Below are 135,118 nucleotides of genomic sequence, written 5' to 3'. Positions count from 1 at the left end.
TTTAGTATAGAGTAAACAAATAAAATAACACTATCTTATTCCTCTTGTACCATAAAACAATTAAGTCTAATTGCTCACATGTTATCTTAATTTTAGCTTATTTATTTTTGTAAGTTTTAAAATTTATTTTTCTATATGTAAATATTTTATAATTAAAATTTTAACAACACTTTTATGAATTTTTATTTTTTATTTTAAAAAGAGTGACAAACTAGTAGGTGATGAGATTAATGCAAGTGTTCTCTGAATAAATGAAAAGATAAGTTTCCAATCTTAGACACTCAAAAAGACACCAACTAGTATTTCCCAGTCAATCTTCAGTTTGATCAATTAACTAACCATTGGACATTTAATGCATTATAAGTGATCATTTAGGCTTGTCCGGACCTCAACCGGGAAAGGGGCACCTTAGACCAAGAAGAGGTTTCCCTTGTCTGGGAAGATCCCCGTTACTAGATTAGAAAGAAGATTTTTGTACACCATTGATCGATCATTGACCGAGAAAGGGTAATCAGCTTGATCGATTGAGTCTACCCTTGACCAATTGGATTATTTTGGCTTAAAAGCCCTTCTTTTTCAAATTCAATTCTTTTTAATACTTAGACAACATCTTTTAAAACTTTTATAAATCAAGTTTAAAAGGTTTTTGCCTAATGTTTTAGATTAAAACTTGAATTAGAAAAATGTGATCTTTTAAGGCTCAAAAGGAGTATAAATAAAATATGCATGAATGAATTAAGAAACCTAAGTGCACTCAAGTATTCACCTTACAAAGATTTTTAAGCTTAAAAGGCCTTCATGCACATTTGATCTTGCACTCTTTTAATCCTTCTTACAAAGATTCCTAAACTTAAAAGACCTTCATGTACACTTGATCTTGCACTCTTTTGATCCTTTAATGAATAACTTGATTTTTCAATTGAATTTTGTAATTAATACTTGAAACTCATCTTAACTTCAATTAATTAATTAATTAACCATGATTTATTATTATCAAAATTTATTTAGGGAACCCTTTAACTAACAATTTTATCAATAGTTGTATTAATACTAACATTTTTAATAATATTGTTATCATCATAATAATTTATTATTAAAAATACAAATAATATGTATATTAACATTTTAATATAAATATTATAAATAATAAAGTGAATAATAATAATAATAATAATAATATAAAAAATAGAAGAAAAGAAAGGATTATATAACTTATAGTCCCCAAAGTATAATTTTCCCCATCAAACAATCACCACCGTCCACTTTTTCCTCATCTCTTCAAAAAGAGATGATTAGTGGGACCCATACGCCTCCCCCAACTACTTTTTTTTTTTTTAATTTATTTATTTCTTCTCTCTATTTAAATATTTCACTTATATTTAAAATATATTTGAATTTGTATTTTAATTTATATTTTGAAATATTTTACTTAAAATATTTCACATATATTATAATTAAAAATCTCACCAAATTCTTTTTTATTGGTTTCTTTTAAGATTTTATAATTTATAATTGATTCCACTTTAATTTACCACTACACTGTATCTCCTATTGATGGAATAACTCTAGACAAATATTTTTAAGAGATATCTCAAAACTCTTCAATTAATATTATTGGATAGCTATAAATTTTTCTTATTTATTTATTTTTGGTTTTTGACTTATAATTTATGCTTCTCTTGTTATTTAGTCATTTTTTGTTATAAAATATGGTGAACAAATTACAAATTTTTGTTATTGAATAGCCTTGTACAAATTTTTATTTTAGTTCAAATATTATATTTTATGTATCATAGTTTCATTGACAAATGATATATAAAGGTACATTAACAAAAATAAATTAATCAAATTTTCAACCATCATGCCAAAAAGAGAATCGAATTATTTATACTATAGTTACATCTACGTAATATGATGAAAATAAGACTTCAAATTACTTTTTGAAATGCCCAAAATTTTGATTGATTGTTTCACTGATGAGTTCTTCACCCCAAGTTACGGATGAAATTACAAAAAATGAGAACCACTCTATTTTCACAAACCAAATGTCTTAACTTTGTTTTCATCGAAAAAAAATAAAACAATTTCAAGAGAAATGACTTTTTTGCAAAAACATGTTTTTATGAAGAAAATGAAAAGAAATTCAAGAGAAAAGACTTTATTACTGAAGCTTGTTCTTTGAGGATTTTTTTTCAAAGAGAGAAAAGTCAGTGAGAGAACTTTTTTTTTTTATTTAAATGATTATATAGTGATAGTTTTTATTCCCCTCATTTCTTATTTTGTTGGGTCTCGTCCGGTTAATCCACTTGAGCACCCAAACTCAACTCTAACATAATATAAAATGTATACATACACAATAAACATATACAATAAATAAAACCAAAAATAAAAACAAATCTCATATTGTTAATATATTCATTTGACTCAAAGACCCATTTTGCTCCTAAATAATTATTAAGACTTGTTTCAACTATTATTAATAGACCTTAATTGCATATTGTTATACCAAAAAAAAAAAAAGTATACTCTATAAGATGAAAGTTGTTTTTAAGGAAACTACAAATACAAATAATATGTAACATTATTGACTCCTAATTTTTAGGATTTTCAAGTTCTAATTTTTCCAAAACCCAAAAACCTATCCGAATATGACTCCAAATTCTTCTATTAGCTTTAAAAATTTAGAAAAATAAAATAAGAGAAAAGAAAATAAAATAGACGTAAAAGAAAACAAATTGGGAGGATTTGTTGTTGGGCTTTGTGGAGCCTAGTTTTGTTTGATCCAATTTGACGACCCAACCCGAATAATATTGCATGGCTTTTTAATGGGAGATTTATTGAGGCATGTTGGGCCGTTTAGCCCATTGTGGAACCACCCTTTATGATTAGGGTTTTTTTAGTGTGGTGGGGTTGTCGTGTTATATATATAGAGAGAATATTGTAGCCGCTAGGTTGTACTCTGAATTCTTCCCTGATAATAGTGATATCCCTGCAACTCCGTGGACGTAGGCAAATTGCCGAACCACGTAAATACTGTCTTGTGTGTGTGATTATCTTTTCTTTGGTGTGTGTTTTCTTTAATTTTGTTTCTCACGGGTTGGGAATTCGGTTTAATTCCCTACATTTGTGACTTTGGAGAAGCGAAGTGTGCAATGACCAAGTAATTGACTTTGGTCTTTGACGGCCACCACTTGTGTTTGAAGAAATTATAAGAAATATTTTGAAATAAATTAATTATGATTCAAAGTTTATTTTTATTTATAGTCTAATTACAATATATAAAAATGATAAATATTTAATTTCTTTATTTTCTTCTACCCATGAGGTGTAATCTATATCCATAAAAACCAATTGACTTTGTCCATCAAACCTCATCCAATATGTAATTATACATTTTGGTCAAAAATGTATTTTCACATGATGACCATAAGCAAGATTTTTAGAGGCAAAAAAGAAAAAAGAAAAAAAAAAAAAAAAAAACTAAGGGCAAAACTGGATTTAAAATAGGGAGTTGTTTGCCAATTATTCTTAAAAATATATATTTTTTATTTAAAATGAAAAATACTTTTGATTGAAAATGGGTTTTTTGAGATTTATTCTTAAAATAGGTTATTTTCTAAAATAATTTTGAGATATTTTAAAGTATTATAAAAAATAATTTAAAATATAAAAATTATTTTAGAAACTTTGTAACATAATATTTTCATAAAGTGAGTGGAAAATTTTGTTTTTTAAATTTAAATTTTAAGCATAGTTTTGTTTCTAAAATAATTAAAAATTATCTTATAAATCATTTTCAAATATTATTTTTTGGGAACTTTTTTAAACAATGTTGCCAAATAAGTCATAGTTTTCTATTTTAAAATATAGGTTATTTTTTTTAGAATAAATTTGAGATGTTTTTTTTACTATGTTTAGTTAAAAAAATCACTAAAAGAAAGAAAAATATTAAAAAATAAAATTTTCATGTTTGATTTTAATTTAAAAAATATGAAAAAAAACTCACATAACTAAACTTAGTTCAAAGCTTATATATTTTTAAATTATTTAATTTTTATATAGGAGAGTTAAGATAAGTGAAATGAGTTTAAAGTACTATATAAAATAATTTATTAACTTTGAATTTTTTTTTTTCTTTTATTTTTCTTTCTCTCACATTTTCTCTTAAATTTTTTGAAATCAAACATGGGGGTATTTGGTAAAACTTAATACTTATTATTTAATGACTTAAGTTGACTTTAAGTTAAATTATATTTAAATTGTTGACTTAAAATTTATTATGTAATTCTTATTTCAAGTATTAAGGTTGTTAGACAAAATTAACTTAAAATTTATTTTAAATCATTAAAGCGATATATTTATCTTCATAAATTATAAGTAGAGCAATTAATGTCGAGTAATAATAGAGGTTGTGGAGTAGTAAAAGAGATTGTTGAGGTAACTAAGATAAATGTGGGTAAAAAGATAAAATGAAGATGTGAACGTAAAAATAAATTAATTGTTTTACTTATTATTTAAAGTTGTTTTTGTCTTTAAGTCATACCATTAAGTAATTTTACAAAACATACTTAATTTATTTAATGACTTAAATTAAGTTATTAATTCACTTTAAGTTAATTATTTTACTTATTACTTAAAATTGTTTTTGACTTTAAGTCATATCATTAAGTTATTTTATCAAATATACTTAATTTACTTAATGCCTTAAATTAATTTTTTGTTTACTTTAAATTATATCATTACGTTATTTTACCAAATATACTTAATTTACTTAATAACTTAAATTAAGTTATTAAGTCATTTTAAGTTAATTTAAGTCATTAAGTCACTTAAAATTAATTTAGGTTGAATCACATAAATCGTTGTATACTTTACGTGTCTTTGTTTTCTTTTTCTTATTCTTTTGTTCCTATTACTATTCTTTGTCTTGGTTTACCACAACAATTTCAAGTACCAGAGAAATGACAAAATAATTATTATATTATTGTCTTGCTTAGCCTTAATTCATTTTTTGATTCTGAGTCTGAATCACTTTGTGAATATCTTAATTAAGATCTTCAACTCACTACTTTTATATAATGGATGACTCATTTATATGATGTATGCTTTTATAATTAAAACAATCATAAACATATAAAAAAAAAATGTGACTCTAGACTTTAAAATTTATCAAAGAGATTCATAACTCTTAGGTGATGTTTGTTTTTTTGGTTTTTTGCTGAAAATAATTTAGTTTTAGAATTTAGGTTGTTTGTTTTTTTACTTTTTCATGACTTATTATAAACTTTTTACTGAATAGAAAAAGCCAAAACATGTAACTTTTTTTAAATAGAAAAAATAACATATTGGTTTTTTATTTTATTTTTTAATACTTAATAGAAATAAAATATTACAAAAACAAACAACCTAATATTTAACACTATTAAGCATTAAGATTCTATTTAGAATTAAGTAAAAAAATAAATACCACCTTAGATTGTGTTTAGTTATATATATATATATATATATATATATATATATATATATATATATATATATATATATATATATATATATATATTATGGGATATAATATCGTTGGATGTTGTATCAAATAGACAAAATATCTTGAAATACCATGTCCGATGAGTTATATTGAAATCCTAAGATATTAATTTTTTAATGGAATATAATATCCTTGAATGTTGTATCAAATAGACAAAATATCCTAAAATACTATATCCAATGAGTTATATGTTATATTGTGTTGTGTCATGCTTACTTTTTGTTTACAAAAATAAATGAAAAACACATTATTTTTCAATGCTTGATATTTGTTTAAAATAAAAATTATATTACATTTTAATATTTGCTATTAAAAAAATATGAAAATGTCTCTCATGTTTGATATTATTTAGAAATTATTCAATAATTTAAAATTTAGTAAATATTTTTCTTTGTTTATTTTTTAATAATATTTATGATTAGAATATTTAAAATTTATAAAAACTTGTATGTTAGTATTAAATAATTTAAAATTTGTATATATATATATATATTAAATGATATATGTGTTAGTATTATTTTACAATATATTTTGTAAATAAAATAAAAAAAAAACAACGAAAAGAATAAATTTTTGATACATTGGAAATGAATATGGTATAAAAATAAGGGTGTATATAAAATAAATAAATAAAAAATTGTGAATAATATATCATATCACTTATCTTATTTCATATTTGATTGAATATAAAATAACTAATAAAATAATTTATCTTATCCAATCGCTAATTATGAGTATCCCATTTAATGTTATATTTAACCAAACATGTCCATAGTCTTTCCATTAAAGGCTACATGCAAATTATGAGTGTTTTTAGTAAGTGCTTTGGAAAACAATTCTAAAAAATAGTTTGATAGTTTATGAGACCAATTTTTGAAAATTCTTCTTTGATTTGTGTAGAACAAAAGTCTGTTTGAAAACATAAAATGTTTTTAACATGTTTTTAATATTTTAAAAATAATTTTTACATATAGTGTTTTATTTTTAATTATTTTACATGTTTTGTATAATTATTTCTTAAAACAACCTTAAAAAAATAAGTGAAATAATAGAAAACAAGTAAAAAATGTTCTTTAAAAATACTCTATTTTTTTTAAAGAACAAAAAATAGAAAATAGTTTTTAGTTACTAAATGTGTTTTTTGTTTTGGAAAACAAAAATGTATTTTCATAGACAATTCCCATGCCCTATATTTTTTATTTACTAATATTATGTACAAATTTATGGATAACGGTAAGTTATCAAGTTGAATGCATCCATGTAATTTTCCCATTTATATTTTTCTAGCTTCCTCTTTTTACCCATAAACTTTACGTACAAAATAGATTTTATAATAGCGAAATTATAAAAGTTGTAATGCGACATTCATATAAATAAAAAATTCTTAACTCTTCATTTTCGATTTTTAGTCTTCAAAATTCTTTGATGACTTATCAATTGGTTCAATTATATATCAATTGATATACTATTTAAAAGTATAAATTTATTTTTATTTGTGATTATAAGGAAAAAAGAAATGCTAAAATCTATTTTTATTTTTGGAGACTACTAATTTGTATATAAAATAAAAGAAATCTTATAAAGAGATTTATTTAATATTTTTAAAAATTATTTTAAAATATTTAAAATTTGAGATGATAAAAAAATTTCAATATCTTAATTTTTTAAAAAATAATCACTAAAATTTGATGGTATTCTAAAGTAAAACATTTAAGAAAATTACTATTACATCATATTTGATATGAAAACATTGAACTAGAGATTGCAATAGGGTGGGTTTGGAATGGGTCGCTTCTATTCCAACCCTGTCATGTTTATTTAAAATAATTTTTATTCATGTCTTATTAAAAAAATTAAATAGAACGGGATGGATATTTGAAAAAACTTGCCCTGCCCCCATTGTTAAATGAGAATAAAAATGATTTTTTTTTTTTTTGTTTTTATTATTTCTTAAAAACGAGTGAATTTAGTGATTCAAATTATTTTGTTTGGATATATCTAGAAATGGAAGGTTGAAGTAATTCTTTACTTTTATTTCAATATTTGGTAATATTGAAAAATAAAAAAAAATGAAATAAATTAAATAATAATCATATACATATTTTAAAATATTTTTTTATTTTTATTTTAAAAAATATATTTTTAAGAGTATTTTTGTCTAATTATAAGTCTAAAGAAAAAATATTTAATTAATAAATAGGATAAATCGGATAAGATGGATCGGACGGTACGTTTGAATGGGTGGGGGTGACCGCCGACTTGGCATACGGAAATTGGAAATTTGGAATTAGCCTTCGATCGAAACGACGCGTTTTACTTTTTCCACGGTCATAGTAGAGGGGCGTGTGGAGCCAACGCGAACCACTACTTCCTATAAATAGATCTTCCAAATTTAACTACCTCCACTTTCAAAGCTGCTGCAGTTCACCCAACCCATACCTTTGACACCTTCTCTCTCCTCGCTAGCCGTTGACATCTAAGGGTTAGGGTTCGGATTCCGCCTTGGCTCCGATGGCGGTGACCTCCGGATCCGCCTCTTCTTTTGCAGCCTTCAAGTCTGGTCTCCGTTGCAATGCCTCCGTTTCTTATCCTCCCGTTCGGATCTCCGTCAGGCCAGGGAAAACCGCCGGATTGGGAGCGGTTAGGTGTAGCGTTGGTTCTGATGATTTGGCCAAGGCGGAATTGAGGGCGTCGAGTGTTTCAGCTCTTGAATTGCTCAAAACGTCGGCTGCTGACAGTGAGTTTCTATTTCTTTGCATTGATTTTTTGTTTTTTATTCTTAAAATTTTTGTATTCCAATTTGTTAGGTTGAGGCTCTATTCGTCTGTGATAGGATTTGAACGGCAAGGAAAAGGCCATGTGGAGAATTTCTTGAATTTTTTCATTTATGTATTTTTCCATTCACATGATCAAAATTTTAGCTCAAATAATTGGAACTTTAACAAAGTGCCTCTTGAACTTCATTGATGGATTGGGTTTTCCATTTTTCTTCCCATGGTGATGGAGAAATGGTTGTATGCCATAGTTTTCCACAAAAAAATTGAATCTTACGAGATCGGAATATTGTTTTATGACTCTGTTAATGAGCTAAACAATTTTGACTGGGTTAAAGGAAGAGTTGACTCATAGTTTAAAAGGCGCAAGGCCCACCTAAGGCATAAAAGTCATCTATAGCCCAGGTGCAAGGCACGGAGAAAAGTGAAATGTGAACTTGGATGCATAAGGATAAACAAATTTAATATTCCAAACATTTAAAAGAAGCATTCAATAAAAAAGCAGTGAAATTATATAAATTTCAATATATAATTAGAAAAAAGTTGACAAGGTGTGCCTCTTCAATAAGGTGTGTTTGGCAAGCAGGGCTCTATAACTATGGTTGCCCCTTGAGCTTAGGCACAATTAAAGCGTGCCTTTTAATGCTATGGTTTGACTATGTGCAATATTGAAGATCTTTCTGCTTTCTCCATACATTAGGTGGATTCTTCTTTTGTTCTATTTTCTTTGTGCTATTTCTTTAAAGACTCTCTTCTTCAAGTGGCGCATCAAATGTGTTTTCCATTATAGTGACAAAGATTTTGAAAATTCAGAAATAAAAAAAGGAGTGATTGGATGTTGTATAAAGGTGGATGAATTGTAAGCAACATGAGTATGCCACATTATGCTATAGATGTTATTTTTCATTTTCTGTGAGGAAAAGCAAGGAAAACTGTCACTGAGTGCATACTTCTTGTTTGGTTTGTTCATGAGAGCTTTAATTTGGTATTGTGATTGGAGTGTTTTTTACTTGTAGTTAGAAGGAATTGCAAGATCAGTTCAGTTGATTTAAAAAAAAAGAAACCCCTATGATCTTATATAAGTTCAACTATATGCAGACTATCTACACATAGATGGATGTGTCATGTTCAAAGTTTTAACGTTCCAAGTTCGTTGTTACACCCAAAAAGGTAATTAAAAACTATGGACAAAAGAAAAACAGCTCAAAAAAGAAACACTAATATATTGAGTAAAGTTTTTTTAATTCTTCATTTCTCATTGTCCTCAAGGTGTACATTCAAGTTATTCAAATAAGATCTCTTCAGTGTTTGGTTGAACATTAATTACATTTAAGTGTCGATATACTTGGTACTCATTTGGAATAATGATTACACTTAATCCTTTATCTTTAATACATGCCTCCAACAACACACAATGTTTTCATTTAAGAATATCAGGATCACTTTCTGTTCCTTTCCTTTTTGACTTAAATTTCTCAGCTTATGCAAAAAAATTAAAATCTGATTTTTCTTTAAAAATTTCAAATAATTAATGTGGTTCAGTATGGTATGTATTGTACTGCATTTTATAAAAATACATTTTAGATGGTACAAAAACTGTAGTATGGATTATTTTACATTAAAAGTTTTTCTTTCATAAGGTATGTATCTTATTATAGTAAATTATCCAACTATTGGTTTTAGTGTTGCAATTTAAAAATTGAACTCAATAATGTGGTCCCAAATGCAAAATAACTGTTATTTTTTAAAATAGTCTGTGATTCTCTGCAATTCAATGGCTCTTCATTTTTGGATAAAGTGGATAAATCTCCGAATCTCGCTGAAATGTCACCATCAACCAGTGTACCTTTTGTGGCAACCATGATGACTCCATCAAGGTGGATTTTATGGGACCTCAGACGCAGTCATTTTCTTTTGCTGAATGTCATCAAGAGTCAAAGGACATTATTCTTTTCTCCTCATGTAATCTAGTTGGTATCTTCTACTAGGAGGAAGCTAACATATAATACTGAGTAAGACATTGATAAAGGGCACACTTGAAGTGTCAAAATGATGTTTTTCATTTGCTATTTGCTCTCAGGGACACATTTTCCTCTAATGCTCCTCATGAGATGAAAATCTCATCCTATTTGCAGTCATTACTTTTCTTCTCTCTTGGTAGCAGCAAAAGCTGGCAACAATATTTAGGTTGCCCAACTCGAAAAAAATGTACTATCAGTTTTGGGCAATTATATTGCATGATTCCTCAGGAATTAATATACCTAATAGATTAAGTAGGTGTTATGCAGTCAAATAGTGAGAAGGTTTACCTAATTTTGGACAGATGGATTTGCCTTTATATTCTACTTCTTTTCTGGACATTCAAGTATTCTTGAATTGAGGCTGTGGGTGCATATGACATTTTATATATTCTCCATTCCATGTAGTTTGTGGCAAATTAACTGGAAGTAATATCAGCTTTCAGTTTTTTTGATGTTATATTCTCTCTCTGCCCTTTTTACTTCATTTTTAAGTGCATTTTAGCAAAGTCTACATGTTGATTGTTGTGGAGACTCATTTCTTTATATTTTTTCTATCAGGATATACGAAGGAGAGGAGCAGTATTATTGTCATAGGGCTTAATTTTCATACAGCACCAGTTGAGGTACGCGAGAAACTTGCCATTCCAGAAGCAAACTGGCCACAGGCCATTGTTGAGCTCTGTGCTTTGAACCATATAGAAGAAGCCGCTGTCCTTAGCACTTGTAACAGAATGGAAATATATGTCGTGGCTCTCTCTCAGCATCGTGGGGTTAAAGAAGTGACGGAATGGATGTCAAAGGTATTGTATTGCATAATTTTCTTTTTATTTTGTGGGAGGAAACTTGATAGTCCAAGATCCCTTCGTTTTCCCCCAACCAAAACAGAGGGAAGGCAGATTACTGAAATGAATGGGACATGACAACATAAACTCTTAGTACAAAGAACATCCCAAATAATCCAAATTGTTGTCAATATGCTTTGGATCATCTATTTTTAATATATATTTTTAATTTTTTTAAATAAACGGTGATGTGACTGTGATTATTTTGTTGGCAGACAAGTGGGGTTTCTGTATCAGAGATTTGTCAGCACCGTTTCACATTATACAATGAAGATGCGACACGGCATTTATTTGAAGTATCATCTGGGCTTGATTCTCTTGTTTTAGGAGAAGGTCAAATCCTTGCCCAGGTAAGACAAGTTGTAAAAACTGGACAAGGAGTCCCTGGATTTGATAGGAAGATCAGTGGGTTGTTCAAGCATGCAATCACTGTTGGGAAGAGGGTTAGAACTGAAACCAATATTTCTGCTGGGTCAGTTTCCGTCAGTTCAGCTGCAGTAGAGCTTGCCCTATTAAAGCTTGCGGAATCTTCCTATGCTACTGTCAGGCCATTGGTGATTGGAGCAGGCAAGATGGGTAAACTTGTCATCAAACACTTGGTTGCAAAAGGGTCCACTAAAATCGTAGTCGTGAACAGAAGCGAGGAGAGAGTTGCTGCGATCCGCAAGGAGCTTAAGGATGTTGAGATCATCTACAAACCCGTCTCAGAAATGCTAGCATGCACTGCCGAGGCTGATGTGGTTTTCACCAGCACGGCCTCAGAAAACCCTCTGTTCTTGAAAGAGCATGTTGAGGCACTCCCCCCTGTGAGCCAGGAAATTGGAGGCTTGAGACTCTTCATAGATATCTCTGTTCCCAGGAATGTGGGACCATGTGTCTCTGATCTTGAGACTGTACGTGTTTACAATGTGGATGATCTTAAGGAAGTAGTAGCAGCAAATAAGGAGGATCGCCTTCAGAAAGCAATGGAAGCTCAGGGGATTATTGCAGAGGAATTGAAACAATTCAAATCTTGGAAGGACTCGTTAGAGACTGTTCCAACCATCAAGAAACTCAGGGCTTATGCTGAAAGAATTAGAGCTTCTGAGCTGGACAAATGTTTGTCAAAGATGGGCGATGGTATCTCAAAGAAACAAAAGGCAGCTCTTTATGATCTTAGCATGGGCATAGTGAACAAGCTTCTACATGGTCCAATCCAACACCTGAGATGCGATGAGAGAGAAAACCGGACTCTAAACGAGACACTCGAGAATATGCATGCCCTTAACAGAATTTTTGACCTTGAGACAGATACATCTTTGTTAGAAGAGAAGATTCGAGCCAAGGTGAAGCAGTCCCAGCCCTAAGCCCTTCGTAACAGGTCATTTTTTTCTCTATACTCATTTATTCATTCAGAGTATACCATCTTTAAAGGTTCGTATATTCATGGTTTGGTGCATGGATTTCTGGGGGGATTTACTTATATTGTATACTAATGATACCGGCCATTGTAGGAAACAATAAGTTTTTGAACTGAGCTTCATTTTTTGTACAAGATGTCCCCCATGGTTGACAAGAGAGAGCCTCTATGGGAAGCTAATTTCATTTTTTTGTAATTAATATGCTGATTCTTTCAAGCTTTGATGTGTCAAAAATCCGTTATCTCTTTCCTACTCTCATACTATTTGTGAATTTCTTCACCTTCCTATAAAAAATTCAAAGAAGAGAGGAGGGGTAAAAAAAGAAAAGGAACTAACTGAAGAAAAGGAGTATTTGATAGACTACAAAGCTAGTTTAATTATTTTTACCAATTTTATTTTAACAATTTTTAGTGTTTTTTCCTCTTTCTAGGGAAAGGTTTACCATATTTGGCCATGCAACGAACAAGGATTAAAATTTCGGTGAAATTTGCCGAAGTTTTGGGATGCCTTGTACTAAGGATAACAATAAGATAGAGTTTTTCGAGCATCCATACTACCGGCTCCGAAGGAGACAAGTTTGTGATGAAAATAAATAGGCTACATGTGGATTTGAGATATGTTTTTTGAACATCCATCCTACCCGGTCTGAAAGGAACAAGTTTATTTGAGAATTTTTCTTTAAAAAAAGTGGGTTACGAAAGTAATTTGAAAAAATATAGAAAAAATAACATCAAATTTTATAAATAAGTTTTATCTTCATCCATTTAAGAATATTTTAAAATACATCTATTTTTTCATAAATTAGATAATTATTTTCCAAAATGATCCTTTTACTTATTATGTCAATAACCCTAATTAACAAGTAGACACTTAAATGCTAAATGAGAAATAACCGATCTCCCTTCTAGTTCTAGTTCTTCAAAAAGGAAAAATTTTAAAAATTTTAAAAATAAAATATTGACTTCTATTGTATTGCTCTTTCTCGATATCCATATCTTTAACTAACATAATTTGTGAGCAAAGTGAAATAGGTTTATATCAATGAAATGAGATTAAGACATTAATTATCTTATTTTTAAATTCTATTTAACCAATTGTTAAAAATATAAAAATCATCTTGATAATCTTTTAATAAGTTTTTTTATATTTATGTTACATTAATAGAAACTTGTAAATAAAATCATAAATATTTTTAATATAAAAATAATTGTATTATTGAATACATTCACATGAAATCATCATTTTAACATTAAATATGTTTGTAAGTTTTGTATGTTATGTGACAATTTTTATCATATGTGTTGGTACACACAACCAATAATGTTTTTTCTGGCTATCTTCTTTTGAGCGAACGACAAGCGTGCCTGCAATCTTCGAAGCTTAAGTTAATATTTGGAAAAGATAGATAATAGCTTTTTAGGGAGTTTATTTCATACCTAAACTTCATGTCTAGTGGTCTTTAATTCTGACAAAGTCGTAATGTTTTATGTGTCTTTTTAATGCTTTAAATGAACCCATAATTGGCTTGGCGACTAATTACTTCTAGGTTTAAAGTCAGGTGTTTATGTTCATGATTGCTCCTGTTGTAATGACTCAGAATTATTACTTGTGCAATGAATATGGGCACTGTTGAGATAGCCCTTTGTCCACCTAATACCTAGAAGGGAAATGAATTTATGCCTGGATGGATGAAGTTCCCACAATATGCATATCGTTTTGTTCAATAACACAATTTTAACATGGGTATTATTATTTATTTTATTATTTCTTATCATTATTTCACAATACTTTTAAGAGATTTCATCAAATTTTCGATCCACTAATATTTTTTCGTAATTTTTGTCAAATGTTTCTACAACTCATCATTGATATTTTTCCTAATATTGAAAGAAGGGTTTTACTATCATGGATTAAGCAAAATGGAGAAAACAAAGTGAAAAGGGTGAAAATAAAGGAAAATGAAAAAAAAAACCAATTATTTCTCGTTCATATTTAATAGTAGTATGTTGTTATAATTATTATAATTTTGAGCATCTTAAATGCTCAGAAAAGAAGGGAATTTATTAAAATATATTTTTTAATCCTAGTTAAAATAAATATTTTCATTCTTATTAATAAATAGATACTATAATTCTTATTATTATTATTATTCATTTGTGTATCTATTAACTAATTTTATTTTCTAATAATTAATTTTAAAATAAATTATACTAACTTCCCTTATTTTTCACATTTAGCACATCTAGTTTCATATTTCCTAGGAATTACAAATTAGTCCCCTCACCTTTTATCACGGTTGGAATGTATTCCCATCCTTCAATGAATGGTACTTTAATGGATATAAATGATCTTAAATGATGAAATTGTATATAAATAACAAGTATTGTTGCTTCATTGATGAGCTTATCATTATTCATGTGGACATAAACCTAAAATAAAAGAATAATTGAGATACAAGACATACATATCTAACATTTTTTTTTAGACTATTTCCTTCAAATTAAGTTTGTTGGACTAGTCGTGGTGTAGTTCCACAATATTTCAAAGATGATCCTCTATTTTCTTGCGTTCAAAGTTATGCACAACCTTATTTCACAATATATGTGCTCATTCGGTCGAAGGTGTGGCATAGACTCTCTTTATAATATCCAATTACATGGAGAGTCCACTTGTAATTATGCCAAGAATTTTAGTGCAACCATAGTTCACATGGAGAGTTTCGATGACACTTTAGCTAGAATTTCCTTTAAGTGAGGCCTACACCCCTAACTTTGATTCATATAACATAAGAAGTCTATGAGTATGGAGGAAATGTTCACTACAATATGCAAATATGACAATTTGGAAGAAGAACAACGGTTTTGAATGTTCACTAGAATATACAAATATGTCAATTTGGAACAAGAACGTCTTTGACACCAAAGGTGATAACCACAATCATTGAGGAGGGTGGAAAGGAGAATAGTGTTACAGGGCAAATTTCATAAAGAAAAAAGGGCTCATTGAAAATACTACATTAACTCTTCAAGAAGGGTGAAGCAAGATGGGGGCTTCAAGTCAAATAAAATATAGAAAGGAGAAAAGAAGCTTTAAAGAATGAAGTATTCATCACCATATAGAAAGCTTGATCCAATATATTAGTGGTAAATTTAGAGAAGATGTTTCTTGGCTCATAGATCTAAGAATGATTGATTAAGCAATGGGAAACTTTAGCATGCTTATGAGGTACACCACAAATGTTACATTTGTTGGAAAGTGAATTTACTTTATCCATTATAATCAAATAATTTTTTTTTGTATCCCTTATGATTAAAGTAAATTTACTATATACATTGTTATCAAATAAATTTACTAATTTTTTTTGGTTGTTATTCATTCTATATTGTCTAGTTATAATTTTGATTATATTGATAATATTAATTTCAATATTTTAATTTGCATATACTATAGATATTTTGCTTAATTTTTGGTTGGAAAATATTCCTTTAATCTGTATATGTTACAAATATTTTACTCCATTGATTTAGTTTTTGGTTGGAAGAAATGAAAGATGAGTAGATGAGGAAGGTTTGAAAAATTAAACAAATGTTCTATAAGAGTTTGTTTGACAATGTTTTAAAAAATACTTTTAACCTAAAAAGTATTTTTGAAGAAAAATCGGATGCTTGAATTTAAAAAATCGCTTGTAGTGTTGAAACATTATTTTTAGTGTTTCTTGAAAAAAATACTTGATAAATGATTCTTCTAAAAATATTTTAAAAGAAAGTACTTCTATCGAAAGCATTAATTAAAAGTAAAAATACTATCAAACGCACCACCTAAATAAAAATCATAAATCATGAAGAAATAATTAAAATATAAAGTCGATATTAAATTTGACTAAGCTATGACCCTTTGCTTAACGGGGAATTAATATATTAATTAGAACCATTACCTCGAGCTTTGAGGTAGAGAAGATTCCTTCTAGCAATGATTCATTACTTCACAAAAATGGATGAAAGCTTGGCCATATTTTTGGATTCATGAACAAGAATAGGGATTACAATTGTCCCTAATAAGTTCAATACAATTCATGTATACAACTCGAATTTAATACATATTTTGTGGATTTAGATTGAGTATAATCGTGTGTTAGTTAGATTTGCATCTATTTATATAACCCATTTAATAAATGAGTGGTTTTTTAGTCAACCTGCATAACACAAAATTGACCTGAATTGATTCATTTAATAATCACGCTGGTTAACCTAATTATAACTTTAAATTATTTAACCTATATTTGACTTATCTTTAATTTGCTTTTGAATAAATAGGTCAATTAAATTATAAAAATATTTGATTGAGATAATAATCAAGACATAAATCAACTTGATTATTAAATATAAAGATTTTATTATTAAATGAGTAAAATGAGTTATACAATATGTTACCTATTTGATAATTAGGTCGTATGTGAATTTTAATGTTTTTAATCCGATTGTTATTTGCATTATGTTTGAATTGACCTATTTACTACAACGCCTAAGCTTTAACATGGGATTGATCCACTAACACGAATTTCTATTGATGTGGAAATCACAAGCAAATGAAGAAGGTACCCAAAGTTCCTTGCACTCGATGGAAGAAAAATGTGAAGACACTTTAATAAAGATGGTCACATATCACTAAACAACTATCCAAGAATATGACAAAGAAGTGCAAATATGGAATTTAAAAGTTGGCTTGGTGCTTTCCCGAGCTTTGAAAATACTCAAGCAATCCTAGGGACAGGAGGCTTGGCTCCAATTGGGAAGGTCTGTATCAAATATGTGATGAGTTAGGTCTAGGCATTTATCACCTCGAAGGGAACCAAATTGAATGAGATTGGAATGTGTGAATTTGAAAAAAAAAACAATTTATTTTTTATGAATGAAATTAAATTAGAGGGTGTTTAGTAAAACTTAATATTTATTATTTAATGATTCAAGTTGATTTTAAGTTAAATTGTTCTTAACTTGTTCACTTAAACTTTATTACTTATTTTTTATTTAAGTATTAAAGTTGTTTGATAAAGTCAACTTAATATTTATTCTAAATCATCAAATTAACATATTTATCCTCATTAATTTTGATTAATATTAAGTAATAAATTTATTTGTTAAACATTTATATTTAAAATATTATAGACATATAAGATAACTGTAAAAATATTTACCGTAAAAAATAAGTTATGAAAGTAAAATTGTAAAATATACTCTCAATAAACATGAGTGAATGAAGTAAAAGAAATTCAAGATTAAAAATAAGTTAATTATTTTGACCTAATACTTAAAGTTACTTTTAACTTTAAGTTGTGATATTAAGTTATTTTATCATATATATTTAAATTTACTTAATGACTTAATTTAAGTCATTAAGTTAATACACCAAATACCCTCTTAATATTTGCCTTCTTTATTTATTTATTTTTAATATGGTTTTGTTTCTATTGAAGCTTTGCAATCTTTATTATACATTCTTACTATGACCATCTTTACTTAAAGATTCAAATAATAAAGTTGATATCTATGTTTATAGCCAACAAAATAGAGTTATAGGCCATATTTACACTATAAAGTTCATAGTTTTGTTAAAGCTATAGGCTATGTTTGGTATAGATATTTGAGGAAAAATGTAAGGAAAAGAAAATAGAGAGAAAAAGTAGAAGAAAAGAAAAAATGAAGGAAAATAAAAAATAAAATTACAATTCAAACTCATTTCTTTTATTTTAATTCAAATAGAGTTACCTGAAAATAATGTAGTGTGTGAAGAAGTGGAACCCGAACCCATCTCTTATCTTATCATGGTGAAGCCATGCATGCTTAGGAATTCAACAAATAGAAAAGAAAGAAAGAAAGAAAGAAAAATATGGAGATTTCTACCATTATGAACAAAAAGAAAAGGGAAAACAACACCATTCGAACAAGCTTTTATTTTATTCTATTTTAATAAATTTCCTAATATTAATTTATTTATTTTATTTTAACACCTAAAAAAATATATTTTCATAGATTTTTTATATTATTATTTTAATAATAACAAATTTAATATTAAAATAAAGCTAGGAAAGAAAACATATGTGAATGTTATAATTGTTAAATTCAATTTCTTAAAAAATTTAGCATAATAATATTACATGATACGAATTTATTCCCAATATATCAACTAAGGTTAACTAATATCACCTAATGATAATTAAATTAATTTTCAATAACTAATATTCAAATTTCCTATCCAATCTCAAAAAATTTGATGACTAAATCACTTTTAAAATTAAATTGAACTTATGAAATTCTCAATGTACGAATCTTATGTAGCAAAAATTCAATTTGTTGGCTTTTGACTAACTTTTACTAAACTTTTTACCTAATCAAATATTAATGTGTCGACCTTCATCATTCGATCGGAAAATTTCAGGAAAAATATTTTAATCAATAAATGTGATATGGGGCAAATGTTAGGGTGTGTGAAGGTGTGTATGTGAGCATGTGTGCATGTGTAAGTGGGAGAAAGCTCTATTAATTTTTTGATCAACAACCGTATAAGATGGTTTTTGGATATTGAGACCACCTCATAATCATATAAATTCGTTTTGGATATACAATTTCTTTTTGTTTCTTTCCTTTTGTAAAGATCCAATCAAAGATTAGGTATAAGTTTCTTAAAGTGGGAGATATGGAGAAGGATGATCAAAATAATGACTCAGATAATAGAAAGTGTTTATCGAGACAAAATGCTTTTCAGAGACAATCTCACGAAGAAAAGGAGCCTTAAAAATGGAGCGATGATGAAGAAAAGAAGTGAAATAGGATAAAACAAATTGGAGTTGGCGATGAAAAAGAGGAACCCCAAAGATTTTAAGACTTGAGATCTTGGTTAGACACTTAACTCAGATGTAAAGCCATAGAATCACTTAAAATGGTAACAGTTGTATAGTCTGGGGGAGCATTGTACCACAAGAAGAATCCACATTCTTCATATATTTGTACCAAAAATTGAACACATAATAATAAGATGTCTACGAAGACCAAATGGCTAAGAGTCAATTTGGAAATCAAGACATTATTACCTTATGTTTATTGTATCACATAAACCTTCTCATATTTAGATTGGTCCAAAATGTTAGAATATGAGCCTCATTACCACAATAACAATTAGGGATGGCAAGGGGGCGGGTTTTTTCGGGTACCCGCCCTGCCCTTAATGGAACGGGTTTCAATTTTAATAAACGGGTTTGGGATGGGTTTGAGAATTTTTTTAAAACCCGGGGCGGGTTCGGGTATTGCCTTGTCCTATCCCACCCCATCTCGATTATATACAAAATTGATTTTTTAAATTAAATTAAATTAATTTTTATTTTACTATTTTTAATAAAATAAGTTATAAAAAATATAAAAATTTAATTATCTATAAAATATATTTATTTTAATGTAATTTAAAAAAATTAAAAGTAATTTTAAAAAAATTAAAAATTCAAAAAAAAGTTAAACGGGGCGGGGTAGGCGAGAGTATGAGAATTTAACATACCTACCCCGCCCCGCCTCGCCCCGTTGAGTTTTTTAAATGAGATCGATATGTGAATTATTTTGAATAAATGGGGTAGGGTTGGGATGGGGGCGACCCGTCCCGAACTTGCCTCATTGCCATCCTTAATAGCAATGAATAGGATGATCCATTACTCATCCAACTATGTTTTTTCTTCACAAATTTCAGGATTCTAGGAATTCGGATTTGGGAATGTTTGAGGATTTAGGGTTTTAGAGGAAGAACAAAGAAGAAAAATGAGAGAGAGCTCTATTTAGGTGATTCAATTTACAAATTTACCCTTACTTATTCAGTCACGTGTACAACACATGACATTTTCGTCCATTAAAATTAACACAGTTCAACCAAAAAGACATAGTGCTAGTATTTAAGAAGTTTAGAGAATAATTTATTCGATTTTAAACCTAAGGGGGCAGTATACAAAAACACGAGATAGGTTGAGGGGGCAAAATGTATTAAACCCTAGAATTAATTTTAAAAATGGTGTAATTTATATATTTTTTATTTTGTCTTTTTTAGCACATATAAAATAATAATAAAAAATATTTCTATATAATTAATTTAGAAATAGTAAAATCTATTTTTTTTTAATTTTCTGCTTTTTAACACATAAAAAAAAACTTATTTGCAAAATATATTTATTTTAATTAAATAATAATTTTTTTTTTAAAAATAAGAAATTTAAAAATAAAAAATATAACGCAAGGCAACCCATCCAAATTTTTTATTGGGACATCAATGAGAATTGGTTTATATAAATGAGATTGAGTTAGGATAAGGGCTTCCATCCAAATCTGCCTAATTGGCATCCTTAATTTATCCCTTTTATTTATTTATTTATCATTTAAATTCATTACCAATAACTACTAACATATGGGGTAAATGATGATTAAAGCATAAATGTGCACTCAAAATAAAATAAAAAAAATATTTTTTTCACATACAAATTTCAATTATACTTTTGACTTTAATAAAATATGAAAAAGATGATAAAAATATTAAGGCTATGTTTGTTTCCCAAAAAAATGGAGGGAAAATGTCAGGGAAATAAACTATAAAGGAAAAATAGAAGGAAATAAAAAAAGAAGAAAAATAAAAAATAGATTAAAAGTTAATAAATTATTTTTATTTGTTACTTTAAACCCATTTTATTTATTTTAACTAATCGAGATGAAAATCAAATAATTTAAAAATACAATGTTTTTAGAATTGGATCGAGAATTGGAAAAGTTACTAGTTTACGGTTCACTGGTCGGACTACGGTTGAACTGATGGTCGGACCGCGATCGAATCGGTGACGTCATAAATAATAATTTATATATTATATAAAATTTTGAATAATGATAAGAAATTAAAATTAAATATAATTAAAAATTTTATATAATATTTCATTTTTATATTTGGTATATCAAATTAAATGATGAAGATAAATATAACTATATTAATATTTTAAAATTTATTAAATAGAACATTTATAATATTTAAATATAAATATATATTTAAAATTTAAAAAATTATAATATTTAATTTTATTTGCATGTCTTTTGTATTTTATTATTTTAAAATTATTATATTAATTAATTTACATTATTTTTTAATTTCATTATATAATTATTATAAAAATAAATGTGAAAGTGTTTTATACTTTTATACAATAAAAATTTGAAAAAAATATATTAATTTTGTTATATTATTTGAAAATATGATACAATGAAGAAATTTCATAACTTAATGGTTAAATTTTAATTTTTACACTTGAAGGTTCAGCAGAAGCTCTCCAGTTTGCAAGTATTTTTCTTCCCACTAACTAATCTCGCATCGAAAATAGATAAAAAAAAAAAAAATATAGGGATTGTGGGGTATAAAAGGTATGTAAGAATCATTAACTTGTAAGACTAAAAACTTATCGAACTTGATGACAAATGGGTCGGATGGAATCCTCACAGAGTGATCTGGTTCTCTTAGCTAACGTTGTCGTTTTGGTGCAAAATGCATCAAAATGTTTTGTTTGGCTTAAAAAAAAATTAAGAAAAAAAGGTTGAATCGTGTAGTTCGGAGAGAAACAGTCGGTTCAATTGGTTCGATTTTGATTCAACCCTTGGCCTACTCAATTAGCCGGATCAAACAGGAACCGGGATCGATCGGTCCGGTTCGATTTTTAAAACCATGTAAAAATATATAAGTTTTTAATTATATTTGATTTTCTTTGATATTTTTCATAACACAACCAAACATGAAAAAATAATTTTCTTTTCAATTTTTTTTATATTTTCTTAATATTTTCCAAGAACCAAATACAACCTAAGTGTTTGTTTAACAAAATTTTCAAAAATAAAGTAATGATTAAAAAATGTTTATAGCAATAAAATTTTGTTAAAGAACTCAAATTTGAAAACCAATGTCCTTGATTTATTCTTTAAAAAGATGTATAATGCAAAAATTCGTAACATTGACAAAGAACAAAAAAGAAAAAAAGAAAAAGAAAAAGAAATGTCACAAGTTTGTTCTAAAAAATATATTCTATATTCAAAACAAATTCTTAAAAGAATATTTTCAAACCAAAATTTGTTAAGGACGAAACTGGTTAAACATAATAATTTTCATATAGGCCTAAGTGTCTTGGAATTATTTCTTCTATACTATTTTTCATAACATTTTAGACATTTGGGTACTAGTTTCAAGATAACAATTCGGTCAATGCCTGGTGTCTAGCAGTATGTGTAACACATGCCAGGTTTAAAATATTCACAATCCTCTATATATTCAATATTCCCGATACAAAATTTAGGAAAATATATTAGATATTTTACTAATATTTTATTGATATTTCATTGATTTTTATCAATATTTCATCGATTTTTTTTAAATTTTATTATTTGATTATTAAATAAATTAATTCTAATTATTTAATTTTTATGTTTGATTTAATTTATTAAAAAAATGTAAAAACATAATTTTCTTAATATGTCTTTTTAATATAATCTATATATTAAATAAATAAAAATATAAATATTAAAAAATTTATACATATATTATTATTTATTTGATATAATTGAATACATTTAAATTAAAAATATTATAATTTTAATATTAAAAATATATATATAAAGTTAGACATATTATCATAATATTATTGTAAAATAATATATAATGTAACTTAATAATAAATGTACGTTTATAGAATTTATATATTTTTTTATCGATGTAGAAGATATTATTATCAAATATGGTAAATTATATATATTAATATTTTTTTTAAAAAATAACTTTAAAATATCTATTTTTACTTATATAATTTTTTTTAAAAAGTTTTTCTTAATATTTTTAAAATTTTCATTAATTTTTACGTTACTGATATTTTATGTTAAAATATTCATCGATATATCGCTGATATATTTGTAATTACTAACAACTATTTCAAATTATTGCATGTGCGCAAAATTCATGAATCATATGCCTTATGCATAGACATGAAACTCAAAAGATTTGAAAGAGTTTTTCGATTTCATTTTATCATTTTTAATTATCTACTGGCTTTGACATTCGATGATGATCATTTAATACTAGGCCTTTTGACCTTTCCACACAGCTAAGAATGTGGACATACATATGAAAGGCATATAACATCCGTCCCACATGCACAAAACCAAGTGTCTACATACCGTGTCAGAGGAAAAGAAAGGGTGGAAACTAGTACACGGGGCTTCCACTACCATGAACCCATGGTCCCAATTTTGATCATTCACGCCACAAGTTAAGGATAACATTCATCTTAATTGTAAGAGCCCATTTGCACTACTTCTAGCGACTGTATTTTTATTGGAAGCGTTTTCTTTTACAATATTTTTATGAAAAACACTTTTATCATAATATGACAAAGTGATTCTAATAATATTTTTGATAATATATCACATAAATATAAAAACGTTTTTAATAATAATAAATTACTAAAAATGATATTTATTATAAAAGGAAAATATTATGATAAATTAAAAAAATTATTTCAAAAAAAATATATAAACATTTATATTTTTTAAAAAAAACTCAAAAAATTATTTTTATGAAGGAAAGTGAAAGAGGAAGAAGAGAATGAGAAGGAAGCGAAGAGTGACGGAGGATAGCGGGAAATGGTATTTTAGAAATATATGACAAATTTTGATTTTTTTTTTCTTTTCAAAAAATCACATTTTCTAAAAAAATATGTCAATTGTTTTTCTAAAATTTTAAAAGTGTTTTTCAAAATTGCCAAACGCCCATTTTATACCTTAAAAATGCTTTGAAGTGTTTTTAGGGATAAACACTTTAAAAAAGTATTGCCAAATAGATTATAAGAGTGTATTTGATAGTAATTTTAAGAAGCGTTTCTACCTTTTATAACACTTGAAAATTTTCATCATGTAAATATTAAAAATATTAGAAACACCTTTTATAATTACTATGAAACACACTCTAAATATAGTTGTTTGGTTGAGAGTTTGAGTAAGTATATATTTTTACAAGCCTACAATTTTAGGGTAATTCTAAAATTCCATATTCATTATTAGAGAGAAAGCTTGACATTATATTAATCTTGATGGTGATTGTGTGATCTTAAATTGGTCAAAAGGAGACTCCCTTAATTTTAAATATGTTGATAACTTTTATAGTGGTTTAGAGCATCTAGCGTTTGATTTTCATTAGATGTTAAAGCGCTGCTTGACAATTGTTTTCAAAAACAGTTTTTTGTTCTCTAGAACAAAAATTTTAAAAATAAAAACACTACAATCAAAAAATTGTTTTCTATTTTTTGTTATTAAAAACAGAAAATAAGGTATTTTCAAATTACATCTTTTATTTGTTTTCAGTTGTTTTTTAAGTATTGCTTTAAAAAATAATTATATATAAACATGTAGAATGATTAAAAATAAAATAGTAGATATAAAAATTATTTTTAAATTAGATTTAAAAATATTAAAAACAAGTTAAAAATATTTCACATTTTCAAACACATTTGTTTTACAAAATATTAGAAAACAATTTTTAAAAATTGTTGTTAAAACTATTTTTCACAATTATTTAAAAAAATAGTTATCAAACAAGACGTAATAGTCTTGAAATATTACGGTTACTAGAAATCCCATGCGCAAGGCCACAAAAGTCTATGGTGGTCCTAACTTGATCACATGGCACTTGTAACACATGATGGTCCCAACTTTGATATTATTCTGAATGTGTTTTATTCATAATATACACCTCTCAATGCTCTGCAAGTTTCTGGTGATATATCGTATAGATTTAGACCAGATTAATCATAGAAGAGTGATTGAATCAGTAAAGAATTCAATCTGTCAATATTGGAAATGCCACCCAAAAGGTCAAGTTCTGCAAAATTTTTATGTCAACCATGAAAGCAAGCATATAGAGTTTTCTTTCAATTTGGTTTAATGTTGGAAATAGAAACTCGTAGTTACTAGTCTTGATCAAACTAGTCTGGATGCCCGGCCTAAACCCTAGAAGATATCTTGAAACTTTTTTCAAAATGATGTTTATCACATGTCAAGAATAAGGTGAAGATCAAAGTCATTTTGATCACTGTGTCAGTTGTTGTATCGATTATTGTCCTTTTACATGTGCAAGCCACCACAAAGTCTTGTGTCCAAGTAGGATGTTTTGGCCACTTGGAGTTGCTTGAGGTAACGGTTGTTTCTGATGCTCTTGATCACCCTATTTTCAGCTCATTTTCCCTATAAATACCCATCAAAGCAATCCTCATTCTACATCAATTACAGTAAACTTCACAACTGAAAATGGGGTTGTGTAAGATTTCAGTAGCACTTGCTTGTCTCATAGGCTCGGCCCTGCTGGTTCACACCTCCTTTGCTCAAAACTCACAACAGGACTACCTCAATGCTCACAATACTGCTCGGGCACAAGTTAGTGTTGGGCCTATGACATGGAACAGCACCGTAGCCGCCTATGCTCAGAGCTATGCCAACAAACGGATCGGGGACTGCAATCTCATGCATTCGAATGGGCCTTATGGGGAGAACCTTGCCAAGGGCAGTGGTTCATTTACAGGCACTGCGGCAGTGAACTTGTGGGTGGCGGAGAAGCCTAATTATGATTACAACTCCAACTCATGCGTTGGTGGGGAATGCAGGCACTATACTCAAGTTGTTTGGCGTAACTCAGTGAGTCTTGGGTGTGCTAGGGCTCAGTGCAACAATGGATGGTGGTTCATCATATGTAACTACTATCCGCCGGGCAACTACATCGGACAGCGTCCTTATTGAAGATTATCGAACTACCTCTAAGCAAGTATTATCCTGTCATTCTAGTGGTATGTAATAAGCTGATTATAAGCATTGGTCAGTACAAATAAAACTCATGCATGGAGTGCAAAATCTCCTTATTTGTAAGCATTGTGTAACTTAATTAGTTGTGTTCTTCTATTCTCCTCAGAATCATCTAAATTCGTTTTGGATATGCAATTTCTTTTTGTTTCTGATCTCTTGTAAAGATTCAGCTGGAGATCAGGGATAAGTTTCTTAGAGTGGGAGATATGGAGAAGGATGATCAAAATAATGACTCGGAAACTAGAAAGCGCTTACCGAGACAGGATGCTTTACAGAGGCAATCTCATGCAATTAGAAAAAAAATCAGTCTGGTGCTATTTTTTTTAACAAATAAAATATAAATATGAATATAAATATCAAATCGTATGTAATAAAAATCAAGAATCGAGCTAATGCTCACCTAATTCTAAGATTATGCAATCAAATTCAAGATCAAACATTTAAGTGGACTAAACCTAAAAAAAGCATCTAAGTGAACTAAGTTTAGAAATGGTATCTATGTGACTTAAGCCTAGAATCATCTAAGTGGGATTTAATATAAAAAAAATCTAATTGACCTAAACCTAAAACTAAACTTAAGAGGCTACTAAAGTCACAATGAGGGTATAGATAAAACTTTCAACAAAGGATATCCGAAGGTGGCTTAGAGAGAGCAAGCCATATGAGTGACAAAGGATCGCCAAAGGATGACTATAGGGCAAACAAGAAGCAAAAGAAAACACCTAATATTGCATGTGCTAAAAGGACAAAATAAAGAGTTTACAAAAACCCTAAGATAGAGTAAGGGATGACTATAGGGCAAACAGAAAGTATAGGAAAACACCTAGTATTACATGTGCTAAGATGACAAAATAGAGGGTCTATAGAAACCCTAGGATAAAGTAGGATGACTCATATATTCTCTAGGACATTTATCTCTTTTCTTTGTTATTTTTAGGATTTTTGTATTTTGGTGAGAGAGGGTTTTTCTTTTTTCTTTTTTCTTTTGTATTGATTTGGACTTCTACATTTGGATTTGTGAGCTGTTCGTTTGGGAGTTTGGAGGCATTCAAGCATTTATTTCTGCCCATATCTGTGTACATACCTTCTTTCTTCCATCTCTTTTTAATTCCATTTCTTTAGTTTATCTTAGGATTTCATCTCTTAACAATCTTTAATAGCTTTCGCTTTTGAATAAAATATTTCATTCCATAGCTTAGAATCTTCTCGTAGTGTCTTATTCCTCATTTGTTGTCCTATGTCATTTTAGTAGTCTTTAGGTTTTCCTGTTTTCATTTTCATTTTAGGACTTGTCTTCATTGAGTTTGGGTATTGAATTTAATTAGGGAATTATGGGGAGTGCTTTTGTTCTCCAAATTAGGTGATCCTGCCATAGACATTGGATATCTCATACTTAGGGAAGTAAGATTAATTAGGATTATTTATTTATTTATTCTAGATAATAAGAGAATTAGATGTTATTTTGTATTGATCATATTATCATTTTCTAAAATACTTCGATTCAACTAATTTTTCTAGGAAATGGATTATTATTATTTTTTGTTAATTATTCGATACCTACCAATTGTCTTTCTCCCAATAGGACAAGTTTAAAGATAAATGGGTTAAAGACGAGGTTGAGATGCTTTTTAAAAACACTGCATGGGTTTGGGCATCAGATATATAATTAATTTTAAAAATAGTCGTATTTATTTTTTATTTTCTCATTCTTAACACATAAAATAATAAAAAAATATCTATTTTTCAAATAAAATAAGTTATAAAAAATTATAATATATTTATTTTAGTATAAATAAAATTTTAAAAAATGAAAAATTCAAAAATTATAAATAATAAACAATATGCTCCATTTAAATTTTTTACTAGAACAATGATGAGAATAGATTTATGTAAATGAGATATGAGTTGGGATGGGGTTACCTATCCGAACTTGACTCATTACTATCCCTAATTTACCCTTTTTGTTTATTTATTTTTTCCATTTAAATTCGTTACCACAGTGTATATATATATATATATATATTGATTCTCATACAAATTTCAATTATACTTCCAACTTTAATAAAATATGAAGAAGATGATAAAAATGATGGTATATACAACTTTCTCAATCGATGAACTTGCCATCTCAATCCATAGGTAAAGAAAAATGAACGAGGTATGTTTAACAATATTTTCAGAAATAAGTTTTCAAGTATTATTAAAAGATGTTTGTGGCAATAAAATTTTATTTAATGACTCAGATATGAAAAACAATTTTTATTTATTTATTTATCTATTTGCTTAAAAATCATTCTACTTTGAAAAAAAAATCTTAAAGACTATTTTCAATCCAAAATTTGTTAAATTAAAAACTATTTTAACATAATACTTTCTAGATAGGCCTAAGTGTTTTGAAATTGTTGCTTTTGTTCCATTTTCCTTAAAATTGTTTCAAGATGACAGTCTAGTCGATGCCTGGTGTCTAGCAAAAGACGCAAATTAAGAAAAGTCTTCACACTTGTCTAACACATGCATGCAAAAGTATAGTCCTTGGATAAGTGAAATCACTTTCAAGGTTACGCATGCATGCATGCAACCATTCTACATTCATTGACCTTACACACAGAAAATTTTTCTTTCTTTATTGCATGTGTTAGTTGACCTCACTATTCTTCATGCCTTAATTTAGGTTCATGAATCTTATGCCTTATGCAGATATGAAGCTCAAAAGATTTACATATGAGTTTTTGTTTTATTATTTTATAATTTTTAATTATTTAATTACTAACTTTGTTCTTTCTTGTCCAAACACCAATGCTGCCATGTGATAGATGGCCCAAAAAGATTTATCAATATTATAGTTTGAGTTGTAATAATAGGAGTCCATTTAACCTCTATTTAGTTTTTTATTGCTTTGGATTTTGATTTCAATTGACCTTAATTTTCATTTCTATTATCATTCTTATGTGTGTAGCAAATGCTGGTGCTAAAACCAATCTAGACATGTTCAAAACCTTAATAACATATATCAAATATGGAAATAAAGGAAGAACTGAAACATACCTTTGACCATTGATGGTTTGGGAATTAGGAAATCAATTTGATATTTAGATGGGTTGATGTGCTTCTAAACCTTTAATCAATCTCAAAATGATGGTGTATATGTATCTGAATATAGATTGAAAGCTTAGGGACTTAACTACGAATGTTCTATTTATATTCACTCTGCTCATCATAGAGTCAATGCCATAATTTATGGCTATTAATGACAATTAAAAAGGAAAACTAAATCAATGGAAATCCTATAATATTATGGGCTAGATTTCTGAACCGTTTAGGAAAATCTAATAGCAAAGGCTTCCTTAAACTTTTATATGTAGGAGTAATGTCTTCCATGCATATTAAATACCTGAAGGCAAAGTAGTATGAAAATCTTTGACATTTTAATACAACTAAGAATATGGACATACATGTCAAAGGCATATAACATTCATCCCACATGCACAAAACCAAATGTCTATATGTTGTGTCAAAGGAAAAGAAAGGATGGAAAATATTACATGGGACTTCCTCTATTATGTACTAATGATCCTGATTTTGATATGATTGTATACAATAGTTAAAAGCAAATGACAACGGACTTGGATTCACATTGAGGGGATGTTTGTTAAAATTTAGTATTTATTACTTAATGACTTAAGTTGATTTTAAGTTAAATTATACTTAAATTTCTAGCTTAAAATTTATTACTCAATTCTTGCATTAAGTATTAAGGTTGTTTGATAAAATTAACTTAAAATTTGTTTTAAATCATCAAATTGATATATTTATCTTCACAAATTATAATTAAGGCAAAGAATTTTGAGTAACAATGGAGATCATAGAATAACAAAAGAAATTGTAGAGATAACTAGGACAAATAAAGGTAAAATGGTAAAATAAAGATGTAAACTTAAGAATAAGTTACTTGTTTTTACTCATTACTTAAAGTTTTTTATTTTTACTTTAAGGCATACCATTACGTTATTTTATCAAACATACTTAATTTACTTAATGACTTAAATTAAGTTATTAAGTTATTTTAAGTCATTAAGTTGGTTTACCAAACACCCATTGAATTAAAAAACTACATTAATGACAGGAGAAAAGACAAGAAAAAAGGAAAATTTTATGAACATTGAGGGTGATTATATGATCTTACATTAGTCCAGGAGAGAGCCACTTAATTTTAACTACATAGATAACATTTACAGTGGTTTAGAGCATTTAGTGAGTTTCATTACATGTTAATTTTTCGTTAGAATACATTGCAACATTGTTGAGGAAATATTACACGACAATTACTAAAAATCCCATGCGCAAGGCCAAAAAGGTCTATGTTGGTCCCAACATTAACATACGAAAATTGTAACATATGATGGTCCTAACTTTATCACACAACACTTGTAACATGTTTTAATGGTCCCAACTTTGATATTATTGTAGAATACAATTCAAGCAATGGGTAGCAGATTTGATGCATCTTAAGGCTCATATCGAGTCCTTTATTTTTCCCAAAGGCTCAAAAGAAGGGAAAAAAAGCCTTCCCTTTACAATCCCAAATGCATGATCCCAGCTTATCACAAGACCCTCATAACAGTATAGGAATTGCATTGATATCAGTGGAGAACATTTGCATATTCAATAACATCTTTACACACTAAAGAGACAATTAAGTGAAAATACAGTTGCTTATGATGGTAAATAAAAGGGTCTTTGAAAATCCGATTTTTGAAATTTAACCTCTCCTCATTTTTTGGTCTTGTTTGGACAAAAATGGCCTCATTATTATTATTTTTTTTGAAAAAATAACCATTTTTTTTAAAAAAAATTTACATGTAAATACTTGAAATGAGAAATGATATTTATGTAAAAAATAGGTTACTTTTAAAGAAAAAGTATGGGAAAGATTAGATTCACAATTTGAGATTATTTAATCCCTTTTAACCAAATATTTCTAAATAAAATCATAATATATACCTCTCATTTTTCTGCAAGTTTCTGGCAACGTATCATACAAATTTGGATCCTCAATCTGAATAACTGAATATATGTTTTATTCATTGATGAGTGACTGAATCGAGAAAGATCCAATCTGTCAATATCGGACATGTCACCCAAAACATGAGCTTTTGCTAAATTTTTATACCAACCATGAAAGCATATATAGTTTACTTCAAATTTGGTTTCATGTTGGAAATAGAAACTTATTACTAGTCTTGATCAAATTGGAAATATCGTAACTAGATTTAGTTTCTAAAAAACGTGAAGGGAGAATATATACGTTATTTTTGGATAGTTATTCTACTTTCTATTTTTGAGTTGTCGGTTCATAATTAGAAAGTTTCTATAAGTTGGAGTTAAAAGTTTCTATTTTGTTTAGTGAGAGTAGTTATAAATGGGAGATTATGAAATGATTAGTGTAACAAATTTTCCACAGCCTAATATGCACACCATGTTTTCAGCTCTAGGGAATGAAAGCTTTAGAGGACGTAGTAGGCAACACTTAAAAATGAAAGCTTTATTGCTCAAAGGAAGTTTTACAAGTGCTTTGGGACTCACTTGCTTGGTTAGGAAGTGATTTGGGTGGTGCCTTGACCAAATGAGAACTTCACCTATTTATAGGCACCTTAGAAAGTTTCTGGAAACTTGGAGGGTTCCTTACAACTCAAGAATAATTTATAACATCCTACACAATTCTATATACAAGCCTAGGTACAAGAATATACAAGAGATCCCTAAAATTCTCCAGAAAGCCTTGGACTCCTCTCATGCTTTCCACCATAGTGTAGAGATGTATGAACATTTCTATGCATCTCTAAAACCTTTCATAATCTTCCCACCAATGGCTTAGTGTAGATGGCTCTAGGAGTCTCCAAAAGCTTCCTGCCATCTATATAACCCCTATGGGGAGGTCATTTGAAGCATCTCATGACATTTATCTTTCTTTCATCCTTTTTTTTTTAATTTTTTTTATTTGTATTCTCTTTTCTCTTTTCTCTTTTACTTTTCCTCAATTTTTTTTTTTGGAAAAATCTTTTTATTTTGTAACATAAAATATCTGCATAATTTGAAAAAAAACTAAACTTGTCTAATCATAGTCATGCTTAATTTTCTCTATTGTCATCATCTTTTTGTGAATTAAATAGGTAGGAAGTTATATGTTGACATTTTTAAAAATAAGGATTAATTTCATACGGGCTCTAGGTTTGGACAAAACATACCTCAACTAGAAGTGAAATTTAACCTTAAAAATTATCAGTATTTTTTGTTGAAAGAAATCTAGATGCTATTAGATTGCAGTGTCTTGTTCGCATTGTTATTATTATTTGGGAGAATTATCCATTAGGGTGGGTTGAGGGTGAAACTAACTCGGAAGGGTAACTCCTTTTGATAAGTCCTCTAAAGCGTGGGCTGAAAGTGTGAAAATTCCTCCAAAGGTCAGTTTTTGTAAAAATGCCAAAACTACCCTTAATAACCACAAAAAAAAAAAAAAAAAAGGACATGTGAGTTGTTGCATGTGTGTACTAAGGAAAAAAAAACGAAGGGGAAAATTATTCCAATGTCTTAGGTTCATGAACTAAAACCACCTCCAAAAAGCTTGTTTTTTTGTATGAATCTAACAAGAAATCCATAAAGGTAAGAAGAAATAATTTTTTTAAATACCTAAAAAATATGAAAATACCTTACTTTATGCATATTTTTTTTTTGTTTCAAATAAAATAGTTTAAAACTTGTATCAAAGAGCGAAATGTTAATAACTTTAACAATGTAGATATGAGAGACTAGATCTAATATATTGAAGGAAGATTTGAGAAAAAAATGTCATTTTTTATGTAGAATATTGTCAAATATATTTTTTCTATTTTTTTTTTATATGATTTGGTCATTTTGAGGGTAATGGTTGGAGATTTTATTTTATTTTATTTTGGGTTGTTTAATATGATTATTATTGATTCTCATTGAAAAGATTTTCACTTTGGCTTTATTGATAGGACTAGTTTGAAATGACAGAGAAAAAAGTTCTCATTTGTTTCATTCTTGTTTGGGGCCAATTTTTTTTTTTTTTTTTTTTGTGTATTTATGAACATGTTCAGATTGCCATTGAAAATTAAAATCGCTTTGTGTGAGATCACTTTGTTTTTTATCATGAATTTGTTAAACAGTTAGAACCATTATATTTTTGTTATGAATTTGTTATCTTTTTCTTTGAGTATTATATTGGTGTGATGTGTTGAATGCTAACTAGTTTGAAGGTTTTGTAAAACAATCACTTTTGTTATAAAATATAAGTATAACACAAATGTATTGTGACTACAATATAAGGACATTAATATTATGATACATTACAATATATCCAAATGACAAAAAGTTGAATTATTTTTTACTCAATTGACATATGTGGGCAATCATGTTGTATTCCAAGCATGCTCAATGTTATAAAGCAACCTTGGAAGTGGTAATATGAGTTCACAATGATTTTATGTTTTTTATAAAAAAAATTAGCTAGTAATTTCAATACATTGAGTTGTTGATTGTAATTCAATGATGTATAAATAAACATTTATAGAATTACTTTTTTTTTTTTAAAAAAAATTTATAGGTACAATACTAATACATTATACTTACAATACAAATGTGATAACATTACAATACATTACAATAAGATATAATTTTAAAATTTTAAAATTTCTTATGAAATTGGGTACTTGTAGTTAGTTTGCTATATCCCTAGCATGACCATGACTTTTTTATTACATCTGCCACTATTTTGAAATTATGATCTTATCATTGTTATAGTGGTTTAGATCCATGTTTTCAATGTGTTTTACAAGATCATCATTGATTTTGTAAATGTTTTTTTACCTTTGTTTAACACATGTTGCATTGAAATACATGCTACAACATGACATCTTTAGGTGCTTCATTTGTTATCAATATGCTAATACTAAAGACAATTATCATTTCTTCAAATGGGGGTCCCTTGAAGGAATTGGTGATAGCAAGACATACCAAGAACCACAAGAGGTTGTTGAAAAAAGAATGTACGCAATGGATGAAGATGACAAAAATATTTTAACAAAAATTGAGTTAATGTAGAAAGTAATTTTAGCTAGACTATTTATTTTATTTTTGGTTGTATGTTTTAAAATTAATTAATTAGATACTTCATGTCTATTATGTTTTGGACTATATATGAAATGTTTTATGTTTTTATAGTTGAATGTATTCGTATTTGGAACTATTTGCACTTTTGAGCATTATTATATATGAAGTAGTCAAATGACTATGGTAGTTTAACATCTGTAAATCAGATAAAAGCAAAAAGGAAAAGTTGATTTGTTATATCAAAATGAGAAATAATATGTATTACAATTGCAATATATTTCTAACACCCCACTCAAGTTATTCTTTCAAAAAATTGAAATATTTTCATGCATACAATTGAACTTATATGGTTTTCTCAACATGACCATGGAAGCTCTAGTTGACAACCTTCACTTTAATACTTAGAAATCAAGTACCAACTTTCTTTAAGCAAAAAATCATATTTTGAAAATAAAATAAACCAATGAAGTAAACAAATAGAACTAAATGAACTCTTGTACATCAAAGTTTATGAAATAGGATACATGTGGTAAGCCAATGAAACAACATGTGACCCATAATTTTCTGATTTTCCTTGCATATAACAAAAATATTTGAGCAAATAACATTCTTAACAATTTTAATATAAAAGCAAATCCTAGACTGAACATTAAACCTACAAGATGTGAAGTCCATGGTCCAAGTACCAATAATACAAAATATAACACAAACTATTGCAATATAAAAAAAGTAGTTTAATGTTTTTCAATTTTACATCAAATTGTTCTTCATATTGAAATAAAATTCATCCATCAACAATAGTCATGAACTAGTTAGATTGTCATCCATCGACTGGTAGATCGTTTCCCTAACTTCATTTTGCTTGGACATTATCAATTGTATGAGCACTTTCTCCTTACACTTGCTCATCTTGTCTTGAAAAATGAGAATAAATAATAGAATAATAGAATATTAAAAAAAATCATATTGTTTCATTGAAATTAACATGGTTTTCATATTGTAGTGTGAACAATATAATACATTTGCAATGAAACAAGAAAGTCCATCATTACTCCATAATTGTATAAACTAGATAACGAATATTCCATTATTAGTCTTACAAGTAGTAATTAAGCAAATATTAAGTAATTTGTAAAACAAATCTATACAATCAAAACCTCTTAGAGTTTCCTTGTCAATCATATATAATTTTTAAAACTAGGCATGAAATTTAAATTAAGTTGGAACTTGATTTGATCTCATTTCAAAATTTCAAAAGTATAATACATAAATTATTATTGTAATCTATTGTACTATTAGTGTAATTGTGTTGTAAATGTAGGACATTGTATCGTACCCTTATTTATTTTGTATAGCTATCGTTAGTTATCCTTATCGGAATTCCATTTACATTTATATAAACACAACAAACCAATGTACTATTGAAGAATAAGTATAGGGTGTTTGTTCTCTACTTACATACAAAAGAATTGGTTAAAAGGGTGGTGACCTAGTTGAATGAGGTTAATGAAAAGAATTAATAATATTGAAGATGCAATTTTCAAATATAATTTTCAATTCACATATCATAAATGTCTAGAAGCAAGTAACCCATAGATGCAATTGATTTAAGAAATTACTTTTATAAAAACAAGTATGCAAATTAAATTAATTTGGAACTTAATTTATCTTATGGTGTCCATTTATGACATAAATCATGCTAGGCCTATGGACGAAGAGTTGAGAGCATCTAACTTTATTCAAAATTTTAAAACTACAATACATAAGATGTTGTAATTTGTTGTACTTCTAGTGTAATTGTGTTGTAAGTAACAACATTTGTGTTGTACCCTTATTTATTTCTTATTCATATTATTAGTGATCCCTTTTGGAATTTCATTCACTCAATTATAAACACACTAAGCCATTGTAGGTGTTTTGTCTTCTGCTTATATATAAAATAATTAGTTAAAATGATGATGATCTAATTGAATGAGGTTAATTGAAATGATTAATAATATTGGATGTGCAATTTTCAAATCTAATTTTCAATCCACACATCATAAATGTGTGAAAGAAGGTCACCCCATGAATGAACTTCATTTAAGAAATGACTTTTACAAAAATAAGTATACAAATTAAATTAAGTTGAAATTTAATTTTTCCTCTAATAGTTGTTTATGACATAAACTGTACTAGGCATGTGGAAGGAGAGCTAAGAACATCTAATTGTAGTCAAAATTTTAAAATTATGATATAGAAGGTGTTGTTGTAATATGTTGTATTAGTAGAAAAATTGTGTTGTAAGTGTAGAGCATTTGTATTGTACCCTTATTTATTTCTTACCTAGGAAGTTTAGAATTTTTTTTTTAATAAGAATGGTACAACTATGTAATGTTACAATGTGATAAATAAAAACTCATAAAGCATTACAGTGCATTTAAGAATTTTCCCTAAATGAAAAAGCTCAAAGAGCATTATCTTTTGGAGAGGATAATTGTTTTTCCCAATTAAAACCCCTAAATTAGCGATTAAGCTCAACCATGAAAGTAATGTTTGGATTGAAGGGTGCATAGTTGTTTGAACAAAAAAGTAGTCAAAACACGTAAATGATTATATTAACATCAAGACAAAATTAGACATAAAAATTATGAAAAAAAATTAAAATAATGCTTCATTTGGTTTCTATAAAAATGTAAGAAAAGAAAATGAAATAAAGTCAAGACCAGCTGAACTAGGGCTAGTTAAACTATATGGATTAATTGAGGTTGATTTGTTTTATTTTATGAAAACCAAAACAACAAGAATCATAAAACCCAACATTTATTTTTTTTTTACTTTCTCAATAGTCAAACGAAGAGAAAGAAATTGAATAAACGAATAAATCATGTGTAAGGGGCCAAAATGTAGAGAAAGTAACATGATTGATGGAATTGCAAGATATTTCATATTCAAAACTATTAATCTTATAGAAGAAATACAAATGCAAGTTCTCTCCCATTCCCAATATTTGGAAATTGAAATAAGTGTAAAAGAACTCTAGAAAGTGAAATCAAAGAAAATAATATTTCTCAAATATAAATATATAAAATACAAGAAAACATTTGACATATGATGATAACTACGGGTTCCAAAATGATGCCGAGGGCACAACGATGACGACGAACACACCCTAACGATAACGAGAAAATGGAAGCCTTCGACGGAGAGGGTACTATGAATGGAAGTAAATAATTCCTTCTATTCCTTCTTTCTTTTCTAAAAACTTTTATTTTATTTTTAAAATTGACTCAAAGAGCAAATAAGTCAAATAAAAAAAGTCAGTTTGAGGAATTATCATATCGAGTGACCCTTTCGATTCATTTTCACCCTCAACCCACCCTATTCGGTAATTCCCTCTTATTATTTTTGGTGCATGTTGATAACTGTAGACTACAGTGAGATGTCTTCACCTGACCTATAGAAAATGTATAAATGCATATATAGTTGAAACAAGATTCCCATTTAATTTGAAATAAAACAAGAAATAATTGTCACATCAAATTTTAGGTCAATTTGGATCAATTTTTTTTTTTTTGAGAAATTAAAAGCTTATTTTTAAAATTAATAAGACTTTTTATATCTATTTGTTTAATTTTGTTTTAAAAAATTATGAATTAAAAAAGAATTTAATATAAAAGTTAGAAAACTATTATTTCTTATATAAACTCTATTTTGACTTGTACAAAAATTTTCTCTACATTTAATAACATTTTCAATATCAATATTATTTTTAAAATTTTTTACTTTCACTTTGATTTTAGTTCCTAACTAATACCAAAAAATGACCAAATCCTTGTAGTAAAGAGTTAAAATCCTGACAAATATTAAAAAATCTAAACAGATCTTCCAAATTTACTTACCAAATCCTATGAAATCTTGTGAAATCATGTGAGACCGAGGAAACACCATTGGGTCACCATTGAAGTGCCATTACACTTTTACTTTTACACATTGACAACTACCTCACTTTTTTTTTTATACTTTTTTTTAATTTTTAATTTTCACTTCCTCAAAGTTCAAATCTGTCAAAAGACGTTGCTCAGTCTATGTTACTTACATAAAAAATGATGGGACACATGCATATATAACTATAGTAAACCCTTGTGACTTCGTTTGAGATGATGATGTCCTCCCCTTAAGAAGATAAGAACTTCTTTACCTGGCCTAATTTAATCTATAAATACCCTTGGACCATATCTCCTATTTGACTCAACAACCCTCAAATCCTGTCTTCCCCTGTGTTGGAATTTTAAGGGTATGGAAACTAAAGACTAGCCCAAAAGACACAAACAAAGAACATAATGAGTAAAAAGAAAAACTTATCGACTGAGGCGTGACAAACATTGTCCTTGAAATAGATCCACCCTCCTCGAAGACGAACTCGGTGCACTAGGGTACCAGTGGTCTACCTCCAGGATTGAACAACCAAATCTCGCCTTGGGTGCACTCTGAAAGCGAGATGTGTACAGCTCGGGTTTTGAATGAATTCCTCCAAAATGATGTATAAAAATATACCTTGAAAAACTCTCTGGAAAAATTGGTTTTTCATATTTATGTTTAGAGAGTGAGGGGTGACCTGCTTTTATAGGCCACTAACACAGTCCTAGTATGAATCTACTTATAATTAGAAGATGACACAAAGTGGAAGGTGATTCTATTTATAAAAGGAATGAGATTCCACTTGCACAATCTCAATAGGATTCTTCCCAAAAATATAACACTAATAGAATAAAATAAAAAATAATTCTCAATAGGACACTTTCCAAAAATAAAAATAAATTTTTTTTTTGAGGAAAAAAGAATCTAATGCATCAGTACTAGTGCCCAAAGGCTATGAACCAGTCTTAGGACAAATAAGTATTGAATCACAAAACATGGTGAAAATAAATTTCTATGAACTAGTGTTTCTTTATGTAACTCAAGGGACTTTTATCCACATTGGTTTTCTCAACTACACTACGAGTTGTACAAAACGGGTTGGCACAAATAGGCCATGTGCCCTATCTGGATATTCATGAGCGCTTTAGAGAACCTACCTAAGTTCTCATAGGAAGCGGCTCCACCTCCACTCTCATATAGGTGAATCCATCAAGTATGTTCTGCATTTAAACATACCATCCATAAAGAATATAGTATTCATTAAGAGTGAACACTCAACCTTAATCAATGTAGAATACGCTTTATCTACACCATAGGGATGGACTCTCATACAATTAGAGTTGATAGAGCACATCAAGTCAACAAGTGATTTGTTATTACCCATATGAACCTACTGATTACTACTCAAAAAGTGCTATTTGATAGCTTATAATTAATCCTTTTAAACACTTTTGAGTAGTAGTTAGAGCCTTTTAACCGCCTGCGAAGCTTCCAGCAATCCAGCCGCCGCCTGCTGAGTCCCAAATCCCATCTGAACCAGCTTCGGAAGCGATAATCAGGCGGCCAATTCTAGCTCAGCCTCCAATTGAGGGCAATTTGGATTGCCGAGACCGGCCATTCCATTCGGAGCTATACTTTGACACAGCTGCTTTCCAACTGCGCCCGGAGCTTGAAGAAACATTCCAATTGCTACGAAGATACCGAATGGAGCAGTTTCTGACCCCGCGAGACTTCTTCTACCCTAGAATAGCAATGGATTTCTATCAATCCATGACTACTCGACAGGTCAGGGATCCTACCTCAATTCATTTCGTTATTGATGGTAGGCATGGCATCTTGGGAGCTCGGCAAATAGCTGAAGCTTTGAATATTCCATATGAGCCCAGTCATTTCGATGACTTTAGAGCTTGGGCCAATCCATCTCAGCTGGAGATGGTGCACATTTTGTCTGGAGGAGCATCCAGAAACCCGTATCTGCTGAGAAGGGAACTTCCCCCAAAGATGTTCCTTATTGATGCCCTGTTGAGGCATAGTATCTATCCCCTTCAACATTGGACTCAGAGAAGGGGAATTATGTTAGAGACCCTGTATAGAATGTCAGAGGGCTATTATTTTGGCCCTCACCATTTGATCCTGGCAGCTCTTATCTATTTTGAAGAGAAGGTGCATAGAAAAAAATTGCAAAAGGCTGATTCCATCCCTCTTCTCTTCCCACGACTATTATGCCAAATCCTTGAGCGCCTGGGATATCCAGCAGAGCCTCAGCAGGAGCAAAAGAAGGTCTGTAGGGATGTTTTTACTTTTGAAAAATGGAGCAACATGACAGCTTACAAGATGGAGCAACCGGAACTTCCACAGCCAGTTCATGCTCTACCTGCTAGGAGAGCATCCCCACGCCTCATACCTGAGGGTATGCCTGCAGCCTCTCCCTCCATGGCCAGTGCATCTCCAGTTCCTCCAGCAGCCCCTACTTCAGCACAGCCTTCCACATCAGCCGAGCCTAGGATGACCATCCCTATTTCTGAGTATAGGGATCTATGCCAGGCATTGGAGACATTGACAGCCTCTCAGAGCAGACTTGCTCAAGAGATGGCAGCTTTGAGATCTCACCAGCAGCAGATGATGGCTACTCAGGCTCAGCATACTTTTATCCTGAGGCAGCTTCAGCAGCATCTTGGCCTCCAAGCAGCTGATGAGCAGGCCACTCCTATCACCACAGAGCCTCCTGCCCCTCATCAGTCAGCTACTCCAGAGGCAGAGCCATCTTCATAGGCCATCAGCTCTAGCACTACCTTCCTCTGAACATTTTTATATCTTTGATATATTACTTTTTTGTATTTTGTTTTGGTTAATCTTTTATGAAATCTCCTACATTTTGATAATATATATGGAGATTTTTTGGATTGCTTGTATTACTTCTTTTTCCAGCTGATCACAAATGAGTAAAGTAATACAAAATCTAATTTTTTGTTAACTTTTAGCATCAATTTACTCTTTCTCCCTTTGCTCACACCTTTTATTCTTTTTGAAACATGTGACTTCTCCATTCAATATTCGAAATTGAAATCGATCAGGAGGTACCACTTCCTCCCTTTATTTTCGATCAACCATATCACATTGAGGACAATGCTCAGCTCGGTTGGGGGGGGGAGAAATGAAGAAGGAAGTTTGCTAAGTTGAAGGAAGTATGCTAAGTTATTTTGATATTTTAGTTTTGTTTAGTAAAGTAGTTGTAGTTTTTTGCTTATTACTATAATCTCCATGGATTTTGAGGAAGAATTTTTGAACTAAAATAGGAGAAACTGAACTGTTGCTTTTCATCTAACTTAGAGTTTGGATTATGCTTGCTAAAGTGGTTCAATTGTTGAAACTTCTATTGAAATCAAGTTTAGTCCTTCCACTTTAAGCTATTCACACACTGTGCACAATAGATTCCTTTTATAAAATGAGAAACTATTTCCCCCTTGACTTAGAAAATTTTGGGACTTGGTATCTTTGACCTCATTTTAATGATATTGAGACACCTTAAGAAAGGCCAATGAGCCTTTGAAAAAAAAAAAAGAAGAAAGAAAGCAAAGTGTTTGCTTGCCTTGAAACCCGAGCAATGTCTGAAAGGGTATATGGTGAAAACCTTTTAAACCTGGTGCCCTAAGCCTTCAATAGTTGGGAGTCACCGGCCTCAATGCTCATTACAAGGGTGGATAGGTGGAGTTAGCATATGGTAGGCAAAAAGGGTATATTAAAAAGTCCGGGGTGAAATCCGAGGAGTTAGTGGTTGAAAGATCCTTAAAGCTTGATGCCCTAAACCTTAATTGGTTGGGAGTCATCGATGGACCCCCGTTACATGGACAAAACAGAAAAGAATGCCCCTTAAGCCTGTTACCTTAAAAAAAAAAAAAAGGAGAAAAGTGTGTTCTCTGTTTATTGAATTTGGTCAGTTTGCTAAAGTGTTGAAAAGAGATAGGTTGGGGGGAGAGATTAGTTTAGCATGTTATATTCGGAAGCTATCATCTTACACTTAGATTTTTGTGGAAGAATAAAGTTTGGTTCTTTGGAAGTGAAAATGGTTTTAAAACTTCAATTTGCATAATGCTTTCCCTTTATCAGTGGTATTTAGCAAGATTGCTGATTTCTCTTGTTGAAATTTGAGGTTATATTCCTTTAATGTTCCATGTGAGAGTTTGTCAGTCATGCCACTTAAATAGTTTTTTGGAAGTGATCAGCATGATGTTGTAAATTATGGTATTTTGTTTTGTTTTTCTCTCCTTCATTGCTAAGGGACTAGCAAAATGTCGGTTGGGAGGAGTGATTACTACTCAAAAAGTGCTATTTGATAGCTTATAATTAATCCTTTTAAACACTTTTGAGTAGTAGTTAGAGCTTTTTAACCCAATTAGCATGTTAAGGCTCCTTGCAATCAATTATAATCAAATTGCCTTAAGTTTTGGTGTTTTGATAGCATTTTGACCACCAAAGCATTATGTAATTGAGGAGAGTTATATGGAATCCTTGGCAAGCAATGGGAAGCTAAGAGGAATGAAGAAGCCAAGCTTTGAAGCACTTTTGCCATAAGCAAAGTGGGAATGCAAGGAAAAGCAAAAGAGGAATCAGTCATGGAGCATTCTTGATGACAGTCACTGCAGCCAATTTTGGAGCACTTCCTGAAGTCCAAATTATACATACAATATTTCATTTGAAAGCTTAGGAAGTCAACAATCCAATGCTTCAAACCGTGTGCAATTTGGAGCTGAAATGAGGAAGTTACAGCCTTTGGAAGACAACTGCTCCAAGCTGAAGGAGGCTTCAGAGTAGTGCTGTTGCAAGATATTTCGCAGCACTTTAGCACAGTGCTATGGACTCCCCCTGAAGCTTCACGCCGCGATGAAAGCTAAACACCTCAAGATGGAAGTCCTTTTTGTTGAAGTGTTGAAGCAGCTGGCTGCTATGAAGAAATTTTGCAGCTCCTCTTGTGCACCTGCGAAATTCCGCAGACCTCACTTGTCGCCTACGAAGTGATCCTGAGTGCTCCCCGATATTTGTAACCGACACTTGGAGATATTTTTCATTAGATTTTTGTTGCCCAAATGGCCAAATTCTCCTTGTAAGTCACCAATGATAGATTTCCTTAGCTTTTAAGTTAGGAATTTGGCAAAATATCATGGAATAGCTGTCATTGTAATTTTGGTTTAAAATGAAGCCCGAGGAGCCTGTTAAGGGGGGCTGGTTGTTGAACTTTTTGTAAGCTGAAAAAAGAAGAAATACGCAGATCTTGAGCTCTTTCCTTACCTTACCTTCTCTCTTTGATTGTGTTTTTACTTATTTTACTAAGTTATGCACTCTCTGAGGAGTTTTCCCCAGAGAATGAGTAACTAAATCTTTTAGTTCCTTGGAGTTAAGGTTGCCGGGAAAGGTTCCAAGTGCTTCAATCAGAAGCTTTGTGGTTTCAGCTATGAATGAAGAGTAAGTGTGTCCCGTGAATGGTTTCTAATGTTTTTAGTTAACTTAAAACACCTTGGAGTCACCTGGGCCAACACTTGGTAAGGCAAGTGATCTCTAACCATGGAGATGCACTAGTTTACCCCTTGCGAGCCTCTGGTAGGTGACTTGAAGGTAGGATTTTCTAGAATAGCCAACACTTGGTAAGCTTTTGGACTCCTAGGAGACATCCATTAGTTACCTCTTGCGAGCTTTTGACGGGTAATCCAAGGTTAAAGATCACCTTGAATGGTAAAAGCTAAGTGAGAGGCTCAAACCATTGCAAGTTGCATCAGTGAGAGAATTAGAGCTGAAATCCAATTGAGGGATGCATTTATGCAGCACATGTTAGAGAATTGACTTAATGTTAATTCTCTAATGTGAGGAAGTGAACCAACTGACCGGAGCTATGATTTTGCATGAGAAACCTCCCCTGTATACCTGAATCTCCAAGGAATGCTTTTCTTCTTAAGTTATTTTCATCACTTGTTGTGTTGTTGATCTAAGTCCAAACCTTTTTCTACCAAAGTTGTGTTTTATTTCTTTAGCTAATCTTGAAATGAAACAACACCAATTCACTTTGAATTGGTATCATTTTTTTCTTGAGTATCCTTCCCAGTGGAACGATCCTAGAGCCACTATGCTATAGTAGCTTTGTATTTGCTACCCTAGTTCATGGTGTTATAGGTTAAAAATTTTGTTGATTACACCTGCCATCAAGGAGCACCAGCTGGACACGAATCAGCTGAGACACCAATTAGGCATGAATCACCTACTTCATGGAATTTCCATTCTAATAGGTTGGGTTACCACCACTCTTGACTTCTGTAATAGGCATGAGCCTAATCCCACTCGATGTTTCTTCCACTAGTTTCTTATTTAGTGGTTTGGTTAAAGGATTGGCCAAATTCAACTCTGGTCTCACAAATTCTAGGGATATAACCCCTGTTTCAAGTAGTTGTCATATAATATTGTGCCTTAGGCGTATATGCCTGTTCTTCCCATTAAATATTTTACTCTTAGCCTTAACAATTGCAGTTTGGCTATCACAACGCATAGACATAGACGAGGCTGGTCTTGTCCATAAAGGGATATCTGCTAAGAGGTTTCTAAGCCATTCAGCCTCAAAACTTGTCTTTTCTAAGGCAATAAACTCAACCTCCATAGTAGATTAGGCTCCCTATGATATGAGCATACTCTATTTGGGCAACACTATGTTCTCTATTTTTCTTCAGCTGTGAGCTGGGATCATAAGGAGTTGACAGTGGTTTACAATCAAAGTGTTCAAACTTCCTTATGATCTTTTCAACATAGTGCTCTTGAGAAAGTTTAAGCCCATTAGGTGTTCTAGTTATTTTAATTCCTAGAATCACCTCTATCTCTCCTAGGTCTTTCATATCAAACTTAGAACCTAGGAATTTCTTGGTCTCACACACAACCTTTATGCTAGTTCCAAAGATCAACATGTCACCAACATAAAGGCAGATGACTACACATGTGTTATCCTCATACTTGTTATAGATACACTTATCAACATTATTAATGGAATATCCATTAGTTACTAACACATGATCAAACTTGTTGTGCCACTGTTTGGGAGCTTGTTTTAATCCATATAGTGATTTAACCAATTTACACACATTTTTCTCGTAAGGTATTCTATTTTGAACATAACATGCAGATAGGATAGCTTCCCCCCACAAGTTTAAGGGTGCTCCTAAAATTACCAACATTGCATCAAAGGTTTTAGGACCTAGTTTTTGCTTTTTAAGTTCAAGGAGAAGAAGTTTAGCTAAACACCCCCACACTTTCAGGTATGCTATATTAGGTGCATAACCCTTCCACAACTCATAAGAAGTTTTACCAGTTTTCTTGGTTGGTAACAGATGAGAACCATCTTCTGGTTTTGGGTTAGTCAAAATGTGTCTCAAGTTCACCACATCAATTTTAGAGAAAACCCTTTCCTGCCATCTCTTAAAGAATGTCCCATTGAAGGGATCAATTTTAGAGGTGTTAGGACGGGTGTGAACTAGGGAAGCTTCCATTTGGATATATTTCAAGATTGCTGGAATTTTAAGGGCATGGAAACTAAAGACTAGCCTAAAAGACACAAACAAATAACATAATGAGAAAAAAGAAAAACTTATCGGTTGAGGCGTGACAAACACTGTCCTTGAAATAGATCCGCCCTCCTCGAAGATGAACTCGGTGCAATAGGGTACCAGTGGTCTACCTCCAGGATTCAACAGCTAAATCTCGCCTTGGGTGCACTTTGAAAGCGAGATGTGTACAGCTCGGGTTTTGAATGAATTCCTCCAAAATTATGTATAAAAATATACCTTTAAAATTCTAACACCCTGAACATAAAAAAATGGGGATTCACAAGTTTCTCTTAGCCATTTACATCTTAGGTTCAACCCTGGCTCATTTCTCACGACGCTCATAATGCTGCATAGGCACAGGTAGGAGTGCAGCCCATCACATGGAATGAGACAGCAGTAGCCTATGCCACGAGATATGCATCTTAGGTCACATCCATGTTTCATATCATTGAAGACCATCCTCTCCATTGTTATTCATGCACTTGAAATTCAACCATGATCTCACATGCATTAAAATTTCCAACTTTGATGTGCCACCTTACTATGAGTCTATGACCCGTCATTTCACTTTTATTTTTTAATAAATGCATCTAAATTGGTGGACATCTCCACCTGCCATGGCTGAAATTTGACAAACAATGAGAACTTTACCACTTAGGTGAAACTAATGTCAAGTAGGTGAAAGAAATGTTTTAAAAATTAAATATTAAAAAAAAAAAAATCATTTTTAATATTATTAAAAATTAAATATTATTAAATAATAATAATAATGGTTAAAGTCATGCTTTTTCAATAAAAGTTGTAAAAATGTGTGGACCCCGCATTTCGAGTTTCCCACTCAATGGCGAAACTTGCTTTTTGTTTTATTTGATGAAATTGATTTTTAGAAAAAAGACTTGGAGTTGCCACTTATTTTTGTTTTATTTTTAAAGGGTAAACAAAATAAAAAAGAAAAACCCTAAGTGTGACTCCTTATTTTGAAAAATGCGGTTTGTGAAAAACCGGATCGGGTTCGGGGGTTAGGTTACTTATCGGGAAGGTACGGTAAAGACCATAGCACCCCTCTAAGTCCCTAAAGTCGGGTCTCTACTAATAAAATGAAGCAATGGTGACAATTAACTAATTAATCATGGATACCAAAATTAATAATCAAGCAAATGAGCATGTACAAGTCATAATGAAAAGCAATATACACAAATAATGATGAAATCTAATTACGAAAATACACAAAATAAATAATAAGAGAATTATGCAGAATGATTTATTGAATTAAATAAATAAAAGATATTAAAAAAAGTTTTAAAGAAATTTCAAAGGATTTTATTAAAAATGATTTTGAATTAATGATTTCAATTTATTTACTTACAAAAAAGAATCAATTTATTTTCTCAACTTCGTTTGTATTCAATTTTCAAAAAAGTTATTTACACTTAGTATCAAAAGAATTTATTACAAAATTTCAATTTGGGCACAAAAATTATTTTTACTTGCTTTTACTAGAAAATAATGAATTTTTACAAATTTATTTACAAAAGTATTTAGATTCATTTTTATTTGAAAGAGTGATTTTTATAAATTATTTAAAATGACATAACTTTATTTGCAAAAGAAATTTTAATAAAAAAGAAAAACAAATATTTAAATCCTCTATTTCTGAAAAATACTTTTAATCCCATTTTAATTAAGAGAAAAGATTTCATTTAAGAAAAACATTTTTTTGAACAATTTTATTAAAAATTAAAATTTGGGGCAATTTTATTAAACAAAAAATTTTTTGGACAATGTCATTAAAAACAATTTTTCGAATTCTATTAAAAACATTTTTTTGGATTTTTCTAAATGCATTTTTTTTGAATTTTTATAAATAATAAAAAAAAACTTTCTTTTATTAAAAAAATATTTTAAAATTATTGTTTCATCAAAACACATTTACTGAATTCTTTCTCTCATTTAAACAAAATTTCTAGTTTGTTCGATGTTCAATTCTGTACACACAAGTAAATATACACAGATAAATATTTACAGAAATCAATAAAAATAAAACTAAATATAAATGAGAAATCAAATATGTATTCCAGTAGGCTTACAACAAGTTCAATGCTCTATTTACAGCTTTTCAAGTCTCACTTTGTTCCATGAAATTCTGTGCTCCACATGTCATAAATTTATGCTCAATCAACATGTTTGTAAAACGAGTCCATGCAAAAACAAAAATAGCTCAAGTTTCATATTAATTCACCACCAACAAATTAACTCAAATTTCATATTAATTCAACAATTCAAATATTACAAACAACAATTACTAGTATAATCAAATCAAGAAAAATGAATAATAATAATAATGATAAATAATAATAATAATAGTAATAATAATAATAATAATAATAATAATGGATGAGATGGAAAGGAGGTCGCCCACCGACAGTGGCTCGCCGGCGGCGACTGGTCGGTGTCCCGGCCGCGGTGAGGGTTGAGTTTTTGAAAATAATAATAATAAAGAAAATAAGGAAAAAAAATGGAGAATGAAAAGAAAAAGATGGGAAGGAAATGAAGGGACACGCCGGTGAGGTGTAGTGGAGTGAATGGAATGATGAAAAATAAAAAGAAATGAATCCTGGGCGCTTGCTCTGAATCGCAGTGGAGTTGCGGAGCGGGGGAAAAGAGAAAAAAAAAAATTGGGAGGGGGGTTGCCGTGTCTCTGTTAGAAAAACTGAAGAAGAAAAAATGGGGGGAAAATGAGGACTCAAAGTCGGGCAGCCCGGCCATCCTTGCCTTGGGAAATGGAGGAGATGAACCAAAAAAAGCCCTAGGGCTTGAATGGGGGGCCGGCAAGAGGGAGATGTTAATAAAAAAATGGAAAGAAATGATGAAGAGTGGAAATTGGGGAGGGCTTGGACATGAAGTGATGGAAGGGTAGGTGAGGGTAGGTAGGGGAGAGAGAGGAGAGAGAAGAGAGAAATGAGAGAAATAAAAGGAAAAAGAAAAATAAATAAAAATAAAATAAAATATAATAATAATAATAATAATAAAATAAAATAAAAAATGATAAAAATTAATAATTAAATAGTGAGTGGACAAAAAACATCACTTATAATTGGGATTTAAAATCTATGGATAAAATTGAATTCAAAATCAATATAAAATAAAAATGAGACAAATTTTGAGATCTACAAAATGAAATTATAAAAATCTTTTTTAAAAAAAGGTAATAAAATCCTATTGTGTTTTTTTCTTAAATATTTTTTAAACTCTTTTTGTAAAAATAACATCTTTTAATAAAATTGAAGAATTTATTTTTTTAAACGTTAAATTCAATTTGCGAAATATCTTTTCAATGAAATTAAAAAAAAAAAAAAAACTCTCTTCTTTCAATTGGGATTGGAGATATTTTTTTTTTCTAAGGATTATGTAAAAAATTTGTTTTAATAAAAATGAGGTGGGATTTTTTTGAATTGAAGTTGTAAAAATCATTTTCTTAATGAATTGGATTAGAATATTCTTTTTAATAATTTGTAGAAATCACATTTCATAAATAAAAATTTGAATTTTGATTTTTCAATAATAATAATAATAAGATTTGGTTTCTAAAAAGTGAAAAGAGAATATTTTTTTCTTTCTATTTCTGAGATGTAAAGTTTTAAACGGTAGAAATATATTAGAATTAGAAGTTTCTATTTTCGTAAGTGTTTCTATTTTCTCAAGTGTTAGTTGCTATAAATAGAAGATTACCAAATGTTTAGTGTTAGTAGTTATGAACACCATGTTTTCAGCTCCAGAGAATTCAAGTCATTTTGATGCGCCTCATTTACCTCAGCATTATGATGCCTCTGCTATGTTCTATGGGATTCGCCTTCATCATCCACTCCCCAGTCTTGATATAGCTGTTGCTCCTCCATCCAACATTTATGATCCTTACTCGACCCCTTCATCTGGATACAGAGGGTTCCCTGTTTCTATGAATCATGGACCATCTGGTCAGCTGCCATCTTCCAGCAATCACGGAGTCATTGGAGTTTCTACATATGATCGAAAGAATTCTCAAGGCATCCTGGGGAATTTTCAGTATTTTAACGGCTTTGCAAGCTCTAGTTCTTCGGCTCCCCCTTTCATTACAAGGCATCTTGAATTCGGGGTTCCCGTGATGGATTCTGCATCTTTTGCCTTTGCCCAGCCGCAGTACAGAGGGAATAATGCTCCTTCAATCATGGAAGTAGGATCTCACAGAAGTGTGAGGAACAGATCAGGTGCTGTTGTGCTGGATTCTGTTCTGGCACATAATCATTACCATTTGGTGCAAGGAAACTATATTGGCCATCCTTTTCAGCCTTCTGGCAATCCCTGGGTTGACCAACAATCAGGCAATAATGGTAGTGGTGGGGGACCTTTGGCCTGGAATCATGGACCTGCTTTACCTTATTTGCATGGGAGCAACATCAGTGGAGGTTCTACAGAGGCTGGGAATGTGGGTATACAGGGATATCATGATACATCTAGTGCCAGAAGTTCCACAGATTACCTTCAACCTCCTGTCCTTCACCGGCACCATAATCTTCATTATCCACCACCACCACCACCACCTATGCAAGGAGCAAGAAGACATTTCCACCCTCAAGTAGTGGCATCTTCGTATAGACTTGTCACGATTAGTTCACGTAGTCCTGTGACTCCTCAGGTCGGTGTAGAGGCAGGGCACAGGCATCCAGGACCTGTTCCACCTACTGGCATTAGAATAGACCGATCTCATCGAGGGGGAGTCGCACCTGAGGCAACATCGAGACATGGTAATCTGCCATACTTGAGAACGCTCCCAGAAGAAGAAGTTGCCATACTAGATCTTTCAGCATCTTATCAAGTAGGGGAAGTAAGCACAGGGCTTTCAGAGGAATCCATTACAAATTGTCTAAAAACTAGAACTTATATATCTTCAACTTGTCTGAATCTGGAAGAGGGTGCAAGTATGGATGAGGAAAATGATTCTTGCATTATATGCCAGGAGGAGTATGAGAATGAAGAGAAGATTGGATATCTTGATTGTGGGCATGAGTACCATGCAGATTGCTTGAAGAAGTGGGTGCTGGTGAAGAATGTCTGCCCCCTCTGCAGAGCCCCAGCAATGACCCCAAAAAAGAAGGATGTATAGAGGAGCGACGATGGTTGAAAGCTTATTCAGGCAGCCCTTTGTTTTCTTATTTTTTTTCTAGGTGTTTCTCCTTGTTCTTTGGTAGTTGAGCAGTAACTTTGGTAGTTAAGCACCTGTAAACCTCTTCGGTTAAATCACCCGGAAGAAAAGTGTTGTTAACATCCAATTTGATGAGATGTCACCCATGAATAGCTGCTAAAGCCAACAAAGGTTTAACCTTTAGCAATTTAGCCACTGGGGAAAATGTATCTAACATAATCCACACCTTCTTGTTGGGTATATCCTTTTGCAACTAAGCGTACTTTGTGACGCTCAAGTGTACCATCAACTCGAAATTTTAATTTGTAAACCTATTTACATCCCATAACTCGTTTACTAGGAAGAAGGGTGGTTAAGGACCATGTACCATTCGCCTTAAGAGATTGGAGTTCTGCCTGCATAGCTTGTTGCCACTCTGGAATTTCCACAGCTTGGGTGAAAGAAATTTGTGAAAGCTAATTCAGGTTCATTATCATTACGAACTGATTTGATTTTAACACCATATTATGTGTGGACAAGATTATAAAATGCAGGAAAAACGATAGCAACATCAAACTTAACTTTCAACAAATACACCCAAGTAAAATAAGTAAAATCATCCACAATGGTAAGGAAATAATGGAACCCATCATGGGTTGGTAAATGGAAAGCACCCCAAGTATCCAAATGCAACAATTCAACAGCAGAAATTGACACAAAATTAGAATTAGGAAATGGTAAACGTTTCTGCTTTGCTAAATGACAAATTGAACAATGAGGTGTTTCATTAACTAGTTGTTTAAAATGCAGTACATTTTTCAAAATATTAAGCCTAACATAAGAGGGATGTCCTAAATGAGAATGCCAAACTTCATGTTCTTTCTTAGAGACATTATAACAAACACCTGAGATAGGAAAAAGGTTGGCTGGATCCAGAATGTAAAGGTTGCCCCTCCGTTTACCCATCTCAATCATCTTCCCTTGCAAATAGTCCTGAATAAAAGAAGATTTAGTAACTCTACCCATGTTGAATAAAAAGGGAAAAAAAAATCCAAATCTATTTATAACTTCCTTATATTTCTTAGTAAGTGAGACAGATCTCTGAAAATATTTGTTCCATAATCCACCCTAGTTCAAAAACCACGAGATGTCTAAAAATGAAGTTGGAGAACTTTTATGTGAGTGGCATGAAGAAGGAAGGATAATGAAGAAGGAAAATTTGAAAGTAGAGATGATTATCAATCACAAGAGAATGGAACAAGGGTCACACACAAGACAAGAGAGAGGAGTCAAATGTTAGGAGCTGGTCCATTATAGACAAATAAAACAAGAAGAATGGCCCTACAAAGCCAGATTTGAAGAAGCAAGTCCCACAGGAGTAAGGATGTCATGAGAAGGCATATCATCCATGTTAGGGGGCACAACTGGATGAGGATTTGAACTGAAATGCTTGGTTGCTAGGAAGCATGCACATTCAAATCTATTCTACTTCATCCCTCATATCTGCATGTAAACCATACAATCTACTCATTTTTTTGCTTTTCCTAGTAAATGATAAATCTAGTGTTAGGATGAACAACTTTTACTAGTCTATATCAGAAGCTTTTCCAAATGACTTGGCTTCTAGAAACAGGATTTACTGAAAAGGAAATAAACCAATGGCATTTACGGAGCCAGGATTTGAGGTATCTGAAACAACACAAACTTCAAACACATAATCCATAAGAGGACTAATACATCCATTAGATTTTGCAAGAAAGTAACACTCAATTCCAACATGGCTTCCAAGGAATCAGCAGTTCAAATACAAGAGACACCAAATAGAACAAACCCAGTTTGAACAACACTGAAATTCAATATCTACAATGAATGGAATGCAAAATCAACAATGTAGAGAGTCGTAAAACACTGAAGAAAAGTATACTCTTGGTTTGCAAAAAGAAATACAACTGCAACTTTTCCATCAGGGGTGGCTACAGGCTTGTGTAATGCACTACTTTGTTGTCTATGATCAAAATGAAAGCATTGATACTAGGGAGGGAGCTCTCAAGTCAGCTTCCGCCATAACGATCCTTTGGAAGCTGTAAGGCACTTCACCTTTGGGAAAACAAAACCTGCCTTTGGGGGGTTACCGCCAACAAGGGAATTTTCGTAGATTTCTTTGCACTCTTGGACAACCTGTTTGAGAAAGACATGTATTGATATCAAATTTGAAGCAGATGAGCCCCTTCCCTCTAAATCAATATCATATTCATGTGTTGAAACTGAAACTGATGATGCTTCATACTTTGAAACTTGAATTTTAGAAGTGATAAAAGTTTCCCAATTACGCTTTATGGTTGCAGACCCAATCACTAAATTTCAGGGTACTTCCTACAAATGATAGAAAGCCTATTTGTACTTCTTAACACTAGTGAAATTGTCATATTTTATGATTTTAGTGTCTCATCCCTGAATATTACACTTCCAACAGAATGCTATTTCATGGGATTTACATCCTCTTAAGGTTCCAAAGTAAATAATTTTGGGTTTGATGTAAGAGAAACTAATTCTAAGGTTGAATTTACCTCCTTTGCATCCTTCCGTGGTATGCCTTCTCGCAGTCCAACTAGTTTCTCAACCACCTCAGACTGCAAACCAAAGAAAGTAAAGATGCTTGAGATTCTTAACAGAAACATTCTGAGCATAGGAATTCAGGAATTCCAAGAAAATTCTAATACATCGACAGTTAATTGGAAACAAAATAAAATGAACAGAATACAAATTACTGGGATGGTGACAAAGTGCCAATATTAAATATTATTTTCTTCGATATGAAAATAGCTAGAGGCTATTAGGTTATTTGGAGTTTGATACTCAGAACCACAAAAAGAAAAATGGTCACTACCATGAACACTATTTTTAATAGCACTTACTGGACAATCGGGTTGATGTTCAAGAATGTTTGTGTAGATGAGTGTGAAAGTATCCAGGCTCTCTGCAGAAGCAAGCTCTCTCAAGTCACTCAGTATCCTGACTCTGTTTTCAACTTTCTGTAACACATAAGTCAAGGAAATGTGGAGGAAGTAAGAAGCATTGCAGATGAATAGATCAAGAAAATTACACTAGAAAAAATATTGAGGTAACTGTATTTCTAGTAAACTTAAGTCAAGGTGGTGGCACTTACGGAGACACTTATGTACTCCCTAAAGAAATCCAAGATAACCTCTTCATCTAGCCTCATCCGTTCAATGGTTTCTTCCTTTATATAGTTTCTCTGCAATCACAAGCATCATTAAGCCATTCATGCAAGGAAACAAAAGATATTACAGGAGGATACATACAAAAATATATCCAACAAATGGGAAACTATAAATTCTTTTCAACAAAAACCTGTGTCAGGAGGTGATCAACATAAACAACCACAGTTTCTTCCAGGCAAGCTTCAACAAATCTCCTAAATGATCTTTCTTCAATGTACCTTTGTCACAAAAGATTTAGAGTAAATAAGAGATGTTTTTAACTTAAATATGAAAATGAGACACAGAAAAGTAGATCAACAGGCTGGATTCAGCAAACTTATTATGGAGCATGAACTTCTTGTAAACTTGAAATTATGCTTCTAGAAAGTGATGGTGCCCCCTACAATGTATTTGTATAATATGCTGCTCACCCTCATAACTTTGCATCTAACACCACCCTTTCCTCCTCCTTAAAAACATTGTTAAAAAATTATTAAAATAGATCAAGCATCATAGTTATTCTCTCTCTCTCTCTCTCTCTCTCTCTCTCTCCCTCCCTCCCTCTATGTATCTACCTATCTATCTACAAACAGAAAATACCACATTCCCTTGAAGAAGATATCGGACATCTTTACATAGCAAAATGCATCCTCTTTTCCATGAGAGTGTGAGCTGGGAGGTGAGGGGAGCAAAGAGATCAAAAGGAGGTTACGGTTTCTTGAAAGACAGGGAGAGAGAAGAAAGGGATGAGAGGCCTAGGTTTAGGTCCTTTATTTGAGAAATTACTATGGAGTGCACCAGTGCAACATAGCTGGCATTTGTTTTTCATTAGAAAAATAACTAAGGTTTTCTGCAGAACAACCTACACAAATAACATGCCCAATAAAAAAAGCTGCACAAGAATTTGGGTGTCCTTTCATGTGCCTGAGAGGCACGCTCCTGGTGCCTGTTGCCGGGTGAAAGTTGCTGCATCCTGTCAAGTGTCAGGTGTCCCACCTGCCCTAGCCGCTTCTCTGAGCACTTTCAGTAACCCATTACAAAATTCTTCACAATTCCTTGAGAGGAGAGGCCAATGCAATCAAGAAACCAACATCAACCGTCTGCTGCAATTCCTCACCTTCCAAATTAACAGGTGCAATGTCTTTCTATTCCCCACAAATTCTATGATCCTAATCAATCTCCATTCTGATTTCCATTTATCTCAACCAATTGAGTTCTGGAATCATCCCTGATTGATTTTTTCAAAATCCATTTCTTTGTCCAGTGCAGAAATTGGATTCAGTTGGCTGATGATTTCACTGACTTCATCTTGCTCAAACCATAAACTTCTCTCTAATAATGGAAAACCTAATTTCTCCTTGGCCATCTTTTTGCAAATTGAACATCTTCCTTTGCACCCTACAAAACCTTCTCTCCACTAGCTTGATTTGTTTGGGTGTCAGGAACACTTCAATAGGGGAAAACTTATGTCAAGGAGATTTTGCATCTCACTATACATTCTAAAACTTAACCATCATTAGGTTATCAACCTAATATATATATATTTTTTTTAATAGGCAAACAAAAAGATATATTAAAAAGAGCCAACAAAAAAAGGAAAAAACAGAGGGGGTTTTGGTGGGGTGGGTGGGGTTGGTGGGGGGTGTTGTTGCACTCAATGTACACAATAACCTAATGTGTACACTCTTTCTAATATCATTTTTTTTTTCTTGATAGGTAATGATGTAATATTATAAACACATGCCAAAGAAATAGTGCATCGAGGTACATAGGAAATATACAAAGAGTGCCAAAGAGAACAATGCAAAAGAGTTGAGGAACAACTAAGGTGGGATTACAAAAAACAATTCCCTCCCTTACCAAAAACCCAACTTAGTGTTATCAAAGGTGATCGGGTAGCCTAGGCCACTAGGCCAAGGACAGACAAAAGTTGCCTCTTGAAGACTCAGGCAAGGCTGCTTCAAAGAGTTGATGCCAAGGCGGTTGTCTTAGGATAAGACATAAGGCATAGATGGATCAAGATTAAACACTCTTAGATTATAATTTGATTTAATCTAACATCAAATTAAATAAAGTATAAGATGAAATATTATATTATGGATCATAGTGATAATAAGATGGAGAACCATCAATCTAGTCTTGATGGAAATGATGACAATTTTAATTTTAATGATCACTATGATGATGACGCCCAAAGCTTCTTTAAGATGTTTATTCTCTTATTTTGTTTTTTAGATGCCTGGAAAATTAAAATATGCATTTAGATAGGGAGAATTTCTTTACACATCATAATGTTTTTTATGATGCGGAGTAAAATATTTAACACTTTGAATAATTATTACTATTTTTTTTTTTTTAATTTTATAAGACACAATGAGGGATAAAAAATTAATGATGTTGATTGTTGAGGACAATACTTATATTGGATAGCCATCTAATATGTAAATACATGTATATTTTTTAACTACTTACTATACCTAAGCTATTGCCTTGTTTTTCACCTTCCGCCTTAGGTTAAAACGAGTTCTATAGCCTTGACAACACCTTTTACCTTTTGACAACACTAAACCAACTAATCAACAAATTCAATTAGAGATATTCATTACCCATGTACAACTTTACCCTCAAATGAAAGATTACTAAGGAAAATGCTCTTCATAATCTTGATAGACTACTCCTCACTCTTATACGACTTTTGATTTCTCTTTTTCCAAATATTCTAAAAGATGCATAAAGGAGCAACTCTTAAAACCTTCTTATGCTTTTTTTGATGAAGGATCCATGTCACCTTAACAGAGTCTCTCACTGTGGCTGGCAGAACCCAAGAAACACCACATGAAGAAAACAATTGCCAAAGAATCCTTGCCTTGGACAATGAAAGAGAATATAATCAATTGAGTCCTCTTCCGTTTTACATAGAAAGCATCTATTAACTAGCATTCACCTTCTTTCTTGAAGCAAATCTAGAGTCAAAACCTTTTTCCAACAAGCTTCCCACACAAAGAAACTTACTTTAGATGAACCCTATGGATTCCAAACGACCCCTGCTAGAAAAGAAGTTGAACTCTCCAACTCTAAGGCAGCATAAAGAGACTTCACTGAGAAGGTTTCATTCCACATTGATTTATCCTCCTCTCCGTTAACTATCTTTCCTTGCAATCTAGCAAAAAATTGTTCAATATCATTAAGCTCCTAATCATTAAGATTTCTAGAAAAACAGAGATTCCAATGACCCCTCTCCTCTAACCAATCCCATAATATCCTAATTTTTCCCCTCTAACATACATCATTCATTTTTTTATTTACCACTAGGAATAGGTTTCCACTTCTACATTTCTCTCTCTCAGCTGGAAAAATGAGTATGGACAAACAGCTAGAAGATATAATTTGGTAAATTTTATAGCCTCAATCATGCAACCATCAAATATTGTGGCCCAGCTAACTCAATATTTTTCTCACCATGTTGCTAAAGAAGTTATTGTTTTTATCGCAATCTAGTAACCATATTATGCAAGTGCAATGCTATCTTGTTGTGTTCACAGCTTAATAAGGATAGACATTATAATGCACAAGACTTAACCCTTTGTGCTCCATAACTTCAATATAATTAATCAGAAAACTTCATTTTCATAATTATAAAAGATAATACTGACAATATATTAGTCTATTTTTCATTTTGACTTGTCCAAAAAACGGGATGAAAGCATGGCAGAACATGCTAAGCTAAAACCTACATTACATGGATAGTAAAATCTATCTAAAACACCTGTTGTTGAGCAGGCCAGTTCAACAAGGATGAGAACCTAATCCGTAGCACCATGGGTTCCTTCAGACACTTTGATAATTCTATTTTTGTTTCAATTATCTTATGCCTTCATGTAATTACCCATATTGGAACTGCAATATACAATTTATTGCACTGAATGTTAAATAATAAAACCCAACCCTTAGATTATTTAGCCTTGTCAGGGGCTTAAAGAATGATAGATCCCCATACCAAAAAATCATGCTTTAGTTCATGTAATATAGGTTAAAGCTAAAGAATAGGGTTATCCAGATCTGAGAGAGGACTTACATCTTCACATCCATAAAATAATCACCAAATGTTGCAACCAAGTACTCTGTAACCTGTCCTTCGCACCACTCTGAATATAGACAAACAGGGAACCTGGTTAGAATTTAAAAAATGATTCAAGAGATAGTAAAGAAATTCAAGTGGATCTTTTTTCTTTTTTTCTAAAAAAAAAAAAAAAACTAAAAGAAATTCACCATTAACATTCTTACAACATTACATAAGAATGAAGCAACACAATGGATCTACTTCTCAAGCAGTTATATTTGATGTAACATGAGAACCAAGAAGTTTCATCAAATCTTCCATTGATGCCAAAATTAGGTTCAAAACCAATCTGACTGTTGGAATATAGTACTAATGGACGGATGAATTCTAGCAGGCTGTCGAATGAATAAGAAATTTTATCAAGACAGTCCCGGTATTTTGGCCTAGATACTTAGTATTGCATGTTGTCTAAAGGAATGCTAAGCCACCAACGGTTTGTTTTCCAAAAAATCATTGCATTCTCTCAATTACAACTATTACTTTGAAGACATCACTGAACGACAGTGTGGCGATGAGTTACATAATTGCACATATTGACAGCCAAGGTCAACCACAATAACTAGGCTTCAGGAACATCAGGTATTATCTTCTCATTCAAAAGGAACATGTGCTACAAAGGAAGGGATTCAGCCAGAAATGGAGATCTTGGATAAGGGGCTGTTTGTCTTCATCAAGTTTTGCAATCCTAGTTAATGGGAATGCAAAGGGTTGGGTTAAGGCCTCTAGAGGTTTGAGACAAGGAGACCCCCTTTCTCCTTTCCTTTTTACTCTAGTGGCAGATGTTCTAAGTAGGTTGATGATCAGAGCAGAGGAAACTGGGATAAGTGAGGGTTTCTTTGTGGGGAGGGATAGGACTAGAGTGTCTTTGTTACAGTTTGCTGATGACACCATCTTTTTCTCTAAAGCCTCTATGGAACATCTCCAAAACCTCAAGATTATCCTTTTGGTTTTTGGGCAAGTATCTGGTTTTGGATTGCAGATTGTCAGAGTGCCCTTTGTCTTATTTAGGCCTTCCATTGGGAGGAAACCCAAAGATAATAGGCTTTTGAGATCTGGTGGTTGAGAGAATTTCGAGAAGGCTGGATGGTTGGAAAAATGACCTTTTGTCTTTGAGAGGGAGGATTACTTTAATTCAGTCTTGTCTGTCTCACATCCCTAGCTACTTCCTCTCCCTCTTTAAAATCCCAGTATCTATAACTTCAAAGATTGAGAAGATGCAAAGGGATTTTCTTTGGTCTAGGGCGGGGGAAGGGAAGAAAGATCATCTTATCAGATGGGAGGTTGTTAGTAGACCAAAGGAGTTGGGAGGTTTGGGCTTTGGGAAGACTTCTATGAGAAATATTGCTCTCTTAGGGAAATGGCTTTGGCGGTTCCCTAGAGAAAGGAGTGGTCTTTGGCATAAGGTTATTGCGAGTATATATGGGACACATCCTAATGGATGAGACGCCAACATGGTGGTTAGATGGTCACACAGATGACCTTGGAAGGCTATTGCTCAAGTTTTCCAGGAGTTTTCCCCTTTTGTCCGCTTAGTGGTGGGCAATGGGGAGAGAATTCGTTTCTGGGAAGATCTTTGGTGGGGTAACCAAACTTTGTGTTCTCAATTTGCCGATCTTTACAGAGTTATTTCTGTGAAAAACCTCACTGTCTCAAATGTCCTTGGCAATTCCTTTCCACTGTCTTGGAATTTAAATTTCGCCGCAATCTTACGGATTTAGAAATTGTTCTTCAGAGATTAATGTCCTCCCTTAGTTTTGTGCTTTTCTCTCTTTCTTCATCAGATTCAAGAGCGTGGTCTTTGTCTTCGTCAAGATTGTTTTCAGTGAAATCTTTTTTCTTGGCCTTGTAAAAAATCTCAAATCCTATATTGTTCCTTCCAGCCAAGTTCTTGTGGAGTTCAAAAGTCCCTTCAAAGGTTAAGGCCCTCGCTTGGTTAGTAGCACATGGGAAGGTAAGCACCAATGACAAGTTGCAATTGAGAAGACCCTACAAAGCCCTCTGTCCTCAATGGTGCATTCTTTGCAAAGGAAATAGAGAGTCGATTGACCACCTTTTTCTTCATTGTTCCGTTACCATTGGACTCTGGCACAGGTTGTTCAATCTAGCAGGGTTGGTTTGGGTCCCTCCAAGGAGTCTTGAGGACATGTTGGTTATTACTTTTAAAGGCTTGGGGAACTCATTAAAAGGCAAGACACTTTGGCAAATTGCTTGCCTTACTTTGATTTGGATGGTGTGGCAAGAGAGAAACAATAGGATCTTTGAGAATAAAGGGAAAACGGAAGAGATGTTATGGGATTTGATTCAGTTTTATTCTTCTCTATGGGCTTCTTGTACTAAAGCTTTTAGAGGAGTTCCTCAAAATGTTTTACAACTCAACTGGATTGTGGTTTGCGCTTCAAAAGTTTGAAGATTGTTCGGGTTTCTCTTTGTTTTTAGAGTTCTATTGTTGGGAGTTTTCTCCTTTGTTCAATTTGTGTAGGAAGGACCTCTCATCCTTCCCTTGGTTTTTTCTCTTTCTTTTGTTTCTTTTGTCTCTCCTGTTTCTGTTCTTCTATTAATATATTCTTCTTCGTTTCTGATAAAAAAAAAAAAAAAAAGGAAAGGACAAAGACAATTAGCTTTAATTGCAGACATGAAATATTTACAAGATGAATGAGCACATCTTTACCACAAGCACCATGAAAACCTCAAACAGGAGGTTTATAATGGGAAAATCTTCACACCACTCTTTCTGGTAAAGCTTGACAAGTAACTCTTGAACTCCTGGGTCTTCAAATATAACACTCACAGTTTGATGCACAGCTTCCTACCATCAATAAGCAATTTAATAGTTCTCCAAGATATATGATGCTAAATCCAATATGAATAATAGCTATAACATTCCAAATGGTACATGAAGAAATAGACCGCCCAAATTTTCCACATTCGAACAAATGAATAAATTAATATCAGCTTTTTAACATGGAACTCTATTATGCATCTATTTTATTGCTGCAGTTAGGCACAGATTACTGTAGTCATAAAGCAAAACATGGTAACATGAGAAGAAGAAAAATCAATAAATTCTAAAACTTCATAGGAAGTAGCTACTTGATGTTGAAAGTAAGTATTCATGAGTAATTCTCCTATAGAAGAAACCTAGCCAGTAAAAGAAACTCTATCACTAATAGAATGACATGTCACTACCACACTAATCTTGGGATGGATTTACAAGCATATCCTGGTTGTGGTTTGAGGTATAATGCACATAAGTTTCTAAATGTTCTCCTGGAATAGCTTTCTTTTGAATGTGGATATTGCAGAAAATTTTTGTACAAGCACATTTCAATGCTTGATATATATTTTGATAAAATATCAATGGAGTTTGAAACATTCACTTCAAGATGTGTAAAAATAGCTGTTTGTAGAAACTCATAAGATTATTAACATATGAACGTAACAAAAGACAAATTTTGCGTTGAGATATGCTAACAAAACCCTTTTTTTAAAAGATTAAAGCCCAGTGGAATGAATTCAAAGGAAAAACTAGTTTTATTTCATCAAGTTCAGTTTTCAAACCACCAAACACATTATAGCATTCTCCTATCAACAACGAGGCATATTTACACAAAGTCATGTAAAGAATAATTGGCAATCAACAAAAGAGAGACTTCTAATGTTAAGCTGAAATGGATCCCTCTATCTTAGGGCTCTTTTATGCTAAGATACAGACCATGTTAAGGTACAATGGCGAAGGTAATGACTTGACCTTGCAGTGGTAAAGTAGCCCTTCAGTAATGAGGTGACAAAATCATGGTGAGAGGGTCACAAGGATCTTTCCAGCCTGTCTTTCTGCTGTCTAATATTTTATTCAAAAGTTCACCAAGAGCTCCATGGACTGCATTTCAAGTCTCTAACTTCTTTGATTTTAAGTAATTTTGATATAAGATGTCCTTGGGTTGGGATTTGCGCTACAATGACTGTAAAGCTTTTTCTCAAATAATTGACACAGTTTTCCCTGAAAATTTCAAAATGCTCAGAGCCTATTGATAGGAAGACAAATACCTATCCTTGAAGGCTCGATATTTACCTTTTGTAAGCATATCCTCCAGGAGACTCTTGCCAAATCAGTTAGTGCCACATGAAACAAAGTATAATATGAAAAATTGTTGTGATTTACTCCTCAATTCCCCTCAAAGAATGATGGCAAGAAGGTGGCCAACCCTGATTATAGAACACTAGAGACAACTAGCTTAATCCCAATCACCAAGTCAAAACTCTGAAGCTATTCCACATTCAGTAAGGTACCTAAACTAAAGAAAACTGGCAACGAGTCCCAAAATACATTAGAATTCCTTGGATGTTGCCATGGATCTAGCTAAGCATTAAGCATCAAGATGGATAAAGATAAAAATGCTGTTAGCTGCATTTTATACACAATGTCCAGTGGGACCCACTTCATATCAGACATGGTGTCAGGTGGGCTCTACTTCAAGAGCCCTTCATGTCTACAGACTCATGTTTAGGTTATGTCATTTTTCTTCATCACCTTATGTTCCATATTCATTATCATGTCATAATGAAATAGCCAATTAATAAGCCATGTATATCTTTCTTATTGGCATATAAATGACTCTAATAAAAGATATTCCTAACCAATTTAAAGCAATTTGATACTCAAAGAAACCAATGGTAAAACCAAGCACAAGGAGAAGGATATATACACACATTTATCCACCAAGTCATTAAAAGCTTCAACAAGTCATAGAGGTGTATGTAATTGATATTGGAATAGAAGACCAAGAGATGTAAATGTTGCAACAAGAAACACTGGAGGTGCACAAAAAAATATGGCATGCTATATAATTTAAAAGTAAAAGAGAAAATAAATAAAAATGAAATAACCTTCAACAGACCTTTGCAACCTCCAGGAAACCTTTGCAAGTGTCTTCAAAATTAACCTGTAAATTACAGAAAAAAAAGGGAAACTCAATTGAAAACAAAATCAAAATGTTCAAAGAAGTATTCTGCAATACATGCAATTTATGCCTCAAACAAAAATATTGGATTTTTTATTTTTTATTTATATTTCTGGGTGTCTTATGCAACCTTATTTACTCTAGTTAGTTTTGTGAGGCCAAGATAAAAAAAAAAATGAGGTTCATCAAAAGCCATTCAAAAAGGAGTGCAATTAACAAGTGTACTATCACATCAATCACATAAAGGAGAACATCGATCTTAAGACAGATAGAAGCTTCATGATCTGCATTAAACTGTACAATCCTGAGGCATGTATTTGAGTTTTGCATATATATATGTTTTATGTTTAGTAGGAAATTCAATATACGCATGCATATTGCCTAGTTGATCATCCTTGTGGAAGGTCCATGATTATGTTGCTTTGACCTCATACCTGAACATTATTCATTCTTGTTTTTTCAATGAGAAACCAGAAAGCTTTACAAACATTAAGGGAATTACATGTAGGAAGAAGGATGAGCCGGAAAGAACAAAAGAAAATGAAAGGCAAAACATCTAGCAAAAAAGTCATGGCAACGTCAACAAATCACAAAAAGAATTCAGATTCATAGCAATCCTCTTGATTGAGGAATTGATTTTCTGTTAAGCATCCTTGCCAATCCACCTAAGCTTGACTCTAAGGGCTCATTTGGGAGTGATTTTGGGAATGAATATAAACTAAACAAGTGCTTTTGAAGCGTTTTAAATAATGTGTTATGTAAGGGGAAAAAAAAAAAGATAATTTTTTGAAGAAACATTTACTGAGTGCTAGTCCACAAATCACTTTATGTGATTCCCTAGATTTTTAAAAATGTTTTTAGAGCTTTGTCAAATACCTGGTTTTTGTGAGGAAAATGCTTCTAAATTTAGAAAGTACCAGCAACCCTCCTAGAGTAACTCCCAAACGAGCCGTAAGTCTTATGTGCAGATTAATATCGCCCATGTAAAGTTTCCATAGTGCCAAGGACCCAAGGTGCCTAGTCTCACCTTGGAGATGACAACAAAAGAATCTCCTGATGCTATATAATGGAAGAAACCTCTATTCTGACATTATCTCAAGGCAAATGAAGCTCTATTTTTTACTAGCTAACCCTATCTCAGAGGATGGAAAAGTAAAACAATGTAGCACTTTTACTCTCACAAAGAGTGCCTTCCATGCCTAGAAGCCAGAGTATCCATTGTGCCAAGAACCAGAATCAGTCACTTTATAAGAGACTGGGAAGCACTTCATCAGAAATTTCAGCAGAACAAAACAAAAACCTCCATCTGAGTTAAAAAACAATAAAGGAAATAAGGGGAAGAAGGGTTATCATCAACAAAATCATAAAATCCTAGAGGAGAGGGAGGAGGAGGAGGGTCCTCATCCAAACCTAATCATGACATTAAGAGACATGCACTCACAACCTAGAATGGGAATAATAAGTTAATAAGTTAGTAAGGAGAGGTTGCTTTTTGTAATTAATAAATAGCTTTTTGCTTTTGGTATTCATTATGTTTAGCCTTTGTTTATGGGAGGATTCCTCATCTCTCCATTGTACTTCTTAATTTCTATTTCAATATAATTCATTGTTGTTTCCTATCAAATAATAAAAAAAAAACATGGGCCGGTCAGATCATGAACTCATTAATTGAAAGCTAACTGGCCTCTTCCTCTAAAGAGTGAAAAAAGATGCAGGGGAAAAAGAAAATAACGGCATAACCTGCTCAGCATAATTCTGTGGAAGAGCTTCCAAGGTGCTGCTACTCAGCTCCAATGCTAGATCATAGCAGCGTAGATTGTTGTTAATCTGGATACAATGTCAATAGCAGTAAAGAATTGGTGACTTAATTTAGTAGAAAACCAAGAGATAGAGTCACGTGGAACTTGTTTAAGAGAGACAAACCATTGCACATAAAGATTCCAGACCAATTTCAGAAGCAGGTTCTTCAAGTCTTCGCTTTTCAGCTGCTTGAAAATCAATCATTACCTAAAAAACACGAAGTGAATCCGAACATCAATTGTGATTTTAAATAGGACATTGACAAACCATGATAGACAACCACAATGAGAAGTAAAAAAAGGGGGTTTATCTATTTAGTATTATTTTGGTTGCATGTCCAAGTGGAGAACCCCAGATGTCCTGATAGGTAGCTGATTACTACCTTCTATTTTAGGGGCAGTTTCTAATCTTAGCTTTATTCCTCTGGGAAGAATTCTGCTAGGTTGAAGAGAGATCTGCAGAGGCAGTAAGTCTCAGGTTGGGTCGTTTATGGCTTGGGAGCCCCTCTCCCTTAGGGATTTTGTTAACTGATGCTTACAAAGGCTTCTGAGTTAAACGGAGTTCTGGGGTTTCATTAGAGATCACAGTGGCAGTGTGATTATGGCTTTTGTATGAAGCAAAGCCTGGGATGCCTCCAAGAGGATGGGAAGACAGTGCTTGTAGACAGTACACATGGATTGGCAGAATCTTAAATCTCAGAAGGAGATGTGCTACTGTTCCACTAGAAGACTTGAACTGCCATCCCAGTTGTAAAATGGTTGGTAAACAAGAAGCCATTGTTAGAGGTCTTTATAGGGTACTTCAATCCCATTAAGTGATTCTAGGATATATTAGGATGTTGCAAGTTCTTTTTTAATATCCTGTTTGTAATTTTCTCTTGGTTTGACTTGAAGAAGAGCACATCCTTCCTTGTAACCTTTTCACCCTTATTTTATAGTGACAAATAGTTAATTACAAAATTAAAAAGAAATAATAATGGAGAAGACCCTAAACAAAAGTATTACATGGTCAGAGTGAAGTCATCAGTTTCTGAAAGTAGCTTTTATCATCCATTATAAAAGGAAAATATTCTCATAAGCAAAACTTGGTGCTCAAGAGCCATCAATAAGCCTTATATAAAATTTTAAGAAGAAAAATTGCCCAGTTGAAGCAAAAATTCTGCAGACTCGAAAAATTAGGGGAATTTTTTTTTGAAATTTTAACTTGTAAATGCTATAAGGTAACTTTGCAAGATTTCAACTTGTATCCAATTCATTGGGTGCATTGAAGCATCTAAGAGTGTCACCTAAGTTGGGCTTCTTTGCATGGGAGGCGACGTGGAGAAAAGCCTTAAACTTGGATCAAGGTTAAAGAAGGGGTTGGTCTTTAGCTAACAGAGGTTTCCTTTAGCAAAACAATGAAGAATCCATACACCACACTCTTGTTCACTATGTAAAGAAAAGGGTTTAATGGCAGTTGCTTTTTGCTCTTTTTGGGGTGTTTGGGATGCTCTCCTCTTTGGTTAGAAAGACCCTTCTAGAGTGGAATGGTTCTTTTGTAGGCAAAAAGCTTAAGAAGGCTTGGAGGACAGTCCCTTTATGCTTCTTTTAGACAGTTTGGAAGGAAAAGAACATAATTACTTTTGAAAATGAGGAGTTTTTGATCCAAAGGGTTAAAAACTCTTTTGTTTGTATTTTGTGGTCGTGGACTAAGATGTTTATAGAAGATGGTCCTTTGTCTTTATTAGCTTCTTTGATTGGTTGGGCACTGGTTGAGGGTGGGTGGTATTCTTTTAGCCCTTCTTTTTTCTTGGTTGTGCCTTTTGGCGGTCAATGTATACTTCTTGCATACTTTCAGATCACTCTTTTGGTGCCTCCTTTTAATATATACTCTTCATTACCTATATATAAAAACCAAAAAAAAAAAGGTAATGAAACTGTAACAAAGGGACCCAATGTAAACGTGAATATGTGGAAAAGCAAGATAGCACCCTACCAGCAGAAACAATATTTCCTAAGTTTCAGTTGTAAAAGGCATTTAGCATAATACATCTGATTTTTAGTATAACCAAACAACTGTGAAGCTGAATCTACCTGAATGACAGCCAAAGCAATTCTGTATAGCATGACATCAGTGCTATTCTCCCGAACAATTTGCACCTGCTCTCCTAGGATCCTAAATAAGTCAACAGCAGCTGGTGTATATAGCTTTCCATCTTCTGTTTTCTTTGGCGGTTGTACTTTATCAGCCTCCAGGATATTTAAATACCATTTCTAGAGAGCAGAATCAGGGAGTGATCTTAGCAATATGATAAGCTTATAGAATAGTAGTACAGTATCATCTATTATAGTATTCATTACCTTTGTTGTGGCTTGCATTCTTTCAACATATGAATTCATGAGAGGATCCATAGCACCACTCTCAGAACAAACTTGAGCTAAAGAATCATCAACACCAAGCCCAATTAGATTATCTTGGTATTCAACAACCCAACCAGTTACCTAGGTGCAAGAAACACAAATTATAAACAAAAAATTATGATGATAAAAGGGAAAAAAGCTAAAAAACAAGAACAAACAGTGATAAAAGTTCTATGATAAGGTAAACCCCAACTCATGAAAACAGAAAGCTCAAATGCAAAAACCGCTCTCATAGGTAATAGAGTAATCTTAGGCTAAACAAGAGGAGGTTCAGGTTATTTCAGTCCACAAGCCATATCTGAAACCCAAACTACAATATTACCATTGTTGCATGACCACATATTGCATCTATCAACTTGGAAACATTCATGCTATTGCTGCTATATAGAATTAATATACATGCCTACCTATCTTCTAAAAAATGGCCATATGAACATAAGCAGATGTGATCCAACCCCATAATATTAACAATATCCTTATTAATAAAAAATATATTTACATACATAAAAAAAACTAGAGCAAAAAGATAAAAAGAAAAAAATACATTCAAAATCTCTAAATTCATCAGTTAATTTGACAATATCACTATTAATAATAAATATATTTGAATAAATAAAAAAACAGAACAAAAGGAATACCTTCAAAATCTCTATATTTGTCAGTTGATTTGCTCGGTCACTGAGCAGCCTGAGCATCTGAATGAACCTCTCAGTATAAAGATTTACCATCAGTTGGAATATTTCATATCTGCAAACAAGAAAGATTGAATTTGAACAAACAAAACATTTTCGTGGATGAAAATCTTCACAACACACAGATGCACACAAATGCATGAAACAAATGAGCAGCACCAATATAAAAGAAATGTTGTGGTGTCCAGTTCTGAGCTGGACACATGATTGGAAAATCTAGGCCTCCAAGAAGCAAAAAGGATGATTTCCCTTGCAAAATACTGAATCCTCCTCAACCAGTGAAAAATAATTTAAATCTCTGATAAAAAAGTATCAGAAGCTAAACCAGACCCTCCAAGAACACTGTAGGAGAGAATTTCCCGAGCAACTTAGAGGATCATGCACTACACAATAGAAGCATGAGCTTGTCTCATCACCAATTCAAAAGAATAAAATATAGAAAAGATAGAAGGATAAAAATGAAATTAACGAGCAAAAGATTCTTCTAACCTCAGAACAGAAATCATAAAGAAAATTGGATACGTGGCTAAAGATAGGTGTAAAACCAGAAGAAGTCAGAACAAAGCATATTTCGGTAAGGACCAAACCTTGGGGGAAAACAAGGAGCCACATAGTCATAAATATCTCCAAGCTCTTCTCCAATCTAAAAGTCAAAACAATCAAACCAGAGGCATCATTTGCAGGAGAAAAGGGCTTCTGAATAGAAAGGACCTATTAAAGTTTAAAACTAGCAGCATTAAGAAAATTTTAGAAAAAGGAAACACCCCTTGCATTTGAGTTTTGAGATGAGCAGGAAAAAAACACAATAGATAGATAAATGTATTTTCCATTGATTTTGATTTCACGTAATGGTAGATACAAAGAAGGATGAGCATTCCTTCCAAGATCTACAACTGCTGATCAAAGAGTAGAAATGTATATTGCCCCACAAAAACTAAAACCATCTACACAGACTATAGGCAGAAAAAGCAATCTACACACACTACAAAAGCTCCATCAATTCACGGAGGAAAAAAGTCTCCAAATTAGCCTACAAGGCCACCAATAATGCTAGTATCTTCACCTCAATAGCAGAACCCACTCTGGCAGGTAGAGTAAGCTCCCAGTATTACTGCATGAATTAATTGTCTAATTTAATCTACTTCACATTAAGACATACTTAAGATTCCTTGTTTTGCAAATACATCCAGATGTTAAATCAGCTATTAGTAAAACTACTAAATATATTAGCAACTATTGAAGTGCTACCTCACTTTCTCGAAAAATAAGTAGCATACTAGTTCTCTTTAGATGGTTGTGATCATCTGAAAATAAGGACGAACCCTTTCTTCGTCGATTGAAAAAATATATTAACAGCTAAAATCAAGGAGTAAAACTAGAAAAACTAAGGGGAATAAGTTGCCTATACAAATATCACAAACTATGACATTTTGGACAAAGGAATACAGTAAAATTTAGCATTTACAAAAGGGTAGTAAAGGTAATAATTATAAATCCTGATCTAGAGTGTTAGTGGAGTAAGTAACTTGGAAGTCTCGAATAAGATCTATGAGGTTTAGTCAGGATGCCAAAGCATTTTAGATTTTCATTATTCAAATTGGCATGTAGTACCACTGATTTTGTGGTCCATCAAATTTCTATGGAAATCGAAGTTCCAATGCAGGGAAACATGTGTAACAATAAGAAGCTAGTGATAAGGGAACCCCTTAGCATAGAAGCAATGTGAAGACAGTGTAGGGGCCAGCAACATATCAATGGTCCATTGCTAACCGTAAAACAAAGATAGCAAATAAATTCTTGATATCCTTGGGATATAGCTTCACAAGTACATCAATGCAACATCTTGACAACAAAGTTGTTACACCACCAATTTACATGCAAATTGTAGATGCTTTTAATCACCTGATACCATGAGGACTCACACTTCGAAGGGCTCATACTTGGGTGTACATTCAATCAAAATGCTTACATTGACAGCTGAAATGTTAGATGCTATTATCAAATATATTATTCTGAACTCAGCCTTCCACCTTAAGAGTTTAACACACTCAAATCAGCTAAGTAGTTGTTATCGTGTAAAGGAGATTTCTTGTGTTAAGGTTTCATTTTTATCAGAAGCTTGCCAGAACATTCCTATTAATTAAAAAGATCAAGAAGAATAAGTCATCCCATAACATATAAATCATATCAAAACATTGAGAGAACAAAATTCCTAAAAGAGAAGTAATACAAACATAAGGAAGATTACAAAAAATAAAAAGGTGGAACAAACAATAATTACCACTTGAGGGGGAAAAAAATTCCTCCACCAACTTTTCCTGCATAGAACACATCTTCTATTGCTGATACTTCAGAAAGGCTTCCAGTTCGAAAGCATATTATTGGTATTCACTTTCTTGTAAGACCAGCCATGAGGAAGCTGACTCTAGGGGGCTTGGGTTTTTCAGAAGAGTTTGACCGACAACAAAGAGGACAGCCTATCCTTCGTGGAGAGAGGAAGGATTTGAAGAAAAAGATCTTGACCTGTGCAAGACCTGACCCTTAGTCTGGGGCAGAGGAGACCATGCTTTCAAAGGAGGGAGAGGACTGTAATAAATCCACAATCTCCTGTTTATTGAGATTTCTACAAAGACGGTGAACATAGGATAATTGTGGGAGAAGTAAAACTATGAGATCGAGAAGTTGCTCCACAAAATAGCAAAAAGGAAAAAGAAAAAAACAGAGAAAGACTGGCAGACCAGCTGATTATCCCAGCAAGGGTGCTTATAGAATCTAATTTTGGATCATAGCCAAACAGTGAATCTAATAAGAGGAAGACTAGCTTTAAACCTCATCAATATTTCTCAGCATCAAAACAAATTATGGATACAACAATGGAAGAGAGTGCGAGAGAGTCTAAGAGCGAGGGAGCGAGAGAGATTGCCAGCGATGGGAGTGCGCGTCGTGCGGAAAATAGGAGGAAGAGGAAGATGAGCAAGTTCGGGGTAGAATCCAAGACATTTGAATTGCAAATGGTGGAAAGGGGAGGAAAAACCCTAATCATAACGGAAAGTAAGAATGGGGTATCGTCTTGGGTGCGATTGGGGATGGATAGCGTAGGGCTTTTCATGGAAGGCCTATTGCAGTGCATTGAGGATGAGAAGATAGGAAGTTGGGAAAAGGGATGGAAGGAGAAGGGGCGAAGCTTCTCTCTCGTGCGTGCTTATAACAGGGCGGGTTGCTTTTTGCGGCTAGGGGTCGTCGATGTGGAGTTGAAGAGATACAGTATTTGTATCCCGAAGGGCAAAGGGGTCAAAGGGGGTTGGACGGCGATGGTGGAGGCTATTCGCCAGATGGATATCTTTGCTGGCAAAAAGGTTCAACAAGAAGAAGAGAGGACAGTGGGAAGGCCGCGGTCGGAAATGGTGAAGGGAAGGACATTTGTGGACACGGTGAAGGGTTGGGGGAATATGGAGACCAATACCCATAGAGTGGAGGTGGATCGGGAGGAGCTAAACAGAAACATCAGCAGGCTGGAGCATTGCTTGATCGGAAATTGGAACCTAGCAAAACAAAAGAGGAAGACCTGGAAAATTTGGGTTGGGAAATGGCAAAGGCATGGGGATTGAAAGGCAAAATGGGGATTGCGAGTATGGGAAGAGGACGTGTTCTAATGGAATTCGAGTTCGCGGAAGAAGCAAGAAGGGTTTACTCCTCTGGTCATAAGGCGGTGGGGGGAGTTCAAGTGGATCTAGAGCGATGGAATCCAAGATCGGGGTGTATGGAAGAAGGTGAGGTAAGAAGGGAAGTGTGGGTGAGAATAGTGGGACTACCAATTTCGCTATGGGTTCCGTCGGTGTTGAGAAGGGTGGGAGACGCTTGCGGCGGGTTTCTTGATGTTGACCCAAAGACGGAGAGAATGGAGGATCTGCAGTGGGCGAGGATTCTGATCAGATCGGACAGCGAGAACATCCCTGGTTCGCTGGTGATAGGGGTTGAAGGGATGCCTTACTCCCTATCTCTATGGTGGGAGATGGTTCCGTCATTAAGGCTGGAAGAGGGATGGAAGCGCGACCTGTGGGATCGGTCCAGAGGAGAGGGTAGGGGTGATGAAGTCCCATGCGCCGGGCCGAGAGTGGAGGAGATGGCGTGCGCGGGGTTCGAGGCGCAGCATCAGTCAGTGGATGGGACGGGTCGTCTGACGCAGGATGTGGGCTCTGCAGCTTTAGGTTCACAGCTGCATGCGGGCTTACGGGGGTCCGGTTCGTATGCTGGGCCCGTGGGCCCAAGCCGGGAGAAGGACTGGGCTTGTGGGCTCTCTTTAATAACAGGCTGTGAAGATCCAAAGGGGGATCAGAATGGGCCGCATACAATTAAAAGTTTGGGGCGGGTTGCTGACGCTGGGCTAGGCCAACACCAAAAGGGGAAAAACACCATATTCCAGCCTTCTTTAGTGGATGATGGGCCCCTCTTAAAAACCTTTTCTTCTGGGTCCAACGGTAATAATAAAGACGACAATATGGACTGCGAGTTCATTAGATGCAGAGAGGAAGAAACGGAGAGAAAACAGCAGACGGACCTAATGTATCAGAGAGCAAAAAGGATGTTAGAGGAAGAAGCAGTGAGGTATGTCTTAGATGTAAATATGGGGGGTCTCAGGGCTCAAGGGTCTTCTTCCTCTAACTCTTTTTGTTTTGGTCGGTCTCCGGAAAGGGAGGGTTACGACCATTCTGGGGTTCGAAGGGAGGGGGTTTTGCTTGGAAGTGAGTCACAAAGACCAAATGAAGTAGAACTGCTAGGGAGAAGGGATGGCTGTTGGGATTAGGTTGAGGTCAACAGTGTTGACCCTCTGGAAAGAAGTTTGGGGTGGAATGCAGATCAGACGGAGTCCCAAGAGGGTAGAAAGGAAGAGCACCTGAACTGGGAGGAGAGCAGTCTGATTAAATTCAGTTATTTCTTAGGTTTTTCTATGGAAGGCCTGGAGAAGGAAATTCTGAGTTTCCTGGGCAAAATCAGAAAAAGGAAGGAAAAGATTGTAGGTAAAGGTCTATTGGAGTCTTCAAGGTTTGAAAGGGAGCTTAAGAGATTGGAGTGCTCTATTAACTATGAGGGGGATTCTAAGAAGAAAGGCCCTATTCAGGGTAGAGGGTACCAGAATGCAAGTATCCAATGACTTTAAAAATTTTGAGTTGGAATGTGAGGGGTGTGAATGATAGTTCCAAGAGGAGAATTATCAAATCAGTTATCAGAAAACAAAAGGTGGATTTATTTTGTATTCAAGAGACGAAGGTGCAAGTGATGACTGAAATGGTGGTGAGGAGCTTAGGGCCGGGGAGACTTCTTGATTGGAAGGTTTTGAATGCTATGGGAACGGCAGGAGGTGTTTTGATTTGTTGGGACAAACGATCGTTGGAGATGGTGGGGGTGGAAGAGGGCCAATTTTCCATCTCCTGCAGATTCAGGAATGAGGGAGATGGTGCAATCTGGGTCTTCACGGGGGTTTATGGGCCTTTTTCCAGAGAAGATAGGGAATGTTTATGGGAGGAGCTTGGGGCAATCAGAGGGATATGGGGGGAGCCGTGGTGTTTAGGAGGAGATTTCAATACAACGCTGTACCAAGTTGAAAGAAGTAGAATTGGGAGGATTACTTCAACTATGAGGAGTTTTGCCCAGATTATAGATGACCTAGGGCTTGTTGATATCCCTTTGCAAGGGGGTTCTTTCATTTGGAGCGGGGGGATTAATAATCAATCGCGGGCCAGGCTGGATAGATTCCTAGCGACTCCTAGTTGGCTAGACCAATTCAGTAGGGTTCATCAAAGAAGACTGCCTCGCCCAACATCGGATCATTTCCCGATTCTGCTAAAGGGTGGAGGGATAAGGAGAGGCCCGTCCCCTTTCAAATTCGAAAATATGTGGCTCAAAGCCGAAGGGTTCAAAGAGCTGATAGAGGGGTGGTGGCAAGGGATAGAGGTTAGAGGCAGGCCGAGCTACAAATTAGCGACTAAGATGAAGGGGTTGAAACATAGGTTAAAAATATGGAATAAGGAGGTTTTTGGAAGATTAGAGAAAAACAAAGCTGAAGCTCTTCAGCAAGTGGAGCGGTGGGATTCAGTGGAAGAAGAGAGAACCTAACAGAGGAGGAGCTGGGCCACAAAAAGGAAGCTAAGGAGAGTTATGCAAAGTGGGTGTCGATGGAAGAAGTGCATTGGAGACAGCTATCAAGGGAAATATGGTTAAGGGAAGGGGATAGGAACACGGGGTTCTTTCACCACATGGCCAATGCCCGTAGGAGAGTCAATGTCATGGCTAAAATTAAGATAAATGGGGTGAGGTTCACAGAGGAACAAGATATGAGGGAAGGTATAGCAAATGCGTATCAGCAGCTACTATCGGAAAATTCGGGGTGGAAGGTGGACATAGGAGGTCTCTTAATGAAACAGATCAGCACCTCAGAAGCGAATGGCATTGAGAATCCATTTTCTGAGACTGAAATCCATGCAGCATTAATGGGGATGAATGGGGACAAAGTCCCGAGCCCGGACGGATTCACAGTGGCTTTTTGGCAAAGCTGTTGGGAGGTTGTCAAGGAGGACATCTTGGGTTTCTTCAAGGAGTTCCATGAACAGAACTCATTCACTAAGAGTCTGAATCATACATTTTTGGTACTGCTGCCGAAGAAAGGGGGGGTGGAGGACTTAGGTGACTACAGGCCAATCAGTTTGATTGGGGGTTTATATAAATTATTGGCTAAGGTGCTGGCCAATAGGCTCAAAAAAGTCATAGGAAAGGTGATTTCTCCTGATCAGAATGCTTTCATCAAAGGGAGACAAATCCTTGACGGTTCCTTAATCGCAAATGAGGCAATAGATTCTTGGCAAAAAAGGGGAGAGAAAGGTATAATTTGTAAATTGGACATTGAGAAGGCGTATGATAGCATCAATTGGCATTTCTTACTAAAGGTCATGCAAAAGATGGGGTTTGGACCAAAATGGATAGGATGGATGTGGAGCTGTATCTCCACTGTCAAGTACTTAGTGCTGGTCAACGGAGTTCCAGCGGGGTTCTTTTCAAGTACAAAAGGATTAAGGCAAGGGGACCCTCTTTCCCCCTACTTATTTCTCATGGGAATGGAAGTACTAAGTGTGCTCATCACAAGGGCTGCTGAAGGGGGCTTCATCCAAGGCTGCAGGATATGGAGAGGAAGAGAGCAGGCCGTCAATATTACTCATCTCCTGTTTGCGGATGATACAATTGTTTTTTGCGAGGCAAAGAAAGAGGCGTTATTGCATTTGAGCTGGATCCTCTTTTGGTTTGAAGCAGCCTCGGGTTTGAAGATTAATTTGGACAAAAGTATGGTAATCCCGGTAGGGGAGGTGGAAGGGGTTCTTGATATGGCGGCTGAAATTGGGTGTAGGGTGGGGCAGCTGCCTACTGTTTATTTGGGGCTGCCCCTTGGGGCGCCAAATAGGGCCTCTTACGTATGGGATGGGGTGGAGGAGAGAATGAGGCGAAAGCTTGCTCTTTGGAAACGTCAATATTTATCCAAAGGAGGGAGAATTACTCTTATAAAGAGTACGCTGTCTAGCATACCTTTGTATCAAATGTCGGTATTCCGTATGCCTAAGACAGTGACAAGAAGGATTGAAAAGCTTCAAATAGACTTTTTGTGGGGTGGAGCCAATGGAGGGAACAAGGTTCATTTAGTCCAATGGGAGATGGTGTGTGCGGATAAAGGAAAAGGTGGATTGGGTCTAAGGAAACTTGCTGTCTTGAACAAAGCTCTCCTTGGTAAATGGATTTGGAGATATGCGCGTGCTAAGGAGGAGCTTTGGAAAAAAGTGATTGAGGCCAAGTATGGGCAAGAAGAGTTCGGGTGGAGGACAAGGAAAGCAAACGGGGTGTATGGAGTTGGAACTTGGAAGGAGATTTTGAAGGAGTCCACTTGGTGTTGGGAAAATATGGTTTTCAAGGTGGGAAAAGGCAACAGAATAAGGTTTTGGACTGACCGATGGTGCGGTAACATTGTGCTGTCCCAAGGCTTCCCAAATCTCTTCTCCATGGCTGCCCATAGAAATGTCACAGTGGAGGAGTGCTGGGACCAGAATGTGGGTCAAGGAGGGTGGAATATAAGGCTGTTAAGGGACTTTAATGATTGGGAGTTGGGCTTGGTGGACAATCTCTTAATTGTGTTGAGGGATTATAAAGTAAACTCGGAAGATGATTCGGTATATTGGAAGAAAGGCGAGGGCGGACTGTTTAAAGTTAAGAATGCTTATAACGTGTTGACAAATACCCAAGGAGTGGATTTTCCTCATAGCAATGTTTGGGTGGACAAGGTTCCAACCAAAATTGCTTTCTTTGCTTGGGAAGCTACTTGGGGGAAGGTCCTCACTTTGGATAGGCTCCAGAGAAGAGGGTGGCATTTACCTAATCGGTGTTTTTTGTGTGGATGCGAAGAGGAAACAATCAATCATATACTAATACATTGTACAGTGACAAAAGGGTTGTGGAACATCATTCTTGCGTTGTGTGGTGTACAGTGGGTCTTTCCAAATTCTGTAAAGGAGGTCCTTAGTAGTTGGAAAGGTTCTTTTGTGGGGAGAAAAAGGAAAAAAGTGTGGAAATCAATCCCGTTATTCATTTTCTGGTCTATATGGAAGGAAAGGAATAGGCTAGCCTTTAAGGGGGGAGTATTGGATTATCAGAAATTAAAAACTTCGTTTGTATACAATGTATGGGGGTGGGCTAAAGTGTACATGGTTATGGAGTCGAATTCCCTATTAGGTTTCTTGGAGTGGTTAGCCTCCAAATAGGGTTTGGGTCGTGTTGTTTTTTTTTTGTTAAGGGGGTGGTAGTCTCGTATACTTCCTGTATGCCTTGAGGCTTCTTTGCCTCTCTTATATATGTTCTGCTTACTTATCAAAAAAAAAAAAATTTCTCAGCATCAAAGTCAAGCCATTTAAGTCAAAACATGTCACCTTTTGAAGCTTTCTACTCTTCTTTGTCTTTTCTATAAATGACTTAGTAATTCTCAAGGAAAACATCAAACTCCATCAAGCCGAAGCCAAGTCATATAAGGTTCCTAGATATGCAAATCCCTAAAGTCTAACAGAAAGAAATCAAACAAAGATATCTTAGGGGACTATGGAGATTAGTTCTTCATACCATTCTAGCTTCCTCCAAAGCAGCTTTTAGATCCTCAAAAACAAGCTGATGCATGAATTAATGTTAGAATAAAATACATAAGACAAAGTCAAACTGTTTCAATTCCATTCTCATATAGTAGGTAATATGAAATGTTCACCTCTGTCAAAAGCTTATTAAACCTTTGCTCAACTGTCTTCCTTATTTGCTCATAACACTTATCCTTATAGTCTTTCCCTTGGATCTTCAACTTCTGTTGTGTCAAGTTCCTCGAAGAAGCTGTTGCAGTTGTAGATTTTCTGCAGAGAATAAGGATTCAATCAACATCATGTAATGCATTGCATCCCCTTCAAGGACAGTTAAGTATAAAACATGTCAGGACAGATGTATGGAATCCCAATGTCCAGATCAGAATGGGGAGAGATAATCAACATCAAGTGGAGAGATACTAATCAATCTTGGAAATCAGTTCAAGGTAGCTACTTTGCAGTTCTACGAGGATTTGCAATTGATGCCATGGTCCCTCCTCCCTCAGCCTCGGCTGCTTCCTCAGCAAGTTGTTGATCAAGGATTTCTTGCATTTCAACAACCCTACAAAGAGAAAACAAAGAAAAAAAAAACTATGTTCAAACTAAAGTTGAGTAAACTGAACCATGTGGTCAAACATAATAACATGCAGTGATCTATTGCACAACATATCAAATTATTAAAGATAGTGAAAGGACATATTTCTTGAACAAAGATAAGAGTTATAAGGATAAGATGGAGAATCTTAGGATCACTGTCAAGGTTACCTTACAGGCTCCCAGATTTAAAAGATCTACTTGTCCAAGAGATTTTGTTTGGGTGCTAATATGAGATTCGGTAGTCAACTAAATAAAACTCTTTCATCTTAATGGTAACAGGTTGCTCAAGTGTCTTGGTCCTCAGGCACACAATCCTAGAGCAGTTTAGTTTCAGGATCCAGTACTAGAAGATGTACCTAAGTGCCCTGATGGCAGAACAAAATATATATTTCTCGGGAATGAAAGTTACCTTGGATCAACCATCTTGTCAATATCTCAACTGTTAGAAGAATATGCCAAGAAATCGGTAATTATTTTTTCTACATTGATATCTGATTTCTCCTACCATATTTTTCCTGTCTTGTAAAAGTTGACCCATGATTCTTGTACCAAGAATCCAGGTAAATTCCATATAGGACCCTTGCAATCAGGTTGCCTGATTTTAGGGATTTTTTCTTATAGGTAGCCTAATTTAAGGGATCCCATCTGTCATTCTTTGTATATATTTATTGTAAATCAAAATATAAAAAAATATGGGAGATTATTTTTCAGCATGGTATCTGAGCCAGAAGTTTGACTCTGCCAAGATCCACAGAGCCTTCATTGCTGTAGCTTGTTCCCCTTTTTTTACCCAGCCTTTATTGTTGGTTCCTTAGTTCCCAGTATAATTCCCTCATGGTCATCTCCTATTTACTCTGAAAAAAAAACACCAGAAACCTTGTTGTTTTTTCCCTAAAATGTCTTAAACTAGTGAAAATACACCATCCTCTCAAATAACCCTACCCTTCAATCCCTCCTCTACACTCTAAACCTTACCACTTTTATCTACCCATCATAATGACAGCCCTACACTCCAAATCACCACTCAAAAACTCAATGGCCAGAATTTCCTACAATGGTCCCAATCAGCCAAACTTTCATTAAAAGTAAAGGGAGGAAGGACAATATCACAGGTGCCAAATCAGAACCTGCCTCCACCGATACACAATATGAATTATGGGAGGAGGAAAATTCCATGATCATGTCTTGGCTACTACACTCCATGTAGCCGGAGATTAGCCAAACATACTTGTTTCTCTCCACCACCAAAGAGATTTGGGATGCCATCAGTCAAACTTATTCCAAGATTGGAATAACAGCACAAGTATATAAGTTGAAGTGCCAAATTCATGCTACAAAGCAAGGATGTTGCTCTGTCACTGAATATTACAATAAATTGTGAAACCTATGGCTAGAATTAGATCATCACCAGCACATAGAAATGGTAGTTGTTAAAGACACTACTAGATTGAAGAAGATAATGGAGCAAGAGAGAGTATTTGAATTCTTGGCTGGTCTTAATCCTGAATTAGACCAAGTAAGAGTACAAATATTGGAGAAAGAACCTCTTCCATCCATCCGAGAGGTTTATGCCTATGTGATTGGGCAAGAAAGTCAAGTTGTGATGCTAGGAGGCTATACTGCTGGAAATTCCAAGTCAATGGGATCCAAAGTATAAGGAAGAAAACCAGATGATAAAGATTCGCTTTGAAGTAATTATTGTCACAAACCAAGACATACACGTGAATCTCGCTGGAAACTTCATGACAAGCCTCAGTTAGGAAGTAAAGGGGGAAGCAATAGAGGAGGAAAACCTGTCACAAGATCTGGACAGGCAGCATAAAGCTGCCACCATTGACCTTTTTCATGAAAATATCCCTACCACTGAACAAGAGCCTATTTTACTCAACAAGGAGCATTATGAAAAGCTGAAAATACTTCTCAACCAGCTTGACACACGTGCTGAAATTCCCATTGCAAAAACAGCCTCATGCTCTTTCGACCAAACAGGTAATATCAAAGCTTTAAGTGCCTCCAATGATTGTTTATCAAGCATTTGGATCATTGATTCTGGTGCTACTGACCATATGACCAGTCACTCCAATTTTTTTTTCCAATTATATGATACTTTCCGGTAGGCCAAACATGAAGGTTGCTGATGGCACTTTTTCTTCCATAATTGGTCAAGGCATAGCCTCCATCACTCCTTTGACCTCGCAAAATGTGTTACATGTTCCAAACTTGTCTTATAATCTCTTGTCCGTCAGCAAAATCACTAAAGATTTGGATTGCTTTGTAACATTTACCCCTTCCCATTATGTTTTTCAAGACCAGATAACGAGGATGATTGGGCATGGTGAGAGGAAAGGTGGACTCTACTACCTCAATACACATTGGAAGATTAGTGATTCTATCCCACAAGCTTTTATTACCACCAACAATCCCTCAAAAGTTGATCAAATATGGCTATGGCACAAATGGTTGGGACACCCACCTTTCTTCATCTTGGAAAAAATGTTTCCCACATTGTTTGGCAAAGCTAAATCCCATGATTTTCATTGTGAGGTCTGTCAGCTTGCAACACCATCATGTGCCCTTTCCAATAAGAAATAAAAAAGAAACATTTCCCTTTAGTTTAATACATACTAATGTTTGGGGACCCTCTAGAATTCTAAACATTTCAGGTTCTAGATGGTTTGCTACCTTCATTGATGACTGCACTCGTACCACTTGGTTTTATCTCCTAAAATCCAAATAAGAAGTTACTTCCATTTTCACGATATTCCAGAAATTCGTTTGTACCCAATTTAGCACCAAAATCCATACCTTAAGGTCAAATAATGGGAACGAATACTTCGACCATAATCTTACCACCTATCTCCAAAATGAAGGTATTGTGCATCAATCTTCATGTGTAGATACACCACAACAAAATGGGGTAACAGAAAGAAAAAACAGACATCTCTTCGAAGTTACGAGGTCTTTATTTCTTCAAATGAGTGTTCCAAAGACATTGGGGGGAAGCCGTTTTGACTGCTACATTTTTAATAAATCGAATGCCTTCTCGAGTCTCATACTTTAAATTCCCTATTGATGTACTTTCAAAGTCTTTTCCTAACTTTGAGGGTATTGGAACACTTTCTCCAAAAATATTTGGGTGTGTATCTTTCATTCACATTCCCAAACAATCTAGAGACAAACTTCAACCAAGAGCTCTTAGGTGTGTCTTCCTTGGACATTCTTCCAATCAAAAGGGATATAAGTGCTACCATCCACCCACAAAAAGGTCATATATCACCATGGATGTTCCCTTTTTTGAGAGCCAACCATATTTCACACACACTTATCTTTAGGGGGAGATTGGAGGAATAGAAGATAAGCTGTCAGGAATTTTTCCTAGGAATGGTGAGAATGGTGGGGGTGTCCTTCCACAACTGGTTAATATGCCAAATGTTTCTACCTCAAACACATCAAGTTCCCCCATTGTCCAAGATGTTTCAGCCCCAGAACTTTCAGATTCAGCAGCCCCAGAATTTTCAGATTCTACACCAACAGTCCCTGTTGTTCCAAATGTTCCAGCCTTGGAATCATCTAATGAATCAGCTAGTGAACATAAGAAATTCCAGCAAACTCCCAATGAAAAGCTAATTGTAGAAAATTTGCCCACTGAAATTCCAGCCAATGAACTTAAGATTCAGCTCAAAGAAAGGGAACACATGCTGCCAGCAAACACCTCCAAACTAAAAGTGTATTCGAGGAAGGGAAAATCTACAACATCCTCTCATATCCCATCATCCAACCTTGAATCAGGTAATGAAAATACTAATTCTAGTGTCTATAATGATTTGTATTGGCCCATTGCATCGAGGAAAGGCACTAGAAAATGCACTCAGCACCCTATTTCAAATTTTACCTCATTGCATCGTTTATCATCTACATACCGAGCCTTTATTATCCAAATGTCTTCTGTTGAAATTCCAAATACAATCCAAGAGGCACTTAGAGATGAGAACTGGAGGAAAGTAATTAATGAGGAGATGCAAGCCTTGAAAAAAAATAAGACTTGGGATATGGTTGAGCTTTCCAAAGGAAGAAAACAGTAGGTTGTAAGTGGATTTTCACAATAAAATATAAGGCTGATGAGACAATAGAAAGGTACAAGACTAGATTGGCAGCTAAGGGATTCACCCAAACTTATGGCATTGACTACCAAGAGACCTTTGCACCAGTGGCAAAAATGAACACTATGCGTATTCTATTGTCTTTAGCTGCTGATCTTGATTGGCCCTTCCAGCAATTTGATGTGAAGAATGCTTTCTTACATGGCGACTTAGAAGAAGAGGCATACACAGACACTCCACCGGGGTTTGGTGCCAAGGCTTGGAAGAACAAAGTCTACAAGCTTAAGAATCTCTTTATGGAATTAAACAATCTCCAAGAGCATGATTTGGGAGATTTACAAATCAATGATAAGAATGAACTACCATCAAAGCCAAGGAGACCACACATTGTTTATCAAACATAACTCCTCTGGTAAGTTGACTTTGCATTGATAGTTTATGTCGATGACATTATTGTTACTGGAAATGATAAGGGGGAAATTCAAAGGCTTAAAACTTATTTGTCTAATGAATTTGAGATCAAGGATCTAGGGAGTCTAAAATATTTTCTCGAGATTGAAGTGGCACATTCAAAAGGGGGAATACTTATTTCCCAATAGAAATATATTCTCGATTTGCTAAGGGAGACAGGGATGCTAAGATGCAAACCAACAAAGACTTTGATTGAACAAAATCATAAATTAGGAGGAAAAATAGAGCATAATCTGGTAGACCACGGCCACTATCAAAGATTGGTGGGGAAATTAATTTATTCATCTCACACTCGACCAGACATTGCATATATTATAGGTGTGGTAAGCCAATTCATGCATTCACCACATGAATCTCACATGGAGGCAATATATAAAATCCTATGTTACCTAAAGTCTACACCAAGCAAGAGAATCCTATTTCAGAAGATAGGAAATATGGAATTGGAAGCTTACAGTGATGTTGATTGGGCTAGATCAATTGTCAATAGAAGGTTAACTTCTAGATATTGAACCTTCTTAAGAGGAAATCCAAGGCCCGTTTGGGAACTTTTTTTTAGAACTATTTTTTATTCTTTATAACAAAAAAAAGAATGACTGTTTTTTGTTTTTTGTTCTTAAGAACAGGGAATATGGTGTTTTCAAATAACATCTTTTAGTTATTTTATGTTGTTTTCATTTGTTTTCTAAGAGCTGTTTTCAGAAATAATCATACAAACATGTAAAATGATTAAAAATAAAACACAAGGTATAAAAATTATTTTTAAAACATATTTAAAAATATTAAAAACAGGTCAAAAATATTTTAGCTTTCCACACAAACTTTTGTTCTACAAAAATCAAAGAACAATTTTTAAAAACCGTTTTCAAAAACTATTTTTTAGAATTGTTTTCAAAAACGGTTACCAAACAAGCCCCTAGTTACTTACAAAAGTACCCTATTCAAATCTTGAGGCATTGTACCCAATATCAATGGTGACTAGATCTAGCGCAGAAGCTGAGTTTAAGGCCATGGCCCAAGGGATTTGTGAACTACTCTAGATATTTATCATTCTTATCGACCTTGGCATCACTTTGAAAGGACCCATGAGGTTATATTGTGATAACCAAGCTGCTATAAATATAGCTCATAACCCTGTTCATCATGATCAAACCAAGCATGTGGAGATAGATCAACATTTCATCAAAGAAAAACTTAATAATGGGTTGATTTGCACTGCGTATGTCCCCTCTTCTAAATAGATGGCAGATATACTAACAAAAGGTTTACCAAGTTCAACTTTTTATACAATCTTAGACAAACTAGAAAATATTTCGCACCAACTTGAATGGGGGGTGTTAGAAGAATAGGCCAAAAAATCAGTAATTATTTTTTCTCCATATATATCTAATTTCTCCTACCATATTTTTCCTTTCTTGTAAAAGCTGACCCATGATTCTTGTACCAAGAATCTAGGTAAATTCCATATAGGACCCTTGCAATCAGACTGCTTGATTTTAGGGATTTTTTTTATAAGTAGCCTAATTTAAGGGATCTCATCAGTCATTCTTTGTATATATGTATTGTAAATCATAATGTAAAAAATATGGGAGATTATTTTTTATCATCAACTGTCATCTCTCTTTCTCTCTCTTTTCTTAAACCCTATTAAGGTTGTTAATAGACTAAAAAACTGTAATGGGGGCTTTCATTGTTCCAAGGAGGGAGGAAATGCATGAAGAAGCTTCAATTAGCTTAATTGATATTTGGTTTGAAGGCTCAAATCCAATGAGGAGTTAGGCATCAGTAAAACATTTCCAAGGAAAAATGGTCCTAACAGGATTCAACAATCAAGAGTAAATACTGCCTTTTTTAAGAATAGATGTGATAGACAAATGCGTGTCCTTGGCAAGGTACTTTTCAAGGTGTGGTTCCTCTCTCAACAAGGTCCATCAAAAGTAGACACATGACTACATTTGTTAGATTTGCCTTGTATTTGGTGATAGATCCTTTTTTCTCTTTTGGGATTTCAAGCTTGAGGGATCTACTTATTGCTAGGCTTTACTCATTTGTGCATGACTACTTTTTGAAATCTCCTTTTTTCTTTCCAAGCAAAGATCAATATATTAAAAGCGCCTAACAAAGGGGCGCACGAAGCACCGACATGGTGCCAAAAGGCCAAACACAGCTAAGGGCTACACAAAAACAACACCCATGCCTTACTTAGAGCTCAACCAATCAATAAAACAACTCATGGACAATGAGCAATTTCCTACGTACACTCTAACCCACTCCAAAAAGTTGTACATAAATTGATTTTTTGATTGCTTGATCCACTTTTTTAGAATTTTCAAATTTTCACTTGTTTCTCTCCTTCCATAAGGTCCAAAATAAGCACAAACAAGTTGCTCTCCAAGCTTTCTTCTTCTTCCCAACAAGGATCCTTTTGAGCTAAGAAGAAGATCTCTAACCAAGTAGGACTACTTTTTGAAATCTTGAATTTTGAAGGAACATTTTAGATCAAGAAATCAAAAATCCATTAACTTTTCTAATGTATTTGCAAAGTTTTAGCCAAGTTTTAGCCATCCGGTTCCTTCAACATATGATATTCTAAAGCCCAATCTTGATCAGATGCTTCTTGTGAATGGGCATTAGCAGGCCTATAAGAGATTGCAAAATTAGGACTATTCAAACTTTCAAAGGGAGTTGTTATTGGGCCAACTTTTGAAGCCAAGATACTTGCTTTACTTGAGAGTCTCAAATTTGCGAGATAGTTGAATATCGCCAATGTACAACGGGTTTAGTGATACTTTTACCCTAGGTGACTACCTGTGGAGAGGGTCTTAAAGATAAGATAACTAGACGCGGAGGACTGTGGAACCAAGTAGGGAATTCACTTGCCCTTTCTCATGGAAACTCAAACAACAAAACCCTAAGGGAATACCTTTTTTTTTTTTAATAAATAAAGAAGAATATGTATTAAAAAAAGGCGCCAAAAGAGCAACCCAAGACATACAAGATAGATACACCTACCCCCAACCAAATAGCTCAAACAAAAAAAATGCTACAAAAAAGGAGGTAGCACCACAACCCCACCCTCAACGAGAGCCCACTCAATTGATGAAACTAACTAGCATCGAGGGACCATCATTTATAAACATCTTAGTCTCCGACCAAAGAAAGAAAACAAATGAGGCTTTTAGCCATGGGATAGAGAGTACATCTTCAAAAGAAATTCCATTTCTTACCTTCTAAATTGTCCAAAAGATGTATCAAGGGTCTGCTCTCCAAACTTTCCTACGATTTTTGCACACAAAAAAACCATGCAAAGCAAACAAAGTCTCTCTAATCAATGAGGAAAGCACCCAGAACACCCTAAAAAAAGCAAAGAGCATCTCTCATAAAACCCTTGTCCACGGTAGAGAAGGAAGTGATCTATGGATTTTTCATCCAAATGGCATAGATAACATCTATTCACTAAGGACTATCCTCTTTTCTGAATTTGATCCAAGCTTAGAGCTTTTCCCCACATTGCCTTCCAAACAAAGAAGCTCACTTTAGGCTGCACCCAAGAATTCCAAATGATTTTCTTGGAACAAGAAATCAAAATGCCCGACTCTAAGGCATTGTAGAAAGACTTGATTGTGAAATTGTTGCTCTTAGTCTCTGTCTAAAGCACCATGTCCTCCTCATCCCTAAGCATTCTCTTCCCATGCATACACAATAAAAATCTTTCCACTTCATCCACCTCCCAATCACTAAAAGTTCTAGTGAATCTAGGGTTCCAACTCCCTCTTCAATTGAGGAGTTCCAAACATCCTCCACCCACTCCTCCTTGGAAACAACCAAGGCAAACAAGAGGAATGAAAGACACACACAAAGGTATAATCACCACTTATCCCTCCAAAATTTCAGCCTCTTCCCATTACCCACCAAGAAAGAAAGTTTGTGCTTGACAAGGTCCCAATCCTTCCTTATCGCTTTCCATAACCCAACCCCAAACCCCTCCCTCACTTCCCGAGAACACCACTCTCTTTCTTCCCCACACTTCCTACTGATTACTTGATTCCAAAAGGCCCCCTTCTCATTTGAAAAACGCCTACACCACTTGTCAAGGAGAGCCTTATTGATAGTAAAGAGACATTTAATCCCTAATCCCCTTATCCTTTTGTCTAAGCAAACAATCACCCACCTTACTAGATAAGGTTTCTGCTTAAGAACCCTACCCACAAAAAGTCCCTCTACCTCAATCCAAATTATCTCATTTTTATCCAAATTAATTCTTAACCCAAAATGGCCTCAAACCACAAAAGAAACTAACATAAATAGGTCATCTAATCCTAGGAGGCGTCATAAAAAACCAAGCATATCATCAATAAATAAAAAATAAGATACCAGAATCCTTTCACCACCCCTATCCCTCATCTGACAACTTGACAAAAAACCTCTAGCTACTACTTTCTTAAAGAGACAACTAAGTGCCTTCATTGCAATCACAAATAAATAGGGCGAAAAGGGATCCCCTACCTCAGTCCTCTAGAGCTTTGGCAGAAGCCTGAAGGGGTGCCATTGACCAAAACCGAGAACCCAACATTGGATATGCACCACTTCATCCACTCAATCCATTTTTGTCCAAAACCCCAGTTTTCCATAACCGAAAGCAAAAAGGACCAATCAACATAATCATAAGCCTTCTTTATATCACGTTTGCAAAGAATCACACAATCCTTGTTTTTCAAAATAGAATCAATAGCTTCATTAGCAATAAGAATTGCATCCAAAATTTGTCTTCCCTCAACAAAGGCATTTTTGGCCTTGGAAATCACCTTTGCTACCACCACTTTTAACCTATTGGCTAGTACCTTAGCCAACCACTTATATAGCCCTCTTACCAAGGTAAGCAACTTAAAATCCCTCCAGATCTTCAACACCCCCTTTCTTTGGAATTAAAACTAGAAAAGTTGCATTCAAGCTCTTAACAAAATGACCATGGTTATGAAACTCCTTGAAGAAACACATCACCTCATCTTTCACAAACTCCCAAGAAAACCACCAAAAGGCCATAGAAAACCCATCTGGGCCTAGCGTTTTTATCCCTAATAAAACCCGAAAGGGCATCAAAAACCTCTCCATTGAAAGAGGCTCCTCCAACCATGTAGCCTCCTGAGCCTCTAACTCTTCAAACGACAACCTGTTTAAACTGGGACTCTACTCCTCTGAATCTGTGAGAAGGCTTTAAAAAGGCACTAACCACTCCTTCCTTGATTTCATTCTCCTTTGCAAACCAAGTTCCATTAATCCTAATTTTGGCTAACAAATTCCTCCTTTTATAAGTGTCAACCATCTTGTGGAGAAATCTAACATTTCTATCCCCCTCCTTCAACCACACTCCCCAAATTTCTACCTCCAAGAAATTTCTTCTAAAAGGACCCATTTTTTTAAGTCCTCCCTTGCATCCTTTCTTTCTTCCTCCTCCTCTACAGACAGGACATTTCACCTCTCCTTTATATCCCAAAAGGCCACTTAGTTCAAAGCCAAAGCCTTCTGGACTTCAATCTTACCAAAAGCTTCTCTATTCCAAACTCTTCTCTTACCAGAAGAGGCACCTCTTCTCTTGTTGACTTCAAGACCTTCATACCCCCTTAAGCGTTGGTGATTTGTTTCCTTATAGTGGGAAGCTAAACACTTTTCAGTTATGCATACTGTTGTTTCTCTTTTACGTTTACTCATGGACATTTTCCTAAAAGCTTTTCTATTATGCGGACTTTTGTTTCTCGTTTACTTGTACTGAAGGATATTTTCCTAAAAGCTTTTCTATCATGTAGACTTTCGGTTCTCATTTACTAGTTTGTTAGAGAGAGTGCATGTCATATTCATAAAAATGGAAGTCACCAATGGGTAAACACTAGTTCCTGGAGGGTATATAAGAGAGGAGTCCAAGGGGTGAACTGCAGTGCATGGGGAGTATGCAAGAGCTTGAAGGTAGGCCTGCAAAAGGAAAATGATCTAATAAAAATGGAAAAAGTGAAATACCTGTTATGAAGCAGAAACAAAACTACAGAAAGTGAGATCAGACCACCCTAGAACAAAAAAGTCTATCAAATAAAGTTCAGAAAGAAACATTCCCATCTCCCAACAACAACAAGGTTTAAATAAATAAGGATATAGACAGATCTATCTTTCAGATTTGAAATATTATTCTTTCTTTACCCTTGATGACCCTTCTGCTCTGCCCCTTCCAAAATCATGAAAACAGAAATAAGGGAGTCACTCTCCATACTTGTCCCTTTACCTTTTCCATAAACTTCCCATGCTAACTAGCAATAGCTTCCTTAATCAAATTAAGAAGCACCACTGCACATCAAATAGAGTAAGGTCCAAAGCTCTCAATACACCAGTCAAGGTAAACCTTCCAACAAAGCCAGAATCTCTAACTCGATGGTCAAATCCTCTCTTGCAAGTCTGAAAGAAACTCTCGACACTCTATTGTTATAATCTCCCCATACACCTCTAAATCCTGGTCGACTTGTATTTCCCAAAGAACACTCATCAAAGTTAGCTTCACTAATCCTACAGGAGATGAAGCGACTGTTGAGTTTTTTACCCCTCAATGGACTTCCAAAACACTTCAGACACAAACCCATAGAGAAAAAAATAAATCAAGTCCCAAAGAGCCTCTTTGGATCTTTATATTTCCTTAAAATATTCTAGCGTTCATCTCCCTCCAAATTGTCCATGTCAAGGTGCAACAAACAACCCACCAAAAAAATCAACCAAGTAGGAAAACCCCCACTGCTGCTAAATGAGACAATCATCATATCTGTTGATACTTTTAGGGTGAATATAGACTATCCCAGTAAATCTTGACAACTTCTGACAAAATCCCAAAGCAATAAGGCAACGAAGGAAGAGCTCATCAATTGACTCACCACCGTTCGACTACATAATATGATCTCGGCTATGTCCTTTATAAGGCCTTCTCACCTATGACTAATTGGTTTTGACCTTCTTATTATCCACTTTCCATGCAAAGCCCATCACTCTAGGTGGGGCAGAGTTCCAAATTAAACCACATGGAAAGGAAAGATTCAGGTGGTGCAATTTTAGAGAGAGCAAAGAAGAAGGAATTAACAAAAAGCAAGCCAAAGGAGGTGAAAGACCAACCCATCACATTTGAGGATGAAGCTGATAAGTATACATGGGTCAAAGAGGAGAAAATAAGTCCTAGCTCCTCAGTAAGAGAAGGGCTCTAAAATTGAAGAAACATGAAAGTCTCTAGTTCTCAAACCTGAAAAGATTGGGAAATTGAGCACAAAGAGGTTGATCAACCCCACCAAATATCTTCCAAAAATCCATTTTTGCACCATCACTAACTGAAAAAACTAGTAAAACAAGAAAAATAAACGAAACAACAACAACCTTCCAAGGGAAATAGCACATCACTAAATATCCATCACCAGTATCTTATTTTGATTAAACAAATCAAACAAGAACTATACCTCAAACATGCATGACTAAAAAACTTGTTTAATAAAAACTCTAGGAATAAATATCTAAATCAACTATACCCCCTTTTTGAGATATGGGTGGCAGGAGGCTAAAATCGTTTTTACCCCCTTAAATCAAAAGCAACAAATTCATTGCTATCAATTAGTAAAAATATGCAAAAATGTGCGTCAGCAACATACCTCAAAGCACGAACCAGAGTTTGTGGACTGCAAAAAAAGAAAAAAGAAAAAATATACATGTGTTATACTTAGAAATTTATAATAATAGCAAAAAAATAAAAAATAAAAAATATACATGTGTTATACTTAGAAATTTATAATACAAATGCTTCAACAAAGGGGCTAAGCCAAAATCTCACACCATTTCAGCCAAAATTTTACACCATCTCAAACTAACAAACAAGAATTATAGTAAAGCCCCTATAAAATAATACTTATGACCTAGAGAAACTATTGTCTTAGCAGGGTTGATTTATCAATAAGTGAATAATTTACTAATTTATCGATGAATGAATATTTTTATTAATTTAGAGAGTATCATGTTAATACATGGCTTACTTATCAAAATAAATAAATAAAAAAAATACATTGCTTATAAATCCAAAAATAATGAATGTGATTAAAAGATAATATATGGAAGCCTAAGAGGCTTAAAAAAAAAAAAAAAAGAGATGCCTATTAATTGTAGAAGATAGAAGAAATTTACTTATCAAAAAAAAAAAAAAAAAAAAAAAAGGAAGATATAAGAAATTTAATGCCCTAGAGGATAAAGAGGTTTCAATTAACCAATCTTTCCAAGAAAGTCATAAATTGAGAAAAATAGAAGTTCTAAAAAGTTACTCAATATTATATTGTGAATTTTTGCCTGCTATTTTTTTATATAATTCAACAATTATTAATTTATATTTCCTTGAGCCTTTAAGGATTTGCATTAAAAAAAAAAAAAAAAAAATTATCTTATGCATTTAATGAGATTATTAATTTAGTATATTAGCTCGAGTTAAGATCAAAATATTTTATTTTTAAGCAAGGTTATTAATTTATCAAACATTTATTTATCGAAGTTTTACAATACTCCAATGTTGCATGGGTATGGGTATGAGTGTCGGATGTGGGTGTATGTCTTAAGTGTCTAATCCATCACAAATCAAATTTTAGGATACGAGGACTCAGTTAAAAAGGATCCAAAAAGGGGCACAACTACTGGAATACAACATAATACAAGAAAAGTCAATCAAAAATAAATTGGAGGTGAAGATATTCCTTTTTAAAAGCTCTCGTATTTTCCCTCTAATCCTCTTTTTCCTCTTATTCCTAAATATTCTTATAAAAAATCACTTTTTAGCTAACTCTCCTTTTTCTCTAATGCAAATAAAAGCATATCAATGAAAAAATCACATAGCCACAACCGAAGTATAATAGGAGTGTCTAACAAGCATCACATACCTACACTCATGTCATTTCATGTTGATAGAGGTACATTGTTTAAATTGAAGGATCACCATAGTTGTACTCAATTTAGTCCTAGGTAATCCAAAAAAATGTTTTTATATATGTCTTCGATGATGGAAACCCCTACACTCCAAGAAATAAAAATAAACATACCTTTCTTTAGAAAGTTTATAGAAGTTCGAAATATGACCCCATAACGTCTTCTCAAATGTCTCCCAGGTTCGATCTACATCTTCAAAATATTCCCTGTGTATATTCAGCATTTCAATCTCAAATCATAAGAACAAAGCACACAGACATCAACTATCCTTTGTGTTGTGTATTCATCATTACATCCAAACCTGTTAACCATTTTTCAACACTATCAAGGACTGATAAACAGTAATTTGCCAAAATCAATATTCTCACCACTCAGTTCCATTACAACAGAAGCAGAATCAAAATTATGTATCAACTGAATAAGTAAATAATACTTGAATTAATTGGTTAAAAAGGGTGAAATAATCCTCATATTTGTGAATTTAACTCTTCCCATGTTTTTGCTTGAAGAGTAATCATTTTTAACATAAATATCCTTTACCATTTCAAGTATTTACAGGTAGGTTTTAAAAGGAAGGGTTATTTTTACAAGAAAAGAATAAGGGCCTTTTTGTCGAAATGAGGCCAAAAAAGGATAGAGGGCTAAATCCAAAATTGGGTTTTCAATGACCCTTTTAATCAAATAACCCTTAATACCTCATTCAAATGACAATTAGGAGTTCTAACTGTTAAAAACTTCATTATGGTAAGTAACTTGGTTAACACCACAGCCAGGATGAGCCACGCTGACCCAGCTGTACAATCAAATTCCAATCCAGGTGCTACAAGTTGGATATTGTTATTACACAGATACATGAACCGAAAATACAAGTTTATTCCTGATCCTATTGATTTATTAGATCAAATAAAAGCACAACAACAGGATTTCTGGCTACACTAAATTTACTCTTAGAATGATCAATGACACAGTGAACTTGAGTAGAGGATACAGACCTCAGTCTGCCAACTTCTTCCTTGTGAGATGCTGCAGCTGCTAAAGCAAACCTCCGTTTTCCATCCAGAGCTGTCAACCTCTATAACAATTAAGCATGAAACAAGAAAAATCAAACTATGATGCACTGTGATTCATTCAACTAAAAACTGACTAAGATGACTAAAATTATGTATACCTCATACGTGTTGATGAGTTCTTTATCATCACTCAAAGAATCCCGAGCCTCGGATGCTTCAACAGAAATTGACATCATGCCTTCCACGTCCTGTAAAAGATTAAGAAGATAACTAGATAGTCACTATGCAGCATTAATAGAAGATAGCGAGGTCAAAAAGTGATAAGTTTCAAGGCTATAAAAAGTGGTGATAGAAGCCTGTTTCACTTAAATAACCATCAAAGTTAAACAACAGAAAACAGTACTCCCATTCCTCTACAGGAATAGGCTGAATCAAGTCCAACCAAGCTCTTCTGCCCCACATTAATGGTCATTGGGCTTATAGCTTCTGGCAGCATTTTAGGATGCCGCATTTGTTCTGTTACCTTGGATAGGTAGAAAAGAAAAAGGGGGAAAATAAATGACACACAGACAAAGAGAAAGAAAAAAGAGGACATATTATTTAGTGGACTGCAAGCTGCAGCTGAACAATAACATGTGCATATATATAGAGGCAAGAACTTATGTATGTTTGTGTGTGCGTAAGCAAGAAACATATGATGATAAAGAAAAAGTTGATGAAAACAAAGCTCAGACATTGCATTCACCTTCAGTGTGGTATTTAAGTTATTCCTCACATTGCTAAGGAGCTTTATTTGGTCATGATTTTCAATTAAGTTTTGGCACTCTTGACATAGCCTGAGGCAAAAGCAAGTAAACACATTAGTCCTTAAAGTTGAATGCTTTAACACTGAGTCAAAAAGCCTAATAACTGTATACGTAGAAAACAACAAGAATCCTCTAGGAAAATCATAAGCAGAACATACCTCTCAATAGAGAGAAAGTTCTCACGAAGCTGGTTTATTGTCTTTTGAGATGAGGAAATTGATTCCAACCCAGCCTGTGCCTGTTCAACCTGAATTCAAGAGTAACATTTCAATAGAACACATCGATATGGTAGTACAATTAAGGTGCCCGGGATTCTTCAGCACCATAGACTCATCAGAAAAAAGTGAAGAACATAAGAGACATAACAGCATCCACATAAAATTAATACAACATAATAATTTCCCTGAAGCTTAGAATAGAAGTTTCTGTATACCTGCTCTGCAACCATCGTACTAAGTTGTGCATCATTTGCCTGACATTAAAAAAATATAGCAACATTCAGAAGGCAACATGAAGGTTTTACATAAATTTAATATAAGAAATGTTAGGAATTTAGCATTTTTATGATCCATTAAAAAATCTAGTTAGGTTAGTCAGAGTTCCCTCAGCTGTCCAATGTGATCCAGCATGCTCTGAACTCGATCCTTGAACGCATCATTGAAGACCATCAGGATCAGTCAGCACACATTTTTGGCTGTGCCAAATGACCTAGAGAACATAGGACATGGATGGTTTTTAGTTCCCCACCAATCTTTTAAATGCCCTAACTCATTACATGGGGAATTGGATCTCCACACATGCTAGGAGTATGTTTGAGAATTGATAGATTGAGCCCCTTCATAAATTTAGCTCTAAGGCTTTTCTTTCTCAATCAATTGTCAATAAAGATTCTACATGTCAATTGATGGAGAACCCTATTGATCGGATGCCGAGAATGGTTGAGTTCCATATTAGTTTTAAATCCTCTTACAAGCCTAATTGGACTCCTCCTTGTTGGGGACCATCTTAAAATCTTTCACTTCAGAAACAGAGTAAAAGTAATCCCAAGAAAGCAAAACCTGAGAGATCTTATTCCTAGCACATTAACTCAACTTTCATAAATAAAACAAGCTAGCAACTCATCCAACCTGATCTCACACTTCAATTTCCATGTATCTAGAGATTACCAAGATGATTGTTCATTCCAGTCACCCAAAACCAAAAATTTATCTTGTTTAATTAGTATAGTCTTAAAGCAACACCTCCATAGGGTTCAAATCCCCTCGGAAGCAAAATGGGACATTTTCAACTGCAAATCCATGAACAAGAAAACCCTATAAGAAACTCAGCAAAAGAATATGAAGGGGGACTTCACCAGTTCTGTTTCCCAAAAACTGTTTTTCCAATCAAAAAATAATTTCAAAATTTTGCATGTGTGTAGATAGGCGCATGCACACACACACACACACACACTCACCTACATATGTGATTGAAATTAACTCAATTTAAAATAGAAATTTTGACAATTAAATTGGACAAAGAAGGATCACCTGTTGGCGTGTAATGTAATCAGCCTTAATTGATGAAATTGACTGCAGAAGTTCAGGTAGTGGCAAAAGTTTGGCAACCTCACGAACTGCCGCTTCCTTGGCTTCAATTCCAAGATCCTCTACAATCATTGTCTAAGCTTGATGTATGAGCATGTAATAAATTGATTCAGCACCTGAACAAATGGTGAAAGTGAATTCTTTAGAAATTTTAGGAAGACGAAACACTACTGAAAATTATTTGTTGGTGATTATCTCCATGAGATCTTTAAGGTTAGTGTTACATTACAGCAATAATGCAGGAACAGAGATAGAAAGGTCAAACCCACAAACAGGGAACTACAGCTCAACCCACTTCCCAACTCATCAATGGTTCCAGAAATGATCTCCTACTCGGGTTTCACAACCTAACAAATAGGTAGATGAATGAAGGGGCAAGTTTACATGCACATTTGCTTATTTCTGATTGCAAGGTCATTGTCCACAAACACAGATTTAGATTTAGAATCCAAGGATGAGAGATTCACCTGTTTGGATGAAAAAATGAAATGGAAGGATACACTACTCCACAAAACAGTTTTCCAGCAACAATTTGGTGGGTTTTTCATCAAACCGATTTGGTACAATTTGAATGTCCCATCAAACAACTTGCATGCACAGTCCAAAACCCAGACAAAACTCACATTAAGAAACAAAATTCAGAACAGTCAAAGCTCCCATTCGAAAGAAACCCAAATAAAATCAATCAAATTCAAGTCAAAAGATCAAACTAATTGATCAAAAGCAAATAAATTGAAAGAAAACATGGAGATAAGAATTGGTGTACCCACAAATGAGAAAGTTTCAGGCTATAAAATCCAAATCCAAACACAAATTTAAAGAAAGGAAGAAGAAAGAGAAATATAATTAGGGGCAATGACAGCAGCGGCAAGAGAGAAGCTGTTTGTCTTGCTCTAATCACTACTCACAGATGTGAAGAAAAGCAGTTTTTCTGCATTGTTCCAAATCATTGTTCAAGAAAGTGACGAACAGCATTTCAACTTGAAATCAAATAAGTAATAAATTTGTATTAATTGGAGATAAATACCTAGTATTTCAACCCAAAACCCACACTGTTAAATTTCATCCATAATGAGACACTCTGTGCAAAATATATTGATCAAACCCTCACCTAGCTATTCCATGAGGACCACGACCAAATAAAAGGCAGGACACTCTATATTAATTTGACTTTATATTATTTTCCCACACTTTCTCCACAACCAAACACACGCAAGTGATTCAAAATCTCAAATAAAATCGACAAATGAAAGAGCCTCCAATATTGAGAAAATTAACCAAAATTGGAATTATTGGGGACGCTATCGAAGCTATAATTCATATACTGAAGCCTAAATCAATTCAACAACTCACCAGTTTGGAAATTCAACTGCGATGATCAACCGAAATCGGTGGAGGAGAGAGAGTTTTAGAAAGAGAAAATGATAGATCAAGGAAGAGTCATGGGTCCTGAGAGGATTCTAACGTGAGGAAGTGTCCGATTTGGAGTGGCACGTGAGCAAAACTAATAGTGGTAAGGGATGAAATTTCCTTAAAATTGCAAATCTGACCTCCCTTACTTAGTAGCCCTCAAAAAGACAAAAATACCCTTTAGTGCATTTTCCCTCCAATCCACCCCTTACTCTGCCCATTTCTAACTCCTACTCCGCTACTCCCTTGTCTCTTCTCTCTTTCCTTGTCTGTTCTCTTTTCACTTTCTTTCTTTTTTCCACTCACTCTTCTTTCTCTGCTGCAACCACTCGCTTGATATTTCGCCCCAAACACTCACTCTTCTTTCCTTCAAGGCCGCTCTAGTCTAGTCCTTGTCCATGTGGAGCCACTGCTGTTGATGGATTGCTTCCAATCCAAAACCGCCCACCTCCACTCCCCTGACGATCCCTCCTCCACCCCTGAACCCGCCACCAAGCCCGATTCACCTCTCTATCATTACCCTATCTCCGCATTTTCATCTTTTTTTGGCTTTGATAATGATCCTATTTCGAATGATTTGTGGGTAACGGCTTCAGCAGCGACCACATCGTCTCGCCAGCGGCGAGAAAGCTCCTAGTGTTGTTTACTAGCAGTCTTGGCCTGAAGCTCAACAGTTTGTGGAGAAGAGAACAGAATACCATTTTTAGTTAGGACGACTGATTAAAAGGAACAAAATTCCCTTAAAATTGCAAAATTCCCTCATTCAACCATAACTTGAACATTTTAAGCAGAGGAAATTTGAAGAGAACCTGTGTAAAAATTGAACAAACGTGATGAAGCGGAGGAAACCAGAATTATCAGGACCATGAAAAAGGAATAAGAAAGGGGAAGAAAGAACAAGGGAGGGAAAAATGAGTTGAAAGGGGTATTTTTGTCCGAGAGGAGTCAGGTTTTTCTCTTCCTCTAACCTATTATTAACCTTATAATCTATGTGTTGAGTGCGTTCCCTAATATTTTTGCTTTCGATGATTAGTCGGGGAATGAAAAGGTCGCAAGTGGCATAAATGATAACAAAGGAACATTTGAAGGTCATTTTGGGGAGAACACAACCTCCACACGTGTGCGTCTTCTTCAACAAGTTTTCTCTCGAACTCGCACAAACCCCACAAACACTCTCTCCTCTCTCTCAGGTCAGCGAAGAACAGTACCTAGGGTTTCGCATCTGATTTCACCGATTTCGGTACTCCTTTTTTATCCCCAATTTTATTTTTTTATTTTTTATTTTTTTGCAATCTGTTATCTTTTTCTTTTTGGTTTTCAAGATTGATTTATTGAAATGACGGTGTTTCTTCTGGGATTGATTGGAGAATTTGGGATATTGTTTGCTTTTGTTTTTGTTAAATTTTGCGTTTTTGGATTTTAATTGGATTATTTGCTTTAGAAATTGTAATTAAACAGGGATGGCGTATAGAAAATGAGTATGGATTTTTGAAGGTTGAGATTGGATTTGATAATAAACGTTGGAAATCATAAACAATATTTGCATATTTGCGTCAAAGAAGTATGGAATTTAGTTTTATATTAGGCATTGGGTGATATTTACTATACACATATGTAGATTGATCGAAGCTTCAAGGGGGCCTTGCTTTTCTTGCTATGAAAGGCTTGGTGGGTATGTCAAGGGTTTTCAGGGATCTTCCCGACTAGATTGGTTTTGAATTGAGGAAAGTGTCATTCCCCTGTATCTGGGTTCAGTTGGTGGGACCATTTTTTTGTGGTCAGACTTTTATCATCTGCTTAGAAGTTTTAAGTCCTAGAATAGAGTTGTGTGATGCCCCTTTCAAAGCGAGGGAGCACTCCATTGATAAGGGTCTTATGGACTGATAATATGCATTTTCTTGTCTAGGGTGGACATATTGGTTTCTTTGCTGTCTGATGAATGATTGGCTATCCACTGAATCTTGTTCCTTCTTAATGGGGACCAACTTTGGGCCCTTGAACACAATTTTCTTATATTGATCAGGAAAAATATTGGCCTTTGATACTATAAACCGGGAAAGTTTAGGAATTTGGTGATTGCTAACTTGGAAGCAAGAGTTGAACCAAAAGAATGATGGATTCTTAAGAATTGATTATTGTTGGTTTGCCATGACAGTCAAGAGGTAAATTCTGCTACTCTGCAGTTCAGAGAACCATCTGCTAATTCGGTCCCTTATAATAAGTGGTTAACATTCAAGGCAGGAAGAGAGTTTGAGATTAAATTTTGTTTACATGTTTCCACGTGGGGCCCACCTGTTGGGAGGAAATTAGAATCAAATGCTGGCTGGTGCAGGAGCTTGAGTTCTGCTAAGCTTAACTCCTTTTCTTTTCTTTCAATTTTGGTCTGGGGAGTTTGTTCAGTAGCCCAAACCCTATTCTATTCTACTAAATGAAATATCAGTATAGAGATGCTGGATCATTTAGTTGCTAACTCAATTGAGCCTCCCTCTCTTTCTCTCTCCCCCTGCCGCCCCGCTCCCCCCCCCCTCTTCAGTCAGTCAGTTGGGTTCATGCAATTCATAAACCTAGAGAATGGGGTGGAAGGAGGAATACTCATTTGCAGATGAGTACTTGCCAGCTGGAGTTTAAGCATAATAGGTCTTTGTGCTTTACTTTTAGAATTTGACCCTAGAATGCACTTCTTGGTTTTTGAAAGGCTAAAAACTTTGGTTATAGAGGTGCAATTCATCAAAGTTGTTTCAGGACATTAATAGGCTGTCATCTGCATCCATGCCCCTTTTGACTGCTGATTGCCATTAGATCAAAGAGGGATTGCATAAAACCAGTTAACGGCTGGATTTAATACATCTGTATGCATGCATTAGGCAAGTGAGCGATGATCTAAAGCCCATTGGAAACCAAATAAGAGACTGCCTACTATATTACTGGCTGCAACTCTAATATGATCATTGTTAATGTAATTTGTGTTGAACACTATGGGATGCTATAAGCTCCAAATCTCTCTTAGGGGATTGGCTCTATTGGTTTTCAAGAAAGGGGGAAAGAAGAAAGTAAACAAATAAAAATTTGATTACTGTTTTTCCTATATTGTCACAAAATATTAAAACTATTATTTCAATTAAGTGAAATGGTTTTATTGGTTTTAGTTATTGGAGGTTTTTGCTTTTGATCAAAATTTTGGCAGGTTAAAGCCAATATTTGAAGTCTCTTTTGGCCCAAAAGTATCAAAGGCAAGGTCAAATTCAAAGGGTTGGATTTCCTGGCCCAAAACCATCCGAAACAAAAAACTTGATGTCGTGAGGACATATCTGGGAAATTGTAGTTTAGCAAGAAACTATGGCCTTGTTTAGGTGAAGCATTGGTTCAGATTCCTAGAGCATCAATGGATGTTGTTTCAAGTGTATCTGGCCTTGTTGAGCTATAAATAGAATAGGAGAATTATTTTCCTATTATGTTAGTTTCTTATTTTTGTAAATAGATAGTTTTATTAGTTTCTTATTTCTGTATAAATAGTTTTATGATTTAGGAATAAGTTAGTTAAGGAATAAGTTAGTTTCCTATTATATCTCTTGTTTCCTATTTCTTCTCTTGTAATCTCCTATATAAACTATGTGTATAGTCAATCTAATAGATAGAACTTATTATTTTTCATCCCATATTTTGTATCATGGTATCAAAGTTGTAGGTTTTTAAGACTTGGGCATCATTCTGGCCTTCATCGCCATTTTTCTGGCCTTCATAGTTGGATTTTTTTTATTCACGTGTTCTTTACAAACCTACTAGAACTTGTTCAATAGTGAAGAAATGGAGAAGATGAGAAGCTTGTTGGAATCCCTTGACAAACCTACTGGAACTTGTTCTTTGGCTCTTTCAAGTACACCTTCACTCTCTTTTTGCATAAATGCTTCACACAGGGTTTATGATGACTCTTGGATAATAAACTCCGGTGCCACAGACCATATGACCTCAAAATCTCAACTTTTCCATACCTATACCCCAAACCCAAGTAACAAGAAAATTGCAGTGGCCAATGGCTTTTTAGCTACCGTTGCAGGTTTTGGAGACATATACATCACACCTACCCTTATTCTTAAAAATGTTCTCCATGTACCAAAATTGTCAACCAACCCTGTTTCCATTCAAAAGCTTAACCATGATCTTAAATGTTATGCTATTTTTTTTCCCTTCTTATTGTGTTTTTCAGGAACAAGGCTCAAGGAGGAGGATTGGACTTGCTAAGGAAAGGAGTGGTCTTTACCACATCGAATCATCTCAGAAAACTAGTAATAATTTGTTGTTGTCTTTTCTCAATTCCTCAAATAAAGATACCATTTGGTTGTATCACCTACGTCTAGATCATCCATCTTTTAGGGTTTTAAAGGTCATGTTTCCTCATTTGTTCCAAGGATTAGATATTTCTAAGTTTCATTGTGAAACTTGTGAATTGGCAAAACATACTTGTGTATTTTTTCCTATTAGCAATAAAAGAAGTTCTCATCCTTTTCATTTGATTCATAGTGACATATGGAGTCCTTCGACTATACCTAATGTTTCTGGGGCTCGTTGGTTTGTATCCTTAATTGATGATGCACTCGGTTACATGGATCTTTCTTCTTAAACAAAAATCCGATGTTAGCATTGTTATACCTAATTTCCACTCATTGGTTCAAAACCAATTTGGGGTTAAAATAAAAAGCTTTAGGACAGACAATGCTAGAAATTACTTAACAAATTTTGTCACCCTATTTTCAATCACAGGGCATTCTCCATGACTCATCATGTGTTAACACATCCCAACAAAATGGGGTAGCCAAGAGGAAAAATGGGCATTTACTCAACACAACCAAGCCTTACTCTTTCAAGGGAATGTTCCTAAGTCCTATTGGGGGGAAGCTGTTCTTACTATCACATACATGATAAATAGAATTCCCTCACGAGTGTTAGACAACAAAAGCCCCGTAGAGATACTTAAGAGTTTCTATCCACACTTCAGAACCTCAAATGGGCTCACTCCTAGGGTATTTGGGTGCACTGCATTTGTTCATGTCCAGAGCCAACATAGAGACAAGCTAGACCCCCCGAGCCATAAAATGTGTCTTCCTTGGTTACTTATCCACTCAAAAAGGATACAAGTGTTACAATCCCTCAATCAGAAAATTTTACATCTCTGCAGATGTTAGCTTCACATAAAATAAACATTTTTTCCCCAAGTCCTCTCTTCAAGGGGAGATTTCAATGATGGAAGATAGTGCTTGTGAGTCCTTTGAACCTCTTGATCTTCCTCATGTCTCAACCCATGGTGATGAAGAACCTGAGTCATCCGAGTCAATCACACTTGAGTCACCCAATTTTACCACTGAACCCGTGTCATCCCCTGTTCCAACTAGTGTCACTCACAATTTTCCACAGTTTCCTAAGGTGTATTTAAGGGAAAAGGTCATTCTAGAACAAAAGCAGGTCCAAGAATCCAACTCAGACCCTGGGAATGAAATCACGGTAAGATTAGACCCACCTTTACATACACAATCTGGTGAAACTTCCACTGACTCAACAGACAACCTAAACCCAGACCTTCCTATTGCTGTCAGAAAAGGAACCAGAAAATGCACTAACCGACCACTCTATCCACTATCACACTATGTGTCTCTTAAGCACCTATCACCAGCCCACAAGAATTTTATTGTGAATCTAAACACCACTATCATCCCTAACACTGTTTCTAAGGCATTGACAAAAAGGGAATGGAAGGATGCTATGAGAGAGGAGATGAGTGCATTAGAAAAGAATAAAACATGGGAGATTGTTGAAAGACCGAAAGGGAAAAACATTGTTGATTGCAAGTGGATTTTCACATTGAAATATAAGGCTGTTGGATCTCTTGAGAGACATAAAGTAAGATTGGTACCCAAATGGTACACTCAAACTTATGGAGTTGATTATCAGGAGACTTTTGCTCCAGTTGCGAAAATGAATACTATAAGAATCCTGCTGTCACTGGCTGCCCACTACAATTGGCAACTCCTACAGTATGATGTTAAGAATGCATTTCTTCATGGTGATTTAGATGAAGAGATTTACATGAACATCCCACTGGGATTTGAGGGAAACACAGGAAACAAGGTGTGCAAGCTGAAAAAGGCCCTTTATGGGCTAAAACAATCTCCTAGGACTTGGTTTGGGAGATTTGCAAAAGTCATGAAAGAGTCTGGATACAAACAAAGCCAAGATGACCACACTCTCTTCATTAAGCACTCAGCTGCAAGGGGAGTAACTGTTCTTCTAGTCTATGGTGACGACATCATAGTGACTAGAAATGATGAGAGAGAAAAGCATAAAGCGAAGCAAAGATATTTTTATTTTATTTTATTAGAATGAAGTGAAGTAAAGATTAGCAACAGAGTTTGAGATAAAGGAACTAGGGAAACTGAAGTACTTCCTCGATATTGAGGTGGCATATTCCACACAAGGGATCTTCATTTCTCAATAAAAGTATGTGACTGATTTATTGGCAAAAACAGGGAAGATTGGGTGTAAACCAATCTCTACCCCAATGGATCCAAACTATAAGTTGGGAGAAGCTAAAGAAGAACCAGTGGTGGATAAAAGAATGTACTAGAGGCTGGTTGGTAGGCTCATATACCTTGCTCACACTCGGCCAAACATCGTCTACTCGGTGAACGTGATCAGTCAATTCATGCATGATCCAAGAGAACCTCATCTTCAAGTTGCTTACAAGGTGCTGCATTACTTGAAAGGCAACCCCGAGAAAGGAATTTTGTTCAAGAAGAACAATACTCTTGCTCTAGAAGCATACACCAACGTTGACTATGCGGGTTCCCTAGTGGATTGAAGATCAACTACAGGGTATTGTACTTTTCTTGGAGGTAATCTGGTAACATGGAGAAGTAAAAAACAGAATGTGGTAGCAAGGTCGTCTGCAGAATCAGAGTTTAGGGTCATTGCTCAAGGGTTGCGTGAACTACTTTAGCTGAAGATTATTCTAGATGATTTGAGAATCAAGTGGGATGGTCCTATGAAGCTCTATTGTGACAAGAAGTCAGCTATCAATATTGCTCATAACTCTATACAACACGATAGGACAAAACATATTAAGATTGATAGGCATTTCATCAAAGAAAAATTGAAGGAAGGAGTAGTGTATATGTCTTATGTTCCATCAGAACATCAATTAGTTGATATCCTAACAAAAGGGTTGAACAGTTCAATGTTTCACGATCTTGTATTCAAGCTGGGAATGGAAGACATTTATTTCTCAGCTTGAGGGGAGTGTTGAGCTGTAAATAGAATAGGAGAATTATTTTCCTATTATGTTAGTTTCCTATTTCTGTAAATAGATAGTTTTATGATTTAGTTAAGGGTTCCTTCGGTTTGATTTGAGTCTTGCTTTTTGCTTCTCCAAATTACCAAATTGTTGCAAATGAAAGTGTGGCACCCCACTTATTGAACCTGCCTAGTTCACTTCAGTCTAGGCTTCTATTCCCAAATGGTTGTTTTTAGAGAATAAAAGTCTCTTCCCAGGAGTCCGTTTTACATACCATCTTAAGATCTTCATCACAACATTCAAATGATCTTTATTTGGGACAAGTAAATTAGCTTAACAATCAGCCTCCATTAGCTTTTCCTTTCCATGAAAGTTCCTCCTGATAATGTTCCGAGTTTGTGATTAGCATCCATTGGAAGATCTCCTAGTTTGCATCTTAGCATACTAGTTTCCTTAAGTAGGTCCAAAATGTACTTTTATTGCTTGCAGTAGAAAAATTCCTCTCTTTGATCTTGCCACTTTGATTCCACGCATCAAAGATCATCCAAATTTTTAATTTCAAATTCCTTTGCAAGTTGTCTTTCTAGATTTTCCATTTCAACATCAGATTACCGGTCAAGATGATGCAACCCACATAAACAATGAGGACAATAACTTTACATCCATCTCCATGTTTGTAGAACATTGTATGATCACCTTGATTTTGCACATCTCCCAATACATGAACTGTCAACATGAATTTTTCAAACCAGGTCCTTAGAGATAATCAAACCATAGAGAGATTTTCTTAGTTTAAAGATCACCTCCTTTCAGAGAGTTTCTTCAAAATCTGAAGGTAGTTGCATGAATACTTCCTCGTCGAGATCACGATGGAGAAATGCATTCTTTACATCTAATTAGTGTAATGACCAATTTAAATCGGCAGCAAGTGACAAGAGAACTCTTGCTATGTTTGTTTTAGGGATTGGTGCAAATGTCTCTTGATAGTCCATGTCATAAGTCTAAGTGAATCTCTTTGCAATGAGTTTGGCCTTGTATCTATCAATGATCCATCAGCTTTGAACACTCATTCATAACCTATTGTTTGCTTTCCTTGTGGTAGTTTTACAAGCTCCCATGTAGGGCTTTCATTTCCTTTAGGACTGGATCTCTCCACCTTGGTTTTCTAGAGGTTCCTGTATAGTTTTAGGAGTACACACACAAGAAATATTAGTAGTGAAGGTTTTGAAAGATGAATTAAGTTGATGATAGGAGACAAAATTGGAGGTAGGCTGATGAGAGTAGGATCTAACACCTTTTCGAAGGGCTGTTGGCACATCAAGATCAGATGAAGATTCTTGAACAAGAGAATCAGATTTGGACTTACCTGAATTAGTTGGTTTCATCATATTCAGAGTAGAGGATTGGATGTAAGGAAGATGTTCTATCTTTGTGTTCTTTCCAGAATGATAGCTGCAACTTTGTCTCTGTTTCTTTTTAACTCTCATTCCCACAGGTTTGATTTTGAATTTGCATAGGCATAGATGGTGTAGGAACATTCTCCCCCTTGTGATTTTGAATCTGGCCCTTCTCCCCCTCATTTATTTAACCCACATCTTTAGAAGTTTTTTCCATTTTTTTTTCTTAGCAGGAGATATAGGTAATGGATTGAAATTAGCAACACTGGTAATACTTCCCAGTGTTAAACCATCTAGAACCTAGGAGGCTATTTACTTGAGAGGGACCCCATAAATCACTATGCACAAGAGCAAATGGAGTAGATTGTTCATAAACTTGTGAAGGAAAATGAGCACAATTGTCTTTGGATATTTCATATGTTTTGCACTGAAAATCAGAAATGTTTTTGTTTTTTGAATAATGATGGAAAAAACAATTTCAGATAAGCAAAGCTTGGATGTACTAACCTATGGTGCTATAATTAAATCTCATCCTCACAAGACAAGTATACCACTGATTGTTATACCTCAGACAAACTTCCCAAAGCTTTAGGTTCTTCAAGAATATATAGGTTGTTCACCTCTCTAGCATTGCCGATCCTTCTCCTCATACGTTGGTCCTAGAATTCACGATAATTGGGGAATAAAATTAGCCACACTATTTAGGTCTTGAGTGAGTTTTCTTTTTGAAACAAGATCATGGGACAACTTTGGAACATGCAAAACAGAGTTCAAAATTAGGTTCTCTGAAATTTGAATAGAACCTTTTTTTTCAACGATGGAAGATAAGGATCCATCAGCAATCTTAACTTTTTGATGACCAGAACATGGGTTATAGAAGGAGAAGAAATTTGACAAACTTGTCATATGATTTGTTACCCCTGAATCAATGATCCAAGGGTCTGATTTTGATGTATGAAATGTAGTGAGAAAATTTCCAGTTTGTGCTAAGTGAGAAGATGAGGAAGGATTAGGACTGATTTGTGATTGACTCTTAAACCTATACAAATGCTCTAGCTACTCCTTGGTGAATAGAGGAGATTTCGGATTCCCTGAATTTCCCGCAGCTTGAGTTTTTGGTGGTTTGGCAGTTGCTTGAAAAGTCAGGCTATTGTTAAGCTAGAACTTGTTCCCTTTGCTCTATCCTTACAGCTTCCCATGCAACTTCCAACGCACATCTCTCTTTTGTGGTGTGATTTGTTTGCAGTGGTCACACCATAATTTGTCTTTGTCATCATTCTTCCTCCTAGCATTTCTCTGTCCTCCATAAGGAGCAGACTCTGATTTGGTGGTAACTAGAGCTAAATTCTCTGTATTGAAGCTTCCTATAATTTGTTGGAGATTAAGACTTCTCATCATTAATGGCAACCTGCTTTCCTCTCTAATTATGGAGTATAGCTCCCTCACAGAAGGAACTGGATCCTTTCCAAGAACTTGACTTCGGGCTTGATCTAGTTCCCCATTTAGACCCGCCAAAAAATCAAACTCTCTCTTTCTCTTGGACTTATTTATATTTTACACTTTCTTCTGCACACTTCCAATCATAATCTTGATAAATATTCATCTTTTGCTCAATACTATTCATTACATCAAAATAGGCAGTCACAGTCATTACCTTGATTTGTGTTGCGCACCAAACCCTTCAATTCATGGAGTTAAGCATCATTCCCCTTATTGGAATAGGTAGGTGTCATAGCCTCCCAAATCTTTCTAGCTATGGATAAGAATAAATGCCCCTAACTGTTGTTAGGTTCCATAGAATTAATTAACCATGACATCAACATGGAGTTTGCTACATCCCACATTGCAAACCCTAGGTTGTTTGGATCCAGCATAGCATTGACAAGAAGAGGACAGGCTCTAGAACCTAGAACCCTAAAGTGCTCCGATACCATAAGGAGAAATAGGATTCTTTTTCTATATTTATTAAGTCAGATGCATAGTACAAATTTATAATCTCTTTCTTATTCTTTGTAACCATACAAAACAAGAAATCTTGGAACCTTTTAATGAAAAAATAATTCTTATAAATCAATGAAATAGTGTTTATTTAGAATTTTAATTTTACCATATTAAATAATTAAAAAAATGCTATTATGATATATGATACAAAAATTCAAAAATAAATAACATGAAAAAGTAATTCTTATTAATTAATTAAATAGAGATTATTTAGGATTCTAATTTTGTAATATTGAATAATTAAAAATGAACAAAAATGAAAGGTTCTATTTTAAAAGAAATTATCTAGAAGTGAATCTCATAAATCAATTAAAATAAATATTTTTTTTGGCATTTGATTTTATTGTATTTAGGAACTAATAATAAAGTGTTTTAATTTAAAATAAGTGAAATTTGATATAAAATGGATTTGACAATAAAAATCATTATTGTATAAAAAAAGGATAAGGAGGGAATAAAAAAGTTATAAAAATTCATAATTCACTGACCTTGTTTTGATATAAGTGATTAGCTAGATCTCTATTGCTAAATGAAATAAGTGGTTTTTAATTCTTAATGATTTAAAATTTGCATTATCAAACGCACTTAAAAAGTGTGACCCATCATTTTTTCCACTTTTCAAAGGTTAGTTCTTTAATGCAACACCCCCTTAGTCTTTTTTACTTGCTTTGGTCTCTAGCAATCGCTTTCTTAACATTTTTTCTAGACCTTTATTTGTCATATCTACAATGGCTCACCATCTTCCTTTTGCAAGACATCTCTTGGTCTAAAAGGTTTAGCACAATATTTCAACATTAAACATTCCTTCTTTTTATGGTCAGTATACATACATATATATATATATATATATATATATATATAGATAGATAGATAGATAGCTAGATAGATTTAAATATTTGGCTTATTATTATATGAGGATGAAGCAAGGAGAAGATTTTTGCGTTCTTGATAATGGACAACTCTACTCAAGATGAAGCCCCTATTTCCACAAGCCTTCATGAGGTTCTTCTTGGAGGTTTGACTCTTGTATTTAAATGTGTATTTAATTGGTGTTTTACTAAGATCAAGTTTACCGAGCCTAGAGATGTAATTTTAGCCCGTAGGCCCGAAGCCTAAGTTTAGCCCACTCAAAAATTTCTGGCCAAAGCCTAGCCCCTCCCACATCTAAGCCTAGCTCAAGCCAAGCCTAATACCTTTTAAGGCCCAGCTGAGGCTGATTTTTTAAGCCTGAGCTTGGCACATGGGCTGGCCCGATCCTAATGCAAGCATTAAGAAGCCTAAAATAAAAATCCCAAAATAGTATGAGATCTGAACCCCTCCAAGGGGTGAGAATTGTGTCTTACTCAACCACTAGACCAAGCCTTATTATTTTTATTGAGAAACCGAATTATATTTATTAAATTTTTAGGCTTAGGACTGGGATTTGGCTAGTCTTAAATTCTCAACCCAGTCCAAGCCTGGCCTAAAGGCACACTTGGGCCTGTTAGGGGCAGCTGAGGCCAGCTTGAAAACCAAGAGGGCTCAAGCTTGGCCTGTCCTAGCCTGTTTACATGCCTAAGCTACACTTTGAAGGCCCTTCGTCATGTTTTAGTTTGAGTGTGATGAAGAATTGGTTTTTTGTCCAAGCTTAGTATAATTGATGCTCTAGTGTTTTCAACTGTGCCTGATAAAGAAGCATTGTTAAAGTGTTGGTTTTTCTCAATCTTGTAGTTAGCCCTCTGATTTTTCTTAGTTGCAGGCTTTAGCACACATGAGTAGTCGATTGGGATCTGCTCCCTCAAATTTAAATTTCTGCCCTTCTTGTCCTTCTCATAGTCATCATGATTTGGATCAATCAGCCTTATGGGGTCTACCACACGTCTCCATTAGCACATGCATGGTGTAGGGTATTTAACCCCAATTGTTTGCAATTTTTCTCTCCAGCTAGAACACCAGATCTAAGGGAGCTTTACTTGAGCTTAGCCAGATTTTCATTCATAACCACTGAAGAACCCTTACTGCAGTTATTCCTTTGAGCATCCATAACACATTCATTTTGAGAAAACCCTCTGCTTCTAGGGCTTCCATCTGAACCATTGTGAATTTTGTGCCTTTTGCGGTTGGTGGTGGTTTGGGACTTGATTTTATTTCTGAAAATTTGTTGCTAGTTGCTTGGTAAAAAATGTCTTTTCTTTGAACCTTGGTTGAATTTATCTATATGCTCTCTGTGTCTGATATTTAGCCCATTATAACTGTTGAAAATTTCGCAAAGTCCCTCACACATTATTTGTGCATTGTGCTTCTCGTACATCCCTTTTGAGTCCTATTCAAGTCAGAATAATAGTGGATCTTGTGCATTCTTGTGGTTATTTTTGGTTTGACAATTTGATTTTATTTCCATAAACTTGTGCTAATTGCCTGGTGTAAATATTTACTGTCCTTGTATGAATGCTGGTTGAGTTTCTCTGTGCATTCTACATGATTGACATTTATTCCTTGCACCAATTGGAAATTTCAGAAAGTCTCGTACATTATTTCACTTTAGATGCCTCTCATTTATCCCCTTAAGCCCTCTTCAATCCAGATACAATGCAAATTTTGTTCCTTCTTTTTTTTAGTGGTTTGGCACAATTTATTTCCATTAACTTGCTGCTAGTTTCTTGGTGAAAAAACTTACTGTTTCTATATCCTCTAGGTACTCCATATTTAGCCCATTGCATCAATTGAAAATTTCATCTAGTCTTTTCACACATTAGTTCTGCACTGTAGGTGGTTCACATTTAACTCTTTGAAGTCCTCTTTAACAAACATCATCACAACCCCACCCCATTCCACACACACATAAATCCAGAACCCTAAAAAGGGGGAGTGCAGGGGTGCCGCTGGTCCTGTTTTGGGGGGAAAGAAAAAGAAAACTATGAACATCTACTAATATAAGATTTCTTTAAATCTTAATGATTTGTGTCCATTGAGATTAGAGAATCCCGCTGATCAAAAAAAAAAAAAAAGATTAGAGAATCCCTAGATGCTTGGAATCAAGGAAGCATCAGTAGTTCTTTTCCCCGCCTTCCAACCCTCTGCAAGGGAAAAATTTGGCGAATTTTATTAACAGAAGATAATAAGATTTCGAGACTTTTATTGATCAGATCACACACGGGTTTTGATCTGGGAAAAAAGATTTGCAGGTCCAGGCTTTAACCCTTGGCCATGCTCTCAGAACAATACAACTGAGGTAAGCCATCTCCCTTTCTGCTTGCCATTACATGGGTGCACACACCAGTAGAACAATTCTGATGGGTTTCAGGTAGTACAAAGATACTGTAATTTGATGGGGTTATACAACAGTTATAAAGCTACTGTTAAACTTTTAGCTGCACCTTGATGAACACAAATGAAAGTCATGTTTTGTGGGACAAATTCTTTCTCCTGCTTCAAATTGTCTTGTCCTCATTCTCACCAGTGTGTCACCTCTTCCCTCCTGTTTCTTCGTCCTCTTCTTCTTGAGGATCACTGCCTTCATCTCTTGAGTTTAGGAAGTCTTCTTCTATATATGGTGTTGTTCTCGTGTTTTGATTTTAGGGGTTCACACTGTGCACTTCCTCCTTCCACCTCTTGTTTTTTCTTCTCCTGATACATATGTCCCTGTTCTCATTTCATGGTTTTAGGAGGTCATACTAGTGTGCCTCCTCCCTCTTCTTCTTGGTCTTTGATTTTGACAGGACATCTGCCCTTGTCCTCATGTCTCACTCCTCTTCCTGTTTTTTCTTCTTTTCCTGTATATATGACCTTGTCCTCAGGGTCTTGGTTTTGGGCTGTACCAGTGTGCCTCCTCCTGCTTCTTCCTCTTCTTCTTGTCCTTCATTTTAGGACAGGAAATATGCCTTGGTCCTAATGTCTTGATTTTTGGAGGTTTTGGTTTTAGGACTTGAAATTTTCATGTCTTGATTTTAGGAGGTCACACACAATTTTGGGGCAGGACATATGGCTGTCTCTTAGATGGGACATAAACTTGTCCTCATGTTTTTTATTTTAGGGCAGGAATTTTGTCTTGATTTTAGGACATCCTACCTGTGTGTCTCGTCTTTCTCCATCTCCTGATGATCTTGGAAAGGAAACTAGAACAAGATTAAAAAATAAAATATATTATGATGGGAATTTTATACTTTAATATACAGTTAAAAATATACGTATACATATGGCCTTGACCTCATATCTTGATTTTAGGAGGTCACCAGTCTGCTGTCAAAAGTATATGGAAATGAGGAAAAGATTGAAAATAAAGTAGATAATAATGGGAATTTAGTTTTTTAAAATATAAAGCATGTCATACTCATGCATATGGCCTTGTCCTCACGTCTTGATTTTAGATCACCTCATGTCAGTTTTGATGCATGACACTTGCCTGTGTCCCATCCCCATCCCCTCCCCCCAACGGTGAGAGCAAGTTGAGTTGGAGAATTATGTATTAGAGTTAGAGGCACAGGGCTCCAAAACCTATTGATAGTGAGGACTTGGGCCTCTTATGCATAGAGATCATCATGTTTGGCGAGCTTAACCAATGCAAGCCAAAGCTGAATTTGACTCTACCTAAGAAGCAAAAGATGAGCCTGAATGAAAAGTTGGACTTAGCCTGGTTAAGCTTAGTTCATACACGAACCCTCAGAACCTGTTTGATTTTCAAGCAGCTTTATACTTGTAGGCAAGAGCTTCCCTGTAGAACAGAAAGGAAAAAGAAGGTTTTTCCTGAGAAATATTAGAGTATTTCCAATGGAGTACTAAAGAGGATGATATCCTCAAAATGTAGTATGTGCATTTAGCATTGTTGCTCCAATGGGCAATGCATTGAAGATGCTCTAAAAGCAAATGTAGAAAAGCCATGTAGCCACATTGGTTATATGCATCTTTTAATTGGTGTTTTGATGTCCAGTTTCCTCAACGATGCATTGATAGTCATTAATATCATGCATTAGATTAAATATTGTATTATCTTTCTTCATGAAAAAATTTGCAATGTATAAAGTCCCACGTTTTCTGAGTGTCTGACAGTTTGCCCATTTAAGAAAATCAATTTACGCAACTCTTCTCATGCAGTTTCACAATCATGAAAATCATGTCTGTCACTTTCCTGCAGGAGCATTGTCATTTTAATTGAAAAAATGGAGCTGAGTAACATCAAAGATGCATTTGATCGTGTTGCCAAGAAGCAAAAATTATCATCATCCAAATCCCAAGAAGTAATTGACCAAGTTGGCCGTGAAATTGAAGATGCACTGGCAAAACTCCAGGCTGACCCTGCCTCTTCTGTGGATCAGAAATGCATCCTTATGGAGCTTAAAACCAAACTTAGCATAATTGGCTCACAAAGCCAGTTGGAAGGGTCACAGAAGGAGCTCAACATGAACCTTAGCAAGTACCCCAGACTCCTTGAGAAATCCTTCAATCCTGACATATCTAAGGCATACAGAAATGTTGACTTCGATTTCCATACAGTGAATCAGATCATTGCAAGCCATTTTTACCGACAAGGATTGTTTGATATTGGGGAGTGCTTGATAAATGAGGCTGGAGAACCAGAGGACACCGCCCTAAAATCTCAATTTCTGGAAATGTTTCAAATACTTGATGCTATGAAAGCTAGGGACCTCGAGCCTGCTCTGAACTGGGTGTCCAATAATCGGGAAAAACTAAAGCAGAATGGTTCGAATCTTGAGCTGAAGCTTCACAGGCTGCAGTTTGTGGAAATTTTGCAGAAAGGAGGGCGAGCTGATGCACTCAACTACGCTAGAACTTACCTTGCTCCTTTTGCATCACTTCACATGGATGAGATCCAGAAGCTTATGGCTTGCCTCTTATGGGTAGGAAGGCTTGACAGCTCCCCATATTCCGAGTTAATGGTTCCATCCCTTTGGGAGAAATTGGCTGAGGAGCTGACCCGCCAATTCTGCAGTCTCTTGGGGCAGTCTTATGAGAGTCCATTGAGTGTGGCAATAGCTGCTGGGATTGAAGGCTTGCCTACTCTCTTGAAGCTGGCAAATGTAATGGCTGCGAAGAAGCAGGAGTGGCAGGCAATGAAACAGTTGCCAGTACCAGTGGATTTGGGTAGGGAATTCCAGTTCCACTCTATATTCGTCTGCCCAGTGAGTAGAGATCAAGGCAGTGAAGAGAACCCACCTATGCTGATGCCGTGCGGCCATGTTCTCTGTAAGCAATCAATCATGAAGCTGTCCAAGAGCAGCACCCGCATGTTTAAGTGTCCATACTGTCCGAATGAATCTACTGTTGGGCAGTGCATGCAACTCTACTTCTGATTCCAGTGCCCTTTCTGGGCTCTCTCGCTTTCTCTTACTCTCTCTCATGGACTCCCAAAATATGTTCTGGCAGGTGTGTTGGTGGTGCTAGTTGTCTGGGTGTACTGGTAAGCGTGGATTTTACTCGTATGTAAATAGAAATTCGTTCTAAATTCATGTTCTAATTCTTCAAGTACAATTCTGTTTCATAAAAACTAAACTTGTTTTCACATGAAACCAAGGTGTTGTGATATTAGTCTGACGATATTGCTTCATTTACCATGAAACCAAGTGTGAAAAATGTGCCTTTTAGTGGAAAGAAAATAGATTTCTCAATCCAGAAAGAAGGAACCTTCTGCTGGCCACTTGTGCGGATATTTTCCTCATGGTATGCTTGTGGTTTCACCATTGAGGGTGTGCTTGTGTGCAGGAATCACGATTCCATCTGTCAAATCAAGCATGTGTTAAATATCATTAGGAAAGTAAACTTTTGCTTGTTGGGTTGTTGCAGCTATTAACCTCTGTTTGTTTGGATGGAAAATCACATCAGGACAACTTATGTGCTCATTCTCACAATCAAATCAGGAAAACAAGGCAGCTCATCACCATGGCATTTCCAACCTATTCAAAAGAACTTGCAAGATGAAAAGAAATTGGCATGATTTTGAAGATTTTAGTATTCTACTTGTTGAAATGCAAAATGCAGTCCTTTTAATAAATAAAAAACTGTAATTCGAAAATGAAAAATATAAGATCTTTTTGATAAATATTTTTTAGAATCATTTTTTATTCTTTAAAATAAAAAAAAATATATGAAATATGTTTGATAATCAAGAACAGGTTTTTATTTTCTATTTTACCTTGACAATCAAAAATTGTTTTTTTAAAAACAAATATTTTCACTTATTTTAATACTAGACATAAAATTATTCATAAAACATATTTAAAAATATCGGGTTAAATATATTTTTGGTTTTCAAATAGATTTTTGTTTAATAAAATATTACAAAAAAATTCTCAAAAATTATCCTTAAAAACTAATTTTCAAAATTGTTTTTAAAGAAATTTACCAAATATACCCATGATTTCTTATCTTCTAACTTCTAAGAAGAAAAAAAATTAAGAAAAAGGGAAACAAAACTTTACCTCAACGTAATCCCTAACAATCCTCACAATATGTAAGGTCTCATTAAGCAAATAGTTTTCTCAATTTCATGAATTTTGTAGCTGAAACTGTTAAATGATTTAGCTTCTTCAACCAAAATACAAAAACGATTAAAACAATATCCAACACCAAGAAGCCAATAAAATATTTTTAAAAAATGGTAAAAAATGAAAAATAAATTTTACGAGCCATCTGCAAATCTTCTTTTTACTTGTTTGATGGAGACCCCATAAACATCCTCTTCAAACCAGGAAACAAGAGTGAAAGAGAAGAAGAAGAGTGTGGAGATGGGTCATCTTCATGCAAGTACTCTTCAACCATTTCTTTGACAGACTTTGCAGACAATGGATGAAAGTTCACACCCCACTCTGAAATAAACCCTTTCAGCAAAACCCTCTTCTCCTCCTCACCCATCTTCCTCCACCTCCTCTTCACTTCTTCTGATCCCATTCCAAGGTACTGGCACATCTCTGTGAACAGCATCTCTCTGCTCTTCTCCATGGCCTCCTTCCTCAGCACCAAATGGGTGTTCATCTTTTTCACTTCTGTGGCCAAGTCTGATGCCAGCTCTGCATCACTGATGCTGTTGGTGCAGTGGATGAGGGTTCTGGGTCCGGGTTTGGGAAGGTTGGTGGGGAGGAAAAAGGCACTGGGTGGGTGGAGTTTTGGCCCTTTTGGGGGAAGAATGTTGATTACCCTCATGGCCATTAGTTGATTGTGATTTTTCTTTTCTTTTCTTTTTTCTTCCCTTTTTTTTAACTGGGGGGTCTTTGGAGAGATTGAGGTTTTGATGTTTTTAGGGTTTTGGTCTCTGGTGGCTGAATGGATTGCTTTTACTTTTTTTTGGACTTTCCTCTCTTGGACTAGCCTTGTGTTTGAAGGCAAACCCACCTCTCTTTCCTATATAAAAATTAATTAATTAATTAAAAATAATTATGATTCTACATGATTATGAGATTTCTTGTTGAGTGAAATTATCTATTTATTTATTTATGTAATATTTGATTAGAAAAATATTAGAAATAATCCAAAATATATTTTAATTAGTAAATATATTTTAATTAATTAATTAAAAATTATTAATTTGTTGATGATAAGTTGATGTTGTTAGATTCCACGTGATTATGAGATTTCTTGTTAAGTGATATTATCTATTTATTTATTTATGTAATATTTGATTAGAAAAATACAAGAAATAATCCAAAATATATTTTAATTAGTAAATATATTTTAATTAAATTTAATTTTTTTTAAATATCATTCTTAATTATAAAAAGCTTTTTTTTTTTTTTTGACCTTTTTTGAATTTTAACGATATTTTGAATCTAGGATAAGAATAGAAAAAGAACATAGGTGGAGATTAATTATAATACCATGCACAAGAGAAAAAGTAAAATTCTTATTAAAGTGTGTTTTGAATTTTATGTAAACCCAAAATGGAACGAAACTCTTCTTACTATTCCCTCCAAACATACCTTAAACATAATTTGATTTGGGATTAAATACCCTTTTGTATTAGTTTTCTGTTTACGATAAATTTTAAATGCATTCACATAATCTTTTGTACATCCACCTATCTGATAGAAACCATGATTTACGCAGTGGAAACAAATCATGATGAAACAAGTATGGAGGCAAGCCAAAACCATATGTAAAAGATTGACATTTTTCTCTGCTGAAAACGCCCATAATCTCCTACAATCTTCTGTTGTTTACCTTATCAATTTCCGGCTATGATTTCTGAGTGGGCAGAAAAACAATAGCTAGGGTTTTTTTCACTCTCTTTTCTGTTTCTAATATATCTCTCTTCGATGGGAAGAAGACCGCTTTCTAAGAAACTCTTTCCCTTAAAATGCTCATTTTAAATAAATTAGATTATCTATTTTTAATTAAATAAAATTTAATTAAAAACTAATCTATCATTTATTTAAAACACATAATTCATGTATAGTCTAAACAATTAAGGCACAGCAGGAACCGCAGGAATAAAATTAACAAGGCTACTAATTATAATAAGAATTCATACAGGACCAGTATATTCTCATTATAATTAATCACAAATTATACCACTAAAAATTCATGATTGAACTCCTTATTAATCTTACAATTCCATTACATAATAATTTATGTTTCCCACGTTAAGATTACAGATGCTATTTACATCAAACAAATTATTGACAATTTATTTGAGTAACAATAGATCTTCAAGATTGTCGCTTAACTTAATTCATGTGTCGAATAAAAATCCACCTATAGGGTTTACACTATGAAACCTTATAAGCTTACTTAAAGTGCATCATCAATCTCTATACCGAGACGTGGATTCAATCATTATTTAATACATCGCAAACATAAAGCGTCTTTGTCCAACTCATCGAGTCTTATCACTCCAATAAATGAAACTCACTCTTTAATGAATCAAAACACAAGACATTTTATATTTGCTCATATTAATTAAATCATGATTAAAAACATAAATCTTATTTCTAATATCCTAGAGAATATGTTTTAACAGTCAGTACAAAACATCCATTCTCTACTTGGTCCAGTTAGTTATATATAAAATATACTAACACAATTATTATTAAATTATACCGAAAGATTAATTTATCTAATGCAAATCTCCAATTAAATACAATGAAATAATTGTTTATAGAATGTCATCATAATAACATACTATTAAATTCACGCATATGCATGGTTAATAGTATATCTCTATCACTATCTTCCTTTTATTTTATTTTTTAAAAATTATAATTTAATCTTTCACATTCATCAATTTAAAACTTTAACCATAAATTTTGTAATTCTTAAAATGTATTTGACAGTGAATTTACAAAGTATTTCTAATCTTTCTAATACTTGAAAAATAAAAATTTTTAAATATTAGAAAAATTAAAAACACTTCCTAAAATTAACATCAAACACTCTTTTCATTTTTTTTTTTCTTTACTTTTTTTCTTCATTTCTTTCCATGGAGAGGAAAGGAAATAAGAGAAAATGGAAAATAAATGGATGGCCATGGGAAGTTGAGAAAGAGGTTTGTTTGGTCATTTTATATATAAAAAGTCATTTAAAAAAAAATAGGTGGGAAAATGGGATGGATGAACTTGACAATCTTGAGATCAAATTATACATTTAATTTTTTATTTTTTTATTTTTTTTAAAGTACTTAGTTTAATAACAATACAAAAGATATATTTAAATCAATTTTGTATATTTAAACAAATGAATAGATTTTTTTAGTATAAAACTTATAACTTAAAAAGTGAAGAAAAAAAAATGGTGTAGACCCCTTCTTTTTGCAAACCAACTCCAGTGTTTATTATTATTGTTTTTATCAATAGCACCAAAAGGTATCTTTTGATCCCAGACGAGCTGGCAGCACCTTGGACGAATGGGGGCACCAACTTCCATGAAGCTTCATGCATGAGACGCGTAGCCTTGGACGTGAGATGGTGGTGGTTGAAGTTTCAGAGGGTGACGGTTGGAGCAGTAGAGGGGGTAGCGACTTGCGGGAGAATGAAGAAACAAGAGAGATTTTTATTATTCTTTCTTGAGACTGGATATAGAGTGGGCGAAGTATATGAGTTTGAGGGAGAGCCTGTTCTAGAGGGAATCAAAATGAGAGGGAAAGCTGCATTTTTAAGGAGTTTTTCAATTTGCTTGAGAGAGAACCAGCGAAGAGCCTTAGAGAGAAACTAAAGAAGAAGTAGGAGAGGAGCTCGTCAGTTCGGTCCATGATTTCAGCATTCTCTAGTATTTTCTCGTTTCATATTGTTCTATCCTGGTTCTTGCTATTTTTTTATTATTTTTTTTAGTTCATTTGCTTATTGGAGTGGATGTTGTAGGCCACTCGTTTGTTTTGTGAGACTCTGGGTATGCTTGCTTTTTTTTTTTTTTTTCTTTTTGGTGTTTTTTACTTCTCTTGAAAGAAGCATTCCAGATGATTTGTTCCTTCCCATAACTTGGTGTATCAGAACCACACTCTTGCTCCCTTATGATTCCATCTGTATTAGCCCATGGATGTCACCTAAAATGAGGTTGTATACGTTCATGACTCGCTTAGTTTCCCTAGGTTATTTCTCCAGTTTTTGCCTTGCTTCCATCTTATTTTGTTCATTCCCCTGTTTCTGCTAAGTCCGGGGTGTGAAGATCTCATCTGGGTTGGCCATGGGACTGCGTTGAAGCTTTGGTATTTGGGGTCATATTGTCGTCTGGGTTCATTAAGCAGCACGATGGCAATAAAGATGTTTTGGTGTTATTAATTTGGGTGAGAAAGTTGCTTATGTGAATCGTGAAGGTTCAGTTTGTGCTTTGAGAGAGGAACAAACATTTTCCCATGAGAGTTTAGGTGGAGGCATTTCAGTTTGCTATGAGTGCTCCTTGTTGCATTCATCTCTACTCATGCACACAAGAATTGTGCTCCCATCACCATACCCATGTCCCTACTACCCATCTCATCCTTTATAAGCCCCTATGCATATCACTCTCTTTAAAACCCATTGACCCACTTCTCCTACCACATTTCCCATTCGTTCCATTGCAAAACCTCCAACTAATTCCTTCCATATCACCACCTTCCCATCCTAATCAATCTTCATACCCATTTTCAAACCCATAACTCATTCTTCCTTAAAACACCCCCTACTAACCCATTTCTCAAACTATACCCCCATCATCTATGCCATCCATGAACAAGATCACTAGCCCAATTTTTTTCTCACTTTCTCTCACTACCTGTGGCTGCCCATCGCACCCAAGAAGCCCCACCAGCTGCCCACTTCTCATGTCTCACTCATGCATAAGAACCATGCATGCATAGTCATCCCCGTTTCTCTCACTACCTGTGGCTACCCATCACACCCGAGATGCCTCACCAGCTGCCCACTGCTCATGTCTCACTCATGCATAAGAACCATGCATGCCATAGCCACCCTCATCTCTCCACCTTCACACCCATCGAACCCCCTCATACCCATTCCTCTCTCTAAATCTTCATCTATCATAACCTCCAAACCCATCCCTATACTCGTTTCTTTATCCTTCACACCCATTGCAACAACCCGCTTCATTCCCATACCCATTTTCACTCTTCCCATATCCACCACATACCTATACCTCCATCCATCATTTCACCACCTCATCCGTTCAAACCCGTTCTCCTAGTCCCATGCATGGAAACCTCATCTCACTCAGTTTTTAAGCATTATACCTATCACTATGCTCCATTTATCACACCTCATGCCCACTGAAACCTTCTCTTTACCCACCAATACCCATCATCATCATACCCACTTCTCTCACTAATACCCATTTTTGGCTCATTCCATTCATTTCCATCACACCCATTTCATACCCGCATGCACAGGAATCATGCGTGCATGGCCAGCTTATGTTCTCTTCATCCCCATTTTCTCCATTCCCACATTGCCATCGTCCACGTACAGCCATCATCCCTCTCCATCAGCTTGCCATCCATGGGACTACAACCTAAAGGTTTTAAAAGTGAGGAAAGGTTGTCTTTTGATCCTCACAATTGGTATTTTGAGCATTGGGCTTTTATTGGTGGACTCTCAAGGTAGTGGGTTGAGTTTATTTTTGGGCCTAAATTGTCCCATGTGGGCTTTGAACTCCATGTATTGAGTTTAGGCTTGATTAGCTTATATTCAAGTTGGACTTTGTATGATTGGGCTTCATTGAAGGCTACTGGGTATGTTGATTTTTTATTGTTCTGAGTCCTTATTCGTTTGGTGTAGACCCCAATGGGCCAAGTATTTGGCCCTCTCAAGCCTTTTTTTTTTTTTTTTTTTTTATGATAAAAATGTAATTTTTTAAAAAATTCTATCTGCAAGTAACCTTTCAAAATTCACTTTATATATATATATATATATATATATATATATATATTCCAATTTTCAAATCCTTTTCCAAAATTCCACTTTTCAAAGTTTAGTTTACAAAACTTTAATTCTCAAAAATTTTCCAAAACTCCATTTTTAAATTTAATTATCCAAAATACCATTTTCGAAATAATTTCCTAAAATTTAATTTTAAATTTAATTTATAAAACTTTAATTCTCGAAAATTCAATTTTCTTAAACTTCATTTTTTTAAAATTCAAAATTTACAATTTAATTCTCAAAATAATTTTCTAAAATTCTAATTTTAAATTCAATCTTTCAAGATTCAAATTTTAAATTTTAATTTTCCAAAATTTCACAATTCCGAATTTAATTTTCAAAACGCCACCTTCAAATAAATTTTCAAAACTCCGATTTCCGAATTTAATTTCCAATTTCCGGAATTCCAATTTCCACATTTATTTATTTAATCATTATTATTTTATTATTATTATTATTTTATTTATTTATTTTTAAAATTCCAATTTCCATCATTAAGTTATCCTTCAAAATTCCGATTTCCAAATTTAATTTTCAATTTCCGGAATTCTAATTTCCACATTTATTTATTTAATCATTATTATTTTTGTTATTATTATTATTATTTTATTTTATTTTTATTTTTAAATTTCATCTTTAAATAATTCTTCAAAATTCCGATTTTCAAATTCAATTTCCAATTTCAAAAATTCCAATTTTCACATTTATTTATTTAATCATTATTATTTTCATTATTATTATTATTATTTTATTTATTTATTTATTAAAAAATTCCATCTTTCAATAATTCTTCAAAATTCTGATTTCCAAATTCAATTTCCAATTTCCAAAATTCCAATTTTCACATTTATTTATTTAATCATTATTATTTTCGTTATTATTGTTATTTATTTATTCATTCATTTATAAAATTCCATCTTTTAGTAATTCTTCAAAATTCCGATTTTCAAAATTCAATTTCCAATTTCCAAAATTCCAATTTTCACTATTTATTTAATCATTATTATTTTCGTTGTTATTATTTATTTATTTATTTATTTATTCATTCATTTATTTTTTAAATTCCATCTTTAAATAATTCTTCAAAATTCCAATTTCCAAATTTAGTTTCCAATTTCAAAAATTCCAATTTCCACACTTATTTATTCAATCATTATTATTTTCATCATTATCATTATTCTATTTATTTATTCAGTTATTTATTTTTTTTAAATTCCATCTTTAAATAATTTTCAAAATTCTAATTTTTTCAAATTTTAATTTCCAACATTCTAATTCTTAAATTTAATTTCCAAAATTCCAATTCTTAAATTTAATTTTCAAAATCCCAATTTTCAAATAATTTTCGAGACTTCAATTTTCAAATAAATTTCAAAACTCTAGTTTTCTTTCCACTCCATTTTTCAAATATTTTTTTAATTCACAAATTTTCTCTGATTTTCAAATTATCTTTCGTTTTCCTTGATTTTTTTTAATAAGCATGAATGAATTTTTCATAATTCCAAAATAATGAAATTTGCGATATTAATTCATGCAAAATAAATTGGGCTTTGGTGGGGGCCCTACATATGAGTTTTCCTTTTTTATTGTCAGTTGTTAGGCTTAATGAGTATTGTTTGATCTTTGTATTACTCTTTGATATGCATGTGATGATTTTATACTTAAGCTAACCTTGTTCCATGATAGTGTACTATTAATTGCTGGTAAGGTACGATCTCATTCTCACTTTGCTTATTCCGATACATGATTCACTTTAGTATTTGATTATTTCACTAGTACCCATTGGTTTGCTCATCAATTGTCACATCTGCATCACCTTATTTAGTAGAGGCCCGTTTTTAGGGACTTAGAGGGGTGTTACGGTCTTTACCGTACTTTCTCGATAAGTAACCTGACCCCTAAACCCGTATCTAGTTTCTCACAAACTATCTTTTCCAAATAAGGAGTCACACTTATGGTTTTCTTTCTTATTTTATTTACCTTTTAAAAATAAAACAAAAATAAGTGGCGACTCCGACTTTTCTTTTCAAAATTAATTTTTCACTAACTTAAAAGCGAGTCTCGTCGATCGAGTGGGAACGCATCGAGCAAAATGCGGGGTTCATAGGTGGGTCTCATTTTTTAAACCCCTTAAGATTAAACACCACTTAAAAACATTGAATATATTTTAAAATATTTTAAACCCCTTGAGAAAAATTGTTTAAATTATTAACAAATTTTGGGACAAATTAATTTAAATTGTTAACAAATGCATTTCCTCAAACTTTCTTTTATTTTTTTGAAAAATATTTTAAAATTGTTCATAATATTTTCTTTCTTATTTTTTTTATTTTATTTTCCTTAAAAAAATAATTTTCCTTATAATGAAGCAAATTAAATAATTCACTATTTTTTCTATTTTTTTTTATCATTTGCTATTTCTCAAACATTTTTAGGGTAAAATTAAAATATGCTTCATCATAAATCTACGTAAATTTTATTGATTATTTATAATTAAATTAATTAAGAAATTAAGCGCTTGTTGGGATACACTCCATTTTTTTTCTATTTTTAAAATTAGAAAATAATAATAACTTGTATATGATATAAAAACTCTCAAAGATTTATATTGAAAAAGTAATAGTTTTAAAAAACTATCTGAAAAGGTTGAGGCATCGAAAAAAAAATTACTATCTCAAATTTGAAAACTTTTTAGAGGAATTTTTAAAGATATAATGTAAATATATGCTTTTTGTATCATATGTTATATTTTTAAATAAATATTTCTAATTTTAAAAACAAAATATAGAAAATGTATCCAAATAGAAGCTAAAATGACAATAAATTTTACAGTTTTAAGTTTTTAACCGCAACGTGTGAAATTGTATTATTAAATAAAGATTTAATAAATTTACTTAAATGATATATTTTTATTTCCTATGAGGTTAGTGTCCACAATGCTTAAATTTTAAAAAATGTCATAAGATACGTATAAAGTTAAATTTATAAAAAAGTATCATTTTTTGGTGAACTATTTTCCTTATTAAACAGTTAAATTACATTCAACACTTAAATTGAGATCATACCAAACACTTTTCACTTCTATTAGTTAATACTAAGGTGATGTTTATTTTTTGCCTAAATAGAAAAAGCCAAAATATTTTACCTTTTATATTAAATTAAAAGTAATTTGTTGATATCAATGAATATAACTAAAGTGAACCTATTGATATCTACATGTTACTTTTAGTTGAAAAGAAAAAATCAAATATTTTAATTTTTTTTATTTAACCAAAAAAACAAACATCACCTAAATATTTTTTAGTACATAATTCTCGATTTTATTAAGCACTATCTTAGTTGGGAATCAAAAACGAATTATGTTCATAAATAATAAAGTGGTGCAATATCTAAAATTAAAATATTATTCACTATTAAAAAAAAAAAAAAAAGAATTGGGTCAAAGGAGGAGGATACATAATCATTGTCCTAAAGTCATGAAATCCTCCCTCTACAAAGCAACCTCCAAGGAATTCTATGAAGTAGAAGTATCAATCATATATGTAAGTCTCATTAGTAGATACATATAGTGATTTTGAAGGAGATTCCAATAATAGAAGAACCATATCCGAAATATGTTTTATGCTAGGCTTAAGGGTTGTTCCTTGGTCGAAAAAATAATAATTTCTTGGTACTCATATTTTCTCATTAAACAAATAGACGCTAAATGAAGCAAAAAAATCCATGAATCAAAATCAGTCTAGAATATCTATGTTTGTTTCTCTTCTGTGTATAATATATATATATATATATATACTTATTAGTGAAAAACCGTTGTCTAGTAGGATAACATCCAAAGGGGGTAAATGGATGTATTTTAAAATATTATAATTTAAGAATTGAATTATTAACCTAAATTAATTTTAGGATGATATCAAGGATAAATAGAATAACCAAAATCAAACAAATGAATATGAGACACAAGAATTGTTATATGCAAAACCCTCACTAATTGTGGAGAGAAAAAAAAAAGTCATGGGTCTAAGACCTCTAATCTAAAATCTACTGTTTAAGATCAAATCACATAAAATTAATTACCTAGTTGCTTACTCCTAAGAACGCAACAATTTTCAATTGCTCCAATGAATTCTCCTCAACATCACTCAAAGGATGCATGTCTCCCAACCAAGGTTTAAAATATCAGTAAATATGAATATATTGGTACTTGGATTTTCTGGATGTTGGGATTAGAGAAATTTCATGACTTGTGTTATGTGATGATAGTTGTTTAACACATCAAGAGAGCCTAAAAGTGAGGCCACCAACATAAATTTGAGTGATAATTTCAATATAAATCTTCAATCTCAAATATTATGACTAGCCTAATTAAGTATTTCATTCTCAATATGTTACTTCATGTTATTTTATATTTTCTTACTTATTTTAGCATTGTTAGAATGGATAGTGGCGGAGCCAGAAAGTTTGGTTATGAGGAACAAAACATAATATCATCTTTATCGGTTAGAAAAAAAATATTTTAAAAAATAGATTATATATATATATATATATATAATCTACCATTTAAAAAAAGAAAAAGAAAAAAAGAAAGTCTACTTTTCCATACCTCTAATAAACTAAGACACATTTTCAGGAATCCCTTTAATAGACACTTTTCCATCCATACTTTATGGTAACCTTCCTCTTACTATTATATTCAATGTTGCCCCCCTTAAAAGTCTCATATCTAACTTTATTTACACATTATGTTAACATGCTCGCAATGACATTGCATAGGAAATAGGTGCTTCCATCAATATATCAACCTTAAAATCTATACTCAAGAGAACATTGGGAGTCTAATATGTTGGTCTTCAAGGGTGTGAGTGGGTAATTCATATGCAGCAAGATGATTAATCATTTATACATCAAAAACCAATAAATTTGGTTACATAAAATTGACCTTAGCTTAACTTTGCCATGAACAAGAACAAAATGACATTTTTAATTTCTTAATCAATACTTGATAAATATTATTTTTGCATCTAAATTTTGTATAAATTGATCCATTTTGTTTTTTTGGAAGTTCATTTTCAAATTGGTTTCTTAATTTCATACCATATCTAGATGTAGGATGAGCCTTAAGGCTCTCACATTAATACACCCTCATTGTCCTCTTTGCAGACTTAGACTTGAGAAGGAAAAGTCATAAAGATTCCACCTAAAAAACATCTTTCATTTGGCTTTAGCTTGGATTTATTTTCCTCAATTATTTTTATTTGTTATTCTTTTATTGAAATTAGGTATTTGGAAATTCTCTATAGATCTATAGAATCATTTTAAACAATTGTCCAAAAGACTATTTGATTAAGTTTTTAAATTTATTATTATTATTATATAGTAGAAATATTATCAAAAACATTTGTATTTTATATCAAAATACAAGTAATTATGTTTGAAATTATTGTTAATGAAAGGACTAAGGGAATAAAAGTGTTTTAACTAAAAGTATTCCTATGAATCCTTTATATATTTTTGTTTATATTTCATAATAAATTAAATACTTTAAATTTTCAAATGTTTATTCATGCATTTAATTATACACCAAATAAAAAATAGGGAGAATTATGTTTTAGGGATAAATGGGTCCCCAAATTAACAAAAGGTCCGTGTAACTCTTCAAATTGAGCCTAAGACTTAATGAAAGTATGGAAATTGAGTTGAAGGATATTATCTTTCGGTATTTCCAAAAATGTCCTTTGTTGATTTTGAGAAAAAAAAAAAATATTTTTGAAAAAAAAATTAATTTAATATTTTTGAAAACCACTTTTATTTAATTTAGTATTTTTGAAAAAAAATTATTGAAAAAAAAATATTTAACTTAATTTTATAAAATATTTTATATGTAAGGGTATATTTGTCCGTTACTATTTCATATCCTTCAACTCAATTTGAAGAGTAATACGGACCTTTTGTTAATTTGGGAGCCCATCTACCCCTAAAACATAATTCTCCCTAAAAAATATGACAAAATAAAAAAAAATGAAGTTTATTACATTTTGCCCCTCAGCCTATACCGTGTTTTGCACATTATCTTATCAAGTTTAAAATCGAGCAATATATCCCTTATCCATTTTGTGAATGGAAGATGACACGAGGGAAACAGAAGAGAAACGAGGGAACATTAAAACCGCAAGGCATGTTGGTCAAAAAAGCAAGGGTGGCTGGCCTCACACTCCACGGCACGACACCCTCTGTATTGTCACCATCTTCATCTCCATATCACCACAAACCATGTGAAACCATTTTTCAAGAGAGGGTGAGATGGTTGCCCCAGATCTAGGGAACAACCCAAGCTTTGTGGGAAAAAGTTCTCAACTTTTAAGGGCTTCTTCGTGATTCGTAGGTTGTTGGTGGGAATGGAATATAGGCCAGGCCTTTAGTGTATGTATAAATATCTCTATGTGGAAGGTCAAATCCATTGCTTATCATCAAATCTGATGAGCCATTTACATTCTTCCGATGTTGGGCTCATCCCTGATCCCTGCTTTTGATTTGTTCTTTGGGTGTGTAATCTTGTTTTTCCCTGCATCCATTGCAATGAAAAGAAATTGATGAACCACTGAAACAATCCATCTTCTGCAATACATGGGTACGTGCCTTAACATCTGCTTGCGGCGTAGGAAGGAAAATGTAATGGGAAAGAAAAGATGAAAAAAAAAAAAATAAAGTGAATAAATTATTTTTATATTTTATTTTAAAATTATTTTATTAATTTTAGTTATTTAATATAAAAATTCAATAATTTAAAAATGTATAAATTTATTTATTAATTTTAATTATTATTATTTTTTATTTTTTATAGTACAATCAAATATGATAAAATTTGTTTTCTTAATAATTTTTTATTTTTTTAATATTTTTTTAGAACATAACCTTAGAGTTGTAATAACTTGCGTGTAGTTATATATTTTTAATAATATTTTTGGGTTAAATACCAAAGAATATTCAAAACAAATTTGAGTAAATTAGACTTTGTTTTATGGTTAAAAAAAATGTTTTTAGTCTAAAAAATATTTTTTTTTTAAGAAATAACATATAGTTGATAAATTTTAAAAAATATTTTTAAAATTTTAAAAAATCACTTATAATATTAAAAAATCAATTATAATATTTTCTATAAAAACACTTGATAATTGATTTTTTAAAAATATTTTCAATAAAAATACTTTGAATAAAAAAAAAACTGTCAAATGCAGTTTTAGAATCTGATGGAGATTTTATGAAACGTTTTTAGTTTAAAAAATATATTTTTTAAAAAAAAATTAGGCATTTGAGAAAATTTTAAAAATCTAAAAAATCACATATAATATTAACAAATTACTTATAATATTTTCTACGTAAATATGATTCTTCTAAAAATACTTTCAAACAAATTCTTTTATTAAAAACACCTCAAGTAAAAATGCAACTAAAAGTTGTGAAGGAAACATGTTTTTGAATCCAAGGACACCATTGGCTATACAGGCTCTTCACTTATCACTACACGTCTCATGATATTTTTGTCGTTTCTCACCCAACTTAGTCAGCTTTCTGACCTTCTATTTTCACATTTCACTCAATCTTTTCTTTCTATATTTTTATTTTTTCATTACCATATATTATTCATTTATTCTTTATAATCTTATTCATTACTCTAAATTTTAAACTTTTAAACTATGTTTATATTTTACTCAACCTTTTTATTTCACATTTCTTTATTCTTTAATATATTTTACTGAATTTTAAAGACAATTTTAAATTATCTATTTATTTTATTTATTTTTCTATTTTCATAAAAAATAAATAAATAATTTATTTAGTAAAAATTTTCGTTCAAAAAACTTGAAATGAATTTAAAATAACTTGTGATGATTATAGAACTATAACTTTGATAGGTTAAGTTGATGTCATACTTACATGAACCACATAACCTGAACTTGTTTTTAAAGTTAGGTTGGATTACACTCGAATTGATCATTTGTATAATATAAAATTTATTAACAATGTTTCTTTTTTTTAATATATATATATATATAGTTATACTAAAATTTAAATAATAAATATGATAAAATCTCAAAATAATAAAATAAAATTTATATATTTATGGACTTCTTGTGGCAATTGAACACACGTTATTGTTTTAAATTGAAGTTTTGGGTCAAAATGACCCATTTATTAAAAAAAAAATATAAGATCTAACCACTTTATAAAACAGATGTTCAAATTGATCTTTTTGGTGCCACGTTGGAGTTATGTTATATATATATATATATTCATAATTTTAGTTAAACCCTCAATTGGTAACTGAGACTTCATTTTTGAACTAAAACTACAATTGACAATTGAGGCTTCAGTTTTTGAACTGAAACCGCAGTTGTCAATTGAGGTTTTATTTTTGAACTGAAACCTCAATTAGCAACTGAGACTTCATTTTTTAACTGAAATCACAATTGTCAACTGAGATTTCATTTTTTAAATAAAGTCGTAATTGCCAATTGAGGCTTTAATTAATTTTAAAAAAAATTAATTTAATTAAAATTTATTAAGTTAAAATTTATTATTGAAATTTAAAAAAAATTATATATATATATATATATATATATATATATATATATATATTATATATATATATATATATATATATTAATAATAAATTATTTATATTTAAACTTAAGAATCTAGTATTACTTTAACAAACATAAATTGATAAATAGAAGATATTATGAATGAATATTTATTTATTAATAAATTAATAATCTTAAAATAATAAATTTATATAACATATAAAAATTGTATAACTTATTAATTTAAGATATTTAATTTTTTATTTTTTAAGATATTAATTTATTTATATTATGACAAATTTATCTTTATCAAAATAATAATATACTATTAAGCCGCAGTTGCCAATTGATATTTCAATTTTTTTTACTTTAAAATTTAATTAAAAACTATTAAATTACAATTTATTATTGAAATTAAAAATATATACTTTAATAATAAATTATTTATATTTAAACTTAAGAATCTAGTATTACTTCAACAAACATAAATTAATAAATAGAAGATATTATAAATGAAAATTTTATTTATTAATAAATTATAATCTTAAATAATAAATTTATATAACATATAAATAATATATAAAATTTTATAATTTATTAATTTAAGATATTTAATTTGTTGTTTTTTAAGATATTAATTTCTTTTATATTATGACAAATTTATCTTTATCGAAATAATAGTATACTCTTAAACCGCAATTGCCATATATAGATTTTTCAACAAAATTAGTTAATGAAGTTAATTAGAAAAAGTTTACTACAAAATGTAATTTTTAGTAGTTTAATCAAAGTCACAAAAAATACTCAGTAAACATTTATATAGTGGAAAAACAAAACATATATAATCTCAATGTCTCCACAAGGAGAGAACTTATGTGTAACTAATACTATCTTCATTTTTAGTCGCTCCTATCTAACTGCAGTAGATACTGCATGTGACACATGAAGAACATGTGTTTGTGATGGAGTTGGAGTTGGAAATAGAGGTGGTGGTGAAGGTAGTAATCTAGGTCGACGTAGGCCATGCCTACCCCTCAGAATGGCTGGGGGTAAATCTAGCTAAGTAGATGTGTCAATTTGCATAGGCATAGGGACAAATATAGATGGCTTTGGTAATGGTAGATCTAATGTCCTAAAACTTAGGTCCTAGTGGAGTAGCTAAGGAAGCATCTAGGTGCAATGAAAGGAGATCGACATATAGAGTAAAGGCACTAAAAGTGGGTCTGAAGATGTAAGGGGTTGTAATGGAGGTAGGTCTAAAGAGATAAGGGGTTGTACAAATGGTGGGTCTAAAGAGGTAGGGGGTTGTGCTAATGGTGGGTCTAAAAAGATAGGGGTTACACTAATAGTAGGTTTGAAGAGGTAGAGGGTTACACTAATGGTAGGTCTAAAGAGATGGGTGACTGTACTAATTGTGAGGATAAAAGGTAGGGGGGCTGTAATGATGTTGACATTGACGAGGTGATGGGCTGACAATTAATATATCTACATTTCCATCGAAATGTCGATTGACCTCGAACAAATGGTAGTCAAGCAATTGTCGACTAAGTTGGTGACCTACCTCCTCCATGCTCTATATGTGGGATACGATAATCCTCCCAAATAATGCATATAACATCAGTGGCCATACAAATAATATCAACAATACCAGTGCGATAAACATCACTATCAGTCCTCTAATGCATTACCTCCTCAAGATATAATCGATGTCATGGTCTCAATCTATCACATAAAATGATATATAATTATTTGTTGGAAAAAATACTATACACAATATGTACATAATATTAAAATGATACAAACCAATAAGTGGGCAGATAAGGGAGTAGTCTGGTACTGCATAGGTCCAAAATCATCTATAGGTGTAATAAAGCGACGTGTAATACGACGGTACCATGTCATGTATGGAGCATGGTAGTCCATATGAGGCTCTATAGGCTCTGCAGTGATAGTGTGGTCCTTCCTAGCCTCCCATAATGCTGCGTAGCGCTCATGATACAACCTCCAATCAAACTGAGATTGACCGCATCGATCTATGGAGCGAAAGTCAAAATCTATATAGGATGTCGAAGGAATACCCTGTATGAATCCAAACTTTTGCAACACATGCTCAGGACAATGTCGTTCAATAATATAAAAAATAAATAAATGGTGACATTGTCCGCCAAATATCCTAATCAACTAAAAAAAATGTCTGGAAGCAATGGTAATATATCATTTGTGTAAGCTGCCATAATACCTGATATATTCAAATCTTAGTATATATTTAATAAAGTTTAAATTATAATATTAATATTAATAATCTTGTTAAAGAATACTAATATTTCACTCAAACCTTATCAAATCGTTGTCTATCAAACTCATCTTTGTATGTGACCAACACATGATGAGGAGTGTCTATATGAGATAAGGGAACTCTCTACCTACTCTCTAGTGCATCTGGCGGGAATCTCTCATCTATAAGCATGCATGGGGAAGTGATTTACTAGGACGACCCACATGTAATCGCTCCCATGACCATAACTAAAAATGAAACAAAGTTATGTTTAAATGCACATAATTATGACAAAATTACATAATTAATAAGACTTGTAGTTATACCTGCTACAATTGTAATGGTCCTGCCATAGTTTATGCACTATCTAAGCTAGGTCGATATAACTCTTAATAAAGATGTGCTAGTGTTGCACTCCCCCAACTATGTTGTATAGTCTCATCAAAATCTCTTAACATGGGTAGAATTGCTAATTGGAGGTAGGTTCCCTTCTTATCTTAAAATAATGAACCACCAACTAATAATAAAAGATATGCTCTAGCATGGCGCTGTAATGTGACCTCATCTAAAACCTCTGATGGTAAGTGTGAGAAATTGGTAGTAATAAAATGAACTCTAAGGGATGCTCCACAAATATCAGTCTCTATTGGTCGAACGCCCAATAACTTCTCACAAAGTGCATGCCAATCGATATCTGTAGTACCAATGATAGGATGACCATGTACACATAATCTAAATAAGATTGCTACGTCCTAGAATGTGATAGTCATCTCACCAACTAGCATGTGGAATGTGTGCGTCTCTGGGCGCCACCTCTCTACCAGTGTGGTAATCAAAGGCCAATCAACCTTAACATGCCCCACTCAATGAAAGGCATAAAATTCTTACTGTATAAAGTACGGTCAAACAGGATCATCCAAAACCCACTCTCCACGAAACCTGTGTCGACAAGTCAAAACATGACCCATATTTGGATCAACATGAATGGTGGATGATCGATGTCGATGCTGAAGAGTAAGCACAGATGTATCCTCAGGGTCAGGACAAACAGGATACGACCGAGTGTCCATATCTGCATTTACATCAATTCATGATATAAGCAAAATATGAATAAATTGACAAGAAATAACAATTTCTAACAACATGAATTTCTTGATTAAAATTTTAAAAATTTGAGCAACATATCCCCTAAACAGTAGAGATTCAGGTTTTTTCATGTAACCTGGTATAAGCAAAATATGAATGAATCGACAGGAAACAATAATTTCTAACAACATGAATTTCATGATTAAAATTTTAAAATTTGAGTAGTATTTCCCCTAAACAATAGAGATTCAGATTTTTTTTCAAGTAACCTAATATAAGCAAAATATGAATGAATTGACAAGAAACAACAATTTCTAACAACATGAATTTCATGATTAAAATTTAAAAAAAAATTGAGTAGCATTTCCCCTAAACAGTAGAGATTTAACTTTTCTCCATGTAACCTGATATAAGCAAAATATGAATGAATTAACAAGAAACAACTATTTCTAACAACATGAATTTCATGATTAAAATTTTAAAATTTTGAGCAGCATCTCTCCTAAACAATAGAGATTCAGATTTTTTCCATGTAACCTAATATAAGAAAAATATGAATGAATTGACAAAAAACAACAATTTCTAACAAACAAACATCAATAAGATGTTCAATAAGATAGCTTCTACATATATTTTAAAACGATTAAGGTCAATACTAGTAAATAAGAAAATAATAGTACAATAAGATGTTCATGAAGTACATCAACTTCTTATATCATTGGTTTCTCTATTAGGACAAGAACTTCAATTGTGCCCCGATTGCTTGCAAAATCCACATGTTTGTGGAGTTCTAGTTTCCCTTGCATTCATCTCATTATACAAACGACTTGATTTTGGTCGACCAAAAATTAAACGTTTCATTGAGTCCGAAGGTACAATTATCGGTCCATTATATTGAGGCCACTCCAACTCATCAAATATGGGATAAAACAATGGAACCCATGTTGATAGGTAAGCACGTGTGGTGTAATAACCTTATACAAATTGTTGAAAATCAATTGACCGACAATGACAAGTAGCAAGAATGTGCGAACATAGGAATCCTAACAAAAGTGTTTTGTTACATGTATAAGACCTCGTATGAAGGTTAACATGATATGTGTGAGGTTTCCTATTATTGCTTCCAACTGAGTGTCTAGTTTTAACGTGAAAACGTCCCTCCACATGATCATACAAAAAAACCTCATGTAAACATGCCTTAACAACTTTAGCCTTTATTTTGGCGTCAATATATGGAGTGAATTCTTCACCTGAAGCGAGTCGACTAGCACTATGCTATCACCTGACTGTGAAGTAATTGTTAACCCGATAGAAAGTGACTAAACCTGTTATTGGTAAGTTACGAGCACCCTTAAGGACACCATTAAAAACTTCATACATGTTAGTTGTCATAATCTCATATCTCCGCCCACCATCATATGAGAGTGCCCATTTTTCAAGAGGAATATGCTCCAACCAGTTTCTAGTCTTGACATTTATCTAGCCAATTGTATCCATGTGAGAAACAAATTTTTTAACTTTACTCTCCATAGCAGTCCTACACATGAGATCCTTTAAAGACTTATCTTTGAAATTTGTGTTGAAGTTACTCGATAAATGACACATGCAAAATCTATAATAAGCATTTGTCTTATTCCATCTTGAATATGTCTCATTTACAACAACTATAATATCAGGATGATGGTCAAAGATCAGATACAAGCCTTTCCTTTGTGTTACTCCAACTTTGATACATGCTAAAAACCAACTCCAACTATTTGTATTCTCTTATTCTGTAATGGCAAGTGCAAGTGGAAACAATTGGTTATTACCATCACATCCTATAGTAATCAACAAAGTCTCTTTATATTTTCCATACAAATGTGTCCCATCAATACTAAGAACTGGTCGATAGTGAGTAAACCCTTTAATAGATGGAGCGAATGCCTAAAAAACATGCTTAAAATTTTCTTCATTCGGGTTGTTTCCAAGAACCATTTTGGAATACATAATACATCCAAGATTTGACTGCTCTAAAGCAAGGAAGAAGTGAGACAACTCTACATAAGACTTGTACCAATCACCAAATAATCGAGTCGTTGCTTTCCTTTTTGCCTTCATTGTTTTTTGATAAGAAATTTGGTAACCAAATTGTTCGGCAACAACAACTTGAATTGCAGCAATTGTAATGGTCATTTCCGTCTTTACCAATGTTTCAATATACTCAGATACAAAGTTAAAATCCAATTGAGAATTATTTTGATTTATACATGGATTGACACATGTGTAAGGACCTTTGTACTTTGTGATTCTAAACATACTCGTATCTTTCACCATTATTGCCCTTAGTCGCATTGGCACTCTGGGGTTTTTTACATTTAAGAACTAACACACTTACATTTGATCTATAAATAATAAACTCTTGGTGCGACTTTATGGAAAACATCTTCACAACATGTTGCAAATCTGATTTTGAAGGAAATATTTGGCCAATTGATAACTTCCCATTAACATTTCCTAAAGTTGGATTTTTCCACGGAGTCCAATCGCTTACAACACTATTAATTGCCTCGTCCATATTTAAAAATTGTGGTGTAGGTGGCATATGGTATGAAACGGGTGAAAATGTTGCA

The 135,118-nt window shown here is 33.4% G+C and overlaps 6 protein-coding genes across 9 annotated transcripts; 4 read left to right on the top strand and 2 right to left on the bottom strand.

The window, feature by feature from the left end:
• Nucleotides 1-7,965: 7,965 nt before the first annotated feature.
• On the top strand, nucleotides 7,966-12,834 carry LOC117911793 (glutamyl-tRNA reductase 1, chloroplastic-like). The gene is made up of 3 exons (XM_034826210.1): nucleotides 7,966-8,282; nucleotides 10,899-11,140; nucleotides 11,398-12,834. The coding sequence occupies exons 1-3, from the start codon at nucleotides 8,057-8,059 to the stop codon at nucleotides 12,526-12,528; spliced, it is 1,599 nt and encodes a 532-aa protein (XP_034682101.1). The 5' UTR covers nucleotides 7,966-8,056; the 3' UTR covers nucleotides 12,529-12,834.
• A 13,063-nt stretch (nucleotides 12,835-25,897) lies between these two features.
• Nucleotides 25,898-26,609, top strand: LOC117911492 (basic form of pathogenesis-related protein 1-like). Its single transcript, XM_034825891.1, has one exon. It carries the CDS (start codon nucleotides 25,932-25,934, stop codon nucleotides 26,415-26,417), a length of 486 nt encoding a protein of 161 aa, XP_034681782.1. The 5' UTR covers nucleotides 25,898-25,931; the 3' UTR covers nucleotides 26,418-26,609.
• Nucleotides 26,610-49,838: 23,229 nt separating this feature from the next.
• On the top strand, nucleotides 49,839-51,227 carry LOC117910936 (probable E3 ubiquitin-protein ligase ZFP1). Its single transcript, XM_034825116.1, has one exon. It carries the CDS (start codon nucleotides 49,839-49,841, stop codon nucleotides 51,225-51,227), a length of 1,389 nt encoding a protein of 462 aa, XP_034681007.1.
• Nucleotides 51,228-52,960: 1,733 nt separating this feature from the next.
• Nucleotides 52,961-96,643, bottom strand: LOC117911176 (exocyst complex component SEC6). Of its 2 annotated transcripts, none has more exons than XM_034825416.1 (26): nucleotides 96,493-96,643; nucleotides 95,083-95,255; nucleotides 93,987-94,025; nucleotides 93,712-93,800; nucleotides 93,493-93,583; nucleotides 92,906-92,995; nucleotides 92,730-92,809; nucleotides 91,851-91,943; nucleotides 90,426-90,452; nucleotides 78,045-78,152; nucleotides 77,722-77,860; nucleotides 77,583-77,627; nucleotides 69,023-69,078; nucleotides 68,382-68,490; nucleotides 67,684-67,824; nucleotides 67,417-67,596; nucleotides 65,468-65,551; nucleotides 65,285-65,371; nucleotides 63,482-63,526; nucleotides 61,302-61,392; nucleotides 58,542-58,599; nucleotides 54,618-54,705; nucleotides 54,412-54,501; nucleotides 54,161-54,277; nucleotides 53,813-53,875; nucleotides 52,961-53,423 (listed from the first exon to the last, which is right to left on the bottom strand). In XM_034825416.1, the coding sequence occupies exons 2-26, from the start codon at nucleotides 95,209-95,211 to the stop codon at nucleotides 53,292-53,294; spliced, it is 2,271 nt and encodes a 756-aa protein (XP_034681307.1). In that variant the 5' UTR covers nucleotides 95,212-95,255; nucleotides 96,493-96,643; the 3' UTR covers nucleotides 52,961-53,291. The 2 variants fall into 2 exon arrangements, with proteins under 2 accessions (XP_034681307.1, XP_034681306.1); XM_034825415.1 differs by having other exon boundaries at nucleotides 58,542-58,607; nucleotides 61,310-61,392; nucleotides 96,493-96,642.
• A 945-nt stretch (nucleotides 96,644-97,588) lies between these two features.
• Nucleotides 97,589-113,782, top strand: LOC117911177 (protein RMD5 homolog). 3 transcript variants are annotated; one of them, XM_034825419.1, is made up of 3 exons: nucleotides 97,589-97,789; nucleotides 100,754-100,832; nucleotides 112,340-113,782. In XM_034825419.1, exon 3 carries the CDS (start codon nucleotides 112,365-112,367, stop codon nucleotides 113,514-113,516), a length of 1,152 nt encoding a protein of 383 aa, XP_034681310.1. In that variant the 5' UTR covers nucleotides 97,589-97,789; nucleotides 100,754-100,832; nucleotides 112,340-112,364; the 3' UTR covers nucleotides 113,517-113,782. The 3 variants fall into 3 exon arrangements, with proteins under 3 accessions (XP_034681310.1, XP_034681311.1, XP_034681308.1); XM_034825420.1 differs by lacking the exon at nucleotides 100,754-100,832 and having other exon boundaries at nucleotides 97,589-97,739; XM_034825417.1 differs by lacking the exon at nucleotides 100,754-100,832 and having other exon boundaries at nucleotides 97,590-97,789.
• Nucleotides 113,783-114,648: 866 nt separating this feature from the next.
• LOC117911644 lies at nucleotides 114,649-115,461 on the bottom strand. Its single transcript, XM_034826045.1, has one exon. It carries the CDS (start codon nucleotides 115,366-115,368, stop codon nucleotides 114,868-114,870), a length of 501 nt encoding a protein of 166 aa, XP_034681936.1. The 5' UTR covers nucleotides 115,369-115,461; the 3' UTR covers nucleotides 114,649-114,867.
• Nucleotides 115,462-135,118: the final 19,657 nt, after the last annotated feature.

Source organism: Vitis riparia, chromosome 3 (assembly GCF_004353265.1).
Source record: "Vitis riparia cultivar Riparia Gloire de Montpellier isolate 1030 chromosome 3, EGFV_Vit.rip_1.0, whole genome shotgun sequence".
NCBI lineage: Eukaryota > Viridiplantae > Streptophyta > Magnoliopsida > Vitales > Vitaceae > Vitis > Vitis riparia.
This window is presented reverse-complemented; position numbering and strand designations above follow the sequence as displayed.

Bases quoted from the DNA above. Each gene is read 5' to 3' on its own strand.
- LOC117911176 (XM_034825416.1), bottom strand. From the start codon at position 95,211: ATGATTGTAGAGGATCTTGGAATTGAAGCCAAGGAAGCGGCAGTTCGT. The intron at 77,861-78,044 runs GTAGCTACCTTG...TATTCTCTGCAG, and splicing joins AATCCTCGTAGAACTGCAAA to AAAATCTACAACTGCAACAG. The intron at 54,502-54,617 runs GTTTTTGTTGAA...TTGTGATTGCAG, and splicing joins TTGATCACCTCCTGACACAG to AGAAACTATATAAAGGAAGA.
- LOC117911793 (XM_034826210.1), top strand. From the start codon at position 8,057: ATGGCGGTGACCTCCGGATCCGCCTCTTCTTTTGCAGCCTTCAAGTCT. The intron at 8,283-10,898 runs GTGAGTTTCTAT...TTTTTCTATCAG, and splicing joins CAAAACGTCGGCTGCTGACA to GATATACGAAGGAGAGGAGC. The intron at 11,141-11,397 runs GTATTGTATTGC...TTTTGTTGGCAG, and splicing joins TGACGGAATGGATGTCAAAG to ACAAGTGGGGTTTCTGTATC.
- LOC117911644 (XM_034826045.1), bottom strand. From the start codon at position 115,368: ATGGCCATGAGGGTAATCAACATTCTTCCCCCAAAAGGGCCAAAACTC.
- LOC117911492 (XM_034825891.1), top strand. From the start codon at position 25,932: ATGGGGTTGTGTAAGATTTCAGTAGCACTTGCTTGTCTCATAGGCTCG.
- LOC117910936 (XM_034825116.1), top strand. From the start codon at position 49,839: ATGAACACCATGTTTTCAGCTCCAGAGAATTCAAGTCATTTTGATGCG.
- LOC117911177 (XM_034825420.1), top strand. From the start codon at position 112,365: ATGGAGCTGAGTAACATCAAAGATGCATTTGATCGTGTTGCCAAGAAG.